Genomic DNA, 106085 nt, shown 5'->3' with positions numbered 1-106085 from the left:
GAACTCTCTGTAAGTTCAAAGTCTGCACAGGCCATGATTCTCCATCCTTCCTTTTTCCTCTGCCCGGGTTAATGAGAGTCCTGGGGGCTCAGCCACCGCTATTCCTCCCCACACACCCTCAGTCGGACGCCCCCCGCTGGATCCCAAAGCAATCACTGCTTGACTTTCTAGGCGGGGAGGTTTGAGGCCGGGCGAGCGGTAAAGCTAAGGCAAGACTGGCGCTCTCAGACCTAGCTCCAGCTGTTGCGCGGATGGGTGCCCCGGGACCAGCAGATCGCGAGGTCTGAGGCCTCCCCAGCCGCCTCACGCAGTCTGGACTGGGCTCGGGGCGGCCGGAGACGTCGCCGCCCAGCCGTGCCTCAGTGTCCCCGCGCGCGGCCTGGAGGCGGAGGGGCGGGCCGGCCGGGGGGCAGGGGGCGGGGCGCGGGCGGGGCCGGCCGGGCCGGGCGCCCGGGCAGGAGGCAGCTGCATATCTGCGGTCCCGACCACAATTGCTGGGAGTCGCGTCCCGGAGACTGGCGGCGCTGACTCTGCCCGCTGCGGCCGCCGCGCCGATTAGAGCCCGAGAGAGAGCGCCAACCGGGGGGGATGGGGGAGGAGGCGGCGGCGGGGAGCTGTGTGCCCCTTTCCTCTCCGCCCCAGCCAGTGCCCCCCAGCGGCCCCGCCCAGTCCTTTCTCCACCGCCTGAACCTAGGGTGGGAGTCCTGCCTCCCCAGCCCAGGCGTCCTCCTCTGGACCCTGCAGGGCCCGAGGTCCCCAAGGCGCTAACATCCCGTTGACCCCAGGCTGCCAGCCTCTCGTGCTCTTTCTCTTCCTCATCCACCCAAAGAGGAGTCTGAATCTCAGGACTCCCCCATTTCTCAACCCCCCGCTCCCCACAAGCACTCTCTAGGCAAAAGTATTTCCAAGCAAAGAAGGGGTCAGACACTCGAGAGGACAGGCATTCAGGGACCAGAGCACCCCCTGCTGGCTGGCCCGAAGCCCCACGCCCCTCCCCCTCCAGCTGTGACCTCCAGCTGTGGTGGTTGGGAAGAGCTGGCCTCTTTGATCTAGGAGCGTGGCCACCCCCTCCAGGCGCCCCATTAACCTCCATTATCCCAATTAGGCAGCCCTCCCAGTCGTGGATCCAAGCTTCAAAGCCCCCTCAGTGAGGAGAAGGGGCTGAATCCTATGCCCCCTCCTCCCCCACCCCAGCAAGCCATACCACTTTCAGACAAGACCCAGGTGTCCTGGTCCCCAGCTTGGGTACGTGCTAGCAGGGCCAGAAAAGGGATCTCCAGGGACCACCCAGATCCCAATCCTTAAACGTCACTAGAAAGAGACAAGAAAGGGAACCCTCTCCTCTCGCTGGCTCTCAGTTTTCCTGCATTAAAGGATTTAGGTAGCAGCATCCAGGTTTCTGGCTGACCTGAGCTTCCCATCAGTTTATCCTGCTTTATCCAATGGAGAGGGGAGCCAAGAGCCACCCCCTCCTCCCTTAATCCTATCTCAACACTCTCCCCCTCCCTCTTGGAACAATTTCCGCTGGGGGAGCCTGAGCAGGGCCCAGCACAGTGGCCGCTTCCTGGAACATTTTCCTGTATCCGAAACCGCGGCTCCCTCCCCAGGGACCCGTTGATCAAGGCCAGATGGGACCAGGGATGGGGGAGGAGGAGAGGGAGCCAGGCTCTCACCATCATCCCCTCCCAACACACATGCACACCACAGGGAGCCCCTGCCCTGACACACAAAGGCACACACCACATGCCACAGTCACACACCCATGGGTATTCATGGCGACACTGACAACCACGAGGGCCAGGTCTTAGAAGGAGACATACATTGAAGTCAAATAAGTACATTCAGCACACACATGGATGATCACACTCTCTCTCTCCTCAGTCCCTTACTCCTTTAGCCTTGGGCCTTCCTTGCCAGCTAAGGAGACCTTAGGAATCCAAGAATACGGGGTAGGAGAGCAGGCAGGCCTTACTTAACAGAGGTGAGGGGACAGACCGGGACATCTAGGGCTGCCTGTGCCCTGCCAGGCAGCACCCACAACCCCATTCCATTTCTGGATGGTTCTCAGGCCTGACGCCTCTTTCCAGGGTCTTGAGAACTGGGGTAGAGGAAGACTGCAATGCTCTTCCTCAGTGCTACCCTCAGAGCACTTTCTAGCTACTTCCAAATTCCTGCAGAAGAAGCATATGGTGTCCAGTGGACTCAGTCATGGCAGTCAAGAGACAAAGAGAGGGCAAGAATGTGCAGCTCCAGGAGCCTGGGGACCTGGGGATCTGTGGCTCATTGGTGACAGCCCACCCTCCACCCCCCACCTCTGCTCCCCCTTGATCCCTTCTATCTCAGCCAGATTGAGAAGAAGAGCGTGGGAATTGTACCCCCAGCTCGGCTCTTTTATTTTTTTTTATCAAAGTATAGTTGATGTACAATATTATGTAAGTTACAGGTGTACAATACAGTGATTCACAATTTTTAAAGGTTATATTCCATTTATAGTCATTATGAAATATTGGTTATATTCCCAATATATCCTTGTAGCTTATTTTATACATAATAGTTTGTACCTCTTAATCCCTTACTCCTATATTGCCCCTCCCCCCTTCCCTCTCCCCACCGGTAACCACTAGTGAGTCTGTTTCTTTTTTGTTATATTCAATTCAGCCTATTCTTTAGCCTTATCCTCTTCTGCCCACTGCCTTTCCAGTTCAGGGGCCTAATTCTTACATCCTGCGTGTTTGTCTTTTGCTGGGAAAGGTACAGATTTGGGCATGGATACAAAATGGGACAGAGCATTGAAAAAGCGGAGGATGGAGATACACAGTCTGCTGTTTTCTGGAACATCTCACTGGTTTAAGGGAAATATCTGAAGTTGTAAAGTTCTGAAAACTCTAGGATATAAGGTCACCGTGGAGGGATGAGGAAATGTGATAATCATAGGAAGAACCAAAGCTAATCAGCCTGGCCAAAAGTCATTATGTTCTTTCCACAGTCGTGTGGCCTAGTTAGAAGGCATATCCTCCTCTTTCTCAAGCTCACCTGAGGAGGGGATGCCTCAAGCCATCTTTATTCACTTGTTTAATGGTTTACCTCTCCACTATCTAGAAGTCCTCTTTTGGTATAACTACCATCTTCCCTCTACCTTTTTAGCCTGCAACTTCTTTTTCTAGCTCCAGTATAAAAGCTTACTAATCAATTTAGTAATCTATAGGATTTACTGAATGGACCCTTAGGTGAAATAGTATACAGAAAATGCTACATAGGACCCTCAGTGCTTGCCCTTTAGGATCTTAACAACCTGGGTAGGGCAAAAAAAAAAAAAAAAAAAAAAAACCCCAAGGACCATATTTGAAAGCATAGATGACCCACTTTACCTCTCATTGCGTCTGTTTCCTCATCTGAAAATAAACGAATTTGGCTACATCTAATTGAGAACCACTGACTTCAGTGAGTGCTAAGGCTCCTTTCTGATTCATCTCAGGAATGCTAGAATAGGTCTTTAATAATGGAAGTCATGAAGAAAGAGCATGTTAATGTGTTAAACAATAAAAGTCACATCATCAATTTAATAGATGCTAAGAAGACATTTGACAAAATTCAAAATGGCAATTCTTGGGAGTTCCCTGGTGGCGCAGTGGTTAAGAATCCACCTGCCAATGCAGGGGACACGGGCTCGAGCCCTGGTCCGGGAAGATCCCACATGCCGCGGAGCAACTAAGCCTGTGCGCCACAACTACTGAGCCTGTGCTCTAGATCCTGCGAGCCACAAGTCCTGAGTCCGCGTACCACAACTACTGAAGCCTGCGCACTCTAGGGCCCATGCTCCACAACAAGAGAAGCCATCGCAGTGAGAAGCCCGAGCACCGCAATGAAGAATAGCCCCCGCTCGCCGCAACTAAATAAAGCCCGCACAGCACAAAGACCCAATGTAGCTATAAATAAATAAATATTAAAAAAAAAAAAACCCAAAAAATGGCTACTCTTAATTTTTTATTTTATTTATTTATTTATTTATTTTGCCATGTGGCATGTGGGATCCTAGTTCCCAGACCAGGGGTCCAACCTGCACCCCCTGCAGTGGAAGCATGGAGTCTTAACCACTGGACCACCAGGGAAGTCCCAAAGTGGCTATTCTTGGGGTTTTTAAAAAAATATTTATTTATTTATTTATTGGTTGTGTTGGGTGTTAGTTGTGGCAGGCGGGCTCCTTAGTTGCAGCTCGTAGGCTCCTTAGTTGTGGCATGCATGTTGGATCTAGTTCCCTGACCAGGGATCAAACCCAGGGCCCTTGCATTGGGAGCATGGAGTCTTGTCCACTGTGCCACCAGGGAAGGCCCCAAAATGGCTATTCTTTTTAATTAATTTATTTATTTATTTTATTTATTTATTTTTGGCTGCGTTGGGTCTTCGTTGCTGTATGCGGGCTTTCTCTAGTTGTGGCGAGAGGGGGCTACTCTTCATTGTGGCACGTGGGCTCAGTAGTTGTGGCTCGCGGGCTCTAGAGTTCAGGCTCAGTAGTTGTGGCGCACAGGCTTAGTTGCTCCGCAGCATGTGGGATCTTTCCGGACCAGGGCTTGAACCCGTGTCCCCTGCATTGGCAGGCAGATTCTTAACCACTGCGCCACGGGAAGTCCCCCAAAATGGCTATTCTTAAAAAAAGTTTTTTAAAAGGATAAAAATAAAGATTCTCCAATAAAACTTTTTTTAAAAAGCAAAATGGTTATTCTTAATAAAACCCACTTTAAAAAAAAATAGTATTCAGCAAATGGTGGGGATTATTAGTATCTTGGTTCCTTCTAGCTCTAAAGTTCTAGGGTTTTGAGATCCTTTCTTGGAATTGAAATCAGGTTTCTTGGAGTGGGGAGGGAGGGTTCTGACTTGCAAAGAGAAAAACTAAAGATGCAGAGAGATAGGCAGGTAGGTATTAGGCACCCAGCAAGGCTGTGACAGGGACTTCCTTGGCAGTCCAGTGGTTAAGACTCCATTCTTTCACTGCAGGGGGCACGGGTTTGATCCCTGGTTGGGGAATTAAGATCCTGCATGCTGAGCGTCGAGGCACACACACACACAAAAAAAAGGCTGTGACAAAGTAGAGATGGTCTCCCAAGGGTCCTGACAACAGGCCAGTCAGGGATGCATTTCAGGTAAAGACAACAAGCCAATCATTGATTGTTATCTCATTATATCCCAGGTTCCACAGGGTCCCAGTGAAGACAAACATGTATAAGATACAATAACCCTCGCCCTCAAGTAGTTCATAGGCTTAAATTAGGAAGATTCTCTTTTCCAAAGGGGAGTCCATGGTGTGCTACCTTGGTACCCAACAGTACCCAGTAGTGCTTAGTACACAGGGCAGCAAAGCAGAGACACTAAAATAAACAGAAAATTTGATATAATTTGTTATTTCATTTTAAAAAATAAAAGCATTAAAGTAGTCATCATAAGAGAAGTCAGTTTTGTGTCACATCGTTACTTGCACTTATCACTTTCAGTATTGTTTCTATCTTGAAGCCCTTATGCTAGAGTTGAACACCACAATCTTTTCGGAGCTTAGGATCTTTAAGGGTCTTAACTCCATCCAGCTCAGTTCAGTGTGTTCTGCAAATGGGAAGGGATTCAGAGAAAGAAAAACCCTTGGAGGGAAGGGCAGTGTGCAAACAACTTCTAGACTTTTTTCAGACAAGACCTTCCCTAGATCCTCAGCTCTGAAAGAAGGGTGAGCAAGGCTGCTCAGTACCACCAGGTGGCAGGAGTGAGCTACCCAACGACTCCACCTATCACCCACTCTCCAGGGCTTGTTCCCGGGCCAGAGTGTTGGCACCTTTTGCAGGAGACAATGCAATGGCAGACCTGCCAGTGCTGAGGTAAGGGCTGGGGTGGGAAGAATCCTCAGAGGGTTATGGTACTGATTCTGTGCCTTCCCCCAGCCTTGACTCCGAGAAGGCATGACCCCTGTCAAAGGTGTAAAAGTGTCCAGACTCGTAGGCCAGAATTCAACAAGCAAGGGTCTATTTTCTGTCCCACCCACCAGCCTACCAGCCTTTTACGGACATTTCCTGAGCATCTACTGTGTGCCAGGTATGTGTTAGAAGTGTCCGTAATAGCATTTAACACAAAGTGTGCAATCTAGTGGAAGAAACCTGGTAAACAGCTATGCTCTTATGACATGGAGGCAGTTTGGAGTAGTAAAGTGCACTGTCTTGGAAGTCAGACAGACTAAGGTGTGAACTCAAGCTCCACCACTTGCTAGTTGTGCAAACTCTGTGAGCCTCAGTCTCCTTGTCTGTAAAATGGGGGTAAATTACTCTCATAGAAGACCAAAAAGATGTTAAGTAAAAATTCACTCCCAGGTGACTTCCCTGGTGACGCAGTGGTTAAGAATCTGCCTACCAATGCAGCAGACATGGGTTTGATCCCTGGTCCAGGAAGATCCCACATGACGCGGAGCAACTAAGCCCATGCGCTGCAACTACTGAGCCCATGTGCTGCAACTACTGAAGCCCATGCGCCTAGAGCCCGTGCTCCACAACAAGAGAAGCCCCCACTCGCAGCAACTAGAGAAAGCCTGCGCACAGCAACGAAGACCCAACACAGCCAAAAATAAAATAAATAAATAAATTTTTAAAAAAAGAAGGGGATTTATTTAGAGAGATACACATTCCACAGACAGAATGTGGTCTGTCTCAAAAGAAGAGAATGGTCTTGGGAGGAACATACTCCACAGACAGAGAGTGGGCCATCTCAGTAGGTGAGAAGCCTGGAAATATGGCGTGGTTAGTTTTTATGGACTGGGTAATTTCATAGGTTAATGAGTGGGAGGATTATTCCAACTATTTGGGGGAAGGGGCATAGATTTCCAGGAACTGGGCCATGGCCCACTTTTGGCCTTTTATGGTTGGCCTCAGAACTGTCATGGCATTGGTGGGTGTGTCATTTAGCATGCTAATGCATTACAATGAGCATATAATGAGGCTCGAGGTCTACTGGAAGTTGAATCTTCCGCCATCCTGGACCCAGTTTTTTGTCATGTCCTATGGCTATGTCATTCTTTTAAAGGTTGTGCCCTGCCCCCTTCCCTCCTGCTTCACTATGAACCAAAGACTATGACTAACTTATTGACTCTTTGCACCTAGATTGAAAAAAAATTCTATGTTCCAGGCTCTCATGTCCCCATTCAAAATCCTTCAAAAGTTCTCTATAATCTAGAAGATAAAGTCCAAGGCTCTCTGTGTCTAGAACTTACGTCCAGCAATACTTAGCTGTTTTGCCTTTACTCCCTCTCTGGAATATCCTTATAAGTCTGTGGTTTTCAACTCTAGCTTCATATTGGAATGACTTAATGAGCTTTAAAAATGTATAGATGCAGAGAAAGACAAATACTGTATGTTTTCACTTATACATGGAATCTAAAAAACAAAACAAGCAAATAGAACAGAACAGAAACAGACTCACAGATACAGAGAACAAACTAGTGGTTACCAGAGGTGAAGGAGACTAAGAGGTACAAACTCTCAGTTATGAAATAAATAAGTCATAGGATTTTAATGCACAGCCCAGAGAATATAGTATGTATAGATGTCTGAGCCTCAATCAACCCCAGAAGTACTTGATTTAATTGGACTGGAGTGGGGCCATGTATGAGTGTTTTTTAAAAGCTCTGAAGGTAGGGACTTCCCTGGTGGCACAGTGGTTAAGAATCTGCCTGCCAACGCAGGGGACACGGGTTTGAGCCCTGGTCCGGGAAGATCCCACTTGCCGCGGAGCAACTAAGCCCGTACACCACAACTACTGAGCCTGCGCTCTAGAGCCTGCGAGCCACAACTACTGAAGCCCGCACGCCTAGAGCCTGTGCTCCTCAACAAGAGAAGCCGCAACAAAGAGTAGCCCCTGCTCGCCACAGCTAGAGAAAGCCCGCATGCAACAATGAAAACCCAATGCAGCCACAAATCAAATAAACAAATAAATAAATTTTAAAAAAAGAATAGAACTTCATTAAAAAAAAAAAAAAGATCCACAGGTAGGTTAGGAATCATGATCTCCTGCTCAGTTCAGGCATTTCCAGGCTGGATTAGGGTCCCCTTATGTGTTTACTCTATCACTGTGCAATTTCTGTTGTCTGATTATCTGAACATTTCATCTCAGCCTAGTGGGACTGATTGAGCCTTTTATATTTTACTCTTCTGCTTCAAATCTTTTAATGGCTTCCATTATCCCCAAGATAAAATCCAGACTTCTTAATGAATCCTACAATTCCTCCTACTCCTGGCTTACCTTTAATGCATTCATCCATTCAACCTTTATCAAGTGTCTATTATGAGCCAGGCACTCTAGTAGACAGTGGAGACAAGGAGGCAAATAAGAGCAGCATGGTCTTCTCTCTTGTGGAGCTTATAATCTGGGGGGAAGGCAAAAGTCGAATGAGTAATTACAGGGTTATACAGAACTTATGGCTGTTTCAGGAGTTGGGGAAGGAAGGCGTCCCAGAGGAGTTGAGTTAAACTGAGTCCAGAAAGGTGATTGGCAGTTAGGTGGGGGTGGAGGGACACAGGAGTGCTCCAGGCAGAAGGAGCAGCGTAAGTAAGGACAACGGCTTGGGGAAGATCATGGCATGTTGGAAGAACTGAAAACATATATGGACGAGAAGGAGGAAATGGTGGCCAAACTTGAAGACCAGATGACTCAGAGTCTAATAGGCCAAGTTAAGGTTGGGGGACTTTATCCCAAGGGTGCCGTAAAGCCTTGAAAAGGTTTAAGCAGGGGAGTGTAATAAAATCAGATGAAATTTTAAAAAAAATATTTATTTATTTATTTTGGCTGCGCCGGGTCTTAGCTGCGGTACTCGGGATCTTCGTTGCAGCATGCGGGATTTTAGTTGCTGGCATGCAGACTTCTTAGTTGTGGCATGCATGTGGGATCTCGTTCCCCGACCAGGGATCGAACCCAGGCCCCCTGCACTGGGAGTGTGGAGCCTTACCCACTGGACCACCAGGGAAGTCCCTGAAATTTTTAAAGAAGGCTCTCAGTGGGTATACAGTGGACCAAAGACTGGAGTTAGGTGTTCCCAAATCTCATCAGCCTCTCCTTTGCAGATAATATTTTGGAGTCTTTTACTGATGGTTAAATTCATCTCCTGTGACTAGTTTGTGTTAACTAAATGATGGAAATGTGACTGTATTTACAAACTCCTGGGGATGGCAGTGGAATTCCTCACTGTTGTTGGATCATTCAGTAAACACTAAGTGGCGGGCTATTTTGTGCCCGGCACAGGTCCAGGTGCTGGGGATACAAAGGTACAAAAAGAAAGATTTGATCTGTTAAAAAATAAGTTCTGACAGAGTTTTTCAAATATCAAATATAAGAGAAAGCTTATTTTAAAAGTCTCTTAGATATTTTCAATGGTTTCTGAATTATCTGTAGGAAGCTCTGACTTACTTGTATAGAGTTTGATATATGTATCCACCATTAAATCCAAATCGTGTTTTATATCAAAATTTATGTTAAACAAAGCCAAGTTACTTGACCTTTGGTCTGTCAAAGTGTTCCTCGGGTATGCTTTGAGACACTTTCGCCCATTTTCATAGCACAGCAACAACCAGATGTGGAACAATAATGGCAGGCTCTTCCATTCAAACTTTAACTATAACTTGTTTCTTTAACTTCACTTGATAAAGACAAAATCTACACTGAAATCCGTGTTTGGCGAGCTCACACGTTTCTCTTACAGTCTGATAATTTTCTTAACTGTCCCTTACAGATTTTTTTTTTTTTTTCTTACAGTTTTCTGCATACAGGTCTTTTGTCTCCCTAGGTAGGTTTATTCCTAGGTATTTTATTCTTTTTGTTGCAATGGTAAATGGGAGTGTTTCCATAATTTCTCTTTCAGATTTTTCATCATTAGTGTATAGGAATGCAAGAGATTTCTGTGCATTAATTTTGTATCCTGCAACTTTACCATATTCATTGATTAGCTCTAGCAGTTTTCTGGTGGCAGTTTTAGGATTCTCTATGTATAGTATCATGTCATCTGCAAACAGTGACAGTTTTACTTCTTCTTTTCCAATTTGTATTCCTTTTATTTCTTTTTCTTCTCTGATTGCCGTGGCTAGGACTTCCAGAACTATGTTGAATAATAGTGGTGAGAGTGGACATCCTTGTCTCGTTCCTGATCTTAGAGGAAATGCTTTCAGTTTTTCACTGTTGAGAATGATGTTTGCTGTGGGTTTGTCATATATGGCCTTTATTATGGTGAGGTAGGTTCCCTCTATGCCCACTTTCTGGAGAGTTTTTATCATAAATGGGTGTTGAATTTTATCAAAAGCTTTTTCTGCATCTATTGAGATTATCATGTGGTTTTTATTCTTCAATTTGTTAATATGGTGTATCACATTGATTGATTTGCATATATTGAAGAATCCTTGCATCCCTGGGATAAATCCCACTTGATCATGGTGTATGATCCTTTTAATGTGTTGTTGGATTCTGTTTGCTAGTATTTTGTTGAGGATTTTTGCATCTATATTCATCAGTGATATTGGTCTGTAATTTTCTTTTTTTGTAGTGTCTTTGTCTGGTTTTGGTATCAGGGTGATGGTGGCCTCATAGAATGAGTTTGGGAGTGTTCCTTCCTCTGCAATTTTTTGGAAGAGTTTGAGAAGGATAGGTGTTAGTTCTTCTCTAAATGTTTGATAGAATTCACCTGTGAAGCCATCTGGTCCTGGACTTCTGTTTGTTGGAAGATTTTTAATCACAGTTTCAATTTCATTACTTGTGATTGGTCTGTTCATATTTTCTGCTTCTTCCTGGTTCAGTCTTGGAAGGTTATACCTTTCTAAGAATTTGTCCATTTCTTCCAGGTTGTCCATTTTATTGGCATAAAGTTGCTTGTAGTAGTCTCTTAGGATGCTTTGTATTTCTGCGGTGTCTGTTGTAACTTCTCCTTTTTCATTTCTGATTTTATTGATTTGAGTCCTCTCCCTCTTTTTCTTGATGAGTCTGGCTAATGGCTTATCAATTTTGTTTATCTTCTCAAAGAACCAGCTTTTAGTTTTATTGATCTTTGCTATTGTTTTCTTTGTTTCTATTTCATTAATTTCTCCTCTGATCTTTATGATTTCTTTCCTTCTGCTAACTTTGGGTTTTGTTTGTTCTTCTTTCTCTAGTTTCTTTAGGTGTAAGGTTAGATTGTTTACTTGAGATTTTTCTTGTTTCTTTAGGTAGGCTTGTATAGCTATAAACTTCCCTCTTAGAACTGCTTTTGCTGCATCCCATAGGTTTTGGGTCGTCGTGTTTTCATTGTCATTTGTCTCTAGGTATTTTTTGATTTCCTCTTTGATTTCTTCAGTGATCTCTTGGTTATTTAGTAATGTATTGTTTAGCCTCCATGTGTTTGTGTTTTTTACGTTTTTTTCCCCTGTAATTCATTTCTAATCTCATAGCGTTGTGGTCAGAAAAGATGCTTGATATGATTTCAATTTTCTTAAATTTACTGAGGCTTGATTTGTGACCCAAGATGTGATCTGTCCTGGAGAATGTTCCGTGTGCACTTGAGAAGAACGTGTAATCTGCTGTTTTTGGATGGAATGTCCTATAAATATCAATTAAATCTATCTGGTCTATTGTGTCATTTAAAGCTTCTGTTTCCTTATTTATTTTCTGTTTGGATTATCTGTCCATTGGTGTAAGTGAGGTGTTAAAGTCCCCCACTATTATTGTGTTACTGTCAATTTCCTCTTTTATAGCTGTTAGCAGTTGCCTTATGTATTGAGGTGCTCCTATGTTGGGTGCATATATATTTATAATTGTTACATCTTCTTCTTGGATTGATCCCTTGATCATTATGTAATGTCCTTCCTTGTCTCTTGTAACATTCTTTATTTTAAAGTCTATTTTATCTGATATGAGTATAGCTACTCCAGCTTTCTTTTGATTTCCATTTGCATGGAATATCTTTTTCCATCCCCTCACTTTCAGTCTGTATGTGTCCCTAGGTCTAAAGTGGGTCTCTTGTAGACAGCATATATATGGGTCTTGTTTTTGTATCCATTCAGCAAGCCTGTGTCTTTTGGCTGGAGCATTTAATCCATTCACGTTTAAGGTAATTATCGATATGTATGTTCCTATGACCATTTTCTTAATTGTTTTGGGTTTGTTTTTGTAGGTCCTTTTCTTCTCTTGTGTTTCCCACTTAGAGAAGTTCCTTTAACATTTGTTGTAGAGCTGGTTTGGTGGTGCTGAATTCTCTTAGCTTTTGCTTGTCTGTAAAGCTTTTGATTTCTCCATCAAATCTAAATGAGATCCTTGCCGGGTAGAGTAATCTTGGTTGTAGGTTCTTCCCTTTCATCACTTTAAGTATATCATGCCACTCCCTTCTGGCTTGTAGAGTTTCTGCTGAGAAATCAGCTGTTAACCTTATGGGAGTTCCCTTGTATGTTATTTGTCGTTTTTCCCTTGCTGCTTTCAATAATTTTTCTTTGTCTTTAATTTTTGCCACTTTGATTACTATGTGTCTCGGCGTGCTTCTCCTTGGGTTTATCCTGTATGGGACTCTCTGCGCTTCCTGGACTTGGGTGGCTATTTCCTTTCCCATGTTAGGGAAGTTTTCGACTATAATCTCTTCAAATATTTTCTCTGGTCCTTTCTCTCTCTCTTCTCCTTCTGGGACCCCTATAATGCGAATGTTGTTGCGTTTAATGTTGTCCCAGAGGTCTCTTAGGCTGTCTTCACTTCTTTTCATTCTTTTTTCTTTAGTCTGTTCCGCAGCAGTGAATTCCACCATTCTGTCTTCAGGTCACTTATCCGTTCTTCTGCCTCAGTTATTCTACTATTGATTCCTTCTAGTGTAGTTTTCATTTCAGTTATTGTATTGGTCATCTCTGTTTGTTTGTTCTTTAATTCTTCTAGGTCTTTGTTAATCATTTCTTGCATCTTCTCAATCTTTGCCTCCATTCTTATTCCAAGGTCCTGGATCATCTTCACTATCATTATTCTGAATTCTTTTTCTGGAAGGTTGCCTATCTCCACTTCATTTAGTTGTTTTTCTGGGGTTTTTTCTTGTTCCTTCATCTGGTATATAGCCCTCTGCCTTTTCATCTTGTCTATCTTTCTGTAAATGTGGTTTCTGTTCCACAGGCTGCAGGACTGTAGTTTTTCTTGCTTCTGCTGTCTGCCCTCTGGTGGTTGAGGCTATCTAAGAGGCTTGATGGGAGGCTCTGGAGGTGGGTAGAGCTGACTCCCTTACAGATTTTTAACAGCATACTTAAAACTCCTACTATTCAAAGGTCAGTCATGAGCTTCATTGTAACGTTTTATAAAATGTATTCCTTCCTCCCATACCTCCTCAAAATTTATTTCTTCAAAGAGCTGATAACTCAATACCTGACAGTTGGACCCACAGTGATAAATGTTATGTCTAAAATGACTTTAATACAATTCCAAAGTGCCATTAGCAGAGATCACACAGAGTGTAACAGGGTACTTTCAATGCTATCTTCTGGAAGAACAGTTAGGTCTCCAAAGCATAGGAGTTCAAACAGGCCATTTAAACAGGCAGATTATCAATGACTAATGTACTCAGTGGGAGGTGACAACTGATTTGACTGTTTTCTTCTGTCTTTTTCCATGACGGTATCTACTGCCTCATCTTGATTTACAAGCAAAACCTAGAAAACCTACAAAAATAAGTGTTTTGTGGTTTATCTAGGAATAATACAGAAAATATTGTTGTTATTTTTGATGAAGAAAATCAGTTTTGTATAGTTTATTTCAACCTAAATAAAATGTGAATTTTGTTAAAATAAAAAAAGTTCTGCTGCATAGATAACAATAACAAAGTTAAAAGGCAACTGACAGAAGAAAATACTTCCAATACTTTTTAAAAAGGGTTAGTATCTAGTATTTATGTATATTTAAAAATAGGGTCTTCCCTCGTGGCACAGTGGTTAAGAATCCGCCTGCCAATGCAGGGGACACGGGTTCGAGCTCCGGTCCGGGAAGATCCCACGTGCCGTGGAGCAACTAAGCCCGTGTGCCATAACTACTGAGCCTGAGCTCTAGAGCCCGTGAGCCGCAACTACTGAAGCCCATGTGCCACAGCTACTGAAGCCTGCGTGCCTAGAGCCTGTGCTCCACAACAAGTGAAGCCACTGCCATGAGAAGCCCGCGCACCGCAAGGAGGAGTAGCCCCCGCTAGCCACAACTAGACAAAGCCCGCACTCAGCAATGAAGACCCAACGCAGCCAATAAATAAATTAAATAAATCTATAAATAAAAATGTAAAATAGTACAGCAATTTTAGAAAACATTTTGGCAGTTTCTTATAAAGTTAAACATATATTTACCATAATACTACTAAGTAATAATAGGGAATAAGCTACTGATATGCCCAGCAGTGTGGAAGAATCTCAAAACCATTACGTTGAAGGAAAAAAGCTAGAGCAAAAAAAAAGTACATACCAAATACTGTATGATTATATTTCTGAAAACACAAATCTAATTCTTTTCCAGAATCAAATCTAGAATTCAGAAAGCAGGTCAGGGACTTCCCTGGTGGCACAGTGATGAAGAATCCACCTGCCTACTGATGAACCAAGTGGCAGGGCAGGAATAAAGACGTAGACATAGAGAATGGACTTGAGGACACGGTGTGTAGGGGGGAGGGGGAAGCTGGGGCGAAGTGAGAGTAGCATCGACATATATACGCTACCAAATGTAAAATAGTCAGCTAGTGGGAAGCAGCAGCGTAGCACAGGGAGATCAGCTCCGTGCTTTGTGATGACCTAGAGGGGTGTGATAGGGAGGGTGGGGGGGTGAGGCTCAAGTGGGAGGGGATATGGGGATATATGTATGCATATGGCTGATTCACTTTGTTGTACAACAGAAACTAATACAGCATTGTGAAGCAATTATAATCCAATAAAGAGGTATTAAAAAAAAAAGAATCCACCTGCCAATGCAGGGGACACGGGTTCGATCCCTGGTCCGGGAAGATCCCACATGCCGCGGAGCAACTCAGCTCGCGAGCCACAACTACTGAGCCCGCATGCCACAACTACTGAAGCCCGGGCGCCTAGAACCCGCGCTCCACAACAAGAGAAGCCACCGCAATGAGAAGCACGCGCACCACAGCGAAGAGTAGCCCCCGCTCGCAGCAGGTAGAGAAAGCCTGGGCGCAGCAACGAAGACCCAGGGCAGCCAAAAAAAAAAAAAAACCCCGCAGAAAACTGGGGGCTGAGGTGGGGGAGGGGTTGGCATGGATTGTTTGAGGGGATGGGGCACAGGGAACTTTTTAGAGTAACTTTTTATATCTTTTTTAAAAAATTAATTTATTTTATTTATTTATTTTTGGCTGTGTTTGGTCTTCGTTGCTGCGTGCGGGCTTTCTCTAGTTGTGGCGAGCAGGGGCTACTCGTCCTTGCGGTGCACGGGCTTCTCATTGCCGTGGCTTCTCTCGTTGTGGAGCACAGGATCTAGGTGCGTGGGCTTCAGTAGTTGTGGCACGCGGGCTCAGTAGTTGTGGCTCGCGGGCTCTAGAGCGCAGGCTCAGTAGTTGTGGTGTATGGGCGTAGTTGCTCCGCGGCAAGTGGGATCTTCTCGGACCAGGGCTCGAACCCGTGTCCCCTGCATTGGCAGGCGGATTCATAACCACTGTGCCACCAGGGAAGTCTGTAATGTTTTATATCTTGATTGTTGTGATAGTTACACGTGTATATATATATTTGTCTAAACTCATCAAAATGTACATTTAAAATGGGTACATTTTATTGTGTAAAAATTATACCTCACTAAAGTTGACTGCCTTTGATCTCAAAAACAAACAAAAAGACAATGGACAGGGAGAAAATATTTGACATATTTTTAACAAAGAATTAATATCTAATACACATAAAGAGCTTAAGTCAAACGATTCAATAGAAAAATGGACAAAGGACATGAAAGGACAATTCATAGAGGACAAAATACAAATGGACACACTTGTCCTTGTAAATCTCAATTAATCAGAAAACAACAAATTTCAATAATGGAATTGTTAGATTGACAACAATTTTTTTTTTTTTTTTTTTTTTTTTTTGGCCTCACCGCATTCGGGATCTTAGTTACCCGACCAGGGATCAAACCCACGCCCCCTGCATTGGAAGTGTGGAGTCTTAACCACTGGACCACCAGGGAAGTCCCAAAAACAATTTTAAAAATTGGAGAGAATTCAGGGAAACTATCACTTTCACAGTGTTGGTATTAGTGTAACTGGAAATATTTTTGGAAGATAATTTGGCAGTGTATCAAAATTTTAAATATGTATAATCTTGACTCTGCAATTCCACCTAAAAATCTATACCTATAATACTGATATGTACTTAACCGTGTGTTGGGATTCCTAACATACCTCAACCATTCCACCCAGTAAATACTCTTATTTCCTCATTTTATAGATAAAGTAAGTAAGGAAAGGAGGTTAAGTGACTTGACCAAGGTCATATAGCTAGTAGGTGACAGAGTCAGGATTTGCACCTGTCTCCAGAACCTGTGCTCTTAACCACTATGCTATACAGCTCTCCACTGTCTCTTAAATGCCATACATGGGCATAAATATATAAATACAAAGATGTTTGCTCCAGAAGAGTTTGAAAAATTAAGAAAGAATGAAATAAACTAATGAAATATCTTCAGCATATTTTGTTAAGTAAAAAAAAAAGCAAGTTGTAGAATAATACTTACAATACTTAGTTACATAAAAAATACCACCAACAGAGAATATATGTGAACATAGCAAGTAAGCTTAAAAAGGCAAACTTTTTTTCTATTTTGTTCACTGTTGTGTCTTTATTGTCACACCAGAACAGTCAGTGCCTTCCATACTCCAATATAAAATAAAAAGTTTAAAAAAAAAAAAACCTCTGACCTAAACCAATAACAACAATGACAACAACAACAAAAGCAGAACAGTCAGTGCCTGGCACATAACAGACTTTGAGTAAATATCTGCTGGATGTATATAAATATATGTAAATGCATAGAAAAGGGATTGAAAAACTGCAGACCAAACTATGAACTGGTGAAGGTGGTTCCCTACCTTGGAAGAAGAGAGAATGGTGTGTGTGGGGTAGGTTAATGATGGGAGATGTGCACATACTCACTAAACTTCTGACTGTTTCAAATCTTATACAAACACAGGATGTTCATGTGTTACTTGGGTAATAAAAAACAAAAACCAAGCAGATTAAAAAAAAAAAAATCCCACAACAAAAGCAAAAAAGACTGACCGCATTTCCATTTAATTTCTCTACAACTCTTCCAGGTGAGTAATAATATTTTCATTTTATAGATGAGGCAATCAAGGCTCAGAGAGATTAAGTAACTTGCTTCAAGTTGCACAGTTTCTAAGCCTGGATGTGAACTTTGACCTGTGGCTCCATGACCCAGGTTTACTTCTCTCCACTGTATTTATAAATGTGCAGACAAGTAAGTGCAAAAAGTGTTGAAGGCTGCAAGGTGGAAAACAGCAGAGGTTGTATCAGATTGCAACTGGGGGCACCACATGGAGAAGTGTGGCCAATTCTATAGAGAAGGGAATATTTCTGGAAAGGATTCCAGGGATGAAGCTTGATCTAAGACTTGAAAAGTGAGTTCTTTTTTTTTTTTTTGGCTGCACCGTGTGGCTTGTGGGATCTTAGTTCCCCGACCAGGGATTGAATTCAGGCCCTGGGCAATGAGAGCACAGAGTCCTAACCACTGGACCGCCAGGGAATTCCTGAAAAGTGAGTTCTTGAACTACTACGGGTAAGGGCACCCCAGGCATTCACCTGTATGTGTATCAGTAGGATGTCATGGAGAAAACCATTTGGTCTATTTTATGAGTGATAAGTAGTTGAGTGGGCATGGCTGGAGCTTTGCTCTCTAGGTGAAAGGTAGGTCCTGGAAAGATTTGATTTGATTTGTACAGATGATAAGCTATGTCTTATCAGTGAGATAAGACTCCCTGGGGCCTATTTTGAAGAGGGTCGACCTGGAGACAAGGAATGCATTGTTTATAGTAACAAGTAAACAGTGTTGGGTTCACCTGCCTAAGGGATGAATCTGAAAGATGTTTGCGGAATAAGACTGATGGGACTCAATGACTGATTACTGCTATGAGTGGGGACGATAGGCGTCTAAGAGAGAGAGTAAAAGTTTGTTGGGGAGAAAACTGGTTACAAGGTCCCTTAAAAAGGGATCCCTTTGGGAATTCCCTGGCAGTCCAGTGGTTAGGACTCTGTGCTCTCACTGCTGAGGGCCCAGGTTCAATCCCTGCTAGGGGAAATAAGATCTCACAAGCTGCACAGCGAGGCCAAAAAAAAAAAGGGGGGGGGGGTGGATCCCTTGTGTATGTATCTCCTTCATTGCATGTAAGACAAGATATTATAATTAGCTGAGTATGAGTCAGCCTCCTTTACTAAGCCGTGAGTTCCTTGAGGCAGGAGCGTGTCTCCTTCGTCTCATCTTTCCCAGTGCCTAGAGCCCTATCTTGCACAGCACATGTTCAACAACGAATAAAAGTGCACAGCAGAGACATTGGCTTTGGTCTGGGGTGGGGAGCAGGGAATGGTGGGGAATAAAAGTATTCTTTATTTTTTAATTTTTGGCCATGTGGCTTACAGGATCCCCGACCAGGGATCAAACGTGGGCCCCCGGCAGTCAAAGTGGGGAGCCTTAACCAGTGGACATACCAGGAATTCCCTGGGGGGGGATAAATAATCACACAAGTTGGAAGGCAGGAAGTTCTCCAGCTTACTGCCTCCCTCCTCAGCCTTGGTCAGAAGCCTGCCCCAGGGGAAATTGCTCCCATTTCCCCTAAATCCTTTACTTTTCTGAGTTAGCCACGTGGTGTGATAGATGCTGACTAGCTCAGACATGGGTGGCTGCAGTGTGGGGAAGAGTGTCTCCCCAAAATTCTACTACCACCACGCAGAAACAGATTCTAAAAAGGGTGCCATAGGAGAAGCCCCGTACTTCTACTCCCCTCCTCTAAATCACCAAACCTTGAGATGTATGGCAAGTGGTGGCATGTCTTTGGCACTATGCCATAGGCTGACGTGGCAAGGGGAGAAGAGGAGAGAACAGCCGAGAAGGTGTGAACTCCAGCAGAAAGGAAAGGAGGCCATGGGCCTGAGACTAGAGACATAAAAGGAGAAATGAGCCAGTGGGAATTTTAATTATTATTATTTAATTTTTAAACTGTATTATTAAAAAATCATTTAAATCAGAATGGAGGACTTCCCTGGTGGCACAGTGGTTAAGAATCCGCCTGCCAATGCAGGGGACACGGGTTCAAACCCTGGTCCGGGCAGATCCCACATGCCACGGAGCAACTAAGCCTGTGCACCACAACTACTGAGCCTGTGCGCTAGAGCCTGCGAGCCACAGCTACTGAGCCCATGTGCCACAACTACTGAAGCCCGCACGCCTAGAGCCCGTGCTCCGCAACAAGAGAAGCCACTGCAATGAGAAGCCCCCGCACCGCAACGAAGAGTAGCCCTTGCTCACTGGAACTAGAGAAAGCCCGCGCACAGCAACAAAGACCCCCAAACAGCCAAAAATAAAAATAATTAATTAAAAAAAAATCAGAATGGAGAGGAAAATGAACCTGATATAACTGTCATCTGGACTTAACAATTATTAATATTTGGAGGGTGGGGCCGAAAAACGATTATTGATATTTGCCACATTTAGGTCAGTTATTCATTCATTTATCTACTTATTTATTTATTTTTTGGCTGCACCGTGCAGCTTGTGGGATCCTAGTTCCCCAAACAGGGATCAAACCCAGGCCCCCAGCAGTGGAGGCACACAGTCCTAACCACTGGACAGCCAGGGCATTCCCCCAGTTATTCTTTTTTTAAGCATTTTAATATAATTTACAGACATTTTGAGTTAAACCCTTATGTATTTTAATATGCATTGCTAATAAAAACATATTCTAATACAATCCCAATGCTATTATCATGCCTTCCAAATTAACAATCGTTCCTTAATATCATCTAATACCCAGTCCATATTCAAATTTTCCCAGCTGTCCCCAAAAGGTCTTTTTACTGTTGTTCAAAATAGGATCTTGTTGCATGTGACTGTTTTGCCTCTTAAATCTCCTTTAAGCAAGAGCAGCTCTTCCTCCTCCTTTTCCACGCCACTGACCTGTTCTTTTTTTTTTTTTTTTTAATTTATTTTTGGCTGCATTGGGTCTTCTTCGTTGCTGTGCGCGGGCTTTCGCTAGTTGCAGCGAGCGGGGGCTACTCTTCGTTGTGGTGTTTAGGCTTCTCATTGCAGTGGCTTCTCTTGTTGCGGAGCATGGGCTCTAGGTGCACGGGCTTCAGTAGTTGTGGCACGTGGGTTCAGTAGTTGTGGCTCGCAGGCTCTAGAGCGCAGGCTCAGTAGCTGTGGCGCACAGGCTTAGTTGCTCCGTGGCATGTGGGATCTTCCCAGACCAGGGCTCAAACCCATGTCCCCTGCACTGGCAGGCGGATTCTTTTTTTTTTTTAATTTAATTTATTTTTTTTATACAGCAGGTTCTTATTAGTTATCCATTTTATACATATTAGTGTATATATGTCAATCCCAATCTCGCAATTCATCCCACCACCATCTCCCCCCCCCCACCCCGCCACTTTCCCCCCTTGGTGTCCATACGTTTGTTCTCTACATCTGTGTCCCTATTTCTGGCAGGCAGATTCTTAACCACTGCACCATCAGGGAAGCCCTGATCTGTTCTTTTTTTTTGGCCGTGCCTATCACGTGGGATCTTAGTTCCCCGACCAGGGATCAAACCCTCGCCCCCTGCATTGCAAATGTAGAGTCTTAACCACTGGACTGCCAGGGAAGTCCTCCATTGACTTGTTGAAGAAACAGTCAGTTACCCTGTAGAATGACCTACATTTTGGATTTTTCTGATTAGTTTCTTTGTGTTTTGACTTACCTTGTTCCTCCAGTCCCCATATTTTCTGGAAACTGGAGATTAGATCTAAAGACTTCCTTAGATTCAGGTTCAATATTCTTGGAAAGAATATTTGTTGGGTGATGCAGTGTTCTTCATATTGCCTTATATCAGGGCCACATAATGCACATATGTGCATATGTGCACATGGCTGGTGGTCTGGGGTCCTGTGTTTCTGAAGCTGCTGGAGGAAGCTAAGCCCGAGGGGATCTAGGCAGTTAACCACCTCTGGACCTGGAGGCTGAGCTCCGACTGGGCCCCAGCCTCCGTGGCTGCTGGCCTTAGCAGCACGGTGTGGGTTGAGGTCAGGGAGGAGGCACTCAGAGAAGCATCAGCTTGATGTTGGCAGCTTGGATTGGCTCAGTCCTTTGGCAGGATTGAGCAGAGGGTCCTGGGACAGAGATACCACACGGGCAGCAGTGCCTCCTTTCAGCCCTGCTGTGTGCACCTTGTAGGAATGAGGAGACTAACCAGGCAAAATTCCCCAGGACTGGGGGGAGACAAACCATTTCAAGACCTGTTCACCGTGTCCTGCACTCTCCACTGTGGAGACCAGGAAGCCTTCCTCTTCCAATCTGGGACCTTCGGCGGTTGGCCTGATGGTGGTGTGGCTCAGAGAAAATTCCTGACTTTGCTGGCTCAATTTTTCTTGTCCTCTGGCTTCCAGTTTCTGCCTTAAATACTCTTTGATTGATCTTAAACTTTAGAATGTCAGTGCTAGAAGAAGCCTTGTAGGGCATCTGGACTAGCCCCTCACTGAAGAATCCTCATTCTCCCTCATCTTTCTTAGAAATAGCTGCATGTAAGATGGTGAGATCAGGATGTTACCATGTATTTCCCCAGCTTCAGTCATTCACACTCCACCTTCTTTTTCTTTTTTTTAAATTTTTATTGAAGTCTAGTTAACTTACAATGTTGTGTTAGTTTCAAGTGTACAGCAAAGTGATTCTGTTATATATATATTCTTTTTCAGATTCTTTTCCATTATAGGTTATTAAAAGATATTGAGTATAGTTCCCTGTGCTATACAGTAGGTCCTTGTTATTTACCTATTTTATATATAGTAGTGTGTATCTGTTAATCCCAAACTCCTAATTTATCCTCACCACCTCCACCCACCCACTATCCCCTTTGGTAACTGTAAGTTTGTTTTCTATGTCTGTGAGTCTATTTCTGTTTTGTAAATAAGTTCATCTGTATCATTTTTTTTAGATTTCACATACAAGTGATATCATATGATATTTGTCTTTCTCTGTTTGACTTATTCCACTCAATATGATAATTTCGAGGTCCATCCATCACACTCCACCTTCCTATTTTTACCACAATCAGGCTCCCCTTGTTCCATAATATACCATTACTTTTTTTTTTTTTTTTAATATTTATTTATTTGGCTACGCTGGGTCTTAGTTGCGGCATGCGGGATCTTTATTGCCGATTGTGGGATCTTCCTTGCGGCATGCGGGATCTAGTTCCCTGACCAGGGATCATACCCAGGCCCCCTGCATTGGGAATGCGGAGTCTTAACCACTGGACCACCAGGGAAATCCCTTTACCATTACTTTTTTATTCACCCTAACAATAACACCTGTGAAATGATAGGTTTGGTATGTAGTTCAATTTCTTTCTAAAAATTTATTAGGGACTTCCCTGGTGGCGCAATGGTTAAGAATCCACCTGCCAGTGCAGAGGACATGGGTTCGATCCCTGGTCTGGGAAGATCCCACATGCCGCAGAGCAACTAAGCCCATGCGCCACAACTACTGAGCCCGCATGCCACAACTACTGAAGCCCGGGCGCCTGGAGCCTGTGCTCAGCAACAAGAGAAGCCACTGCAATGAGAAGCCCGCGCACCACAACGAAGAGTAGCCCCCGCTCGCCGCAACTAGAGAAAGCCCGCATGCAGCAACGAAGACCTGCAGCCAAAAATAAATAAATAAAATACAATAAATGTATTAAAAAAATAAAATAAAAATAAAATTTTATTAAAAGAACACATACAGAAATGTTCAATGCCACCACACTTTCGGAAATGCTGGAGTAGAATTGGCATCAGGGAGTCCCACCTACCTCTGCCTTGAGACTTTGGCTGGACACACTTCTCAAGTTCTAAATTTATTTCCCAATCAGTAAGAAAGAGACACTATACTATCTACAAGTATTAGTTACTAGTCTTGTGAGTGGCTGAAGGTAAGTTCTTCCTGGAAGACGCCCAGGGACTTTTGTCCAGGCACCTCTGATCACCTACAGTGGTGGGGGAGGGGAGAGCAGAGAGAAGGCAGGCCGCGGTAAGGGTTACCTCTAGGCTGGGCATCAGCCTCAGGGCAGCGGTGGGAAAACCTCTCTCGGAGGCAAAAGCCTGTGAAGCGCCTGCCCTCTCCACCATCTCCCTGGGCACCTCAAGATGGTATGAACATGGTGTTCCAGGGCCTTTCCCCCGCAGGAACCACCCACTCTCCTGGGGGAACAGTGAAAACTTCCGGGAGAAGAGAGAAGTCAGGTGTCAGGCCTCTACGAACTTCAGCTGGCTTTTCGGGCTCAAGGGAGGGAGGGCAAAGCAAGAAGGAGGGGTATGCGCTTGGGGAGAGCCAGCTGGTCCACCCGTAGCCGGAAACTGGGGGTGGAGAGGCCCCGGCCCGGCCCACACCAGTGTCCCAGCTCCAGGCTGGGCCTGAGAGGCCGGCAAACCCCACCCCACTCTTCTGGGCACCTCGTGGCCCAGGCGGGTTTGTTTATGAATCCAGCTCCCTCCACCTCCAGCCCGGCCCTCTGCCCGCCCTCAGGGTGGCCCCAGTACCGTGGGAGGGGGAAACCGGGCCAGCCCCCGCCGGCACCCCTCCGGTCCCCTCCCCTTTCCTCCTCCAGCCTCTGCTGTGGGTTCCCCAGCAGGGCAGGTCCTTTTTATAGACCTGTTGAACCAGTCGGGGCCATTCTCCTTTCTGGGAGTGGGAAGCTGGGGGTGGTGCAGCTCTCTTCTCAGCTCTGGACTCTGGAGGGGTCTCAGGGCTTCTTCCCCAGGAGAGGAAGGAGAAAAGGAAACTGCTTCATTTTTGGTTAAAAGAGGAACTTTGGTTGTGTTTTGTTTTTACTGCTGAACTGCCAGGCAGTACCCCAGTCACCCTGGCGGTGCAGAGGTCCGGGTGGCGGTGGCGATGGCGATAGGGGTGACTAGTGAGGGTAACTTGGCAGTAAGCACAGGCTTCCTTCCAGGTCTGGTGAGCTGAGGAGCCTGAGGCGGTTGGATATTTGAGGGAGGGAAATGTTTTGATTATGTGTTTGTTTTAAGCTGGAGTCCCTAGGGTCAGATTTAAATGTTCAGTGAAGCTCTCTGCTTGTTCACTGTGGGGTCCAGGCTCCTCTCTGAGCCTCCCTGGCGACTCCAGCTTGCCTCCTCTAGCTGTCAAGAATGCAGATGGATCGTGTCTCTCAGCAGTTTCTATTCCTCTTTCCCACCATGCCTGAAACCACCTCTGCTTTTATTTGCCAAAGGGTCTTCAAGCTGCAGGGACCATCAGCTGGGTTTACAGTCAGGCCTGTCTTCTTGCAGTCTTCTTCAGAAAAGAGAATATTCCAGAAGTTTGGGCCAGAGTTCAGCTCCAACAATAACTAAATTGTGTTCTTGACTATGCCTCCCAACTCTCAGACAAAAAACCCCTCCCCTGTTCCCCCAGCCTTTCTTCCTCGTCCAGGGCCTTCAAGACCACCAGAGCCACCGACTAGTTGCCGGACTGGACGAAGGCCTTCCTAGTACCAGGTGGAGTCTAGGCAGGGATGAACCGTGATGCATCTCAGATAAGGAAACAAAACCGGCAAAGATGCGGAATGAGTCATTTTAAATAATAATAATAATAACAGTAAAGAGTATCCGTAGCCTGTCCCGGATTTTTCATCAACAGATTCTGGGCTTCTCAAACAGAAAGAAACTCCGTCTTGTTAGAGTTCTTTTCTTAGTTACTTGCCTTTGCAGGGTCCTGAAAAGACTGAAGGGCGTGTTGTGATGATCCATTTAGCTTCTCCAAGTCACCATTGCCTTGCAAATGACCTGAGAGTGCATGATGTGAAATATCTAGGATTGTTTTCCTGTTCAGAGAGCTAGAATGTAAAGGTTTATAAGACCGTTGAGACTTTATTTTCTTGTCAGGGACTATTTTTCTTTCCTACACTCCTTTATCCTAGAGAAGGTAGGACAGATAAATGAAATTTTAGTCAGTGTGTTTTGTTCTTAACAGCTGTAGTTGAAAGCTTACTGAGAGGGAGGTTACAATGATGGTATAAAAGGAGAAATTTGAATCATTTGTGTATTTTAATTTATAAAATGTTCCCGTTACCAGATTGCTAAGTGGGAAATTGTTAGAATCAAAGAGCAGCTTCAAAATCAGTTTCAACTTGTAAAAGGCAACCAACCAAAGGCTGAGAATCAATCCATGGCATTGTAATATCTGGAGACCTATTCAGGATTTTGGGGACTAGGCTTCCCCTTCCATTTATCAAGTATTTACTGGGTGTCAACTGTATCCCAGGCCTTGAGGATACAAAGTGAAAAGGTATCATCCCCGCCCTCAGACTGCTTTGTCTGATTGGAGGAGATGTGATATTTAGATACCTCTAATGGATGTATGTAAAAAGAGCATGGTGGACAGAGTGAGTGTTCAATAGCTGGGGGAGGTAGGACAGACTTCATTAGAATTCGTTCTTATCAAAGATAAGAGTTATGGGGACTTTCCTGGTGGCGCAGTGGTTAAGAATCCGCCTGCCAACGCAGGGCACATGGTTCGAGCCCTGGTCCGGGAAGATCCCACATGCCGCGGATCAACTAAGCCCGTGCGCCACAGCTACTGAGCCTGCACTCTAGAGCCTGCGAGCCACAGCTACTGAAGCCCGCGCGCCTAGACCCTGTGCTCCACAACAAGAGAAGCCACCACAATGAGAAGCCCACGCACCGCAACAGAGTAACCCCCGCTCGCCGCAACTAGAGAAAGCCTGCGCACAGCAACGAAGACCCAATGCAGCCAAAAATAAATAAGTAAATTAATTAATTAAAAAGAAAAAAGAAAATTTGTTCAGGTTTTCACAGATGAATTGGACAAGATGGATCATGTCCATATGCTCTCAGGAACTATCAATAAACAGGCTTATGTCGAGGACATCCCTCACTAACCAGGATCTGAATTCTGTCTTGCCCTGGAGAAGCAAGGAGAGAGTCTTGTGAAAAGGATGGTGGCTCTTGAATTTCTGAGTCTAAATTTAGGCCTTTTTTCTCACTACCTGGAATAAAATCAAACCTTAGTCCCCATTTCAGGCTTAGACTAGCTTAGAATTGTTGGAAAAAACACAAGCGTTGAAACTAAACAAAACAGTCATAATTTAACTGAAGTATCTGAGCCTCAGGTTTCTCATCTGTAGAAGAGGATGACAATTTCTTAAATTGGTTGAAAGGATTAGACAACGCACGTGAAACGTTCAGAGGGCTGCTCTTTGGTGTTAGTTCCTCCTCCCTCCCCCCCAGCAAGTTTGGGTGTGGTCCTTTGCTAAATACACTAAACAGCTGTTGGAATCTCCAGAGCTTGGTTTACAAAGATGAGTAATACAGCTTCTTCCCTCCAGGAAGTTTCTTTCCTTCTGGAAGTTTCTTCTCTCCAATTTCTTCCCTTAGTGTTTCTTAAACTCTGATTTAGGGACTAATCACCTGAAAGAGCTATTTAAGAATGCATATTCTCATGACCCACCCCAGAGAATCTCATTTATTAGGTCTGAGATGGGGTCTAGGAATCCACCTTTTTAAAAAAGCAGTCCAGAGGATACAGATAAAGACTCTGATATTATATTTTGAGAAACTTTGACCTAGGGAGAGATGCTATTAATGGAAATGTGATGTTTTATAAGAGTGTGATACCATTTGAGCCGTCCTGGAAGTATGGGCAGGATTTTTTTCAGGAGTTAGAAGGTAACAATAAAAAGCTTTTTTAAAACTAAATAAATTTGGGACTTCCCTGGCCATCCAGTGGTTAAGACTCCGCCTTCCAATGCAGGGCGTGCATGTTCGATCTCTGGTCAGGGAACTAAGATCTCACATGCAGTGGGGTGTGGCCAAAAATTAAAAGAAGTATTTTTTTTATTAAGCCCATTTTTATAAATGGTTATACAAGGCATTGCTTTATTCACTTAAGAATTTATAGAAGACTTTTTGTGGGACTATTCTGGGTTGGAATCTGGCAGTACAACTCATTAGCTTTGTGATCTTGGGCAAGTTACTTCCCAGCCTCAATTTCTTCACTTATAAAATACATAATATCTCTAATACTAATATCTTCATTATGAGAATGACATAAGGAATGCAAGATGCCTAGCTGACCTAGGCACCTAACACTATAGGCTTTCACCTTCAGGCCTTGCCCAAAGCAGCAAGAGATCTCAGTTTTGGGGGAATCCAGACTTCAAAACGTGACACTATCAAGTGCTGAATTGCAGATAATGAAGTGCCAACATATCACATACAAATGAGAAAGAGAATGACCTTGTCATGTTATTGACAAACCACCCAGGCTGCCTCCACCAAAACTAGGATACAGGAGAGGCAGAATGGGAGACCAGAAATTCAGGTGTCTCAGGAAAAATCTCCTTTAACCTTTGTAGTTGCAAAAAGCAGGAACTCTATCTTGCTAGCTTGCTTTTTGCTTAGACTGTATTTACAATTAAAGGGGGCGGGGGGGGGGGAAGTGGCTTACAGAATCTTGACTCTGGAAAGTTCTCCAACATGCTTTAGCCTTTAAAGGCAAGCTCTTGAAAAGTTAACCCGCCTTAAGTAGCTAGCACCTCTGTCTGGGGGGAATTTAATAAAATGGCGTTTGCTGCAGTCACAAAGACCGTGCAAATTGGTCAGCACATTATTAACTGAATGTGTGAACACCCTCGCCAGATCTCGTTGCGCGTGTATCTACAGGGCTTACACCACATTCAGAGGCACCCGCTTGCCTGTCCGCCCACCCGGGGGAGAGTGAGACTTGAGAAGTACTTTTAAGAGCGGTTAAATTAAGACTCAAACGAGCCCTGGTGTCACGGCAGACCTACGCGCCGAGTAGCTCGGCCCTGACACTTGTCGAGCTGCACGGTTCCGCTGAAGCGTTGCTACCTAATCACGGTGAAGACGTTCCCTGAGGAGGGCCAAAATGGCGACGGACTCCTCCTGGCACAGCCCTGTTCCCTCCCGGCTCTAGTAACGCCCATTGGTTAAGTTGGAGGCGGTGCCAGGCTTCCCCCGCCGCCTCATTGGACTGAATGACTGAGGGAGACGCCAATTCTCCTCTGCCCACTCCAGGTTCCTGCCCTCAGAGCTCACGCGGCGTTCAATTGGCTTTTATTCACGTCAACTTGCGTCCTATCCTGTCTCTTTTCAGTGTTAATCCAATCATAACTTTCCTGGCTGCCCGCCTGATTTCTGACTGGTTTTGATCAGTTTCATCCTATCCCATTCCTGTCTACTTCTTACCTCCTCCCACCAGGACTTTGCCCAGGCACGTCCAGGGTTCTGGTTGGTTGTTGTTCTGTCATTCCAACGAAAGCTCTTCCTATCCCTACCTCTCAGGGAGCCCGCCTGGCAGTTGACTGGCTTCTCTTCAAGCCTATCACCTTTAGTTCCCGCCCACCTTCACTTCCTGCGTCTTTCATTGGCCTTTAAAACTGAGAGGGCGCTCTTTTTGGGCGGACACCTCGCACGCAACTTTGTCTTGCACGCCTTAAGAGTGCAAGCGAGTCTTACCATTGGACAATCTACCGGTCTTTCTTCTGCAAGTCCCTCCTTTCTCCCTCCCTCATTGGGCGGGGCAGCAGCGAAGGGGCGGGGCCTAGGCCGGGCTTGTGGCGCGCTGCTCCCTCCTCCTTACCCCCCCCCTCCCTGTCCGGTCCGGGTTCGCTTGCCTCGTCAGCGTCCGCGTTTTTCCTGGCCCCCCCCAACCCCCCCGGACAGGACCCCCTTGAGCTCGTCCCTCGGCTGCCACCATGAGCGGTAAGGATGAGTCCACTCCAAGCTTAGGGGTGGGAGGGGAGTGAGGGGGCGCGCGCGAGGGCCGACCGGGCGGTCCCCGTTGTAGGGGGGACGGGCGGGAGGCGGCGGCGGCGGCCTTGGTCCCGCCCGGGGCGGAGGGAAGGGAGGGAGAAGGGGCAGTGGCGGGGCCTCCGCGGAGGAGGGGGATGGGCCACCCGCCCCGGGGGAGGGGGCAGCGTGGCCTCGCCCGCCCCCTGCCCGCCCCGGCCACGGGGGACGGGCCTTACCCCCCACTACTCGGCCGCCCGCCTGAGGCTCCTCCTGCCGGGGGCTGGAGCCGCGGGGGCGGCCCGAGCAGTCCAGGCCCCGCCCGGGCTAACCGCCTCACTGGTTCGCCCTCTGGTCGCCGCCGGCCCCAAGGCCCTCCCCCACCCCCCGGCCGTAGATTACCCCTCCCCCCCGCAAATTACCCCTCCCCCCTACCGTCCCGCCCTTTCCACGCCCCTCACCCCGAAACCGCCCTTTCCCTCTAGGGCCCGCCCTGTAGCCGCCCCGAAACGCCTGATTTCTAACCCCTGGACCTCTTTAGCCCCTTACTAGTATTCACAGATGTTTCCCCACTCAAACTTTTTATCTGTTCTTTTCCCCTTTCTCTTTCTTTCCTCTTGTTACTTTTTACACTTGAATTTTTCTTTTTCCCTATCTCCTTTGACCCTACTTTTAGCAAGCTTTCCATCTACCCACATGTTGTTTTGTGCCTTACCTATCCTTTTTTTCCCCGGGATACTTTTAAACTCTTTCAACATGCCCACCGACCTTCTCATTTCCTATATCAAAAGCACCTTTTCAATGTTTTCTGAGTTTAATTTTGTGCAAGGGAGGGTTGAGGCCCAGTTTTGGCACCACCTAGCCTAGTTCACATCCTACTGGTCCTACAACTGTTCCTTCTCCCCCAATCCTTTTTTTTTTTTTTTTTTTTTTTCTTAATACTGGCGCCTTTCACCTTCCTGTTAGTCATTTCTGTTTCATCACAGCCTCCTTTACCCTTCCTCACTTTACTCTTTTCCTTTCTCCAACTTTAAGTTATTTTTAAATTCTTTTTAGACCAAGATCACTCCATGGATGAAATGACAGCTGTGGTGAAGATTGAAAAAGGAGTTGGTGGCAATAATGGGGGCAGTGGTAATGGTGGTGGTACCTTTTCTCAGGCTCGAAGCAGCAGCACAGGCAGTAGCAGCAGCAGTGGAGGAGGAGGAGGGCAGGTAAGTGATGATCTGGACAGAGTGGGGAGGGTGTTGAGAGGATGTAAATATTCGTAGATGATTGTCTTACTTTTCATAGGAAAATTTTTAAGAAAGGGCTGAACTTTTATAGATAGGGAAGTAAGCACAGAGAGACAAGTAGCTTGGAGATCCCCCAAAATGAGAATTTCAGCAATATAGATAGGTCAGCTTTTTGTTTTTGTTTTTTTCTCCTTCTTTGCACTGTTTTGCTGTTTATATTTTGTGTACTACCCCCTGGGCTGACAGATGGGTGTCACTAAAGTAACTCCTTTACTCTCCTTTATTTTTGGCCAGGAATCCCAGCCATCCCCTTTGGCCCTGCTGGCAGCAACTTGCAGCAGAATTGAGTCACCCAATGAAAACAGCAACAACTCCCAGGGCCCAAGCCAGTCAGGGGGCACAGGTGAGCTTGACCTCACAGCCACACAACTTTCCCAGGGTGCCAATGGCTGGCAGATCATCTCTTCCTCCTCTGGGGCTACCCCTACCTCGAAGGAACAGAGTGGCAGCAGTACCAATGGCAACAATGGCAGTGAGTCTTCCAAGAATCGCACGGTCTCTGGTGGGCAGTATGTTGTGGCTGCCACCTCCAACCTACAGAACCAGCAAGTCCTGACAGGACTGCCTGGAGTGATGCCTAATATTCAGTATCAAGTAATCCCACAGTTCCAGACCGTTGATGGGCAACAGCTGCAATTTGCTGCCACTGGGGCTCAAGTGCAGCAGGATGGTTCAGGTCAGATACAGATCATACCAGGTGCAAACCAACAGATCATCACAAATCGAGGAAGTGGAGGCAACATCATTGCTGCTATGCCAAACCTACTCCAGCAGGCTGTCCCCCTCCAAGGCCTGGCTAATAACGTACTCTCAGGACAGACTCAGTATGTGACCAATGTACCAGTGGCCCTGAATGGGAATATTACCTTGCTACCTGTCAACAGCGTTTCTGCAGCTACCTTGACTCCTAGCTCTCAGGCAGTCACGATCAGCAGCTCTGGGTCCCAGGAGAGTGGCTCACAGCCTGTCACCTCAGGGACTGCCATCAGTTCTGCCAGTTTGGTATCATCACAAGCCAGTTCCAGCTCCTTTTTCACCAATGCCAATAGCTACTCAACAACTACTACCACCAGCAACATGGGAATTATGAACTTTACCACCAGCGGATCAGCAGGGACCAACTCTCAAAGCCAGACACCGCAGAGGGTCAGTGGGCTGCAGGGATCTGATGCTCTGAACATCCAGCAGAACCAGACATCTGGAGGCTCACTGCAAGCAAGTCAACAAAAAGAGGGAGAGCAAAACCAGCAGACGCAGCAACAACAACAAATTCTCATCCAGCCTCAACTAGTTCAAGGGGGACAGGCCCTCCAGGCCCTCCAAGCAGCCCCACTGTCAGGGCAGACCTTTACAACTCAAGCTATCTCCCAGGAAACCCTCCAGAACCTTCAGCTTCAGGCTGTTCCAAACTCTGGCCCTATCATCATCCGGACACCAACAGTGGGGCCCAATGGACAGGTCAGTTGGCAGACTCTTCAGCTGCAGAACCTCCAAGTTCAGAACCCACAGGCCCAGACAATCACCTTGGCCCCAATGCAGGGTGTTTCCTTGGGGCAGACCAGCAGCAGCAGTACCACCCTTACACCTATTGCCTCAGCTGCCTCCATCCCTGCCGGCACAGTCACTGTGAATGCTGCTCAACTCTCCTCCATGCCTGGCCTCCAGACCATTAACCTCAGTGCATTGGGTGCTTCAGGAATCCAGGTGCACCAGCTTCCAAGCCTGCCCTTGGCTATAGCAAATGCCTCAGGTAAGGCTTGAAATCTTTTGTATTTATCTCCAGAGCTACCTAGCATCCTAGCTGAAACTATTGAGTCTAAAGAAGGGAGTAGAACCTTTTGAGGGTAACACTTTCTTGAGGGCAAGTCAATTAGAGAAATAGCAGTGATTCTAAGTCATTTGGAACTGACTTAATGGAATCTTTTTTTTTTCCTCAGTTAATCTGATGAGGAAGGAGCCCTTCTGGGCAGTGTCCCTGGGGTCTCTGTACTTTCAGTGCCTTTGGTGCTACGGAACAAGGGTCGGCAAACTTTTTCTGTAAACTGCCAGACAGTAAATATTTTAGGCCTTGTGGGCCACATGTGGTTTCAGTTACATGTACTTTTTTGTTTGGTTTTTGCAACACTTTAAAAATATAAAACCATTCTTACCTTGAGGGCTTTATTTGGCCTGAGGGCTCACCCCTGCGGGATAGGAATTGATTATAAACTTAACCTATTTGTAGGGCAGTTATTAAATCATCAGATACTTCTCATGAACTGTAAGCAAGGGAAAAGTGATGGATTCCAAAGGACTTTTCAACAAAATAAGTTCCCTGGTTAATCTTTAGTTAACCAGAAGAGCGTACCCTCTGAGCAAGCAAGGTTTAATTTTTTCAACTCCTACTTACCTTGAAAGTACTTATGTGTATTTTTAACAAGCTTCATAGGTGATTCTTTTTTTAAAAAATTTATTTATTTTTTGTTTCTTAGGCTTCCTAGGTGATTCTGATACTTCCTAGATTAGAGAGCCACTTCCTGGTCTGCTTTGAAAGTAGTGTGTGGTTGAGAAGGGAGGGGCGAGAAAGGGAGTGGGGCCCAGAATGGAGCTGGGGAGGTGGAGCTGAGAGAAGTTGGGAATAAGGAGAACTTTGAAGGGGAAAGAGTCGTCAGGGAAGAGGTATATATTGGAATGTATGTTGAATCAGTTGATGCTACTATTCAGTCATTTATTTTGAACTATGTTCACTAGTATTGGTTAATTTGAAATTTAAAACATTTATTTAAAAAGGTGAAAGTTTATTTAGAATTTATCATTTTAAATTCCATGGTGATGGAGCTAATCTTTAATAAAGCACATTAGGATACATACACATTTTTATATTCTGGCATGATATATACAAGTTATGATGGGAAATAGTTTAGTACCACCGAACTTCTACTTCTTTTGGAATATGTGTGGGTTTATTAACTGTTTACTTTTATTATAGAGTTCTCATTGCGTTTAGACTGGTTCTTATGTAAGAGAGGATAACAAATAGGCAACCATATTTCCTGCCTTTTGCAGTTTAGGAAAATTTGTGCTGGGGAGGTCTGCTCAAGTTCCCTACTTTCTTACAGTCTTGTAGTGTGTTTAAAATTAGTACATTTTGAGCCTTAACAGACAGTAATTTTCTTAGTAAATTGGAGATCTTGGAATAGAAAGTTAGAGCTGGAAGGGACCTGAGAAAATCATCTCATACAACTGCCTTATTTTCTAGATGAGTACTTTGAGATACTGGGAAGCACTTAAGTGATGAGACTACTTGCTGTTAGTTCTAGTTTGGGGCATTCCTTACCTGTTAGTTTTAACTTGGGACATGAGAAATCCTTTAGACTGTTCAAAATGTTTCAGAAAAGATATTTTTGTTTCTTTGAAATTTAAGGCTCTAGAGCTGGCAAGTGTTTTATAGGCTAAAAATTATGGGAGTAGAAATGGGAAAAGTTTAATAAAAACTGAACCCAACAGCCTGGAAAATTAGACACTTTCTGGGTAATCTACATTTGTGTGTTTGTTTTCTCTTTGCTCTTAGGTTGTTGTATCCAGCAGTTTTGCTCTTCAAAGGAAAGCAAAACTGAGATTGTTCTAGTTAGTAATAATTTGGATCCTTGCAATTTTTAAAAGGTTTATAACTTCAGCTCTAAGGAACAGTTCTGAGACACTTTCATTGCTAAATCATGCTCTGGGGAAGTCTGCCATTTACTATGTCATAAGATAGGGCTACCTACCTAGCTGTTATTGATGGTCTCTGAGCTCTAGAAAATGCATGCCTTTTTGTAAGGTAGCAGCAGTTTGACATTCACTAAGGAGAGAATGAGGCTCTGAAAGGCCATTTTGTGTGAGTTGAGATTGCTTTATTAATAGTGGTTTCTGAAGATACATATTTCTTCCTTTCTGGTTAGTCATACTTGTGCAACATTTTTTTCCCCTTCAATTGATCTGACTTCAGCCTTAATGAAAGATAATAAAGTCATTTCCTGGAAGCTTAGTGCTCCTTAACTGTTGTGTGGCTGCTATAAAGTGTCTCATATATAGTTATTTCTGATATATGGTTTTTCTGGTATATAGTTATTTTATTAGAAAAACTCAACCTCTTGGCAGTATGATGTAGTGGAAAGAGCTTTGGATATCAAATCATGTTGTAAGATACAGAGAGGTAGGTAGATAGCACTCTGCAAAGTGAGACATTATTATTACATGGTTGTGGAAGACTGCAGCTTAGTATGTTTACTTTACTTTTTTTTTTTTTTTTTGGCCACACTGCAGGGCTTGTGGGATCCTAGTTACCCGACCAGGGATCTAAGGAACCCATCCCCCCTCCTCCCCCCGCCCCCGCCCCCGGCAGTGGAGGCGAGGAGTCCCAACCACTGGACCGCCAGGGAATTCCCACATTTATTATTTTTAAAAAGTAACGTTTAAAAATCTTCTAAGCTCTCATTTTGACTTTCACTGTGTTTGTTTGCTTGAATATACAGGCAAAGGCACAAACTTAGAACCAAATAAGCCCGCCGTCTCTGTATTCCTGTTTTTCACAGCTCTGCCCCTGGTGGGTGGTAGTGAAGAAGCGACCACCCAGTAAACTGAGTTTAGTTTCCAGACACTGAAATGATCTATGGGCTCTTAGTTTTTGTTGTTTTTTAAGTTAGAAGCTTTTTTTTTTTTTTTTTTTTAATCAACACCCTTTCTCCTTTATCAGCACCCTTTTTCCTTTCATTTTGTAGTCATACGCTCATAGATCTTGGTTTTTTTGTGTGTGTGTTTTTTTTTAAGCTTAAAGCTTCAGATTTTTTCTCAGCCACTGCTAAATCCAGAAAACTCTTCCCCCAGGTTGAGGAGGGGCCTGGTTTTGAAAGACTTAGTTTGGATGACTTTGTGGGAGTTCTGCCTAATAAAGAGTGCAGGGGTGGGCTTTGGCAAGAGAATAGAGCACATTTCCTTGATGGCTATAATTCACTCAAGAAGCAAATTTCAGGCACTAAAAATAAAGATTTCACATCTGCTCAGTTTTATCGGGGTCAGGAAAATGTCTCCTCTTAGAAGTTAAGTTGAATGCGATACCAGAGTTGGTTTGCCAAGTGTCGCTAAACTTGGGGTCAGATTGCTGAGACCTAATTTGTTAAGAGAGTTGTATTTTAGACTAGTTCATTTGAACATTAGTGATAAGTAGGTTTAGATGATTTAAATGTGTTCAAAATTAACATTCTAGTGCAAAAGGTTATACAAGAGAATTTTCTATTTTAAAATAATACACTTTTATCAAATATAAAATGTTTCTGCATCATTTGTTGTACATAATATTATATTTGATTCTTAGTGTGATTTTTTAAGTGCTTTTTAAACAAGTTCAGTTTAAGTAGAAAAGGTCTCCTTTAAAACCTAGGTGCCTTGATTGATTTGAAAAGACTGAGAAGGCAGTCTTGAGACCTTTTCAATTGCTCCTATTTATTCATTCCAGTGGCTTTCTGTCAATGACGTCATTGTTAAATCCCGTTGCATTGTGTAATGTGGCCATTTTAGTTCTTAATTAAATAACGAGCACAAGGGTGCCTAGTGTTTCAGAAAAATTTAGTTATCTGTTCTCATATCTCCCTTTCCCTTTAATTGTTCTACTTTGTAAAGTAGCATATAAATGTTGCACTAAAAATTTAGTTCTGCTCATTCCTTGCTTCTGATTGTTTTGTTTTCCCTCCTTGAAAATGTTTTAAATGTAAGATGAAAATCTGTAGAAAAGCTTTGTTACATAACGCTTTGTAAGTTTCTGATTGGGTGTCTGCAAACATTAATAGATAATAATTAGTTGAAATTTTTCAATTTGCTGTTTAATTGAAAACCAGGCATATTTTTCATATTTCATACAGAAGGGATATCACAATAGTACTATCCCTTTCTCTAACATTTAGCATTATTATACAGGCCCTGGTGTTCTGAAGCATTATTTAAAAGGTATATGCCACACTATGATTACATTGTTAATACTATTCTAGGTTTTAAGAATTGGGCCCCGTAAAAGACCCTGAAAAAGTTTCTGAAGAAAGTTTTTTTCTTCAGAGTTGGTTGCAAATCTGGGCTGTAATTTGAATTTATACTTTTCATTCCAGTGTTTTTAATTTTAATTATTTATTTATTTTAAAAATATTCATTTATTTATTTGGCTGCTCCAGGTCTTAGTTGCGGCACGTGGGATCTCTCTTGTGGTGTGCAGGATCTTTAGTTGCAGCATGTATGCGGGATCTAGTTCCCTGACCAGGGATCGAACTTGGGCCGCCTGCACTGGGAGCGTGGAGTCTTAACCACTGGACCACCAGGGAAGTCCCTCACTCCAGTGTGTTTTAAACTCTGAGTGGCTTATGGAAACTGCGTAGTATAACTTGTTTGACAAGTTGGGCGTGCCTGTCTAATTTACTATGAATCCTTCTCACCCTATATCTATGTGCAAAATAAATAATAATTTAATGATTTCAAAGAAGGGGTTAAAATATAAAATACCCAGGTCAAGACAAAGACTTGCCTTTTACAAGATGAGAGAACTCAGTTAAAAATCTACATCTCTGAAGGAATTCCCTGGTGGTCCAGTGGTTAGGACTTGGCTCTTTTCACTGCTATGGACCTGGGTTCAGTCTCTGGTCAGGGAACTGAGATCCTGCAAGCCGCGCGGTGAGGCCAAAACAAAACAAAAACAAAACAAAAAATCTACATCTCTGAAAAAAAAGTTTTAAACGGTTTTCATAGGAAATCAAATATTTGCTGCAAATAATCTAAGTAAGGTTAAATGCTATTGAGATAGATCTTTTCAGATTATTCCATATGTTCTTCATTAACTTGACCCTGTTTGGATTGCTTAGAAGGGGGGTGAGGATCCCCTCCTTTTTTTTTAATATATTTATTTGGTTTTGCTGGGTCTTAGTTGCAGGAGGTGGGCTCCTTAGCTGCAGTTCGTGGGCTCCTTAGTTGCGGCATGCATGTGGGATCTAGTTCCCTGACCAGGGATCGAGCCTGGGCCCCCTGCATTGGGAGCATGGAGTCTTATCCACTGTGCCACCAAGGAAGTCCCTCCAGTACCCTCCTTTTGGAAACCTAAGGTGTAGAAAGATTCAGTGACTTGCCAAAGGTCACTGACAAAATTTACAGAGTGATAGAGGTCTTCTGACTTCAGATGAGTATCCTTTCCACTACACTACTACTCTCTCTTTTTTTAAAATAAATTTGTTTATTTTTGGCTGCGTTGGGTCTTTGTTGCTGCGTGCGGGCTTTCTCTAGTTACGGTGAGCGGGAGCTACTCTTTGTTGTGGTGCGTGTGCTTCTCATTGCAGTGGCTTCTCTTGTTGCAGAGCATGGGCTCTAGGCGCGCGGGCTTCAGTAGTTGTGGCTCGTGGCCTCTAGAGCGCAGGCTCAGTAGTTGTGGCACACAGGCTTAGTTGCTCTGCGGCATGTGGGATCTTCCCGGACCAGGGCTCGAACCCGTGTCCCCTGCATTGGCAGGTGGATTCTTAACCACTGCGCCACCAGGGAAGTCCAAAGTTTAGCAAAATTTATTGAGCATTTATTGGTGTCAGATGTGTTAGGCTCTTGGAATTCATTGAAACAGATATGTTCCCGTGCCTTCTTGGAGCTCCAGTTGCTGTTGCGTTATAGTTACCTACACTTAGTGCATTTCGGAGAGGGGGGAACCAGTTTTCACACAACTAATCCTGAGAGTTGCACCAAAATATATTAAATAATAGGGTCCCACAGTATTTTGGATTTATATTATAGTCTCGTTGTACTGTGTTATATATTGTCAGGTTATTTATTTTTAATTAAAAATGCTGTCATGGACTTCCCTGGTGGCGCAGTGGTTAAGAATCCACCTGCCAGTGCAGGGGACACGGGTTCGAGCCCTGGTCCGGGAAGATCCCACATGCCGCAGAGCAACTAAGCCTGTGTGCCACAACTACTGAGCCTGCGCTCTAGAGCCCGCGAGACACAACTACTGAGCCCGCATGCCTAGAGCCCGTGCTCCGCAACAAGAGAAGCCACCGCAATGAAGAGTAGCCCCCGCTCACCGCAACTAGAGAAAAGCCCATGCACAGCAACAAAGACCCAACGCAGCCAAAAATAAAATAAATAAATTTATTTAAAAAAATAAATAAATAAAAAGGCTGTCATGTCCTTTAGTACTTAATTGTTTTTACTTTTACTTATAATTTTGGCTCAAGTTTGTAAAAGATGCATGGAAAGAGGGAACAGATTTGTATATATATTGTGATGTACTTAATGATATTTTTGCTTGGTTGCTGTTAAATCCCTAGCATTTACGTAGTTTTAGAAAAAATTGATTAAAACAAAAGAATATGAAAAGTAATATAGATATTTTTAAATAATTATTTTTAATTGTGGTAAAAACCACATAACATAAAATGTACCATCTTAACCATTTTTAAGTGTACAGGTCAGTGATATTAAGTATATTCACATTGTTATGCAACAGATCTCCAAAACTTTTTCATCTTACAAAACTGAAACACTATCTATACCTATTAAAATCCTATTTCCCCCTCTTCCCAGCGCCTTGCAGCCATTATTCTACTTTGTATTTCTATGAATTTGACTACTTTAGATATCTCATGTAAGTGGAATCATAGGGTATTTGTCTTTTTGCAACAAGCTTATTTCATCTAGCATAATGTCTTGTAAGCTCATCCATATTGTAGCATGTGACAGGATTTCCCTCCTTTTTAATGCTGAATAATATTCCATTGTATGTATATACTACATTTTCTTTATCCGTTCATCTGTGATGGCCATTTGGCTTTCTTCGACCTCTTGGCAATTGTGAATAGTGTGGCTGTGAACTTGGGTGTGCAAATATCTCTTTGAGATCCTGCTTTCAGTTCTTTTGGATATATACCCAGAAGTAGGATTGCTGGATCATATGGTAATTCTATTTTTTTTAATTTTTAATTTTTTCATTTATTTATATATTTCTGGCCGTGCCATGCGGCTTGCGGGGATCTCAGTTCCGCGACCAGTGATTGAACCTGGGCCCCGGCAGTGAAAGCGCCAAGTCCTAACCAGTGGAACGTCAGGGAACTCCCAAGTAATTCTGTTTTTAATTTTTTGAGGAAATATATTTTGTAGCTTTGCTTTTAGCTTCTATAAACAAAGATTTAAAAAAACTACATTTCCATACTATGTTTTCAGTTAGAACTACATTTTAAGCTTTTTTGTCTGATTATAAGATTATTTCCAGATAAGATTATTTCCAGATTTCCTGTAAGATTATTTCCAGATTTCCTAATCTAATGGAGCAAGATCATTAATACACTATAGCTGATATCCAGCTGCTTTTACATTATTTAAATATGGATATTTGTAATGTAAGATGCTTAAAATGGAGCTCAAGGATTGAGATTTGAGACAGGAATTATTACCGTTTAGGATTGCACATGAAGAATTGTTAATGATAGGGAATTCCCTGGCGGTCCAGTGGTTAGGACTCCAAGCTTCCACTGCAGGGGGCCCTGGTTTGATTCCTGGTCGGGGAACTAATATCCCACAAGCTGTGCGGCACGGCAAAAAAAAAAGGAAAAAAAATTGTCATGATATACAATGTTTTTTTTTTAAATTTAATTTTATTATTTTAATAAATTTATTTTATTTATTTTTGGCTGCATTGGGTCTGTTGCTGCGCGCGGGCTTTCTCTAGTTGTGGCGAGCTGGAGCTACTCTTCATTGCAGTGCGCAAGCTTCTCATTGCAGTGGCTTCTCTTGTTGCGGAGCACAGGCTCTAGGTGCGCGGGCTTAGTAGTTGTGGCTCGCGGGCTCTAGAGCACAGGCTCAATAGTTGTGGCGCACGGGTTTAGTTGTTCTGTGGCATGTGGGATCTTCCCAGACCAGGGATCGAACCCATGTCCCCTGCATTGGCGGGTGGATTCTTAACCACTGTGCCACCAGGGAAGTCCTAATTTTATTATTTTTTTAATACAGCAGGTACGATGTTGTTTTTTTCTTTTTTAAAGGGAAATTGGGGCCGGATTGTGAAGGGTCTTTTATTATGCATTTCTTTTTTATATTTATTTTATTTATTTATTATTTTTGGCCGTGTTGGGTCTTCGCTGCTACACGCGAGCTTTCTCTAGTTGCCCGAGCGGGGGCTACTCTTCGTTGAGGTGCGCAGGCGTCTCATTGTGGTGGCTTCTCTTGTTGCGGAGCACGGGCTTTAGGCACGTGAGCTTCAGTAGTTGTGGCACGCAGGCTCTAGAGCGCAGGCTCGGTAGTTGTGGCGCATTGACTTAGTTGCTCTGCGGCATGTGGGATCTTCCTGGACCAGGGCTTGAACCTGTGTCCCCTGCATTGGCAGGTGGATTCTCAACCACTGCGCCACCAGGGAAGTCCCCACGTTGTACTATTTTTAACTGAAATGTGAAATTCAGATGCATCCAGACTTAAATTACTGATGGTTCTTTGATTTATTCCTGAAAACATTCTGATGAATAATTGACTTAAGTCTTAAAATTTTATTGCAATAACCAGAATGGAGACATTATAAAATATTATCATATTACATTATCTAGATGGGTTTTACCATAAAAATTTAAGAAATAGGCATTTAAACTTTAAGAAATAGGTACATGTAAGAGGGGTTAGATGAAATAGGCACTTTCATTTCCCGTACTTCTTTCTTAGTATTGAAAATTTTTACTCCATGGACTGTTTGGTTTTAATCATTGCTTTGCTTGCAAAGGAGTTTGATGCTGTTTAAAAGTGGTACCACCCAAGAAATTTGTCCCTTTCCAAAAAGCTAAGGATCAAACTTACAACAAACTTTTCATTTTGTTTAGCTCCATAAAGGCTCAGTATTATAGATAGTATTGTCCAGAATGATTCTCTTAATGAGAATGTTACTGAAGGACTACTAATGTTGCATCATCTGAAGACCCCCTCATAAAAGCAAGGTATCCCAGGACCACAGTAGCGGATGGTTTGGAGATACCTGGCATTGTGCTCAGCATGCTCTACAATATTGTACCTAGAGGAAACAAAAATATAAAGGTTATGTTTGGAAAACATGAGCTTCTGTTCAGAAGTCAAGTTCTGAGGCTTTTCTAATTCTGGTTCAAAACCACCATCAGGCCCATGCAGTTGCCTTCTGAAACCTGAAATGGAGGCTGAAAATGAAAGCTACTGCTGCACGTGAATGGTTCTGTTTATAAGTGAGTCATATTGTGTCATGTCTCCTGTTTTCTTATACCACCTCCACACCACCCCCATTTCTATTCCCAGCCTCCCGTGAGATGTTGGTACTATGAACAAACACAGGCACTCACTAAAGAGTACTGGTTTTTTTTTTTTCCTGTTTGCTATGCTGCTGTTAGGAGGGAAAATGAAATGACTCTTTGAAAGTACAATATAAAAATCCACAAAATTGTTGGGAGATTGGGAACAGTTGTTGGGAAAAGTTTTTCTGCTTGGTTAGTGCTCTTCTGGATGGGAAGTTATAGATGACTGACTGTAAGTGGGATCTTAAAGCCAAAATACTGCGGTTTGTTTTTTGTTTTAAATACTGTTTTTGCAGATGAACAAGTCTCACATCCTGTGTAGTGTAAGATTGAACAGTTTAGCTGGACGAAATAACTCCAGCTCTGAAACTAGCAGTAATTGAAAATCCTTTGTGAAAGAAAAAGAAAGTTTGTCCTGAATGAGATATTCAGTATGGACAGGGGAGTGATACACTAGGATCCAAATCATAACTTTGCTTCTTACTGGCTATGTGACTTAGGGGAAGTTCTTCATCCTCTATGAGCTGGGGTTTCTTTATCTGTAAAAGAGAGTTAGTTAGTATTAATATTTACCCCCATGGGATTATTAGGATTAAATGAGGTAGAGGACATGTGAGAGCACATAATAGGTGCTCAACACATATTAGTGCCCACCTCTCAATAAAAGTTCTGTCTTCCCATCCATTTAAAAGTAGGATTTTAATCACTTAGTTGAAGGCAGCTCTTTCAAGTTGTTGTGTCTAGACCTTTACGTTCTTTCTCACCCATTATGTTTCTTGTCCATTGGTGTAGTCATTGAACTACCACAACTGCCAAAGGAAGTAAATTCCAAACAGTATGCTTTGTTCTTTCATAAACCATTCTAGTAAAAACAGTAGTTGACAGTAGAGGTTTTTAGGATTACCCATGGATTTTCTGTTTCTTCATCTCTCTTTGGCCTGGTTATGAACTTGGTGCAGACTGTTTGCTAGAAAAACATTCTCCTTGATGAACACTTTGTTGACACTCCATATAATGATAATTAGGTTTCTCAATTTCTGTTTCAATGAATCATTTTTCTGTCCCTATTTTCTTAAGAGTTGTTTGGTTTTCTGTACATTAAAACAATTTTATTTTTTCCTTTTACCTTTCTAGAACTTGATTTTACTCAATCACTGTTTTACTTCCTTTTGTAATCTCAGCTAATTCCTGTCTCACCTATCTCACCCCCACCCCCCGAGAAAAAACTCAACACTTCAAAAATGATTGTGAAATAATTTAAGACATCTAGGCAGGTGTAAAGGATAATACAATAGATATTCTTTTACCCGTATCCCAGTTCACAAAATGGTACATTATAAATATTATTAAAGCTCACAAAATTTGTCTGCCCTCCTAAAATTTTTAAAAATTGCTGCTGAACTGTGTGTTTTATCAAGTAATGGTTGTTTTGGTTGTGTGTGTAAACTCGCTTGTTTTAATCTTCTATCGCAAAAGGAAAGTTAAAAATTGAGAAACTGGTTAGGTCTGAACTGACTTAATTTAGTGATTTTGGAATTTCTTGACTTCTGTTCATCTAAGAACAAGGATGATTATAGCTGCTCAATTCTTTGTGGTGATGTAAATTCATAGATGTACAAATACATACAAACAAATATCTAAGACATTTGTTAGCTGCTCTTTGTACAATTTTAGGTATGTCAGTGTTTTAGATCTTAAATGCCTGAAGGGCAGGAACCACCTCTGTTTTTCTTTATACAGAGCATGTTTGGTACCATAAACATATGGGTGCAGAATAAATGATCTAAAGGGAGAACACTGGTTATGCACACTGCTATGTAAATTACAGTTTCAGTGTGGGAAATGGGAAAATTCAGAGCATTCACTTTATAAAGATCTACAGAGCTAAAATTAGAAAACTTACCTTTGAGGATAGGAAAAAAATTTATTTTTTTGGCCATGCTGCGTGGCTTATGAAGTCTCAGTTCCCGAGGGATTGAACCCAGGCCAAGGCAGTGAAAGCCCAAAATCCTAACCACTAGGCCACCAGGTAACTCCCTAAATATATTTTTAAGTAAACTGTTTAAATGATATTGGTAAAAACATTACACAATGCAAATAATACTGAAAGTAAAGTAAAAATTTATTGAACATTAACTATCCAAAGAAAATCACTGTTGAAATTTTGGTGATCATCCTTCCAGACATCTTTTTGTACCTTTGTGTACAATTTACAAAGAAGTCTGCATATTGTTTTATGAAGTAGAATCATACTATTCACAATTCTCCATAATCTTATATTTACTGAATAGAATATCATAAACATATTTTCCATAAATAATAATAAATATACATCTACATCATCATTTTAAATGATTGTATGGGAATTCCATAGTATGTTTGTACTAGGATATGCTTAACCCTACTGATGTACTTTTTTTTCTAAAATTTCACTGTTGTAAGTAATGCTCTGATGAATATTGTTGTTTATACTTTTTAGATTAAAATTTTGTAAGTGAGCAATTCTACTTCTAGGTATATTTCTAGGAGAAATGAAAACGTACATCCACACAGAAACTTGTACACAGATGTTTATAGCAGCACTATTCATAATAGCCAAAAGGTGGAAACAACCTAAATGTCCAATGGATAAACAAAAGTAGTATATCCATTTGATGAAATATTATTCAGCCATAAAAAGAAATGAAGTAGTGATACATGCTACAATGTGAGTGAACCTGGAAAACATTCTGCTAAGTGAAAGAAGCCAGACAAAAAAAGGTCACATACTGTATGATTCCATTTATATGAAATATCTAGAATAGGAAAATCCGTAGAGACAGTGGTTGCCAGAAGATGGGGTGAGGGGAGAATGGGGAGTGATTCCTTAATGGACAGAGGGGCTTTTCTAGGGTGATGAAAGTTTTGAAAATAGAGGGAGGTGGTAGTCGCACAACATCGTTAATGCACTAAATGCCACTGAATTGTACACTTTTATTATTATTTTTTTAAATCTATTTATTTATTTATGGCTGCGTTGGGTCTTCGTTGCTGCGTGCAGACTTTCTCTAGTTGTGGCATGCTGGGGCTTCTCATTGCAGTGGCTTCTCTTGTTGTGGAGCACGGGCTCTAGGCACATGGGCTTCAGTAGTTGTGGCACGTGGGCTTTAGAGTGCAGGCTCAGTAGTTGTGGCGCATGGGCTTAGTTGCTCCGCGGCATGTGGAAGATGCTGCGCCACCAGGGAAGTCCCTGAATTGTACACTTTTAAATAGGTACTTGTATGTTATGTTAATTTGACCTCAAAAAAAAATTTTTTTAAGCATTAGTGGGTCAAAGGTTTTATACATTTAATGTTTTGATATTTACAGCTAAACTGAATTTCAGAAAACTAACAATTTATACTCCCATTGATATCAATCTTTGCCAGTATGATGTGGGAAAAAAAGATTCTTGCTTTAATTAGTGTTGTCTGATTATTAGGGAGTTAAATATATTTTCATTTATTATTTGCATTTGTTTTCTCTTGTGAGTTGCCTGTTTTAATTTTATTATTTTTCTGATACTTTGTTTTAATAACTCTTCCTTTATGAAAGTTTTAATATTTTTCCTTATTACTACTTAAAAATTTTTTTTCCTGATTAGTCTCTTACGCTTTCAGATGAATTGGACATATTTTGTCAGGTACCCCTAATAAATTATTTTGGAATTTTTATTTTGATTGACTCATACTATAGTTTCATTATTTTCTTATTGATCCTACACATTTCTTGCTAAGTTTAAGCTTCGTATTGTATAGTTTTCGTTGCTATTGCAAATAGGATCTTTTCTTCCATTTTATTTCTAACTGGCTCTTATTTGTATATAGGAAACCTATTGACTTATTGTGTGTTAATTTTAAAATGGCTGTATTACAATCTTATTGCTTTCAATAATTTTTAGTGACTTTCTTTAGTGATTTTTAGTTATTTTCCAGGTATACTGTCATGTCATCTACAAATAATTTTACCTATTCCTTTTTAATATTTGTACCTCATTTCATTCTTGTCTTTTTTAAATAAGAGTCACAATAGTAGGGATCCTTGTTTTATATTTCACTTTCAGAGGGGTGATTTTAAATTACTGCGTAATATTATATCAAGTTGTTTGCCACAGTTTATTTCTCTTTTGTCAAATACTCAGGCAGTTTCAAGATTTCCTGTATTTTAAATATAGAATATAATAGAACATATAGCTTTCTCATTTTATTTATTTATTTATTTATTTATGGCTGCATTGGGTCTTCATTGCTGCGCGTGGGCTTTTCTCTAGTTGCAGCTAGCGGGGGCTACTCTTCATTGTGGTGCGCGGGCTTCTCATTGCACTTCTCTTGTTGCGGAGCACGGGCTCAAGGCGCACGGGCTTCAGTAGTTGTGGCACGCGGGCTCAGTTGCTCTGCGGCATGTGGGATCTTCCAGGACCAGGGCTCAAAGCCGTGTCCCCTGCATTGGCAGGTGGATTCTTAACACTGCACCACCAGGGAAGTCCAGTTTTCTCATTTTAAATCATTTTCTTAGAATAAGTCCTCAAGAGTATGTTAGCTGATTCATTTATTACATAATCAGTATTAAAAGAACAGAACAGAAAACTCAGAATACGTTAAATAAAATGCATACATCTGAATTATTCATTGCCATATTAAGCAAAAGTTGAAGGAAACCAGTTTAGGAAAAGGAGTTCACAAATGCATAGATGAACATCTGTATATTTTCATGGAGTAGCATTTCCATCTTTTATTCTTTTGTCATACTGTCACTGACAGTTTAAAGCTGTGATGTGTTTCTGTAACACTAGATATAAATAGAATATCTGCTTTTAGTATTTATCTAGTAAACTGGACAGATTAAGACAAGGGGAAGTCTAGTTCTCATATTAAAAAGTTACCTTGGAGTTTATGCTTGGGAGGTTTAAAATGTCAGCTGTACTGTATCAGATTATATAATTGCACTGTGGGCATAAACTTAGAGAGCCTTATCATTAAAAGGTACCCAATATGTAAGTGCCCATTTACATTGTCACTTCAGGGATCTCAGGATGGTATGGATCTGAAGAGTTACCACTTTTTTTTTTTTTTTTTTTTTGACCCCGCCGAGTGGCATGTGGGATCTTAGTTCCCCGACCGGGGATCGAACGTGCACCCCCTGCATTGGAAGCGCAGAGTCTTAACCACTGGACTGCCAGGGAAGTCCCCTGAAGAGTTACTTCTTAATATTAATTCAGATTTTTATGCTTAATGTTACTGTATTATGATTATAAATATGTAAAGTTTATTTGTGCAAATAGTAATTGAGGGGAAGATGAAAAGGATAATAATAGTTAATTTGTTGTGATGGTAGAATTTGGGATATTTTCACCCCCTTTTTGGTTTCCATTACTGTTAATAGTACTATAAATATTTTTTAGACTCTTATTCACAGAACATGATAGATGGCTACTATTCATTTTTCTTCAGGCCCTACTAGAGAAATTAATTTGGTCTTGTTAGCGAAAGCCTCTAGGATACTTGAGTTTGAGGTTCTTCTTTACTATGTACATCTCTACTTTGCTTCAGCATTCTTTCATGCTTTATCATCAAACAACATCTCCTTGCTATATTTTATCTAGGAAATTTTCTGAAAACATGAAATTTTATCCACAGTTTCTTTCTCCTTTCAGAAGTACACTGTGTATTCAGAACAGTTATTTCTGCATTACTAATCAACCCCAAGCTATTTTTAATGGGAATTATGTATAATTTGAAGACTTCGATATGATTATCCTTTTTCAGTGGTAAATCCAGTGGTTAGAAACAAAATGTTAGATTACTGTGCATTTTATTCTTTGTTTTACAGTATTTTATTGCTGCTGTTTTAAACACTAATGATAGAATTTGGTGTTACAACTCCCCTAGATAAATTCAAAAGCACATACTGTGGGTAGTAAGGGTACATGTGTAGATGGGAGGAAAAAAACATTAAAAGTCACATTTAGCCTTTTTATTTTCTTAATATACGGTGATTTATTGAGTACCTCCTAACTGCCAGGAACAATGCTAGGTATGCTGTATATTAATTTTTATTAGTTATCCCAGTATCCTTTTTGCCACTGAGGAAAGTAAGGCTCAGAGAGGTTCCTTGGCTAATAAGTGGTGAAACCAGGATTCATACCTAAGTTTGTCCAACTGCACCATTATAGTGCATTACAGTGTATGTAATGGCCCTTATTAATTTTAATCATCAGAGGCTCTCAGTAATTTAAAATGTCGGTTGAATATGAACAGTTCGAAAGTCAGTCAAGGGAATTCCCTGGTGGTCCAGTGGTTAGGACTGTGTTCATCTCTCCTTTAATCAGGGAAGTGATAGAGGCATGAAATAAGTCCAAAATTAATTTTTATCATTCTCCTATTTATTGTATCACTTTCGTGTTCTTACTAAACCAAACGACTGTATTCTCTCTTTTTTTAAAAAAGGGTGTCTTTTAAAATTTTTAATTATTTTTTTAATTTTTATTAAAAATTTTTTTTGGCTGGGCCGTGCGACTTGCAGTATCTTATTAGTTCCCTGACCAGGGATTGAACCTGGGGTCTCAGCAGTAAGAGCACAGTCCTAACCACTGGACCACCAGAGAATTCCCGACTATATTCTCTTTTTTTTTTTTTTTTTAAGAAGTTGAATATTTTATTATTAAACTGTTTCTTATTTTCCTGCAAGGCTGTTGCTTCACTGTATAAAAATAGCACCAGCAAACACAGTATATTGCAAAATTAAGATAGTAATGTTCTTCACTGGACACTATACAATTAACAAACTTTTCTCCACTGTCATTTATTTCCAGTGGCAAGTTCATTTTGAGTATTTTGACCCAAATCCAGGGATGGCTGTAAGCAAGTTACAATATTATATAAGGTTAAGATAACAATGTTATCCTTGAATTACATAATTTTTATAACTAGTGTTACCACAGATAATTTCAGGAATTCTGAGTATTATAACTGGAGACTAGCCTAAAAATCACAGGGTGTTGTGAAAAAGATGCATAGCGTTTATCTGAAATCATTAAGAAGTTAAGGGGTATTTTCTTCAGGCAACATTGTTTCAAGTAGTTTCTTTTGCTAAAAGTTGCTTTTTAAAAATCTATCCACCACTAATTTAAGACAACTATGCTAGATTAAGTTGTTTCAAACTAGTTTATTTAGGGGTTCCATTTTCACTCCTCAATAGATTTTATGTATTTCTCATATGCTTCTTCACTCATTAGTTCATCTAGTTCTGAAGGGTTACTGAGTGTCATCTTGATCAGCCAACCATCTTCATAACAAGATTTGTTGACAAGTCCTGGATTTTCTGCTAGAGCTTCATTAATTTCAGTTACTTCTCCTGATAGAGGAGAATAGAGTTCACTAGCAGCTTTCACACTTTCCAAAGCATCAAATGCCTCTTGTTTGTTCAATTTTGTCCCAACTTCAGGCAGACTACAGTAAACAACATCTCCCAAAGCTTCCTGTGCAAAATTGCTGATTCCCACTGTTCCAACACCGTATTCTGTTATTACCCATTCATGTTTGTCTGTGAATTTACGACCCGACAGCAGAGCGGGGCCGGGGCGCAGCGCCCAGACGGCGCCCGCCCGCAGTCCCCAGGGCCGCGGCGGGCAGGGCGCGTTGGGCGCAGAGATGGCGCGCAGGCTGCAGACCGCGGCCCGCACGCTGCGCGCCACTCGCAGCGCCATGTTCGCAGGCCCGACTATATTATCTTAAGCTTTATGCTCCTTCTCCACAGCTTTCCTCTGGTATATATTATATATGTAAATGAATTTTAAATCACAACAGTCTGAATAATAATAGGTAATTATAGCTAGTTTGCGAGGGATGTTAAAGTGAGTCCCTTTCCCAGGAAATTATCACTATGGTGAGAGCTGGCGGAAAGATAAGACAATTTTAGTTCATTTCTCTGTCTTGAAAAACAATTTTCACTATGGAATGACGTTGACAGAGATGGGAAGTAGGTGAAAGTCTTGGAATTTATAAGAATTTTGGTATGTTACTAATGATCAAATTTTCAAATCCTTAGTTTTCTTGGACATGAAAAATAAGGAAATGTGTACCGATGGATAATGTAAAACCAGAGAGTGTTTAGTTAAGGAAACATTACCAAAACTGGGGAAAAAAATGTAGTTTTGATGGAGAGACATCTGAATTATAGTTCTTCAAATGGTCCCATTTAAAATTTGTGCATACACTGCACACCTTTCCCCTCTTTTTTTCTTCCTCCTAAACACTCTTCCCTGGGAGGGTGGGCTTTTAAAACACCTATCACTTAGTTACAGCGACACCTACTGGTGAGAGCCTTTGCAGTCATTGTGCTGATTGCCCTGTACTTAAGGAAAACTATGCAGTTTCTGCAATGTGAAGAACCAATTTTTTAAAAACGCTGTAATGGAGATTGACATATGTACACTATTGATACTATGTATAAAATAGATAACTAATGAGAACCTACTGTATAACACAAGGCACTCTACTCAGTGCTCTGCGGTGACCTAAATGGGAAGGAAATCCAAAAAAGAGGGGATATATGTATACGTATAGCTGATTCACTTTGCTGTACAGTAGAAACTAACACAATATTGTAAAGCAACTATAGTCTAATTAAAAAAAAAAAAAGCAGTTCTACATTGATAGTTTCAGGTCCACTTAAAAAATAAAAAATAAAATAAATTAAAAAGAGAAAAAATAGGGGCTTCCCTGGTGGTCCAGTGGCTAAGACGCCATGCTCCCAACGCAGGGGCCCTGGGTTCAGTTCCTGGTCAGGGAACTAGGTCCCACATGCTGAAACTAAAAGATCCCGAATGTGGCAATGAAGATCCTGAGTGCCGCAACTGAAGACCCGGCGTGGCCAAATATATTGGAAAAACAAAAACAAAACACTGTTAATATACCAAAAAGTGGGGAGATGCATAGGCTGATTTTTGTTTTCACTGTGTAGGTGTTTTTGATGATAAAAGTTGTATAATTACACTATAGAAAATATGAGAAGGAGAAAGGGAAAAAACAAAACTAATAGCACTTCCCATTACAGTCACCAATTTGGTGTTTGCTCTACTTTATATAAATTTTAATGTATGTATTGGGTTGGCCACAAAGTTCGTTCGGGTTTTTCTGTAACATCCTATGGAAAAACCCAAATGAACTTTGTGGCCAACGCAGTATTTCTTTAGCATAGTCTTTTTTCTTAGTATGCATGTAATGTGTTTCTTGGTTTGTTTGGTAATATAGCATAAGCATTTTGTCTAAATTGTTATACGTTAATTAATCATAAATTTTACTGACTGCCTAGTAGTCCATCAGGTTACTTGAACAGTTTATTTACATTTTAATTCATTTCTTCTATTGCTGTTGTAAATAATTTGATGAGTGTCTGTTCAAATGACTTTTTCCATAGTTGGATTTTTTTCAGTGATGAGCATTTTTATGGACTCTGACCTTTCCCCAAATAAGTTATGTTTTTGCTTATTAGTGAAGTTGAATATTTTTCCTTCTGCTTGTTTATTATTTTTTATTTTTGGTTGCATTGGATCTTTGTTGCTGTGCGCAGGCTTTCTCTAGTTGCAGCGAGCGGGGGCTACTGTTTGTTGCGGTGCGCAGGCTTCTCATTGCAGTGGCTTATCTTGTTGTGGAGCGTGGGCTCTAGGTGCACGGGCTTCAGTAGTTGTGGCACACGGGCTCAGTAGTTGTGGCTTGCAGGCCCTAGAGCGCAGGCTCAGTAGTTGTGGCACACAGGCTTAGTTGCTCCGCGGCATGTGGGATCTTCCTGGACCAGGGCTTGAGCCCGTGTCCCCTGCATTGGCAGGCGGGTTCTTTTTTTTAAATTAATTAATTAATTTAATTTATTTATTTTTGGCTGCATTGGGTCTCATTGCTGTGCGCTGGCTTTCTCTAGTTGTGGCGAGCGGGGGCTACTCTTCGCTGTGGTGCGTGAGCCTCTCATTACGGTGGCTTGTCTTGTTGCAGAGCAGCGGCTCTAGGCTCACGGGCTTCAGTAGTTGTGGCACACGGGCTCAGTAGTTGTGGCTCACGGGCTCTAGAGTGCAAGCTCAGTAGATCTCACATACCGCGGGCTTATTTGCTCCGGGACATGTGGGATCTTCCTGGACCAGGGCTGGAACCCATGTGCCCTGCATTGGCAGATGGATTCTTAATCACTGTGCCACCAGGGAAGCCCTCCTTCTGCTTGTTTACAGATTATACCAGTTGATTTGTCTACTGGCATGATAATATTTTTAGGAACTTGCCTGAGCTCTTTTTTTAAATAAAGAAATTCATTTGCTGAAAATAACTTCCTCAAGTTCTTACTGGCTTTTTCTAATACAGAAGCTTTTCATTTTTGTATGTCAAATGAATTGATCTTTTCTTTTGTGATTTCTTTAATGAATTCAAAAAATCATAACATAGATCTCTACGGTCTATGCCTTATAAAAGTTTTTTGTTTTTTTGTTTTTTTCCACACACACTGTATTTTATTTTTACAAGAGATAAATAGACTGACACCAAGCATTGTACATGGATGACCACAACAAAAGCAACAATGATTGCAATGACCAAACATGAAGCACACTCATACTATGTCATAATATTGACATTCAGTCCAGTAATCCTCCACTGTAACAGCTCCTTTACTTTGCAGTGAAAATTGATTTGTATATTCTTTGCCTCTGAGTCCTTGTGGGATTTTTTCTTTTTTTAAATTCAAACAGAAAGTCACAAAAATTATACTCATCCTCATCAGTTCACTCAGTCCCATGTAATTAATTTTTTTTTTTATCTTGATCTTTTGTTAGCACTTTTATGAGCTCATCAGTTTTTCATTAGAGTTCTGAAAATGCTTATTCATTCAGTTCAGCAGTACAGTCAGGTACCAGAAACCTGTACTTGTCAGAGTCTTTTCCATGAATTTCCTGAAGATGAAACCCTTTTATAGGAACATATTTACAAAAGCATCAGAGTACACCCAGAACTGTCTGTAAATGACAAAAGACTTAAAAATGACCACGGTTAAAGATTTGGTGAAAGTTCATAATAATGCAGTTGACAAGAAAATTAGTTATTTCTGAGATATACATTTTAAAGTAATAACTAGGATTATGACTTGTAACATTATACCAGAACATATAAGATTTTTAGAAATTTCATGTAATGTCTGAAACATTTATATTAACATATTTCCATACAAATAACCCAATGAAAGTTTAGTATTAGTTGTTTTGTTTGTTTGTTTATACTGCAGGTTCTTATTAGTCATCAATTTTATACACATCAGCGTATACATGTCAATCCCAATCGCCCAATTCAGCACACCACCATCCCCACCCCACCGCTGTTTTCCCCCCTTGGTGTCCATATGTCTGTTCTCTACATCTGTGTCTCAACTTCTGCCCTGCAAACCAGCTCATCTGTACCATTTTTCTAGGTTCCACATACATGCGTTAATATACGATATTTGTTTTTCTCTTTCTGACTTACTTCACTCTGTATGACAGTCTCTAGATCCATCCACGTCTCAACAAATGACTCAATTTCGTTCCTTTTTATGGCTGAGTAATATTCCATTGTATATATGTACCACAACTTCTTTATCCATTCGTCTGTCGATGGGCATTTAGGTTGCTTCCATGACCTGGCTATTGTAAATAGTGCTGCAGTGAACATTCGGGTGCATGTGTCTTTTTGAATTACGGTTTTCTCTGGGTATATGCCCAGTAGTGGGATTGCTGGGTCATATGGTAATTCTATTTTTAGTTTTTTAAGGAACCTCCATATTGTTCTCCATAGTGGCTGTATCAATTTACATTCCCACCAACAGTGCAAGAGGGTTCCCTTTTCTCCACACCCTCTCCAGCATTTGTTTTTTGTAGATTTTCTGATGATGCCCATTCTAACTGGTGTGAGGTGATACCTCATTGTAGTTTTGATTTGCATTTCTCTAATAATTAGTGATGTTGAGCATCTTTTCATGTGCTTCGTGGCCGTCTGTATGTCTTCTTTGGAGAAATGTCTATTTAGGTCTTCTGTCCATTTTTGGATTGGGGTGTTTGTTTCTTTAATATTGAGCTGAATGAGCTGTTTATATATTTTGGAGATTAATCCTTTGTCCGTTGATTCGTTTGCAAATATTTTCTCCCATTCTGAGGGTTGTCTTTTCGTCTTGTTTATGGTTTCCTTTGCTGTGCAAAAGCTTTGAAGTTTCATTAGGTCCCATTTGTTTATTTTTGTTTTTATTTCCATTACAAAGTTTTTTTTTTTAATAATTTATTTTTGGCTGCATTGGGTCTTCATTGCTGCGCGCGGACTTTTCTCTAGTTGCAGCGAGTGGGGGCTACTCTTTGTTGCGGAGCATGGGCTCTAGAGTGCAGGCTCCGTAGTTGTGGCACACGGGCTTAGTTGCTCCACGGCATGTGGAATCTTCCCGGACTAGGGCTCGAACCCGAGTCCCCTGCATTGGCTGGCGGATTCTTAACCACTGTGCCACCAGGGAAGTCCCTAAAAGTTTGATAATTGTTTTCTTTTCATATTTAAATATATATGTGTGTGTATTTAACTCCCCTCCCTCCCTTTATTTTTCATTGTTTAATATGAAAAATACAAAGAAGTCAACCCATCATTTAAAGAAACCAATATTAGTGCTTTTAAATTTTTTTCCAGTCTTTCTTTCCAGACATTTTTGTAAACATTGAACTTTATCTGCCCAGAATTATTTTTGAAGTGTGACAAGGGTGTGATATTGTAACTTCAATATCTAAAGTTACTTTGAACATATGGTTTGTCTCTCAGCTTCCTGACATCCAGAGCAAAAAAGGCAGCTAGAGATACCTTTTTCTGTGTGTTTTATCTCAGTAGAGTTTGGGTCCTTGACCGTAGAACCTAAATTTAGTGTGTGGCACACAACAGAGGTGAAATAAAGATTTGTTGTATTAAAGTAAATAAAAAATAAATATTTTCTGTCTCCCTAGTCCTGTGGTACCCCCCTCATCCCTGACAGTGTAGGGTTTTTCTTTTCACTTTTCCCCTTTGAACCTTTTCTTTTTTCCTTCCTTCCTTTTTTAAAAAAGAACTTTTTGAACTATAGTTTGCTTTTTAAAACAGCTTTATTGAACTATAATTCATATACTCTATAATTCACCCATTTAAAATGTACAGTTCAGTGGATTTTAGTATATTCACAGAATTGTGCAACTACCACCACAATTCGAATTTAAGAACATTTTCATCACCCCAAAAAGAAACACCACTTGACCCATTAGCTATCATGCCCCATTGTCGTTCCTCATCCCCAGTCCAAGACAATCACTAATCTACTTGCCATCTCTATGTACTTGCCAGTTCTGAATGTTTCTTATAAATGAAATCATACAATATATGGTCTTTTGGGATTGGCTTCTTTCACTTAGCATAATGTTTTCAAGGTTCATTCATGTTGTAGCATGTATCAGTACTTCATTCTTTTTTATTGCCAAATAATATTTCATTGTGTGGGTATACCGAATTTTGTTTATCCATTCATCAGTTGATACACATTTGGGTTGTCTCTACTTTTTGGCTATTATGACTAATGCTGATTTGAGCATTTGTGTACAAGTTTTTGTGTGGACATGTTTTTGTATCTCTTGATTATATACCTAGGAGTGAATTTACTGGGTTATTCAGTTTTTGTTTTTGTTTTTGTTTTTTTGGCTGCACCGCGCAGCTTGCGGGATCTTAGTTCCCTGACCACGGATCAAGCCCCGGTTCCCTGCAGTGGAAGCACGGAGTCATAACCACTGGACTGCCAGGGAATTCCCTGGGTTATTTAGTTTTAATGAGTCCCTTAGTCTGTATCTTTGAAAAATCTTTAAAAATGCTTGTTGCCTGTCTTTTGTTCATATCCCTGGCAGTCTTGCTGTTTTCAGTTATATCCCAGAAACTTTGAAGTTCCCTGTATTCAGCCACTTAAATCCTGCTTTCTTTTAAATCCTAAATACTTTTTTATCCATGCCTTTCTCTTTACTGGAACCACTGCCCTACTTTAGACCTTTATTATCTCTCACCATTATCTAATGAAATAGCCCAGACTATTCCACTTTTTTCCTTCTAATAGTTCCCCTCCCAACTCTAATACTTCTCTTATTAGAATGTTTTATTAGTACTTTAATATACAAATTATAGGACAGATATTATACTTGTTGATTTCATTTTGTGTCTTCCCAGTGAGATAATGAAGCTGGGAAGCCCTATAATGGCCAGGATTATATCTATCTCCAGAGCTTGATACAATATCTGGCACGTGTCCTTATTCCTAGAGGTATACTTGCTGGGTTAAATATTAGTCACATCTTTAAGACTTGGTCTGTATTGCCAACATGCCCTACACACACCATGCTGTTTCCCTGACATATGCTTTAGTGCAGTCATGCTACTAGCAGTTGTATGAAAATGCTTCTCTCTCCATACTCTATCTACCATCACCTTTTTAAAAAATCAGTCATTTAAATATCTGTCTTGCATCTAATAATATCTGTTTTGAAGTTCATCTCTCCACCTACATCTTCTCCCTCTACTCCACCATCATCCCACACTCTACTACATTCCTTTACGCTGCTCATAGTGTTCCCTCTGCCTGGGCTGCCCTTCCCTTGCCAACATTTTTCACTTGGCTAACTCCTATGCATTCTTTGAAGTTTGGCCCAAATCTCAGTTCCTTTAGGAAGCAAGCCTTCTCTGAAATTCCAGACTGGAGAAATTACCCTTTTCAATTCTGGAACATCTTTTGAATGGCTTTTACTGTAACATTTATATCATTATTTTGAAATTATCTGTTTCTCTCTTTAGTGAACTACAAGCTTTTCAACAGTGAGAACTATTTCTTTGAATCTTCAGAGCTTTGTATAGTACTTGGAGCAATAGACAGTAAATAATTGATAAACATTTCTACAGATTGCCTTTAGGGAGTCCACATGGTGGTATAAGGCACTATAGGGATAAGCTCTTAAGTAAGTTTATATGTAGTAAAGCCTATAACTTATACATGCGTGTGTGTGTGTGTGTGTGTATAAAATATGTTGTGGTAATTTTAAAACAGGAAAGATTCAATGTGTAATAAATAAGTTTAGAAACAAGGTATATATATGGATTTGTATAGAGCACAAGTTACTGATGAATTAGCAAGGGCTTGCATTCTGGAGCAGAAGGAAATAAATTTCTGTTGCCCATTCTCTATTCTTATGTGGTCTAGTTTAATACAAAATTATCATCAGAATTTTTTGTTACATGCTTACCCACTTACGGCATAGTTCTGGGAGTTGGACAAAGAAAATTAAAGACTCTCATCAATTTGAGTCACACAAAATAGTGACACAAAATACTGGTAGAACATACTGAGATACAGACTGCAGTCAAGAAAAATTTGTATGTCCAATGTAGTCATGACTCACGTTAAGAAAACATAATTCCCTTTTTTTTTTTTTTTTTTTTTGGTAGTTAGGGAATGCATTTAGCTGTATGTACTAGAAAACCTATTGCAGTGGCTTGACCAGATAGGGGTTTATTGTTCTCATATAATATGAAATCTGGAAGTAGTGAGTCCAGAGTTGGTGTGGCATCTCCAGGTAACAGTAGGAACCCCTGCCACGTTTACTTTTGCCTTAGTGTGGGACAGTTGCCATGCTTGCAACTACTCCACCTTTGGTCATTGTGACCTCTTTCCAGACAGGATAAAGGAGGAAGCAAACCTAGTTGTTCCCAATTAAAGAGCTTTCCTGAAAGTCTTATCCAGCAATTTTGTTTTATACCTGATTGACCAAGACCTTGTTACTTGGCTACTCCTGATCTGCAAGGGAATCTGGGAAGGAGAATATTTTTAACCTGGCACACTGTTACCCTGAACAAAAATCAGGTGGCTTTTAGGCAGAAAGAAAGAGAGATTGAAAACTGGGAACAAGAATTAGTATCTGCTGGGACTTCCCTGGTGGTCCAGTGGTTAACACTCCGCACTTCCAATGCAGGGAGCGTGGGTTTGATCCCTGGTCAGGGCAATAAGATCCCACATGCTGCACAGAGCAGCCAAAAAAAAAAAGAGTTAGTATCTGCTATTGAGCGCCATAGCCTAGTGCACATACATATACATACCACTGACCACACATAGAGCATGAGGAGTCCACCTAAATAATTATTTTAGATGAATGACTCTGTTTCTTTTATTTTTTAAAATTTATTTATTTTATTTATTATTTATTTTTGGCTGCGTTGGGTCTTTGTTGCTGCGCGCGGGCTTTCTCTAGTTGTGGAGTGGGGACTACTCTTTGTTGTGGTGCACGGGCTTCTCATTGCAGTGGCTTCTCTTGTTGCGGAGCACGGGCTCTAGGCATGCAGGCTTCAGTAGTTGTGGCTCGTGGGCTCTAGAGCGCAGGCTCAGTAGTTGTGGCGCACGGGCTTAGTGGCTCCGCGGCATGTGGGATCTTCCCGGACCAGGGCTCGAACCCGTGTCCCCTGCATTGGCAGGTGGATTCTTAACCGCTGCGCCACCAGGGAAGCCCTCTTTTTTTACTTTAAAACTTTCAAAAGATTATTTACTGAAAATTGTGGGAACATAATGGCAGCCAGTTTTTTAAATCTTCCTGGATCTTCCTCCTAAAAACAGAGTATGTTGATATCATGTACCTCTTAATATATGATAAGAAGGGCATTTCACTTATGTGGTATTCTTCTCCAAGACCCATAACTCCAGTCTAATGAGAAAACATCAGACAAATCCAAATTGAGGGACATTCTACAAAATACCAACCAGTATACTTCAAAACTGTCAAAGTCATGAAAGACTGAGACACTGTCACAGATGGGAGGAGCCTAAGGACACATGACAATTAAATGCAATGTGGTATTGTGATGGGATCCTGGTAGAGAGTAAGGACATTAGTGAAAAACTGGTGAAATCCAAGTAAAGTCTACAGTTTAGTTACTAGTATTGTACCAATATTAATTTATTGGTTTTGACTAATGTACCTTGGTTATGTAAGATGTTAACATTAAAGGAAGAAGAATATACAAGAACTTTCTGAAGTATCTTTGTAATGTTTCTATCAATCTAAAATTGTTCCAAAACAAAAAAATTACAATAGCTAGAGAAACTAGAACAACAAAACCAAAAACTTTACAATCAAACCTTATATCTACAATGAACTGTAGATCTTTGATTATTGGCATTTGTGAAGGGAAGGAAGCAGAGAGAAGGCAACAAGGCTTCTGATGACCCTGAGAACAGGAGAACCTCTAAATCACCAACAGGTATTCACTGGAGAAACATCTAGAACAGTAACTGAAACTGGGAAGGGATTCTGCCCTTAGAGGGTGAGTAGGAGGGAATGGAGATAAACTGTGGCAACTTTTGAAATTAACAAACTGAAGTTCTAATGCAAAACTGCACTGAGGAGAAACTTCTAGGGGTAGAATCCACTTTGAGCAAGACAGGAACAAAGAAAAGGACAAGATAAAAGTCAGAGAAAGAGCAGAGGGGTAGAAAGAAGGAAGAGTTGTATGTTTTTTGTTTTGTGTTTTGTTTCTTAATCACTTTTCAAAAATAAGAGAAAATCTCTAAAGCCATGAAGCTTAGAAAACCCATCCTGGCTCGTACCCCTTCCTCATAAAATTTCAGGAAAACTCACTTAAGTTTAAAAATGAGTTTGAATCCATGTAAAATTACTATTAGCAAAAGATAGCAATAGCAACAACAGAAAGAAGCAGAAGAACTCCCTAAGGCAGTGGAAGGCTCCTGGAAAGACATGCTCACCAAACAGATGAAAATTGAAAATGAGCTAATTTAGGAAATGATGGAAGTTATGAGAGAAAGTTTACATTCTAATTAGAAAAATCTCAGAATTGAGGTGATTGGAGAAAAGGAGAATTTGAAAAGAGAACTGATGGACCACACAAAAAAATTAGAAATAAGAGAAAAAAATCATTTCAGAAATAAAGATGAAAATAAAAGGAACATAAAGTAATGACAACAAATATGACTCAAAAAACACAAAGTAAAGCAATTAATTTTTTATATGTAATAGAAAGAGGGAAGCTTTTAAAATAAAAGAAACCAAAAAATAAAAAGGACTTCCCTGGTGGCGCAGTGGTTAAGAATCCACCTGCCAATGCAGGGGACATGGATTCAATCACCGGTCCAGGAAGATCCCACATGCTGCAGAGCAAATAAGCTCGTGTGCCACAACTACTGAGCCTGCGCCCTAGAGCCTGTGAGCCACAACTACTGAAGACCGCGTGCCTAGAGCCCGTGCTCTGCAACAAGAGAAGCCACTGCAATGAGCACACACACCGCAACGGAGGATAGCCCCCGCTCACCACAACTAGAGAAAAGAGCAAGCGCGCAGCAACTAAGACCCAACTCAGCCATAAATAAATAAATAAATAAAAATAAATTACAAAAAAAAGAAGTAAAGGGGTTTGAGAAGAAATGATACAAAGTATAGGCAAAGAGGAACCAACGTTCATGTGAACAAAGTTCCCAAGGAAGAAAACAGCCAAATGCATGGGACAGAAAGAAAACTTTCCCAAAATGTGCCTGGGAGGGACTTCCCTGGTGGCACAGTGGTTAAGAATCCACCTGCCAATGCAGGAAACACGGGTTCGAGCCCTGGTCCAGGAAGATCCCACATGCTGCAGAGCAACTAAGCCCGCAAGCCACAGCTACTGAGCCTGTGCTCTCTGGCCCGCAAGCCACAACTATTGAGCCCACGTGCCACAACTATTGAAGCCTGTGCGCCTAGAACCCATGCTCCACAAGAGAAGCCACCGCAAAGAGAAGCCCACGCACCGCAACGAAGAGTAGCCCCCTGCTTGCCGCAACTAGAGAAAACCGGCGCACAGCAACAAAGACCCAATGCAGGCCAAAAAAATTAAATAAATAAATAAATTTATTTTAAAAATTTAAAAATGTGCCTGGGGAAATCGACCCAGAATGGCCAACACTGAGACATAGTCTATTAAAACTGGTGGACTTTAAAGAAAAACGACATTTGGGCATCCTAGCAAAAAAAGACCTAATCACTCACAAATGAAGGAAAATGGATTTTCACTAGACTTTTTGACAGCATGTTTAGTGTTAGAATGCGATGGATTAACATTTAAGAGAATCAAGGAAATAAAACAACAACCAAGAATTTTCTGTTCAGACAAATAGACCTCCAAGTATAAAGATCACTAACATGTAAGAATAAAGGAAATAGTGTTCACATGATCCCTTCCTGTGGAATCTACTAGAGCTTCAAATAACTAAAATGACTAGAGGACCAGATTACGGTACCTGAATACTAATTTCCCATGAAAAGAAACTAGGAATACTTGAAGAAATAGCTGATTCTAGATCTAGAGCAGAAAATTAATATCAAACGTGAGACGTCTTGTCAAAGAACAAAGGAGCCAACTTGATGTTTCTGTGGCCAAGTGCGGGATAGCTTGAGCATCAGTAAGAATAATAACTGCAGTGGATTGAAGCATCAAATATGTTTAAATCCATGAGTTTGTATCAATGCAAAAAAGACTGACTATCCGGGGGGGCTTAAGGGAACTACTTGAGGTGGTGGAAATATTCTGTATCGTGCTTTATTGGTGGTTACATTACTTACTGTATACATTTGTCTAAAGCATAGTTTCTCAACCTCAGCACTATTGACATTTTGATCCAGGTAATTATTTGGGGGGGGGGGAGGAGCAAAGCTGTCCTATGCATTGTAGAATATTTAGCAGAACTAGATGCCAAACATGAAAATCAAAAATGCCTATACTGTCAGATGTCTCCTGCGGAGTATAATGGTGCCAGTTTGAGAACCCTGGTCTAAACTTACTAAAAGGGTGAATTTTTATTGTATGTGAATTGTATCTCAAGAAACTTGATTTTTAAGAAAAGGAAAACTCATTAGTCACTTTTTAAGGAGTCTAGGAAACCAACTCATTATTTTAAAAACTACTAATTGACAGAATCAAGCATTTATCCTATCTCTTCTACATTAGACTGTACTTCAAGAGTAACCAAATAGTCAATATAGGGATGGATTTGTGGGTCATTTATATATATCACTCCCAGTTGTCAGTTTTTGTGCCATTAAAGGTATGATTCTTCTATTCCTTTTTCTCTAATTTGCTACCTCTAACATACTTTGTTTGGACTGGGAAACTAGATTAATAAAATTATTATTATTTAGAAATATAAAGGGGAATTCCCTGACAGTCCAGGGGTTAGGAATTTCACTGCTGAGGGCTTGGGTTCAATCCCTGGATCCCTATGTATTGTGAATCATCTATTTCTGTTACTAGACACTTTTTTTTTTTTTTTTTTTTTTTTAATGCAGCACCGGGTCTTAGTTGCAACATGCGGGGTCTTAGTTGCAACATGCGGGGTCTTAGTTGCAGCATGTGGGCTCTTAGTTGTGGAATGCGGGATCTAGTTCCCCGACCAGGGATCGAACCCGGGCCCCCAGCATTGGAGCACAGAGTCTTACCCGCTGGACCACCAGGGAAGTCCTTAGAGACGTTTTTATTTCTTGATTTGGGGCCATATTCTGGATACCCTGTTCCTCAGGCGTAAGTGGTGTTACCAATATTCTGTTTCAGCATGAAACACACAGCTGAAAAGACACAAACACTTTGTGGTCTGAGATATGCTTCTTTGAATTAAATCTGTTGTGTAAACTGAAACATATTCCGAAAACCCAGTGTGTGTTTAATATAGGTATAGTTTTAAAGTTTTAGTCTTACTGTATTAATACTTATTGAATTAAAGTTAAAGAACACAGTGTTCCCAAAATCGTTTCAGAAAGCAGATAAATAGGGAAGTGTATGGGAACCACCCTTCTGAAAATTATTGAGGAGGTTCTTATTTCATCTTATTTTAGTATTACCCAAGTTTTTTCTCAGAGAAGAATAGGGTGTTTGACTTACCATGTGGTGGTCTTGAAAGTTCATGACTTCAGCACACTTCTTCACTTTGAGGAAACTAAAAAAGTGTGTAACTGCCATAGCTATTTCAGAAACTGATGCTAGAGGCAACCACTGGGTTGGGCAAGACTGTCATTAAACTGTGCCTTTGGTTTACCAGTTATTTTAATCATGGAAAGGAAAATCTTTAATTTATTTCATTGCTTAACCAGTGCCACATTTTAAGATAAAACTGTTCTTTTTCTAAAACTGTTATTAAAAGAGGCAGGAAACAGATTTTGGTCTGATGTTGATGCTTTGTTGACATTTTATCCCTTCTTTTTGTTAAACGAAATTCAAAATTGTTCATTTTATCTAAGCCCATTCTCAGTTTTCTTATTTTAAAAAAATTTGAAATCATTGTGGGGGTCCAGGAGGATGTTAATTTTTGACTGTCCATTTCATAAGAATTTGAAAAGAGGGTTAGAGATTTAGTTTTAGTAGTCCTGATATCTAAGTATTTTTTTGTGTTCCTATTTAGTGTATTATGCCTATCTTGAATATTACTCTTATGTTTCAATAAAGTGGAGAAAGATTTGCCTCTTTCCAGTTGATTGGGACAAGGGAGAACTTTGGGGATTAATGGATTGCTTCTCAAATTTTAATGGAGTTAGGTTAGCTTGGAAAATAGATCAAAGAAGATGATCTGCTGATATGCACCACAGTTTTGTCTTATTTCTAAAGACCTATTATAGATAGCTGGATCTACAGTTTTATAAATTTGTCTTCTGAAGGTAATTTTTGGTAGGTAACCACTGGCAATACTAACTAGCATCCTGTCTTGTCTGCTGAGCTATTTGGCTTATTTTAAAGGATAAATTCTCCATCCCCACTAGGGGGAGTTTCCACTCAGTAACACATACAGTTTTAAGGTGGAATGATTAAATGAAATACTGGTGTATCTTATTCCATGATTTCTCACTATGTTTTTTCCGCAAGATATTTTCCTAATAGTAATAGCTACAATGTATTGAATGTTTGCTATGTGACAGATACTGTGCTAAGCGCCTTACATGTATTATTTCATTTGTTTTTCACAATAACTTTATGAGATTGTTAATATTTCATCCCAATTTTACTGATGGAAAAATTGATAACTAGAGAAGTTACTTGATCACTGCCAGAAAAGCTAATCAAATCATAGTGTAGGGACTCTTATCTAGGGTCTGTCTTACTTCAAAACTTGTTCTTGGGCTTCCCTGGTGGCGCAGTGGTTGAGAATCTGCCTGCCAGTGCAGGGGACACGGGTTCGAGCCCTGGTCTGGGAAGATCCCACATGCCGCGGAGCGACTAGGCCCGTGAGCCACAATTGCTGAGCCTGCGCGTCTGGAGCCTGTGCTCCGCAACAAGAGAGGCCGCGATAGTGAGAGGCCCGCGCACCGCGATGAAGAGTGGCCCCGACTTGCCGCAACTAGAGAAAGCCCTCGCACAGAAACGAAGACCCAACACAGCCATAAATAAATAAATAAATAAATAAATAAAGTAAGAACTGCTAGGAATGATTAGCAATAATCTGAACCTGGTAAGCTTTAAAAAAAAACAAAAAACAAAAAACTTGTTCTTAACCTGTACTCCAGTACTCCCCAGTTTTAGTTCTGCCAGTATCATGAAAATCTCAAAATATTCAAATTAAATTTATTTTAATGCAATAAGCTGGTGCTTAGAAGTGGTAGAGTGAGAAAGAAAGTACAAAGAGAGCTGCTTATTAGGTATTGTGACTCAAAATTACATTGATGAGCTGAAAAGAGTTGAAATTAGGTACAGAAGTAAAGTCAAGAGCCTAGGTTTCTAGATGTTAAGTCTGACCTACCCCATTTATTTAGTTTCCTTCTTTATAAAATAGATAAAACAAAGCTGGCCATTTCAACACTCTCCATTTATTGGAATCTTAAATATGGATAGAGTCATTAACTTATTTACAAGGTGCTTTCATAGGTGAATGCTTATTGATAGTAGATTTGAAAGCTTGAAAAGAATGTTATCTATTCCTTTAAAACATTGCTTCTGTCTATTGGCCTAGAGCGGTGTTTGAAAATGTCAAGTGTGACCCATTAGTAACTCATAAAATCAATATACTGGGTCATGACCAGCATTAAGGAAACAAAATTTAAATAGAGTCTAGAAAATTTCAGAATACCCTGCTTATCATAAGGGTAAGCATTTTTTGTGAAACTTGTTTCAGTTACATGTTTATATACTAGGTCACAGTGTCGTATATATATTTTTTAACTGTGGGTTGCAAGTTTAAAAAGTTTGAGAAACACTGGCCTGGAGCTTTGTAACATTTATCTATTTTAATTTAACCAGGACAGAAATTATAGTGATTCAGACAGATTTATCTTTATTTTTTATTTATTTTTTAAAAAATAATTTTAGTTATTTTTGGCTGCGTTGGGACTGTTGCTACACGTGGGCTTTCTCTAGTTGCGGCATGCGGGGGCTGCTCTTCATTGCGGTGCATGGGTTTCCCATTGTGGTGGCTTCTCTTGTTGCAGAGCACAGGCTCTAGGCACACAGGCTTCAGTAGTTGTGGCACGTGGGCTCAGTAGTTGTGGCTCGTGGACTCTAGAGGGCAGGCTCAGTAACTGTGGTGCATGGGCTTAGTTGCTCCACAGCATGTGGGATCTTTCCGGACCAGGGATTGAACCCGTGTCCCCTGCATTGGCAGGTGGATTCTTAACCACTGTGCCACCAGGGAAGTCCACAAATTTATCTTTAAAAGGAAATGACATCAAGTAACATAATAGATTGTATGCACGATATTTTCTTCCTTTTGTAGCATTCTGAAAAGCATCCAATCCCAAACCGAAACTTTCCTGGGGTGTATATCTAGCTACACAGAATTAACTTAGAGGACCTTCCGTGGCAGTTCAGTGGTTAAGACTCTGTGCTTCCACTGCAAGGGGCGTGGGTTCAATCCCTGGTTGGGGAACTAAGATTCTGTCATGCTGTGCAGCATGGCCAAAAGAAAAAAAAAAAAAGAGTTAACTTTGACTTCAGCTCTTTCCTTTTCTCTTTGTGTTAAAATTTATAATGTACATGTACTATTTCCCACTGAATATTCAGCACAATTTTTTGCTCACTTTAGGAAGTTTCCTCTTTCCAGTTTTGTATGTTTTCTAGTTTGGAATCCCTTAAAGTCTTATTTTTAGCCACTTCCATTTGGTTGGTTCCATAGCACTTTAGTTCTGGGAATGAATAAGAGATTTGTTGTACATCTTTCTATAAGAGTACATAACTTTATCTCATTCTTTTTAATGCATGTATAGTAGTCCATTGCGTAAGTTTATCGTAATTTACTTAACTAGTTCCTCAGTGGTGTACATTTTGATTTTTTCCAGTTTTTTGTTGTTATAAAGCTACAGAAAACATTACTGTCAGATATCTTTATGTACTCATGAATATATCCATAGGACATTGCTGATTCAAAGTGAAACTTCTTTGAAGAAGTGCACTTAAATTTTTAATAATATTGCCAAATTGGCCTTCAAAAAGGTTGTACTGGAAATTCCCTGGTGGTCCAGTGGTTAGGACTCCGCACTTTCACTGCTGAGGGCGAAAGTTCAATCCCTGGTTGGGGAACTAATATCCTGCAAGCTGCACGGCACAGCCAAAAAAAAAAAAAAAAAGTTTGTACTGATTTATCACCACCTGTATATAAAAATGCCTGTTTCCCTGTATCCTTGCCAATTCTGTGCATTATTAGAGTTTTAACTTTTTGTAAACTAGTAGGTGAAAAATTACAAGTCTATTATAAATAGAGTTGCGTTTTAAAAATTGAGTGAGAATGAGCATGTTTTCATAGACTTATTGGCTCTTTGTCTCTTCAACTCTGATTCTTGAGATTTCAAGTATGGGCAGTATCAGTGAATGTGACTTCAAAGTTTTGAAGAAATGGTGCTGTAAAAGAAGTGTCACTGATATGCCTGCGGCTGTGATGACCTCCCCTACTTCCCACCTTGACCCTTTTACTCTCTTAATTTCAGGTGATCATGGAGCTCAGCTTGGCCTCCATGGGGCTGGTGGTGATGGAATACATGATGACCCAACAGGCGGAGAGGAAGGAGAGAACAGCCCAGATCCCCAACCCCAAGCTGGTCGGAGGACCCGGCGGGAAGCATGCACCTGCCCCTACTGTAAAGATAGTGAAGGAAGGTAAGTTGACTCAGCCAGTCTCTTAAGAGTATAAAGAAGAAAAATTAATAGACTTGGAGGTAAAAAGAAAGGGTTTTTTTTTTAATTTTTAAGTGTTGGCAGTGTTGCAAAGGGATCAGAGATAGTACAGTGCTTTTGATTAGATTATATACGGGGTCTTGGTTCCAGTATATGAGGTCTTGGTTCCAGCTCTGATCCTTTTCAACTCTTTTTTTTTTTAAATAAATTTATTTATTTTATTTATTTATTTTTGGCTGTGTTGGGTCTTCGTTGCTGCACGCGGGCTTTCTCTAGTTGCGGCGAGTGGGGTTTACTCTTTGTTGTGGTGCACAGGCTTCTCATTGCGGTGGCTTCTCTTGTTGAGGAGCATGGGCTCTAGGTGCACGGGCTTCAGTAGTTGTGGCTCGCGGGCTCTAGAGCACAGCCTCAGTAGTTGTGACGCACGGGCTTAGTTGCTCTGCTGCATGTGGGATCTTCCCGGACCAGGGCTCGAACCCGTGTCCCTTGCATTCGCAGGCGGATTCTTAACCACTGTGCCACCAGGGAAGTCCCCTAACAAGATAGCTTATAAAACAGCCTGCCAAAGAAAAAGAAACATACCTACTGTAATGATTTTTTACAGTGGCTGTGTAAAAATCATGAGTTTTCCATAATCTTTTTTTCTCTCAAAATAGGTAAAAATACTTATTCTGGGTAGAAAATTCTTCCATCAAGGAATCTAATATGTCCTACAGAACAGAATTCTGCCGAATTTTCTCATTAGTGTACTGGCTATTCAGTATTATCTCTGGAGAGTTCCAAGTTACTTTCTTTTTTTCAAGTCACTGATTTTGAAAGAGAATAGAAAGTCACATAGTTTTTTATAAATTTATTTATTTATTGGCTGCATTGGGTCTTTTTTTTTTTTAATAAATTTATTTATTTTATTTTTGGCTGCGTTGGGTCTTCATTGCTGTGCGTGGGCTTTCCCTAGTTGCGGCGAGCTGGGGCTACTCTTCGTTGTGGTGCACAGGCTTCTCATTGCAGTGGCTTCTCTTGTGGCAGAGCACGGGCTCTAGGCACACCGGCTTCAGTAGTTGTGGCGCGTGGGCTTAGTTGCTCCGCGGCATGTGTGATCTTCCCGGACCAGGGCTCGAACCCGTGTCCCCTGCAATGGCAGGTGGATTCTTAACCACTGCACTATCAGGGAAGCCCAAAAGTCACATCGTTTTTTAAATGCCTTTGAAAAAAATCTGTTAAAGTTTTGTTCCATTAAAGATAAACACAAAAATAAATGTACCAAAACAAAAAATAATTTGAATTCTTTGTAGGTTACCCTATATTACAGGAAAAACCTGAATCAAAAGCATTTGAGTACAATAGAGTTTCCCTCTCACAAAGCTTAAAGTGGATTTAAGTTTTTGAAGGAAATTCTGTGATTTCTACCTCAGTATGATTTTATTTCTGTTATGGTTAGTTCCCCCCTCCCCCTGCCCCACTAATATGTGCTGTTAAAACCCAAGAAAAATCCCTCTTGGAAATCTCCCCAGTGCCCACTAATGGTTCACACATGGTACAAATTGGTTTGGCAAAAACATTTCAGAACTGATTTCCTGAGAGGAGCTTAGGATTTGCTCCATATAGGGAATATTTTTTTTTACATACCTTGAATTAGTTAGGATCCTTATTTCCTCTCTTTTAACTTTTATCCATCCCATCATCCTTTTCCACTGAAGTTTCTGATATTGCTCTGTCTTTTCAGTTTTTGTTTTTTTTTTAAATTATTTTTGGCTGCCTTGGGTCTTGGTTGCTGCGCAGGCTTTCTCTAGTTGCGGTGAGCAGGGGCTACTCTTCATTGCGGTGCGTGGGCTTCTCATAGCAGTGGATTCTCTTGTTGCGGAGCACGGGCTCTCAGTACATGGGCTTCAGTAGTTGTGTCTTGTGGGCTGTAGAGCGCAGGCTCAGTAGTTGTGGCGCACGGGTTTAGTTCCTCCGCGGCATGTGGGATCTTCCTGGACCAGGGCTCGAACCCGTGTCCCCTGCATTGGCAGGTGGATTCTTAACCAGTGTGCCACCAGGGAAGCCCTCTTTTCAGCTTTTAATCTTTACTGTTTGGCTCTTGACCTTTATTCTAGGAGAAAAGTTCTATAGTTGTAAAATATTATGTTTTCTTTAAAGTTCTCCACCAAGTGCTTACATGGAGAGACGCTTTGTTCATTAAGTAAGTTCCCAGCCAAAAATACCACCATGTCACCATATTCACAGTAGTTCTCATGGAAAATGCTTGTATTGAGACTTAACTTCCAAAAAATATAAGAAAACGCCTCTCACATTTCACAAGTCACCTTGAGAATGATTATCTCTTCAAACATCAAACATCCGAATCAACTAAAGGTTTATCTTTTGATACTAAAGAGGGCTTTTTTTTTTTTTTAATAAAATTTTGGATTAGTTTTGAGTGAATCCAGTAATTATGATGGATACTTTGTGATTCTTTAATTTTTGTCTCTAGAATGAATGATGAATAGTTGTGTTCTCGCTTCCAGGGGCTCTGGGGATCCTGGCAAGAAGAAACAGCACATTTGCCACATGCAAGGCTGTGGCAAAGTATATGGCAAGACCTCACACCTACGGGCACACTTGCGCTGGCATACAGGCGAGAGGCCATTCATGTGTACCTGGTCATACTGTGGGAAGCGCTTCACACGTTCGGACGAGTTACAGAGGCACAAACGCACACACACAGGTGAGCAGGAACTTGGGGAAGGGAGAGGTAGTAATAGACCAGAATAAAAAGACACAAAATAGCGCCGTGCTCTAACCCGATCCTCCTCATTGGGGTTGAAACCTGGGTGCCTCCAAGATGCCGGCTTACCACTCTTCCCTCATGGACCCTGACACCACACTCATTGGAAACATGGCACTGTTGCCTATCAGAAGTCAGTTCAAAGGACCCACTCCTAGAGAGAGAAAAGATACAGATATTGTGGATGAAGCTATCTATTACTTCAAGGCCAATGTCTTCTTCAAAAACTATGAAATTAAGAATGAAGCTGATAGGATCTTGATATATATAACTCTCTACATTTCTCAGTGTCTAAAGAAACTCAGAAAATTGCAATTCTAAAAGCCAAGGGGAGAAAGAAATGTATACACTGGGAATCACTAATTTTCCCATTCCTGGAGAGCCTGGTTTTCCACTTAATGCAATTTACGCCAAACCTGCAAACAAACAGGAAGATGAAGTGATGAGGGCCTACTTACAACAGCTGAGGCAAGAGACTGGACTGAGACTTTGTGAGAAAGTTTTTGACCCTCAGGATAATAAACCCAGCAAGTGGTGGACTCGCTTTGCGAAGAGACAGTTCATGAACAAGAGTCTTTCAGGACCTGGACCGTAAAGGGAGCCTTGGGCAGACACTGTCTCCATAGCTATGGGCAGCATTTACAGCAAGATGTACACAGTTCTTTGCCTTTATTTTGTAAAGTTTTATACAGAGGAGAGAAGAGAGCGTGTCTTTACTAAAAGAGCTCTTTATCAAGAATTTGGGGTTGGGTGATTTGAAATTTCCGCAGTATTAAGCTGGTGCTTAATGAGTAATAATAAAGAAATTTCTAACATTTCAAGTCAAAAAAAGAAAAATACACAAAATATACCTATGGAATAACTAAAATTTCTGAGCAACTTATGTTTGAAACTGAATGTATGGATCATAAATGGAATTGGAGTTAATCTGGAAAACCCTTAAGAAGGAAGGAGCTAGCTTTTGAGTGGGATTTTGAAGGTCCTGCCTTACTTTTCTGCTATACTCCTTCCTTTCTGAGTACTCCCCAGCCTTTACTTATTTTTTGTTCCCCCAAAAGGCAAAAGATAGTCACCAGGTTTTTCTTGTTTGTAATCACCTTCTAGGACTAGCTTTATTCTGCCTTATATAGTTTGAAAGCAGTGAATTGGACAAGGTACCACTACTTCCTGAGATGTGAGTTTCTCATCTTCTTTCTCTTCCTTTACCTAGGTGAGAAGAAATTTGCCTGCCCTGAGTGTCCCAAGCGCTTCATGAGGAGTGACCACCTGTCAAAACATATTAAGACCCACCAGAATAAGAAGGGAGGCCCAGGTGTAGCCCTAAGTGTGGGCACTTTGCCCCTGGACAGTGGGGCAGGTTCAGAAGGCAGCGGCACTGCCACCCCTTCAGCCCTCATTACCACCAACATGGTAGCCATGGAGGCCATCTGTCCAGAGGGTATTGCCCGTCTTGCCAACAGTGGCATCAACGTCATGCAGGTGGCAGATCTGCAGTCCATTAATATCAGTGGCAATGGCTTCTGAGATCAGGCACCTGGGGCCAGAGACATATGGGCCATACCCGTCAACCCTGGGATGCAAGGTAGCATGGGTCCAAGAGACATGTGGGAGAGAGAGCCATGAGGCATTAAAAATGCATGGTGGTGGGAAGAATTGGGGGAGGGATACAAGAGAAGAGATGGGGTCCTGGTATCCACCTGTATCATCAGTACCTCCTTGAAGTGGGAAACATTAGTGAAAATTCTGTTGGTGCCACCCTTTGATGAGCATTTGTTTGACCCCAAACAGTTTCTTAACACTTCTTACCCCAGCCTCCACTTCCTGCATTTCCCTTCTCAGCTCCCCCATGATGGATCCCCCCCCTTTCCTAAAGCCATCATGCCTTGATAAATATATATGATCATTGAAATACTTTTAAACAAAAAACAGATTCTATATTATATATATATATATATATATATAAAAGATATATAGAGATGCATTTGCAGGGGTTGGCTGGGAGGAGGAAGGAGACCATTCTGTGACCAAAATAACTTGGTCATTTTTTTTTATGTTGCCTTATTTCCTTATGGCTGAGCCTTGTTGTGACACATCAAGATTTTCTATAGATGTTGTCTTGGCTTCCCACCAGATTAAGCATTTATATGCTCTGCTTTTAGTTTATATATACATACATAATGTTTTCCTTTCTTAATTTTGTCTTTTAATTTGGGATCAGCTTCTTGCACTCCTTCCTTGACTCAACCATTTCTGTCTCCCCTTCTCTCACCTGATCACTTCATGCTTTGTTTTTGGTAGTGGTCCCTGGATGAGGCACTTCTGTCATTCTTTTAAAGTCCTTAGTCCCAGCAGCAGAATAGAGAAGCCTTGAAGCTCAGGCGAATGCTTGAGGTAGCTGTGAAGAGAGTGTTCAAAATACTACTGACGCAGGCACCCTCTTGGCGCTGGAGAGTCAAAGGCACCTCTCTCTTCATTAGTTGCTCTAAGCATCAAGAATCAGAAGTCCTTCTATGGAATTGTACAAGAGACCCTTTGAAGGTTATAATCTGGGATCAGTTTATATCAACTGTGAAAAGATGGTCAAATAATAGGTAGGGGCTTTCAATAGGAAAATGATGTGCTCAGAAGCGGAAGTGACTCAAGTAGTCCAGTTCAGGAGTTAGTGGATTATTTGGACCTTTGTACAACTGTCTTCCAAGGTAGCTCTCAGCTTTGATGTGTGGGCTTCTGAGTTCACATTCTGAAAGGAAATACACTTCCTCTTTTGAACATCCCCAGTAGTTTCTTTCCCATTATGTTATTAAGGAGCATCAGCCAATGAACCTGTTCTGGGTTTCCATTCTGCAAAACTCCAGAGCATGGACCAGTGGCAAGGCAGTGGTTCTTTGATCTTTTCCCTTAACTCTTCCTTGGGTGGTTCCTAAGGGGAAAGGAAGCACACACGATCACGGGAATGATAGCCCAGAACAAAAAGAAATCTTGTCTTACCACTGTGGTTTATAGGAGAGATCAGGAAAAACCATCCTGCTTTCTCCGTGGCCTGATTGCTGAAGAGACTGATCCAAAAATTATAGCGGCAGGGAACTCTTAGTGCATTTGGCACTGAGATTTAAATGCAACCAGAGTTGTCCTCAAGGCCCAGCCATTAAAACATTGTCTCTCTCGACCTTCTGGTATCTTGTCAGAGAGCTTTTCACTGTGAGGAAGTGTGGAAATGGCTGTGTGTATGTGTGTAATCTGTTAGGTTGGGGATAGGTTTTCTGTTAGCCAATACTATAAGAGACCTGCAATAAAAAATTACCCTAATCTGATAGAAAGTGAAGTGTTTGTGTATGACTGTGTGTGAATGTGTGTTTGTGCCTGTATATATCTACACGCAGATGAGAAATTAATATGTGAAATTGTTGGAAAATAAATCAAATTCAGATCAAATGCCTTTCAGGCCCATTACCTAGAAATCTATCTTAAAACCTGGGTATGTTCCTGAGGTCATTTCTTTGCTTTTGCTAAATTAGTTACAATTATGAATGGGGGATATTCTACTGCACTTTTAAAAGAAGAAACTATTTTTGTGTTTGAAAGTGAAACCAACATCCAGATCTATAGCAGAGTCCTAGTTCCTTTCATGAATCTACTTACCTTGACTGCAAATAGATGATGCTATAATTCTACTATATATTTTATATAAAATCTATCCAAATTAGGGTTTGGGTAAGTTTGTGTTGTTGTTTAACCTGAAATACAATAACTTAATATTCTAAACAAAAGTTTACTCCATTTGGTCCTTTCTCTGCAGACTTAATACTGTTTTTAACACAGGAAGTATTGCAAGGAACTTCTCCCCAGATCAAATTCTGTTAATACTGAAGTAAAAGTTATCCATGCCCAGCCACTTATCGCACCCTTTGTCCCCTCTGAAAGGCAGAACTCAGAACCTGTTATTTTATGTCTGTAATCATGTTCATAGGCATCTTCTGGAGGAAAGGGGCAGGATAACTCACTGAAGTGTGAGTATTCGCTAGAGCATTTCAAGGAATGGAATCTTCCCCAGTATGAAGTTATTAGGTATAAACTAGCTTAATGATGCTGAAGCCTACAAGCTTTTAGAAGGTTATTTGATGATGTTTTTCTCTGGAATGGAATGCTGGTTTACCCTCAACTCCATTCATTAGCATGGGTGAATTTATATCCAGTTCTTTCCACTTGCCCTATTTTCTTCTCACCAAGGAAGCTCCAGATCCAGTATCTTGTTTGGCCCTAAAACTGAAGCAGCTTCTGCTTTTGTCTCCCAGCAACAGTAAGTCACTCAGTCTTTTCCACAGGAAGTTAGGAGCCCACATTCCTTGAGTCAGGAGTTTATTGATGAAACTCCCTTTCCCTGAACTTTTTGCCAGAAGAAATTAATGTAACTGACAGGCTATTGATTCTAAATTTTTTTCAAGAGTTGCTTTTTTATTTAACTTCTTAATGACCAAACCTTGTGGGGTGGGGGGTGCCCAGAGGAGTGGTAATATTATTCCCTTGTCCGTTCAGGTTGCCCAGTCACATTTATCTGCTTATCATTTGACTGTCTGACTTTTTACCCAGAGCAGTAACAACCCACCCCATCTTCCTTCAGGGACTTCCCAGCTGGCACTCTGTTTGTGGGTGCTATGCAGAATGCAATTTAACAGACATTTCTCAGACTTCAGAATAGATAGAACTCTTGATCCCAGAAAGCATAGACTGAAGTGTGGGGTAAAGATTATGATTGGGGGAGGGTTAGAGACAAAGGCTGTAAATTACTATGGCTGATTGATTTTATTTCTACTATATACATATATATATTTTTTGCTTTTGTATATCCTATATAGGAAACTAAGCATTGTATTTTTTTAACAAATCTGAGAAAGCACTATGAACTGCAGATGTTTGACTTCAGAATATATTTTGTATTGTTAATATCTTCACATTGTGTGAATACTGGAAGCTGCAGATCTTTGCTAGGACGCAATAAATTTATATACCTTTTGAGGGGTTCTTCTGAGGGTATTAATCAGGCCCCTCTTGTGCTTTGGGGGAGCCCTGGTGCTAGTTACTTAAAGTTTTCATTCAGTTGTAAGTACCCCGATGCCTTTTGGACCTTGGGATCAGATCAAAGGAGTTCTGATCCAGGTACCAAGGAAATGAGGATAGTCTAGCTGCCTCAAGTGAGGGGCCCTTTGCATAACTCTCCTTTCCCCTATTCAAAGCTGAGTAGCCTCTTGGAGTTGGGAGGAGAAATGTGAAATCTCAGAGTTTCATCTCCCTTAGAAGAGAGCCAGTAACTTATGTGCAAGGATGAAAGGTGGCAGCAGTAGCTTTGGGGAAAGGGAGGAGGATATGGCACTTCTCCAGTCCCGGAAAACATTGCTTTTGAAAACTGCTGATAAAGTATGTGTAGGTTATTACTTTTGTTTAGGAGCCTGTGTGCTCTCTGGTGCCTCTCTTGGCTCTACTCCTGGGGTACAGACCTCATCTAGGAGGATGAGCAGACCAGCTTTGAGGTTGACCTGTTTCTTTTCTTTGTCTGCCTTCCCTAAACACCAGCCCCCAGGAGGACATTAAGCAGCCTTAAGCTTAAATTCCTACTCCCTCTTCCAGATTTAGCTCACTTGCCTTAGATTGGAGTCTGGGAAAGGGAAAAAAATGGGAGTCCCTGGCTTTATTCCCCTCCTAGCTCTTCTCTAATTTGACTTCCCCAAACCCAAAAAGATTTCCTCCCCAATGTTCATTTGAGGGAAAAGAGTATTTTGTCCCATTTTCTCCTTTCCTCATTATCAAACAACCCCAGCCTTCCATGTCCCTGCTGAGCAAGAAGAGGCATGGTGATTGTCCCTCAGCTCCCTTCAGTATCTGGAAAAAAGCATAACATAAGGGGCTGAGGCTGCCTGTGGTGAGGACCTTGTTGATACCTCTCCTGGGGTGTGTGTTTTCCTCTTTCTCACCTTCAGGAATTACACTGTGCCTTCTCCACAGAGGAATGGGATTCTCTACCCAGGCCCCCACTTTCCCAGCAGCTGCTCTTGAACAGTGTGCACAAGGGCAAGTCTTCATATTTCTGATCACCCCTTTCTCCCAGTGGCATCCCATAGCTTTCACCTAGAGTCTAGGGCACAAAGATTTTGGGAAAACATGCTGAGGTTGACCTGAGGAGACCACGTCTACACACACCAATGGCAGCTGCTCCAGGGCCTGCTTCCTCTTCCTGAGTCTCTCCTCCTCTGGGAGGGAGGGGCAGTGCTCCAGTCTCTGGTGCCTAAAACAAGTTTATTTCTCTCTCTTAACACTGGCAATAACCAGTCTCCATACCACTGTTGCCTTTTTTAAATCTCTTAATAACCTCATGCTGTGTTTGTTGTTGGTTCCAATCCGATTATCACCGGGGCTGTGTGGGGAAATAACTTTTAAATGCTCTCTCATCTTTCTTGCTCTTTTTTCCCCTTGATCTTGTGTATGTATGATGCTAATCTCTTGTCTTAGTTTCTTCCTGCTCTTTTGTATCTTCCTTTCTTGTCTCTCCCCCTACCTTTTGTCTCTGGGTGTTTTGGGGCTTTTTTTTTTTTTTTTTTTGCCTTTTTGTACAAAGATTAGTTCAATGTAGTCTGTAGCTCCTTTGTAAACCAATTAAAAAAAGTTTTTTTAATAAAAAGCCATGTCTCTGGTGTGTTGAGAGGGTTGGGAATGGGGAGAATATGGTTATAACTTCATATACTAAACCCAACAAAGGTTTCCAGCTACACTGTTGTTACATACATGTTAATCAGTGCAGTTGTCCTACACTTAACTCTCGGGTAAAGAGTTTCATGACCAAATCAGTGTGCCACGACTACATAGAAATGTGGAGGACCCAGAGGAACAGGGGCAGGCCCAACTTTTTTTAATTTAGCTTTTTATTTGAAATACTTTTAAATTCAAAGGAAAGTTGCAAAGATGGTACAGAGGGTTTCTATATGCCCCTTCCCTAGTTTTCTCCATTGTTAACATTATCATGGTACATTGTCAAAATTAAGAAACTGACACTGGTACATTACTTTAGCTAAATCCCAGGCTTTACGGGCTTCATCCATTGTTGGCCTTTTTCTGTTCCAGGGTCTATTGCAGGATACCACATTGCATTTAGTTGATATGTCTCCCTAGTCTTCTCTGTGACAGTTTCTTAGTCTTTTCTTGTTCTTCATGACCTTGACAGTCTTTGGGAGTACTGGCCATGTCCTGTAGAATATCCCCCAGTCTGAATTTGTCTGATTTTTTTCTCATTATTAGACTGAGCTTACATTTAAAAAAAAAAAAAAAAAACACCCACACAGGTGAAATGCCCTTCTCATCACATCCTATCAAGGAGTATGTGATAACCACGTGACACTACTGATGATAAAACCTTCAGCACCTGGTTAAGGTAGTGTTTGCTTGCTTTCTCCACTGTTTCTCTTTCCCTATTCTTTGGAAGTAAGTCTAGGCCACCCTTAATGGGGTTGGTGGGAATTAAGCTTCTGTGAGGAAACTGTCTCTTCTCCATTAATTTAAACTAGCATGTACTCACGTATGTTTATTTTATAGGTGGGTTGTTATAATCCAATTATACACTATTTTGATGGAATTGTCCCAGCTTTGGACATTGGGAGTGCTTTCAAGTTGACTTCTGTGTCCCCTTGATATGTCTACATCCGTCTATTTTTTTGAGCACTTTCTTACTTTCTGATACACAAGATGCTTCAGGCTCATATTGTATTTTCCCTGCCCCAGCCCTAGATCAGCCATTTCTCCAAGGAGCCTTTGTTCTTTTTATTGGAGAATGATATTTAGAAACCAAGATCTAGCGCCAACATATTTTACGTTCAGTTAATACCAACCTGTGTCTAAAATGATCGAATCTGGATATGGCCCCTTGAAACTGAAATTGAAGTTATTTTGACAGCCTTTCCCATTTCCCATCAGCCTATACCTTTACTTCCTTTCCTACCTATCTAAGAATCCTTGGTTGCTTGTTTATATATAGCTACCAGCATTCTTGATTATTTTTGGTCTTTTGATTCCCTATGTCAGTTTTGTCAATCACTCAGCCAGCCAATTGATTTCCTTATGTAGCCATTAGCAATATAACATTTTAATATTTGGCTTTATTGGAGGTTTTTTGGGGGGGGGGAGTGTTTATTTTTTGGCTTTGGAGCCTTAAGTGGGCCTTTAATAGTTGTGCCAGCTATTCAGTCAGTAAACATTTATTGAGCCCTTACTATGTGCTAGGTTGAGGATAAAAAATGAAATAAGACAAGCCCTGCTATCAAGTACTTCATAGTCTGGCGAGTGAGACATACCATTAATTGCAAATTTCCCAGTCCTGACCCCAGTTTTCAGCAGGTGATTTGCTGCTTCCTATTTCATGAAACAGAAGCATCAATTTCCTCAGACTTCCCTCTCTTCTCTCTAACAAACATCTAGGTACTCACCAGTGCCAGTTTACCCCCTTCTGTCTTCTGAGAGAAATATTTTTCCTTTGCAAGGCCAACCCTGCCACTTGTGCTCCCAACCTTGTTTTCTTTAACTTCTTTTTGTTCTTTGTTTTGATAGTATTTTCTCCTTTTATCTTCAGTCTCTCCTGGGTCCCCTTTTATCAGCCTATAAACATGTTAAAATCTGCCTCCCTGCTCCCCGCCCCCCATTTTGAAAAACCTGTGCTTCCTCTTCAAGCTGCTGATCTGATTCTTAACATTTCCAAAGTTAGTGAAAGTAGTTTACATTTAATTTTTCTCTTTTATTCACCTCTCAGTCCACTTTGTTAAGCACCTATCGTTTACCAAATTTTTTCTTATCAATACCAGCGCCCTGGTTGCCTGCTCGGGTGGTCTTTCAGTCCTTAGCCTCTTAGACCTCTTTGCAACAGTGTGTGCCTTAGTGCTTTCTTCCCACTGAGTGTGAAACTGAGGCACTTCTGGCTTTCCTTCAGCCTTTCTATTTGTTTTAGTCTCCTTCATAGCCACTTCTTCCTCTGTCCCTGAAATACTGCTGTTCCCCATCCTGGGTCCTTTCCTTACTCTTCACCCCTAAACAAGTTGCATCCATTCTTTATCTATTACATACATTTTGATGACTCCCAAATCAAAATGCCTCACTTTTTTCTCATCTTGGCAGCCTGCTTAGTGGACATTTTCATCTGGATGTCCCACAGATAACTCAAACTCAACATGTAAGAAAGGAAAATAATCCTTTGTGTTCCTCACCTCACTTAACAGTATTACTACTCCTTGATCACTTATGCTTGAAACCTCAGAATCATCTCTTTTTTAAAATATTTATTTATTTGGCTGCATCGGGTCTTAGTTGCGGCATGCGGGATCTTTCATTGCAGCACTCGCGGGCTTCTTTCTAGTTGTGGCGCAAGGGTTCCAGAGCTTGTGTGCTGAGTAGTTGCAGCGTCCAGTCTTAGTTGCCCCGCAGCATGTGGGATCTTAGTTCCCCCCACCAGGGATCGAACCCGTGTCCCTTGCATTGGAAGGTGGATTCTTAACCACTGAACCACGAGGGAATGGGAATTCCCCTCAGAATCATCTTTTAATTCTGCCTTTCATCTACCAACATTCATTTGATTACCAATCCTGTCAATTACCAATACTGTGTATCTCGGTACTTCCCTGGTGGCGCAGTGGTTAAGAATCCGCCTGCCAATGCAGGGGACACAGGTTCGAGCCCTGGTCTGGGAAGATCCCATATGCCGCGGGGCAACTAAGCCCGAGCACCACAACTGCTGAGCCTGCGCTCTACAGCCCGCGAGCCACAACTACTGAAGCCCGCGTGCCACAACTACTGAAGCCCACGCACCTAGAGCCCGTGCTCTGCAACAAGAGAAGCCACCGCAATGAGAAGCCCGAGCACTGCAACGAAAAGTAGCCCTCGCTCGCTGCAACTAGAGAAAAGCCCACACGCAGCAACGAAGACCCCACGCAGCCAAAAATAAATAAATTTTAAAAAAATACAGTGTATCTCAATTTTTTCCCTCTTTTATTTATCTATTTTTTGGGGGGTGGGGGTTGTGGATTTTTTTTTTGGACTCGCCGAGCGGCTTGCAGGATCTTAGTTTCTTGACCAGGGATCGAACCCGGGGCCCCCTGCAGTGGAAGCGTGGAGTCCTAACCACTGGACCTCCAGGGAATTCCCTCCCTCTTTTTTTAAATTTCCATTGTCCTAGTACTCACCCTGGCTACTGCTTAGGTCTTGTAACTGATCTCCCTTCTTCTAGTCTCCCTGAGCCTCAGTCATCCATCTTCCACTTTGCCACCAGACCCCTGCGTAAAATCCTTTGCTTTCAGGAAAAGTCTACACTTTCCAGTCTGGTCCCAGTCTATCTCTAGTCACGATTTTCTGCTTCATGTCTCATACCCCTTTTTCCTGCTCAATCTCCCCCGCCCCCAACACACCACCATACACACTTTATGTTCATACCTTTATTCTTGCTGCCTTTATTTTTGCTGTTCCCTTGGCCTGTAATAATCAGCCTCCTTTTATTTGTTTTCAGTGTGTTTACCTTGAGACAATTTAAATATCGCTTTTGCTGTGAAAACTCTGGGCACCTGTCTTCCCTTGTCTTCTATGTCCTGAACAGAATTAGCTTGTTTGATCTTTCTGCTTGTATAGCTCCTTGTTCATACCCCTAGCTTGACACAGTTTTCTGGTTGCTTATTGATATATTTTCCTGCCTTTCTAGACTATGAGTCCCTGGAGGGCAGGAATCACATGTATCTTTGTAGGTCCAGCACTTAATGGAGTACCTTTTTAAGACTAGGACCTAATATTTTATAAATTGAATAAACAACTCACTTTAGCCTTGTCGTCAGTGGGGTCAAAGGTAAATTATTGGGCCACTGCAGACTTTAATCAGGGGATCCTAATGAAGAGCTTTGTGTATGTGGAATCCAGGAAACCTTTCTTCTATGCTGAAGTTCTCTCTCAGGACCTTCCTAATCCCCCAGCTCTCAAATCCTTACCCCTTCTCTCACCACCTCAACTCTAAACTCTGACTGCCAGTTCCTGTAAACCTGACTGGAACGTTTCTGTCTTGAGTGTAGTTATCCAGGGCTTTGGGTGAGGAGACTCTGCCTTCCTGCCTGATCCTTACCTTGCTCTCCTCTGGAGGAGAGTCTCCTGAGACACTCCTGACACAAGAAACTATTTTACCTTCAACTCCTCCCCTCAGTCCCAGACTTACGGATCTGGGAGCTGGTGAAGGAAGATAGTTGTAACTAAGTACAACATTCCAACTCACTGGACTCCCAAAAGGACCCAGGAGGGGATGGGCAGCTATCCACCAGCCTCTAAGCCCTGGTCATTCCTCTAGCTGCTGCTTCACACTACTGGAGCTTTTACCCTCATGCAGCCTCCCCGGGAGAAAGGCTCCAGAATCAAAGAGTACTCAGGCCCTCATCCCTGATCTAAGCCAGACCATCCCCAGAAAGGGTTTCCAGGCAGCCACCAGGGGAACAGAAGGTTAGGAAAACAGGGAACCAGTCTCCTCTGGCTCTAATTCTCATGGGAGGCAGCTGCTCTGTAGTTTCCCTTATTCTGAGCAGTAATCTGGTGGAGTTGGACACCTCCTGTCTCTCGACTGCAGCACAAGCTATAGACCTCTCTCCTTCCATCTCCATGCTGACATTCCCTCTACACACCCTGTGCCCTCTCTTCACATTTTACAGTTCGTGCAGCTTAATAGATATTGGAGATGTACTATGGATATTAGTCATCAGAGGACGCCCTTTCTGCCCCCTCACTATGTCCCCGGGTTTCTCCTATGTCTGCTGACCTCTGGTGGTGATAGTTTGAACGGTATCTTTTTCTAGTTAGTGGCCTGCTCACAGGTATTGATGCACATTTTCTCAATCCATATTCAAATATTCAAATACTGTGTTAAATGGAAATACTTTTTTATTGCCGAATTTTGTATTTTCTTTCCGGCATCATAGCATAAGTGGCCTGGGCTTTAGACTCAGACTTAACAAGGTCCAAATCCTAGCTGTGCTATTTCCTAGCAGAGTGACTTGGGCAAGTTACCTAAATTCAGCTTTCTTACCTATAAAGTGAAAATAATAATAAATAGCTCAATGGGAGAATTAGATGAGATGATTGTAAAATTCATAGCCCTAGCTGTGCCCTAGCACGTAGGTGGTCAATAAAAGTTTGTTACCTTTTCAATAATGGTGATGTGTTTAGTGTGTGACTCAATGTGATTTTTTAAAAATTTTGATGACATAGAATTTACCATCATACCTATTTTCAATGTGATTTTTAAAAAACTCTGAGTAATTTTATACAACTTCTTTTATGACTCTTGAGTTTGGAAAATGAGGTCAACTCTAGTATAGGCTGTGAAGCCTCTCTGTGCCCAGGGAACTGCAGATCTGAGCCCGGAAAATAAGGGCTAGAAAGGCTCTTGGGCACAGCTGAATGACTCTGAGCACTTCACCTCTCTTTGGTTTCCAGCCTGGGAAGGGCTGACAGGATCCAGCATTTTGTCCTAGGGTCAGCAAAGGGCAGAGGTTTGAAATTAGGCATTGCTGGGTTCTCAGCGGGACCACTAAGGCCCCCTCCTCCCACTTTACAGAGAAAAGAGGAGGTGGCTGAAGAGAGGAAGACACGAGATTGGTTCTCTGCTCCTCCCTCTCTCTCCCTGCTTCTCCCCACACCCATCCTCTCCCCCTCAGCAGCCGTCTCCCCCACAGAGACTGGGAAGAGGGAGGGGGCGGAGTTGGGGACTGAAGGATCAGAAGCCCCACGGTGCCCTGCATCTGAAGGAAGCTCTGGCCAGGGGCAGCTGTGTTGGCTCATGCTCCCCCCCTTCCACTGCATGATGCTGGGGATTCTGGGGCTTTGGGCACTGCTTCCCACAGCTGTGCAAGGTAAGTGTCTACAGGGAGGAGCAGGGTCCTTCCACCCACCCATTAAGGGAGGGGGCACTTGAAGCAGCAGCCACCCCTTTGGAAGAGTGGTGATGGGGTGGGCAAGTGAAGGTGATGGGTACAGCTATGGGTCCCCTTGGTGGGGGTCAGGTTCCAGGCCTCTGCTGACCCTGTTTCCTCCTGTGGCTTTACCAGGCTGGCCCTGGGATATAAAACATGTTTTGTCTCTCTTTGGCTGCTGTTTTTGCCCCTGCATTCACTCTCATCTTGAACCCTCCCCTCTCCCTACCCTGGGCCGCAGCACCCCCAGGCAGGCGGACCTGTGTGTTCTTTGAGGCCCCTGGAGTGCGGGGAAGCACCAAGAATCTGGGGAAGCTGCTAGATGCAGGACCAGGGCCCCCCAGGGTTATCCACTGCCTCTACAGCCGCTGCTGCTTTGGGATCTGGAACCTGACCCAAGACCAGGCACAGGTGGAGATGCAAGGTGAATGGCACAGCACATGGCAGGCGATAGCCAGTGGGGGAGAGAGGCACATCCTGGGTGGGGGGGTGGCAGCTGAGGAGAGGAGTAGAAAGTGAACGTGTGGAGGGAAAGAAAAGCCCATAAGAGATGGAAAGGACGCCTCTGATAGAGAAGGGACCCCCTCCGTGTTCCCAGACCCCGTTATGCTCACTCGTACACTCTTTCTCTCTCTCTCTCTCGCCCCCTTTCTCTCCTCTTCTCCCAATCCCATCTCATCAGGATGCCGAGACAGTGATGAGCCAGGCTGTGAGTCCCCCCACTGTGACCCGAGCTCCCGAGCCCATCCTAGTCCCAGCTTTACTCTCTTCACCTGCTCCTGTGGCACTGACTTCTGCAATGCCAATTACAGCCATCTGCCTCTTCTGGGGCGCCCTGGGACACCTGGTTCCCAGGGCCCCAAGGCCATCCCAGGTAGCCACCCAGGATGCTGGAGCCAGGTGGGGGCTGGAGCCCAGGTTAGAATGAGAGGTAGAACCAGGGCCAATTCTCACCCTACCCCCCGTCCCAAGCTTCCCTCCTCCTGGCCTTGAGAAGTTGGTTGCCCTGGTGACTGGGAGATAAGGGGGCTTGTGACCAGGGTGGGGGCGGGTGGAGAAGCAACTTCTCTGCGGAGCGGGAGAGGAGCAGAGAGCACGATTTGGGGCAGGGCTCATCCAGCCTGCATTCCTGCTTTAACGTCCAGGCGAGTCCATCTGGATGGCACTGGTGCTGCTGGGGCTGCTCCTCCTCCTGCTGCTGCTGAGCAACATCATCTTGGGTACTAATCTGCCCCACCCCTCCCTTGTGACCCCAACACACTGTCCCAGCGCTCTGACCCCTCTCCAGGCTCCCCTGACCCCCATCACTTCCCACAAAGCCCCCTTTCCAGTCTCCATACCCGTGCACCCCGGCCCTAAGGCTCTTCTCTGCCTCAGCCCTGCTACAACGGAAGGCCTGCCCGGTGCACGGTGGGCCAGAGCCAGGGCCGGAGCCGGAGCCGGAGCCACACTCAGGCAGGGACTGGAGTGCCGAGCTGCCCGAGCTGCCCGAGCTGTGCTTCTCCCAGGTGCCCGGGGAGGGTGGGCGGCGGGCTCCTCTGGGTGCTCTCGGAGAGTGTGCTGGGGAGGAAGCCTGGCTCTGCTCCTAGCTGGGGCCCACACCCAGCACCATGTCCTCACCAGGTAATCCGGGAAGGAGGTCACGCAGTGGTGTGGGCCGGGCGGCTGCAAGGCAAGCTGGTTGCCATCAAGGCCTTCCCCCTGAGGGCTGTGGCCCAGTTCCAAGCTGAGAGAGCATTGTACGGGCTGCCGGGCCTACGGCATGACCACATTGTCCGCTTGATCACCGCCAGCAGGGGCAGCCCTGGTCCCCTGCCCTGTGGGCCCCTGCTGGTACTGGAACTACACCCCAAGGTGAGTGCTGAGGAACGCATATGTGTGTGTTTGCCTGTGTATGGGAAGACAGTCGGCGCGGGGGTGCTGGATGGCAGTGAGGCCCTGTCCACGCTTATTCTTTTCCTTTATTCTTATTCTTTAGATTTCCTTTTCTGTAGAACGTTAAAAATGATTTGTATTGTTTTTACCTTTTATTATTATAAGCAGTACTTGCTAACATTTTTGACTTACACTGACAAGAAAAGGGAGAAATCAAAGCAATTCATATTCCCAACCTCAAGGAAAACCATTGTTAAAGAATTACCTCCAGGCATTCAACTAATGTTTATGAACTATATGTCACACTTCCTGTGCTAGGAAAAACACACCCAGTCCCTGCCTTTCCAGATTTTATAGAGTAGTAGGGAAGCAGAAATGGATCAAGCAAACACAAAAAGAAGTGTAAAATGTCAAGCACGTTAAGTGCTGAAAGAAAAGGTACTGCAAGAGGGACTTCCCTGGTGGCGTAGTGGGTAAGACTCCGCCCTCCCAATGCAGGGGTCCTGGGTTCGATCCCTGGCTAGGGAACTACATCCCACATGCATGCTGCAAATAAGAGTTTTCATACCACAAGTAAGAAGTCCCGTGCCGCAGCTAAGGAGCCCGTGAAATGCAACTAAAGGAGCCCACCTGCCGCAACTAAGACCCGGTGCAACCAAATAAATAAATATTAAAAAAAAGAAAGAAAAGGTACTATAAGAGAAGAATAAGGAGGATCATGAGCAAAAAGGATGAAGAGGAATCGGTAGGCAGGGGCCAGACCACACTGGCCTTGTGGGCCTGCTAAGGACGGGACTTTATCAGCACCTGTAGTTCCCTCACCTCTGAAATCTTGAATTCTGGAAAGTCCCTTCTTTGACCAATGTACCTCACTGCCTAGCTCAAAAATCATTGCTTTTTTAGTTTTGTTTGTTTGTTTCCCTTTCCTGGCACACTGAAAGTGCTCAATAATGTTTGCAGAATGAGGGACTCTATTGCTCCTTTCCCTCCAATTCCCAGTTGCTCCCTGCCAGCTGCTCTCCTACCCAACGGCTCTCCCCATCCGCGCTCTGCTACAGGGTGACACCTCAGGCCAGGTGGTTCGCGAGGGTGCCCCGCCTAACCCGCTCTGCCTCTTCTGTTTCTGTCTTTACCCCAAGTCCTGTGAGGCAGTATGAGGTGGCTAAAGGTGAGTGATGCTGGAGTCAGACTGCTGAGGGTCAAGCTCTGCTACTCTCTCACCCAGGGATTTCCAGCAAGCTCCTCATCTGTAAAACAGGAGTGACAGGAGTACCTACCTCCCAGGGTTGTAGTGAGGGCTACAGGAGGCCTGGCACGCAGTAAGTGCTCGGGACACTTGAACTAGATCTACTGTTTTTCCTGTCAATCCAACTGATGCACGTCCTCACTCCCACTGCCTGCTGCCTTGCCCTGGGTGTGTCGGCGTGTAAGTCTGCTGGGAGATGCAGGGGGATCAATTGATCTCTGCTCCCTGGGGTGGATCAGCCACCTCCAGCTTTGTGTGTCCCTCTCTTCTCTCTGCTTCTCCCCAGGGCTCCCTGTGCCACTACTTGGCCCAGCACACCAGTGACTGGGGAAGTTCCCTGCGGATGGCACTGTCCCTGGCACAGGGCCTGGCGTTTCTCCATGAGGAACGTTGGCAGGATGGTGGGTGAGCTGGGGGCAGGAAGCCGTGGGAGTCAGGAGCCACACCGCTGTTTCTGATTTTCCCTTAGCTTGGAGGGGAAGGATTGGGTCAAAAAGAGAAAGGAAGAAGATCCATGTCCCTTCAACCTGGCTTCTCCCACAGGCCAATATAAACCAGGTATCGCCCACCGGGATCTGAGCAGCCAGAATGTGCTCATTCGGGACGATGGGTCATGCGCCATTGGAGACCTGGGCCTCGCCTTGGTGCTCCCTGGCCTCGCCCAGCCCCCAACCTGGGCTCCTACTCAACCCCGAGGCCCAGCTGCCATCATGGAGGTCAGTACTCTGGATAAGGGTGAGGCCCAGGATGCTGGTGGTGGTGCTGATGAAGATGTGACAACAGTGCAGCAGCACCTATAGCACATGGGATGTTGCTGAGTCTAGTTGGGGGGTTGTTGCATGGACCATTGTGTGGTGAAGATTGCCGTGGTGATGACTGATGGCCCTCCATGCCTTGCTGTCTAGGCGGGCACCCAGAGGTACATGGCACCGGAGCTCTTGGACAAGACTCTGGACCTACAGGACTGGGGCACGGCCCTCCGGCGAGCTGATGTTTACTCTCTGGCTCTGCTCCTGTGGGAGATCATGAGCCGCTGCCCAGATTTGCGACCCGGTAAGGATGGGTGTAACAGTGGCCTCACTCCCCCCATGCCCCACCTACCCATTCCAGACCCACCTACCTCCTGACCCAGGAGGCTCTTCCCTTCTCCCTCGTGACCGTTCCGCAAGAAGGCACCCCCACGGGCTAGCTGACACCTAGCCCCATGTGCCTTTTCCCAGACAGCAGACCACCACCCTTCCAACTGGCCTATGAGGCAGAACTGGGTAGCACCCCTACCACCTGTGAGCTGTGGACCTTGGCGGTGGAGGAGAGAAGGCGCCCTCACATCCCATCCACCTGGTGCTGCTTTGCCACAGTAAGAGGCCACAGGCTGGTGGGCTGGGGACCTGGAGAGTCCTGGCACGGGCTTCAAGGACTTGTCCACCAGGACCAGCCCACCTACTCCTATCCCCTCTCATCTCCCACCCTCCTGGCTCTTGTTCAGCTGGAGCTGGGCAAACGTGCTCTGAACCTCAGTTCATCCCCTTCCACCGTAAGTCTCACACAGCCCACTCCTGAGACACACACCTTCCTCTTGCTCAGTCTTGCCTTGTCCGTCCCTCTTCTCTCCATCATCAGTTTGCCCTGTTCCTCAGTTCCTTCCTCCAGGAAGCCCTCCTTGGCTTTGCTTCTGCCCTGAGCTCTGCCCCCAAGATGGCTCCTCTCCTAGTACACTGGAGCCCAACATTTAATCCAATAACTCCTCATTCTGTCCTACACATCTGTGTTTCTGCCATGACCCAATAAAAGCCAGAACTAAGTATGAAGGGTTAAAACAGTGGCCTAATAGTGAAATTTCAGGGTTTCTGAGGAAAATAGTTTCCTAACAGGAAGCCCATTCCTCTACTACCTGATCTGAAGTTTCCACTGCACAAGTGTCTGTTGGGTTAGGTAACAAAGGCCCAGGCATTGTTTGCAGAAGACCCTGATTGCCTGAGAGGAAGGAGAGTAATTTCCCATCAGCACGGTAAGCCATTAATTAACCTGAATTAGCTCCTCAGAGGAAAAGGTGGAATCTTTGGAGAGAACCTGTCTCATAGGGAACAAGATGCAAAGGGCTGGATTTCAGTGAAGGGGAGGAAGAAGGCTCCAGAAAGGATCAGAAGAAGCGTGTTGAGAACAGGGCCATGATAGATACCTTTTAACCCTGGGGCCACTCATGGGGCCACTCAGGATCCTGGGGTAAAGCATGCCTCCTGGTCATTCTTCCCAGGACCCTGGTGGCCTGAGAGAGCTCCTGGAGGACTGCTGGGATGCAGACCCAGAAGCACGGCTGACAGCTGAATGTGTACAGCAACGCCTGGCTTCCCTGTCCCGTCCTCAGGAGGCCCACCCCTTCCCACAGGGCTGTCCACATGGCTGCCCACCTCTCTGCCCAGAAGACCGTCTCTCCACTCCTCCGCCCTGCCATTCTCCCTCGTAGGCCTCAGCTGAGTGTCTGCCACTTCAGTGTTCAGCAAGGCCCTTGTTCCAGAAATCCTCAACCTGCCCGTACCAGTTCTCATGTGTAAATATGCAGTTTATGTAGAGTCGGTGTACATGGAAACATAAATACGGTGATCAGATGCCTGTCTGCTCTGCCTCGCCACGGCCTTTCCTACTTGCCAAATGCTTGGATGGATCCTTCCGTGGGTATCCAATCCACTGCTTCTGACCAGTGACTGGGGCGGGTGGTGTGCACAGGAAAGAGATAAAGTCAGCTTTCCTGACTCTACGTCCTGGTCCTGAGGCCTTCCTCCCTTCCAGTGATCCTGCACTCCTTCTGTCTCTCTCCTTTTCCTTCTCTTTCATAAGCCTTTATTTGGTGGGATCTCATACTGGCACTGTGAAAAGGATGAGAAAGATGAAATTGCTGCTCTGAAACTTCTCCAAGACCCACAGCTCATTTTGTTGGCCACCCATACGGTGTCCTGGGGCAGTATCCTCTCCTGAGGCTTGAGTGGGGAGGCCTCACAGAGCACAGGATGCTTGAGATGTGTCTTGAAGACCAGGAGTTTTCCAGGAGTGCTGGAGCAATAGGGCATTCCTGGCCCAGTAAGCTGTACTGTCACGTGGTGCAGTAAGAAACTGCAAAGAGGGCTTCCCTGGTGGCACAGGGGTTAAGAATCCGCCTGCCAATGCGGGGGATAGCGGTTCAGTCCGTCCGGGAAGATCCCACATGCCGCAGAGCAACAAAGCCTGTGCGCCACAACTACTGAGCCTGCGCTCTGGAGCCTGCGAGCCACAACTATTTAGCCCGTGCACCACAACTACTGAAGCCCATGCGCCTAGAGCCCGTGCTCTGCAACAAAGAGAAACCACCGCACGTCAATGAAGAGTAGCCCCTGCTCGCCGCAACCAGAGAAAGCCCACGCGCAGCAACAAAGACCCAACGCAGCCAAAAAAAAAAAAAAAGATCTTAAGGGAAGTGAGGGAATGCAGGAACAAAGGAAAAGCTGTCAAGAAACAATAGTTCAGGGATAAAGCAGAGTCCTAATTCCTCCTCAAGGGGTATACATAACAATCTGATAAGTTCTGCAGGCTCCCACCAAGGTGGAGAATGGAATGATGATGGTCACCTTTTCTGACACTCATGACTTCAATCAACTAAAGCTTGGACTCTGTCAACCTTTGCCCCACTTCTATGCTGAATTTTCCTCTGCTCAAGCCCCTTCATGAATATGCATGTACCCTTAGCTTAAAAATTCCCCAATTTTGCTGTTCAGGGAAACACTGCTTTGGGACAGAGTCCCAGTGTTCTCCTTACTTGCTGCAAGCAATAAATCCTTCCTTCTTCTTCCTTCTTCTTTGGCTTGGTTGTGTCTTTTGGCTTGACACCTACCAAGAGGTGAACCCAGTTTTCAGGTAACAAGAGGTCATTCTCTCAACCACTACACTGTACTAAGTGAACTGTCCTATCTAGGGTCAATGTCTCCTCATGTAAACTTGAACCCCTCTTTTCCTGGTCACTTAGGAACTTTGCTCCTTCAGTTATCCCTTCTTTCTCCAGCAAAAGCATTTTTTCTCTCTACTGGATTATTCACATCAGTTTACAAACATGATTTAAACTCTCCCATCTTAAAAAGCCCCTCCCAGACTGCCCATCCTCTTTTTTTTTTTCACCCATTCTCTTATGGTTACTGCTCCATTTCTCTGCTTCTTGTTTACCAACACTCCTTGGAAGAATTGCTTTTATTTACTGCCTCCACCTTCTCACGTTTCGTTCTCTCCTCAATTCGTTGCAGGCAAAATTTCATCCCTAGAATGTAATTAAAACCACTCTTAAAAAGTTCACGGGCTTCCCTGGTGGTGCAGTGGCTGAGAATCTGCCTGCTAATGCAGGGGACACGGGTTCGAGCCCTGGTCCGGGAAGATCCCACATGCCATGGGGCGGCTGGGCCCGTGCGCCCCAACTACTGAAGCCTGCGCACCTAGAGCCCGTTCTCCAAAACGAGAGAGGCCACCACAGTGAGAGGCCCGCGCACCACAACGAAGAGTAGCCCCCTCTAACCGCAGCTAGAGAAAGACTGCATGCAGCAACAAAGACCCAATGCAGCCAAAAATAAATAAATTAAAAAAAAAAAAAAGTTCACTATTCTTGGGACTTCCCTGGTGGCGCAGTGATTAAGAATCCACCTGCCAATGCAGGGGACATGGGTTCGATCCCTGGTCCGGGAAGACCCCACATGCTGCGGAGCAACTAAGCCCGCAAGTCACAACTACTGAGCCTGCATGCCGCAGCTACTGAAGCCCACACACCTAGAGCCCGTGCTCCACAACAGGAGAAGCCACCGCAGTGAGAAGTCCATGCACCGCAATGAAGAGTAGGTCCCGATCGCGGCAACTAGAGAAAGCCCACGCGCAGCAACGAAGACCCAACGCAGCCAAAATAAATAAATAAATAAATGAATGAATAAATAAATTTATAAAAAAAAAGTTCACTATTCTTGCAAAATCCAATGGCCATTTCTCAGTCTGCATCCTACAAAATTTATCAGCAGCATATGAACATTTGATAGCTTCCTCCTTGAATCTTTTCTTCACACTTTCCTCCGATTTTCCACTTTCTCACTGAAGAAGGGGAAAATCTGTATCCTCTCTGTATCCTTTGCTCATTCCTCTTCTCTTGCCAGTTTCTAAATATTGGCAGGCCTGAGGCCACGGGCTGGGTCCTCTTTTCTACTCTGGCTACCCCTGCTCCCTGGCTGAGCTTATCTGGCTCCTTGAATTTTTAAAAATTTTTCTTTGTTAAAAATATTTATTTATTTATTTTTGGCTGCGTCGGGTCTTAGTTGTGGCACACGGGCTCTTTGTTGCGGTGCAAGGGCTTCCCTCTAGTTGTGGCATGTGGGCTCCAGAGTGCTCGGGCTCAGTAGTTGTGGCACACGGGCTCTGTAGTTGTGGTGCAAGGCTCTGTAGTTGTGGCGCACAGGCTCTGTAGTTGTGGCACATGGGCTCCAGAGTGCGTGGGCTCCAGAGCATGCAGGCTTTCTAGTTGTGGCGCACGGGCTCAGTAGTTGTGGCACACAGGCTTAGTTGCCCCGCAGCATGTGGGTTCTTAGTTCCCCGACCAGGGATTGAACCTGTTCCCCTGCATTGGAAGGTGGATTCTTAAACACTGGACCCCAGGGAAGTCCCTATCTGGCTCCTTTATTTGTTTATTTATTTATTTATTTTTATTGGAGCATAATTGCTTTACAACGTTGTGTTAGTTTCTGCTGTACAATGAAGTGAATCAGCTTTATGTATACCTATATCCCCTCCCTCTTGGACCTCCCTCCCACACCCCCCATCCCACCCATCTAGGTCATCACAGAGCACTGAGCTGAGCTTCCTGTGCTTTATAGCATGTTCCCACTAGCTATTTTACGCATGGTAGTGTATGTATGTCAATCCTAATCTCCTAATTTGTCCCACCCTCTCCTTTCCCTGCCGTGTCCACATGTCCGTTCTCTATGTCTGCGTCTCTATTCCTGCCCTGCAAATAGGTTCATCTGTACCATTTTTCTAGATTCCACATATATGCATTAATATACGATATTTGTTTTTCTCTTTCTGGCTTACTGGCTCCTTTAGATACCTTGATAACTCTCGATTTTTTTCTCTTCAGACAAGACCTCTCCCTGAGCGCCAGACTGCCGAATCCAACTGCCTTCTTAACACTTCCACTTGGATATCTGATAGCCATCCTAAACTTAACTTTGTCCAAAGGTACTCACATCTGCTCCTCCCCCGTCTTATTTCAGTAAATGACACAATTATTTCCCAGTTGCTCAATATTCTTGGGTTCATCCTTGATTTCTCTGTTTCTTTCACCTCTACCTCCAGTCCAAATCTGCTAAGCTCTACCTTAAAAAAAAAATAACTGGTAAATCAACTATACTTCGATTAAAAAAAAAAAAATACCCAGAGTCTGACCCCTCCTGATCATCTCTACAACTTCCATCCAAGCCACCACCATTCCTTCTTTGGAGTACAGTAGTAGCCTCCTAACTGGGTTCTCTGCTTCCACTTTAACCATTTCTCCCTATTTTGTTCTTTCACCACACAGTAGCCAGAATAATAATAATAATTACTATTATTATTATTTTACCATTCTAACCATTTTTAAGCATACAGTACAGTGACATTAAGTACATTCACACTGTTGTGCAACTGTGATCATCGTCCTCCAGAACTTTTTCATCTTTCTAAACTTAAATTCTGTGCCTATTAAACAATAAATCTCCATTCCCCACTGCCTGCAGTTCCTGCTAATTACTTTCTGTCTCTATGAATTTGACTACTCTAGGTACTTTATATAAGTGGAATCATACAGCATTTGTCTTTTTGTGCCTGGCTTAATTCACTTAGCATAATATCTTCAAGGTTCATCCATAGTGTAGCATGTGTCAGACTCTCCTTCCTTTTTAGGGCTGAATACTATTCCATTGTATGCATATACCACATTTTGTTTATCCATTCATCTGTTGATGGACATTTGGGTTGTTTCCATCTTTGGGCTGTTATGAATAATGCTTCTATGAACATTGGTTTACAGAATGACTTTTTTAAAATGAAAATCAGATCATGTCATTCCTCTGCTCATAACCCTCCAGAGGCTTCCATTCACACTTAGAATAAAATCTAAACTCTTTCCCATGGCTTACAAGGATCTGTAAATACTGACACCACAGCTCCTCCCCTTATTTCAATCAATTTTTCTACATAGTACACATCACTATCTGACATTTTATTATATATTTATTTATATTCTGCCTCTCCCACCAAGTTATTACCTCCATGAAGGCAAGGATTTTTTCTCTGTGTTTTCACTCTATCCCTAGTGCTTAGAACAGTACCTGGATAGCTTGAGAAATATTTGTTGAATGAATGAATGACAGAAGCATGGTAAATCATTAATGATTTAATGAATCAGAGAAATGAGCTTTACAAACATTATTTAAATGCTTTTTAAATAATCTGCATTTAGGGAATTCCCTGGCGGTCAAGTGGTTAGGACTCTGCACTTCCACAGCAGGGGTCACGGGTTCCATCCCTGGTCAGGGAACTAAGATCCCACAAGCTGCTTGGCGTGGAAAAAAAAAAAAAAAATCTGAGTTTAAATCTGAGGAAGAATTTCCCAACTAGCAGGTAGGTGAAGAGAGGTATGGAGGGTATTGGCAACCTATGAGGGTCCTGAAGGGAGGTTAAAATCATCCTAGTCTAACAGTAAAAGTTCTTAATATTAACAAGAATCATGATAGTAATACATGGTAGCATATAGTAAGTACTTATTATGTGACAGATACACGATTATCTCATCACAACCCTATGAGGTAGGTACCATTGCCACTGTTTTACAAATGAGCGAATTGAGGTTAAATAATTATTCAAGGTCACACAATAAGTGTCAAAGTCAGGATTTGAATCCAGGTCTCTCTGACTAACTCCAGAACCACCATGCTCTATTCCTCTTTGTCCATTTGTTCATTCATTCATTCATTCATGTAGTTATTTATTTAACAGTGTATTCATTCATACCATCCTATGTACCAGGCACTGTGTGAACTGTTAAGCGTCCTTACTTTCAAGAAGCTTACAGTCTAATGTAGGAAGCTAACATTAAGTAATTACTGATTCATGTATAATTATAAACTGAGATAGGTGTGCTAAAGGAAAGACAAGGTTCTACTAGGGGCTACAACAAAGGAGTTTTACCTGACTAGGGTGTCAAGGAGGCTTCCCTGAAGAAGTGATCCTGGAGCTGAGAGCTGATGAATGAGCAGGATTTAATTAGGCAAAGTGGAGAGAGATGGGGAGAGCATTCCAGGCTGCAGGAGCAGCAAGTGCAAAGGCCCTCCTGCAAATGGAACCAAGATCTTCTGGAGAGATGAAAGAAGCCTAGGGGCTGAAGCACAGAAAGCCAGGGGTGAGTGGTATGAGAGGAGACCAGCAAGGTAGCAGGGCCAGACCACTGCAGACATTGCAGTAATAAGATTTTGAGTATTTTTTTGTTGGACAAGTTGGAGGAAACAGACACTCATATATTGCTGGTGAGAATGTAAATAAATATAACCTCTATGGAGGGTAATTCATCAATACCTATAAAAAAGTAAAAATATGTAAAATGACGTATTTGTCAGGTTATTTGTTGCAGCATTGTTTTTAGTAGCAGAAGATTGAAAATAACACAAATATCTATTGACTGGTTAAATTGATTATGGTACATCATACAAAAGAATCAAATGGGGTTGTGAAAAAGACTGAAGACACACTGTGCTGGCTGGTATGGAAACATCTCCAAGATATATTAAGTGGGGGGAAAAGTTGCAAATTAAACTCTGCATAGTTTGCTGTTTGTATACTTAAAAGAGGGGATATAAATTTATATCAGTATTTGCTTGATTGTAATGAAGAAACTGTGGAAATATATATAAGAAACCAGTTATGTGGTTGTGTGGGCTATGTGGGTTGGGGGAGGCTGGGTAAAGGAGAACAAGAGTGGGAGGGAGACTTTTCACTTTATACCTCTTGGTCCTTTTTGGTTTTCAAAGCATGTGAACATACTACCTATTCAACAAAAATGAATACGTACATGTAAAAATACTTTCCACCTTTGTCTTAAGGATAATGCAAAGCCATTGAAGAATCTTAAGCAGTAGGGTGATGTCACAGTTGGCTTTAGAAAACAATTTCTGAGGTTGGAGGATGAATTAGAAGAGGGCCCGAGTGGATGCTGTCCGGACATTTAATGAGACACCACTTCATACCCACTAGCATGGCTATATTAATAAAGACAGACAGCAACAAGTGCTGGTGCAGATGTGGGGTAATTGGAACACTTATACATTGCTGGTGGGGATATAAAATGGTGTGGCTATTTTGGAAAGTAGTCTGGCAGTTCCTCAAAAAAGTTAAACATACAGTTACCGTATTACCTAGCAATTCCTCTCTTAAGTAAATACCCAACAGAATTGAAAACATATGGTGGTTGCACGCATCCCCACGCACCCTCACAGTCAGTGGGTGAGCCGGGGCAGCAAGGCAGCCACCTTACAGCTCTGTGGAGGGCCTCGGGCCTCCCTACTGGAGCCGCTGGCAGGGGCCAGCCTTGCAGTGGTGTGTTCTAGGTCAATGGCTTCTAAGGTTCCAGCTGGATTCACTGGACTAGGCAAATGGGGCATCCAATGGCAAAAAAATCTCATGAAACATGGCTATCCGCTTGTTATTTATGATGTGTTCCCTGATGCATGCAAAGAATTTCTCGATGCAGGTATACTGGTAGTGTCTTCCCCAGCAGATGTAGCCAAAAAAGCTGACGGAATTATTTCAATGTTGCCCACCAGTATCAATGCAATAGAAGCTTATTCTGGAGCAAATGGAGTTCCAAAAAAAGTGAAGAAAGGCTCACTATTAATAGACTCCAGTACTATTGATCCTACAGTTTCAAAAGAATTGGCCAAAGATGTTGAGAAAATGGGAGCAATTTTCATGGATGCCCCTGTTTCTGGTGGTGTGGGAGCTGCTCAGTCTGGGAACCTAATGTTTCTGGTGGGAGGAGTCACAGATGAATTTGCTGCTGCCCAAGAGTTGCTGGGGTACAAGGGCTCCAATGTGGTGCATTGTGGAGCCCTTGGGACTGGGCAGGCTGTGAGGATCGGCTACAACACGCCGTTGGTATGGTATGATTGGAACTGCTGATGCTATGAATCTGGGAATCAGGTTGGGGCTTGACCCAAAACCATTGGCTAAAATCCTATATGTGAGCTCAGGACAGCTTTGGTCAAGTGATACTTATAATCCCATACCTGGCATGATTGATGGAGTTCCCTTGCCTAATAACTATCAGGGTGAATTCAGAACAACACTCATGACTAAGGATCTGGGATTAGCACAAGACTCTGCGGTTAGCACAAAGAGCCCAATCCTTCTGGGCAGTCAAGCCCATCAGATCTACAGGATGATGTATGTGAAGGGCTACTCAGAGTAAGCCTGCTCATCCATGTTCCAGTTTCTACGAGAGGAGGAGACATTCTGAGTTTGCCCTTTGGCGGTGGACTCTGTTGGGAACCAGAGTCTATCTTGGAACCTCCTTATAGCTTGCTCCACAAGTAAATGGGTCTGTCTACTTTTGATTGTCTTGGTCACAGTAAACCCTGGGATTTTTCACCCATTTTTAACTGCTTATTCTTTTTTTTTAAATCTATTTAGCAAACATATAATATCTGAAAATTTTTTTTCTGTTTGCTACTGATGGTCCCTGCTAACTAGCTGACTGACCTTTTTCAAAAATTTGATCCCTGAGCATCCTTAACTAAATAGTTGCATATTTCAATCAGGATATTATTTACTCCAATTTACAAATAAAACCACATTTTTTTTTAACACGATAAAACATATTTTAGGGGAACGAAAAGAAACTGGTGTGAAGAAAGGACTTATAGAAACGGGAAGTATAGTGAATTACTACCTGTGTCCCTCAGAAAGTTTGTCCTTTTAACCAAGTGGTGGTATTCTTGCATTACTGAGGTTACTAATTTATTTTCTAGGAGTTGATAAAGCAAGAGAACGCCTTGCTGCATGTTATATAATTTGGACTCTGTTACATTTATCTTGGTGTGTCCCTCTTGTAACAACTCCCAATACTCAGCAAACTTGTTTTTTATATTTTTGTTTCCTTGTACATTCTTTTTTTAAAAAACTAATTTTATTTATTTATTTATTTTTGGCTGTGTTGATTTTTCGTTGCTGCGCGGGCTTTCTCTAGTTGCGGTGAGTGGGAGCTACTCTTCATTGCGGCGCCCGGGCTTCTCATTGCGTTGGCTTCTCTTGTTGCAGAGCTCGGGCTCTAGGCGCACGGGCTTCAGTAGCTGTGGCTTGTGGGCTCAGTAGTTGTGGCTCGCGGGCTCTAGAGCACAGGCTCAGTAGTTGTGGTGCACGGGCTTAGTTGCTCTGCCGCATGTGGGATCTTCCCGGACCAGGGCTCGACACCGTGTTCCCTAGCATTGGCCGGTGGATTCTTAACCACTGCGCCACCAGGGAAGTCCTCCTTGTACATTCTTACTACATGTTTTTCGACTTCAAAAGAATGACATCTTTAGAACTGTTTCAGAGCCAAGGATGATATGTGTTTTAGATAATTATTACATTATTCTAAATATAACCATATAATTTTGAATTCAAATACATTTCTATGCTGATAATAAAAAAAACATATGGTCATGCACAAACTTGTACATGAATGTTCATAGCAGTGATATATATAATAGGCAAAATGTAAAAACAATTCAAATGTCCATCAGCTGATGAATGGATAAACTAAATGTGGTATATCCAAACAGTGGCATATTATTCAGTATTTCCTTCATAAAAAAGAATGAACTACTGATTCATACTACAACATGGATGAACCTTGAAATATTATGCAAAGTGAAAGAAGCCAGTCACGATAGGCCACATGTTGTACAATTTTCCATTTGTATAAAATGTTTAAAATAGAAGAATTTATAAATTGATTAGTGGTTGCTAAGGGCTTGGGCGGAATGGGGGAGAGGTAGGGAGAGGAATGAGGATTCACTACTAATGGGGTGTGGAATTATTTTAAGGGGGACAAAAAATGTTCTAAAATTAAATAATGGCAATGGTTGCACAAGCTCAGAATATGCTAAAAACTATTGAACTGTACCCTTTAAATGGGTGAATTGTATGGTATATGAACTATATTTCAATAAAGCTGCTTTAAAAAAGAAATAGTTTTAAATATTTAAATTCTGAGAGGCATCATGCCCATATAGACACATCAATAATTTCTTTCAAACTCAATGATCTTACAAGGAAGAAATAACTCAGATATAAATTGCGTTAAAAACAAAAACAAAAAAAGTGCCAGTCCCAATTCATCTCAAATATTTAGCACAAACCTGATATAAAAATATATCAAAAAAAAAAAAAATATCAATATGTACTATGGTTATGTAAAACATAATATTGTATAACTGTATTTCAATAAAATATATATAACAAAAATATTTTAATTAAAAAATTAAAAATTGGGACTTCGCTGGTGGTCCAGTGGTTGACTCTGCGCTCTCAGTTCAGAGGGCCTGGGTTCATTCCCTGGTCAGGAAACTAGATTCCCACATATCTCAACTAAGAGTCTACATGCTGCAACTAAGAGTTCACATGCCGCAACTAAAGATCCCACATGCTACAACGAAGATCCCGTGCGCTGCAACTAAGACCCAGCACAGCCAAATAAATAAATAAATATCTAAAAAAATTAAAAATCTATCAAAAATTTTAGTTCAAGATGACAAACTCAGTATAAAATTTATCTTCATATTTTTTGTAGCTCACAAATTTGGGATGTAATGTTTTTATTACGGTTGAGTTCAAAGTATTTAATTTCCATCATGTGTTATACTTTGACCCAGAGTTATTTGGAAGACTGCTTTTTTTAACTTCCAAATGTATGTTTGTGTTGCCGAATGCACACAAGCTCATGTGCCCGACGCACAGTGAGGCCAAACCAGAACATTGGAGTTTGGAGCAGAGAAAGTTTTATTGCAGGACTGAGCAAGGAGAACCAGTGGTTTGTGCTCAAAAAACCCAAATTTTTTAATGGTTTTCGGGGAGGAGTTTTTATAGGCAAAATTTGGGGCAAGGCCTGCAGGACATGTGACTTTCTTCTAATTGGTTGGTGGTGAGGTAACTGAGATGGTATTCCAGGAATCTTGTGCTCAGCTGGAATTTACCATCCTCCAACTGGGTGGGGGTCTTAGTTTTCACAGAATAACTCAAAAATATATTGTTATGTATATCCCTTTGTTACAGACGAGGGTTCTTGGCCTCCCTAATCAATAGAAATTGATCAGAGGTCAGATGAGAAATTCAGGCAAGGCTTTACTGGGGCCCCTGCTACAGCAGGGGGGAGCAAGAACGTACAACAAGTTCCCTCGCTGGCTCGCTCCCTGAGGGGTGGGTGGTGAGCTTGTTCCTTATATGGGGTGAGGGTAGGGGTGTGTCCAGTGGTCGGGTCGGAGGAGTGGCTTAGGTGGTTTGCCCACCCCTTAGGTGGTGGTGTGTGCAGGGGGCATGCACAGTACCCTGCTTTTGCTGCAGGCTCTTCAAAAGTGGCAGTTGGGTTTTTGGTCTTTGTATCTTTTGTCCAGAATTTGCCCCAACTGTGCATGCACATTATTTTTAGTCCCGTACAGTCTCTTTGTATTTTGTTGCTCGAGGAGAGGTGTGTCCAGGTGCAAAAACTGCAGCACTGCAGCAAAGGGTCCCAGGTCCCAGCCTGTCTCACCTTCAGGAGAAACCAGGACCCTGCTTTATTGATGCGCTATTGTTTTTTGACTGTTCATCCTTTGTTTCTGCATTCCCTCCCTTCCCTAATTAGCAACCGTTTGAATCTTCCCTTTGCAATTCAGGGAAGGTCTAGGAGGCTAAACCCTTTTCCCTACAAACTAGAAAAGGGGACATGGAAAGGCTTTTGTACCCGTGAGGGCCCCACAGGGTCCTGCTCGGTTTCATTTGTATTTATATTTATATTTTACGTTGCGGTCAAAGAATACAGTATGTAATACACAATTCTCTGAAATTTGAATTATATTAGTTGAGACCAATTTTTAAAAATGTTTTATGTATGCTTAAGAAGGATAAGTATTTTTAAATTTTGGGTGTATGGTTCTATATATATTCATTAAATCAAGCTTGTTAATTGTGTTATTAAAAAAATAGAGGCCATTGCTGCAATCCAGTTGAGAGATGATGGTAGGCTGGGAGCAGAGAAGATGGAGAGAAGTGTAGGGATTCCAGATTTATTTGGGAAACAAAACGGACCCTTCCTGAAGTTGGAAGGAGATGCGGGGGAAAGGTGAAGGAAAGAGAGAGCCATTAGGCTGAACTTCTTGGTTTCTGGTTTATGCAATTTGACAGATGGCAGAGCTATGCAATTGAGACAGAGAATCCTAGGAGAGATTAGAAATCTCTGTATTTTCCCCAAGAATGTTTCCTTATTTTCCATGAGGACTAAGAGGGAGGCGGCAGTATTGAGGCTTGGGGTGAGATTTAGCAGCTCTCCGCCCTTCCTTAAGCTCTCCATCCATATCCATATATATATATATATATATATATATATATATATGTCTGTATACCGCTTATCACAGTATATTCACATTACAAGGTGTGGCACCCACTGGACTAAGGGCTCAGAGGTCAAGGGTTGAGTTTTCCCTAGGCACTCAAGGACTTCGCCCAGAAACTGGCCCCGCCCCCTCCTAGCCCGTTTCTCCTAGCCCCGCCCCCAGGGATTTCCGGCCCGCCCGCTCCTCTGTACCGCCGCGTCCTGAAGCGCCTGGCTCCTCCCCTACCGCTGCCGTCTAGCCTAGAGTGATTGACGACTATGTTCTCCAATCGTAACGCCGAATGACCACATAGTACCAATCAGGCGGTAGCAGAGGCGGATGCTGAAGCTTAAGGTGGGAGGGTGACCAGGAAGTGAGAGTGGAGGCTGAAAGGAGGAGTCCGCGCAAGCAGCGGTGTAGAGGTGACGGGACGTCTGGATTCCTCAGTTTCCTTCTTTTTCCATTCCTGGGTGAGGGGGTCCCTTCGCAGCTGGGAGCCAGGATCTCTATTTGCCTTTTTAAATGTGGGAGGGGGTATGTCTAGCTATGTAAGCGTTTGAGGATCTTTCCTGAGCCGCCTACCTCCTTTCGCCTCAAGGCAGGTCCTTCTCTTAGCCTGGGGTGGGGGTCCTGTCCCCCGTCACTCTTCTCCGGGAGCAGTTAAGTTGTTTAAGATCCCTTCGCAGCTTATGGGTGGCTAAAGTCTTCCGGACTCGGTCTCGGAAAGGCAGATGAGTGATGGGGATAGCGAGATTCGCGGAGTCTGCCCCTCTCCAGAGGACTTAGAAACCTCCAGCCGCGGCCAGAGCTAGTGGAAGGTGGAGGGGCCCTGGGAGCTAGGTTCCTGTGGTTAGGGAACTAGGAATAGAATAGCTGTTGGGGGCGAAGGAACGGGTGGAAAGAAACATTTCTTCTGTGGAGGTCGTGGTAGTTCTCTGAGAGACTGTTGCGGAGCGGGAGGCGTTGGAGTTGAGCTTGGTCTCTAAAACCCCTACCCATTTCTGGGCCGTCAGCTTATTGCCTTCATTTGTTTCTTCTCAGGCTGGAGGAAATACCTGAACATGTGGAATCCCAATGCCGGTAGGTGTTTCGGGGATCTCTTCTCTTGCTCCAACCCCTTTTCAGAAGGGCCACAACAGGAGGTTTCTGTGTCAGTTTCTCCTCCACCTCTCCCCTAACCCGCAAAAGCAAAGTCCTTAGTCCATAGCTGACCGATGCGCTCATCTTTCCTTAGAGTTCACTGTCTCCCTTTCTCCCCCGCCCTGCCAGGGACGTTACCTTTTCTCTCTCTTACGTAAGTTTGTCTCCCCTACCCTCCATTTTCTTTCCTCACCTTTCCGTTTGCCTTTAACTATTGAGTGAGAAACGAAATCCTCTTCTTTTTGTTGTTTGTTGTCAGAGGTTCTGGGCAGTTCTAATCTTAATTGATTCTTTGCTTCTTCCACCAGGGCAGCCAGGGCCATATCCACACCCTCCTAACGTCGGGTACCCTGGAGGTTGCAATCCTGCCCATCCACCACCTGCCACCCCTACCTTTCCTCCAGGCCCCTTTCCCACTCCCCCAGGAGCACCCCAGGGGAATCCAGCCTTTCCCCCTGGTGGGCCCTGTCATCCTGTGCCACAACCAGGGTATCCAGGATGCCAACCCTCAGGTCCCTACCCCCCTCCATACCCACCACCTGCCCCTGGCATGTGTCCTGTGAATCCATTGGCTCCTGGCATGGTAGGACCAGGAATGGTGATTGACAAGAAGATGCAAAAGAAAATGAAAAAAGCTCATAAAAAGAAGCAGAAACACCACAAACATGGCAAGGTCAGTGCCCTCTGGATCCTGGCTAGTAAGGGGTGTCCCCTCAGGGAGACTAGAGAGGCAGTGGGTGGGCAAGGAAGGAGGTTTCGAAGTCTGAGGACGTGGGGCAGCGATTGTGTAAAGGATTCCCATTGGGAAGAATCTGATAATCTTCAAAAGAATTATTAAGCTAATTAGGCCTTCTATCTGGGAGGGGCTAGGCTGAGCCTTAGAATGGATATCAGAATCAAAAGCCTTTTTTTTTTTTTCTAATTTGCCTTTCTCTTCCCTGAACTCCACCCCTCCCCACCCTATGTTTGTTTTAGCAGGTTGGACACCCCCACTGAGGTGGTCAAATGTCAAGTAATAGAGTCAGTCCTTTGACAAAGCAAAGTCTTATATAATAATTAACAGATAATAATCTGGCCCTAGTTCCTGGAGTTTCTTTCTCTCCTTCAGTATTCTCAGGGTGTTGTGTTAATTACATGGGCCTTATTGTCCTACTGTCTGGCAGGGAAACAGGACAAGAGCAGTCAGTGACTCTCAGCCTCAAATAAAACCCTGAGTTTCATGCTCAGCCCCAAGGCTAAGTATCCTGTATGCTCACTGCTGAAGGAAATCCTTGCTTTTGCTGTTTAAGGGACAGTCTGGTTCAAGACTCCTGACCTTCTTAGAAAGCAAAGGGCACTTGGATGGAGATGTAGGGCACCGAAGAATGTCCCATGGAGTGATCAAAGTTCATCTGGGTCTGATGATATCTCCTTTCCCCTTTCCCCTTGCAGCATTCCAGAGGAGTGTTAATTAGCAAGGGTGAAAGTAGCTCTCAGGACAACTCTGGAAGGGTTGAACCAACCTCGATCTTGAGGAGGCCTTAATTTACATTTTTCTGCCTAGTATTTATTTGCCTTATGGCTTTGGGTGCTAATCCTAGTTCTGGATCTTTGGTAGAAGTTTGAGGAGAAGGAAAGGTGAGATTGAATGGAGAGACTCAAAAATGTTTTTTATGACAGTTGTTGATGGGACTATGCATGTAAAGAACCTTGACTAGGACTCTCCCAGCTTTCTCTCCCGCCTTCCTCACTTTCTCCCATTTGGGGCTTAGGAAAACGTAGAGACAGATGCACACACAGCAGCTGATTCTACTCACTTTTCTTAGACTCATAGCCGCTAGGAATGTCCATGCAGCTAATCATTATTATAAGGTAGCAGCTGTTTCCCTGCACTATACTATGCTTGTGCCTATAATTTATTCCTTGCCTAGGCATTGGCTTAGGTAAAGAAAATTGGAAATTTGCTCCAAATGCAGTAAATTCTGTGCAGTGATTTAGGATGGTTTCATCCATTCCTGTATGCTCACTGCTGAAGGAAATCCTTGCTTTTGCTGTTTAAGGGACAGTCTGGTTCAAGACTCCTGACCTTCTTAGAAAGCAAAGGGCACTTGGGTGGAGGTGTAGGGCACCAAAGAATGTCCCATGGAGTGATCAAAGTTCATTTGGATCTGATGATATCTCCTTTCCCCTTTCCCCTTGCAGCATTCCTCCTCCTCCTCCTCCTCTTCCAGCAGTGACTCTGACTGAATACAGGGCCTGGACCCTTCCCTCAAGTCTCTCCAGTTCTGCTCTCCCATCAAGCTTCAGATGCCATCTTGTACTGGGGGAAATTAGCCCTTGTGTCCCTCCCCCCGCCACCCCTGCAATCTAAGCCTCACTCTGCTGTTCAACCCTAACTGGCTAGGGAAAATGGGAAAAGAATTGCCATGGGCTAGCAAAGGCCGTCTTCCCACTGCTTGGATAGAACTTTTAGCTGGTGAATTTTGCAGGAGAACTAGTTTTTGAAGATGGTGAGATTTGAGCTAAATGCTGAAGACAAGTCTAAGATCTGTAAAATGTGATTTTTTTACTTTCTTTTGTAATACTCATGATTGGGGAGATGCTGTGGAAATTTAATTATGGAAAGGAAAAAATGACCTGTACCTTTCTTGTAATTGTGGCATGCTTGGATGATTTAGTGGCAAATAAACATTTCCCAGCAGGCCTTTTATTGATTGCACTCACTGCAAGGCTGCTGGGAAGTGGAGTCCATTTGGCTGATGAGCTCTGCCTGCCATTTTGGAAACTGATCTCTACCCCTTAGCTCAGTATGCTATCTCAGGTCCTCCTCTCACTCTCCAACTCTCAGTCCAAATAAAGCTGTTTCTCCTGGTCTCTGTTCACCTGTGCCATTACCGTGGGTGGGTCTAGCACATTCTACTACTTTCGCCTTCCACGGACCCTTTAAAGTGTATCAGTTTTTTGGTAAGGAACCAGAGCGTCATCAGGAAGACAGCATACTGTCCTTATATGTCTCTAGTGGGAGGATCCTTCAGAATTGGTTCAGGCTTAGTGGAATGAATCTTTACTGTCTTCCATTTGATGAATGGATATAGGTCTTTAGCATAAGTTTTCATATCTGCTACCAAGGTTCTCAACCCTGGCTGCCCATCAGCTATCAGAGAGTGATTTAGGGCTTTGCCTGAAAGACTCTTGATAAGGATGGGGCCCAGCAAATCAGGATTTTTAAAGGATGGGGCCCTGCAAATCAGGATTTTTAAAACACTGTGGGTGATTCTGATGTACAGCTAGAACTGAGGGCCACTGGTTTACCAAATGCCATACATGGTATTACACGTTGGGTTCTCAAAGATCTGTTGAGTAGAGGAAAAAGACATCTAAGAGAACTAATTAGTATAGATGGTATAAAATGCCAGAGAGATATAAACCTAGAAATAACTGGGAAGTGAAGGAGGAGTCAAAGATGACTTCACAGGAAAAGTGACATTTTACCTCTAGGGCCGTGAGTGGAGAAACATGAGTACACAAAAAAATGAAAGAATAGATCTACCAAGTGGATGTCAGAGAAGGGCTGGGAAAGGCATGTGCTTAGGTACAGGGTCTAAAGCTCCATAGCATGTTTGGGAATCACAGGTATCCCAATGGAGCTAGATTAATTCCCTGGAAAAGGATTATTGAGGAAATACTGTGTTCCAGGTGTTGAGGTACAAAGATGAATAAGACAGTCCCTGCTCTTCATGGCCTGCAAGAGCTAAGGGAGCAGATAGATATGTGAATATGTGAATAGGTTATTATAATACAGTAAAAGGGACCGCAACAGAGACAGGGATCAAGCAGTGGGGGAGCAAAGGAAGGAGTGACAGTGCCAGTGGGAAATGAGTGAGGTCCTGGCTGGGCCTCAGGATGCGTAGGAGGTTCCTAGTTGGTAAATAACATCAGCTAACACCGAGCATTTATCATGTGCCAGGCACTAAGTGCTGTACATTTATAACTTGTGTTAATCTTCCCAGCAACTCTATGAGGTAGGTACTCTGCTTCCATTTTGTGGAAGAAGAAAACTTCAGTCAGGATTCGAACTCAGGCAGTGTGGCTCCTGTGTCTACGCTTTTAACCCAGTGGATTTCAGGCAGAAGAAGCAGTTTTGCAGAGGCACAGAGTTGTAAAAAGGCGTGGGATGAAAGTTCAGGAATTCCTGAGCCTGAGATACCATACAGGAGCCTGAAAGCAGGAAATGAGGCTCTAGATGGGTCTAGAGGAAGGAGTGGACTTGAGAGATGTTTCTGAGGTGGAACCCACAGGGCTTAGGGATTGAGTGTGGGGCTTGAACAGGGAAGGAGTGTTTTTAGTTGGCTGGATTGCATCTACCACTTGTCCCTGGGGTGAGTTATATGAAATAAATGCTTAAAATAAATATATTAGAGCTAGCTTCTAATTTTATTAGAAAATCCAAGACCAAGGCCTATTTTCCAGTGTCCTGGATTTGGGGGCCGTTCTAATGTTTTTTTCCCAATCATACTCTGTTTTCATTTACTCATCAGCCCTTCCTTTTCGAGGAGGAGAGGGAGATGTGGGGACAGGGGGATTGTGAGTTGAAAGAGAAACAGATGTTGACAAACCACAAATTAAGGAGAGATAATGAGAAGGGGTTCAAGGGGGAAAACACAAAGAGAAACAAAGAAATTAGGGAGAAAATTCACCAACCTCCGTCCCCAGTTTTAACCATGGACAGCCCATTTCCCCTTCCTGGCTTTTCTAAGT

General features: G+C 42.9%; 4 protein-coding genes and 2 pseudogenes across 6 annotated transcripts; 5 read left to right on the top strand and 1 right to left on the bottom strand.

Moving 5' to 3' along the window:
* Nucleotides 1-28851: 28851 nt before the first annotated feature.
* SP1 (Sp1 transcription factor) lies at nucleotides 28852-76118 on the top strand. Its single transcript, XM_061206597.1, has 6 exons — nucleotides 28852-28955; nucleotides 30039-30196; nucleotides 30512-32027; nucleotides 66542-66710; nucleotides 69236-69435; nucleotides 70706-76118. The coding sequence occupies exons 1-6, from the start codon at nucleotides 28949-28951 to the stop codon at nucleotides 71017-71019; spliced, it is 2364 nt and encodes a 787-aa protein (XP_061062580.1). The 5' UTR covers nucleotides 28852-28948; the 3' UTR covers nucleotides 71020-76118.
* LOC133101191 (glycine cleavage system H protein, mitochondrial-like) lies at nucleotides 48624-49276 on the bottom strand. The gene has a single exon (XM_061205867.1). It carries the CDS (start codon nucleotides 49274-49276, stop codon nucleotides 48755-48757), a length of 522 nt encoding a protein of 173 aa, XP_061061850.1. The 3' UTR covers nucleotides 48624-48754.
* On the top strand, nucleotides 69483-70187 carry LOC133101599 (actin-related protein 2/3 complex subunit 3-like; annotated as a pseudogene).
* Nucleotides 76119-82348: 6230 nt separating the features above from the next.
* On the top strand, nucleotides 82349-88042 carry AMHR2 (anti-Mullerian hormone receptor type 2). 2 transcript variants are annotated; one of them, XM_061205737.1, is made up of 11 exons: nucleotides 82349-82397; nucleotides 82699-82881; nucleotides 83140-83331; nucleotides 83603-83677; nucleotides 83835-83965; nucleotides 84081-84311; nucleotides 85865-85979; nucleotides 86122-86294; nucleotides 86484-86631; nucleotides 86799-86935; nucleotides 87833-88042. In XM_061205737.1, the coding sequence occupies exons 1-11, from the start codon at nucleotides 82349-82351 to the stop codon at nucleotides 88040-88042; spliced, it is 1644 nt and encodes a 547-aa protein (XP_061061720.1). The 2 variants fall into 2 exon arrangements, with proteins under 2 accessions (XP_061061720.1, XP_061061721.1); XM_061205738.1 differs by lacking the exons at nucleotides 86484-86631; nucleotides 86799-86935.
* A 7022-nt stretch (nucleotides 88043-95064) lies between these two features.
* LOC133101679 (3-hydroxyisobutyrate dehydrogenase, mitochondrial-like) lies at nucleotides 95065-96118 on the top strand (annotated as a pseudogene).
* A 4449-nt stretch (nucleotides 96119-100567) lies between these two features.
* On the top strand, nucleotides 100568-105742 carry PRR13 (proline rich 13). Of its 2 annotated transcripts, none has more exons than XM_061204763.1 (4): nucleotides 100568-100630; nucleotides 101250-101288; nucleotides 101657-102021; nucleotides 103530-105742. In XM_061204763.1, the coding sequence occupies exons 2-4, from the start codon at nucleotides 101270-101272 to the stop codon at nucleotides 103572-103574; spliced, it is 429 nt and encodes a 142-aa protein (XP_061060746.1). In that variant the 5' UTR covers nucleotides 100568-100630; nucleotides 101250-101269; the 3' UTR covers nucleotides 103575-105742. The 2 variants fall into 2 exon arrangements, with proteins under 2 accessions (XP_061060746.1, XP_061060747.1); XM_061204764.1 differs by having other exon boundaries at nucleotides 100575-100678.
* The last annotated feature ends 343 nt before the right edge of the window (nucleotides 105743-106085 follow it).

This window comes from Eubalaena glacialis, chromosome 11, assembly GCF_028564815.1.
Source record: "Eubalaena glacialis isolate mEubGla1 chromosome 11, mEubGla1.1.hap2.+ XY, whole genome shotgun sequence".
Taxonomy (NCBI): Eukaryota; Metazoa; Chordata; class Mammalia; order Artiodactyla; family Balaenidae; genus Eubalaena; species Eubalaena glacialis.
Note: the sequence above shows the minus strand (reverse complement) of the source record. Positions and strands in the feature narration are given on the sequence as shown.

Excerpts from the sequence above, each read along its gene's own strand:
- SP1 (XM_061206597.1), top strand. Across the intron at positions 32,028-66,541 it reads GGCTATAGCAAATGCCTCAG|GTGATCATGGAGCTCAGCTT; the intron begins GTAAGGCTTGAA and ends TCTTAATTTCAG. Across the intron at positions 69,436-70,705 it reads GCACAAACGCACACACACAG|GTGAGAAGAAATTTGCCTGC; the intron begins GTGAGCAGGAAC and ends TCCTTTACCTAG.
- LOC133101191 (XM_061205867.1), bottom strand. The coding sequence starts at position 49,276 with ATGGCGCTGCGAGTGGCGCGCAGCGTGCGGGCCGCGGTCTGCAGCCTG.
- AMHR2 (XM_061205737.1), top strand. The coding sequence starts at position 82,349 with ATGCTGGGGATTCTGGGGCTTTGGGCACTGCTTCCCACAGCTGTGCAA. Across the intron at positions 82,398-82,698 it reads GCTTCCCACAGCTGTGCAAG|CACCCCCAGGCAGGCGGACC; the intron begins GTAAGTGTCTAC and ends CCTGGGCCGCAG. Across the intron at positions 83,678-83,834 it reads GCTGAGCAACATCATCTTGG|CCCTGCTACAACGGAAGGCC; the intron begins GTACTAATCTGC and ends TCTCTGCCTCAG.
- PRR13 (XM_061204763.1), top strand. Across the intron at positions 102,022-103,529 it reads AACACCACAAACATGGCAAG|CATTCCTCCTCCTCCTCCTC; the intron begins GTCAGTGCCCTC and ends TTCCCCTTGCAG.